General features: G+C 37.1%; 3 protein-coding genes and 1 pseudogene across 13 annotated transcripts; 2 read left to right on the top strand and 2 right to left on the bottom strand.

Annotated features, from left to right (window-relative positions):
* Positions 1-29,969: 29,969 nt before the first annotated feature.
* Positions 29,970-39,899, bottom strand: C1H3orf38 (chromosome 1 C3orf38 homolog). Of its 2 annotated transcripts, none has more exons than XM_010374101.1 (3): positions 39,398-39,899; positions 36,102-36,343; positions 29,970-31,893 (listed from the first exon to the last, which is right to left on the bottom strand). In XM_010374101.1, the coding sequence occupies exons 1-3, from the start codon at positions 39,522-39,524 to the stop codon at positions 31,279-31,281; spliced, it is 984 nt and encodes a 327-aa protein (XP_010372403.1). In that variant the 5' UTR covers positions 39,525-39,899; the 3' UTR covers positions 29,970-31,278. The 2 variants fall into 2 exon arrangements, with proteins under 2 accessions (XP_010372403.1, XP_010372404.1); XM_010374102.1 differs by having other exon boundaries at positions 29,970-31,890.
* Positions 39,900-44,927: 5,028 nt separating this feature from the next.
* Positions 44,928-132,504, bottom strand: ZNF654 (zinc finger protein 654). 8 transcript variants are annotated; one of them, XM_030939759.1, is made up of 10 exons: positions 132,243-132,504; positions 104,854-104,999; positions 86,494-86,592; positions 78,364-78,445; positions 63,311-63,446; positions 60,562-60,764; positions 59,732-59,871; positions 54,396-54,537; positions 48,541-50,887; positions 44,928-47,947 (listed from the first exon to the last, which is right to left on the bottom strand). In XM_030939759.1, the coding sequence occupies exons 1-10, from the start codon at positions 132,426-132,428 to the stop codon at positions 47,940-47,942; spliced, it is 3,489 nt and encodes a 1,162-aa protein (XP_030795619.1). In that variant the 5' UTR covers positions 132,429-132,504; the 3' UTR covers positions 44,928-47,939. The 8 variants fall into 8 exon arrangements, with proteins under 8 accessions (XP_030795619.1, XP_030795622.1, XP_030795629.1 ...); XM_030939762.1 differs by lacking the exon at positions 86,494-86,592; XM_030939769.1 differs by lacking the exons at positions 60,562-60,764; positions 63,311-63,446.
* LOC115897201 lies at positions 96,457-97,018 on the top strand (annotated as a pseudogene).
* A 238-nt stretch (positions 132,505-132,742) lies between the features above and the next one.
* Positions 132,743-139,717, top strand: CGGBP1 (CGG triplet repeat binding protein 1). Of its 3 annotated transcripts, none has more exons than XM_010374098.2 (3): positions 132,749-132,930; positions 133,519-133,723; positions 135,667-139,717. In XM_010374098.2, exon 3 carries the CDS (start codon positions 135,690-135,692, stop codon positions 136,191-136,193), a length of 504 nt encoding a protein of 167 aa, XP_010372400.1. In that variant the 5' UTR covers positions 132,749-132,930; positions 133,519-133,723; positions 135,667-135,689; the 3' UTR covers positions 136,194-139,717. The 3 variants fall into 3 exon arrangements, with proteins under 3 accessions (XP_030795605.1, XP_010372400.1, XP_010372401.1); XM_010374099.2 differs by having other exon boundaries at positions 132,774-133,227; positions 135,667-139,663; XM_030939745.1 differs by having other exon boundaries at positions 132,743-133,723; positions 135,667-139,663.
* The last annotated feature ends 4,462 nt before the right edge of the window (positions 139,718-144,179 follow it).

Below are 144,179 nucleotides of genomic sequence, written 5' to 3'. Positions count from 1 at the left end.
TTGGAAAAGAGAAACCAGGATGATGTAGATAACAATAGGGAGAAAAAAAAAAAAAATTGCGAACTCAGTGTCCCTCCTTGTGTCTGGGTCCAGTGCTGCCCCTTGATTCCTCCTGAGTCGTGACTAAAATTCCCCTTGCTGCAGCCAGCACCACAGCTGTGAACTGACGGCTGGCACCTGCCCCAAGACTTTCCCTGGAGTCCTCTCAGAGCCAGCCCCTCCTAGCAAAGATGATTCCTCTCATCCCAGTCACAGTTGTCTCTTGTGGTGGATCTATCAGTCAAAAGAGAACATAAGAAGTGTGATTCAGGAACAAAAGGAACTTCACAGAAAGATTTAGCATTGCCCTTCTTAGATTCCTCCGCTGCACTAAACATCTTTTTATTTACCAAGTTCTAAATATACACAATTCCCAAGTATTTTGCTTGACTGTAGTAATGTTGTTTAGATAGATAGATAGATAGAGATACATATGCATCATGTTGTACATCTTAAGTATATACAATAAATAAGTAAAAATAATGGAAAAAAATATAATGTCTTTGAATTCTCTACCCATCAATAACTATTTACATATTTAAATATAAGTTCCTCCTTCACAATTAGAAATTTTATTTGTACCCCTTCAATATGTATGTTTATTCCAAGTGCCTCATAGAATTTTATCCCAATGTGATACATTTTCTGGGTTTTTTTTATTATTATTATACTTTAAGTTCTAGGGTACATGTGCACAATGTGCAGGTTTGTTACATAGGTATACATGTGCCATGCTGGTTTGCTGCACCCATCAACTTGTCACTTACATTAGGTATTTCTCCTAATGCTATCCCTCTCCCAGCACCCCCCCCCCCCCCCCCCCGCAAAAGGCCCCTGGTGTGTGATGTTTCCCACCTGGTGTCCATGTGTTCTCATTGTTCAACTCCCACCTATCAGTGAGAACATGCAGAGTTTGGTTTTCTGTCCTTCCCCACCCTAGCAAGCCTGAGGGTACTGCAGGAGACCAGGGCATATCTTAGTCTTTATCTCAACTGCATAAGACAGACATTCCAAGAGCGGCCATTTATACACCTCTCCCCAGGAATGCATTCCTTTCCCAGGGTATTAATATTAATATTCCTTGCTAGGAAAAGAATTTAGTGATATCTTCCCTACTTGCACGTCCGTATATAGGCTCTCTGCAAGAAGAAAATATGGCTTTTTTTGCCTGACGCTGCAGGCAGTCAGACCTTACGGTTGTCTTTCCTTGTTCCCTAAAAATTGCTGTTATTCTGTTCTTTTTCAAGGTGCACTGATTTCATATTGTTCAAACACACATGTTTTACAATCAATTTGTATAGTTAACACCATTATCACAGGGGTCCTGAGGTGACATACATCCTCAGCTTACAAAGATAACAGGATTAAGAGATTAAAGTAAAGACGGGCATAAGAAATTATAAAAGTATTATTTGGGAACAGATAAATGTCCATGAAATCTTCACAATTTATGTTCCTCTGCTACAGCTCCACCTGGTCCCTCCATTCAGGGTCCCTGACTTCCCATAACAGGATCCAGTTTTAGCTTTTTACATATGGCTAGCCAGTTTTCCCAGCATCATTTATTAAATAGGGAATCCTTTCCCCATTGCTTGTTTTTGTCAGGTTTGTCAAAGATCAGATGGTCGTAGATGTGTGGTGTTATTTCTGAGGACTCTGTTCTGTTCCATTGGTCTATATATATATCTCTTTTGGTACCAGTATCATGCTGTTGTGGTTACTGTAGCCTTGTAGTATAGTTTGAAGTCAGATATCATGATGCCTCCAGCTTTGTTCTTTTTGCTTGGGATTGTCTTGGCTATGTGCACTCTTTTTTGGTTCCATATGAACTTTAAAGTAGTTTTTTCTTTCCAATTCTGTGAAGAAAGTCATTGGTAGCTTGATGGGGATGGCATTGAATCTATAAATTACCTTGGGCAGTATGGCCGTTTTCACAATATTGATTCTTCCTATCCATGAGCATGGAATGTTCTTCCATTTGTTTGTGTCCTTTTTAATTTGGTTGAGCAGTGGTTTGTAGTTCTCTTTGAAGAAGTCCTTCACATCCCTTCTAAGTTGGATTCCAAGGTATTTTATTCTCTTTGTAGCACTTGTGAATGGGATTTCGCTCATGATTTGGCTCTCTGTTTGTCTGTTATTGGTGTATAGGAATGCTTGTGATTTTTGCACATTGATTTTGTATTCTGAGACTTTGCTGAAGTTGCTTATCAGCTTAAGGAGATTTGGGGCTGTAACAATGGGGTTTTCAAAATATACAATCATGTCATCTGCAAACAGGGACAATTTGACTTCTTTATTTCCTAATTGAATACGCTTTCTTTCTTTCTCTTGCCTGATTGCTGTGGCCAGAACTTCCAACACTATGTTGAATAGGAGTCGTGAGAGAGGGCGTCCTTGTCTTGTGCCAGTTTTCAAAGGGAGTGCTTCCAGTTTTTGCCCATTCAGTATGATATTGGCTGTGGGTTTGTCCTAAGTAGTTCTTATTATTTTGAGATAAGTTCCATCAATACGTAGTTTATTGAGAGTTTTTAGCATGAAGGGGCGTTGAATTTTGTTGAAAGCCTTTTCTGCATCTATGGAGATAATCGTGTGGTTTTTGTCATTGGTTCTGTTTATGTGATGGATTATGTTCATTGATTTGCATAGGTTGAACCAGCCTTGCATCCCAGGGATGAAACCAACTTGCTTGTCATGGATAAGCTTTTTGATGTGCTGCTGGATTCTGTTTGCCAGTATTTTATTGAGGATATTTGCATCGATGTTCATGAGGGATATTGGTCTAAAATTCTCTTTTTTGTTGTTGTTGTTGTATCTCTGCCAGACTTTGGCATCAGGATGATGCTGGCCTCATAAAATGAGTTCAGGAGGATTCCCTCTTTTTCTATAGATTGGAGTAGTTTCAGAAGGAATGGTACCCACTCCTTTTTGTACTTCTGGTAGAATTCAGCTGTGAATCTGTCTGGTCCTGGACTTTTTTTGGTTGGTAGGCTATTAATTATTGCCTCAGTTTCAGAACTTGTTATTGGTCTATTCAGAGATTCACTTTCTTCCTGGTTTAGTCTTGGGAGGGTGTATGTGTCCAGGAGTTTATCCATTTCTTCTAGATTTTCTAGTTTATTTGCATAGAGGGGTTTATAAGTATTCTCTGATGGTAGTTTGTATTTCATTCTTCTTTCTTTTCTTCTTTATTAGTCTTGCTAGTGGTCTATTTTGTTGATCTTTTCAAAAAAACAGCTCCCGGATGCATTGATTTTTTTCAAGGGTTTTTTGTGTCTCTATCTCCTTCAGTTCTGCTCTGATCTTAGTTATTTCTTGCCTTCTGCTAGCTTTTGAATTTGTTTGCTCTTGTTTCTCTAATTCTTTTAACTGTGATGTTAGGGTGTCAATTTTAGATCTTTCCTGCTTTCTCTTGTGGGCATTTAGTGCTATAAATTTCCCTCTACACACTGCTTTAAATGTGTCCCAGAGATTCTGGTATGTTGTATCTTTTTTCTCATTAGTTTCAAAGATCATCTTTATTTCTGCCTTCATTTAATTATTTACACAGTAGTCATTAAGGAGCAGGTTGTTCAGTTTCCATGTAGTGGTGTGGTTTTGAGTGAGTTTCTTAATCTCGAGTTCTAATTTGATTGCACTGTTGTCTGAGAGACAGTTTGTTGTGATTTCTCCTTTTGCATTTGCTGAGGACTGTTTTATTTCCAATTATGTGGTCATTTTTAGAATAAGTGCAATGTAGTGCTGAGAAGAATGTATATTCTGTTGATTTGGGTTGGAGTGTTCTATAGATGTCTATTAGGTCTGCTTGGTGCAGAGCTGAGTTCAAGTCCTGGATATCCTTGTTAACCTTCTGTCTTGTTGATCTGACAGTGGGGTGTTAAAGGCTCCCATTAATATTGTGTTGGGGTCTAAGTCTCTTTGTAGGTCTCTAAGGACTTGCTTTATGAATCTGGGTGCTCCTGTATTGGGTGCATATATATTTAGGATAGCTAGCTCTTCTTGTTGAATTGATCTCTTTACCATTGTGTAATTTTTGTTGGTTCAAACTCTGTTTTATCAGAGTCTAGGATTGCAACACCTGCTTTTTTTTTTGCTTTCCATTTGCTTGCTAGATCTTCCTCTATCTTTTTATTGTGAGTCTATGTGTGTCTCTGCATGTGAGATGGATCTCCTGAATACAGCACACTGATGGGTCTTGACTCTTTATCCAATTTGCCAGTCTGTGTCTTTTATTTCGGGCATTTAGCCCATTTATATTTAAGATTACTATGTTATGTGTGAATTTGATCCTGTCATTATGATGTTAGCTGGTTATTTTGCCCATTAATTGATGCAGTTTCTTAGCATTGATGGTCTTTACAATTTGGCATGTCTTTGCAGCGGCTGGTATCTGTTGTTCCTTTCCATGTTTAGTGCTTCCATCAGGAGCTCTTGTAAGGAAGGCCTGTTGGTGACAAACTCTCTCAGCATTGGCTTGTCTGTAAAGGATTTTATTTCTCCTTCACTTATGAAACTTAGTTTGGCTGGATATGACATTCTGGGTTGAAAATTCTTTTCTTTAAGAATGTTGAATATTGGCCCCCACTCTCTTCTGGCTTGAAGGGTTTCTGCTGATAGATCTGCTGTTAGTCTGATGGGCTTCCCTTTTTGGGTAACCCGACCTTTCTCTCTGACTTTCCTTAACATTTTTTCCTTCATTTCAAGTGAATCTGACAATTGTGTGTCTTGGGGTTGCTCTTCTCGAGGAGTATCTTTGTGGTGTTCTCTGTATTTCCTGATTTTGAATGTTGGCTTGCCTTGCTAGGTTGGAGAAGTTCTCCTGAATAATATCCTGAAGAGGGTTTTCTATCTTGGTTTCATTCTCCCCATCACTTTCAGGTACACCAATAAAACGTAGATTTGGTCTTTCACATAGTCCCATATTTCTTGGAGGCTTTGGTCATTTCTTTTCACTCCTTTTTTTTCTCTAAGCTTGTCTTCTTGCTTTATTTCATTAATTTGATCTTCAATCACAGATATCCTTTCTTCCACTTGACCGAATTGGCTATTGAAGCTTCTGCATGCATCACAAAGTTCTTGTGTTGTGGTTTTCAGTTCCATCAGGTCGTTTAAGGTCTTATCTACACTGGTTAATTCTAGTTAGCTGTTCAACCTCTAGTTAACCTTTTTTTCAAGGTTTTTAGCTTCCTTGTAATGGGTTAGAACATGCTCCTTTATCTCGGAGAAGTTTGTTATTACCGACCTCCTGAAGCCTACTTCTGTTAACTCGTCAAAGTCATTCTCCATCCAGTTTTGTTCCTTGCTGGAGAGGGGCTGTGATTCTTTGGAGGAGAAGAGGCACTCTGGTTTTTGGAATTTTCAGCTTTTCTTCTCTGGTTTCTCCCCATCTTTGTGGTTTAATCTACCTTTGGTCTTTGATGTTGGTGACCTACAGATAGGGTTTGGTGTGGATGTCTTTGTTGTTGATGTTGATGCTATTCCTTTCTGTTTGTTAGTTTTCATTCTAACAGGCCTCTCAGCTGCAGGTCTGTTGAATTTTGCTGGAGGTCCACTCCAGACGCTGTTTGCCTGGGTATCACCAGCGGAGGCTGCAGAACAGCAAATATTGCAGAACAGCAAATATTGCTGCCTGATCCTTCCTCTGGAAGCTTCGTCCCAGAGGGGCACCCACCTGCATGAGGTGTCTCATGGCCCCTACTGGGAGGTGTCTCCCAGTCAGGCTGCACAAGGTTCAGGGACCCACTTGAGGAGGCAGTCTGTCCATTCTCAGAGCTCAAACTCCATGCTGGGAGAACGCTGCTCTTTTCAAAGCTGTCAGACAGGGATGTTTAAGTCTGCAGAAGTTGTCTGCTGTCTTTTGTTCAGCTATGCCCTGCCCACTGAGGTGGAGTCTATAGAAGCAGTAGGCCTTGCTGAGCTGTGGTGGGCTCCACCCAGTTTGAGTTTCCCAGACACTTTGTTTACCTACTCAAGCCTCAGCAATGGCAGACGTCCCTCCCCCAGCCAGGCTGCAGCCTCGCAGGTCAATCTCAGACTGCTGCACTAACAGTGAGCAAGGCTCCATGGGCGTGGGACCCAACAAGCCAGGCACAGGAGGGAATCTCCTGGTCTGCCCATTGCTAAGACCATGGGAAAAGTGCAGTATTTGGGTAGGAGTGTACCTTCCCTCCAGGTACAGTCTGTCATGGCTTTCCTTGACTAGGAAAGGGAAATCTCCCAACCCCTTGCACTTCCCAGGTGAGGAGATGCCCCGGTCTGCTTTGGCTTGCCATCCGTGGGCTGCACCCACTGTCCAACCAGTCCCATTAAGATGAACTAGGTACTTCAGTTGGAAATACAGAAATCACCCGTCTTCTATGTTGATCTCGCAGGGAGCTACAGACTGGAGCTGTTCCTATTCGGTCATCTTGGAAGTGACCTCACCATTTTGTGCTTTTAAGGGACTTATTGATCACTGTACAATATTTCTATGCAACAAAAATGTGATAATTTTTAGAAACTTCTTCACAATATTTTAAGTGGTAAAAAATGTCTTCTGGATTGAATTATTATAATTATTATTATACAATTGATCAAAAAACCTAACTAGTTCACATATTTTACTGGAAATCCATCATTTGCTGAGATAAATTAATATTCTTATTGCTTGACTAAGTCGGGGTTTGTTATCAAAACTATTCCCATTTTTTGTTGTTGTTTTTGGGTATATGCATGATAAATCATGCTTACATTAATAAGTAGAGAGAAATAAAATTACAATATCATCCAAATTTAAATGCATTCCTAATTTACTTGTCCATTTTAATGTATGCAAATTTTACATCAAAAGGAAAGTAATCAGGTAGTAATTTATTGTCAAGATTTACTTCTAGTAAATAGAGCACCAGATGAAAACCTAATTCAATTTGTTTGTTTGTTTGTTTGTTTGTTTGCTTTGAGACAGTGCTTCTGTCACTCAAGCTGTAGTGGAGTGGTATAATCATGGCTCATTGCGGCCTTGGCCTCCAGGCTCAAGTCATTCTCCCACCTCAGCTTCCCAGGTACCTGGGACTACAGGTATGTGCCACCAGGACTGGCTAATTTTGATTGCTTGTTTGTTTTGTTTTTTTAGAGATGGGATATTGCTATGTTGCCTAGGCTTGTCCTGAACTCCTGGGCTCAAGGAATCCTCACACCTTGGCCTCCCAGAGTATGTTTTTTCTATAATTTTGTTAGAATCAAATAATTTTAAAGATAGTTTAGCAACCACTTGACTTACAAAACTTTTGCTGAACAATCATTATAGTGATTTCCTTTCTCTTTATAATCACTAATGATTAAAAATGCTCTTTGACTAGCCTCCAGAAGTTTTTAATACCACAGGGCAGTGAGACTCAGAATGGAAGTAGGTGTTTATTTTGTAAAATGGAAGAACAGCAATTGTGAAAAAAAGAAAGAAAAAAGAAAAAGAACAGTAAAGAAAAAAGAAAAGAAAAAGAAAAGAAAAGAAAAAGAAAAGAAGAAGAAAAGAAAAGAAAAGAAAAAAGAAAGAAAAGAAAAGAAAAGAAGAGAAGGCTGGAAACATGGTATGGCACCTAAACCAAGTGCGTTGGGGAAAATGCAAAAGACATTGAGGATCAGAAAACTGATTGCCTTAAAACTCTCTAGATCAGCCAAATTTCCCAGAAAGTCTCCATGTACCCTCAGAAGCATAAGTTTACCAGTTGGAATTGCATTACTACAAAGCCAATTCTATGACACAGACACGAAGCACTCCAAGAAAAGCCTTGGCCACAAGATGTCACTACATTTCCACTTTCTACTTTAAGGTGCTATTACAAGCTTCCTTCCTTCAAAATGATCCACAGCAGCATTTGGGTTTTGAACAAGAGGAGCACAAATAAAGTACTTTGATTCTTTCTTAATTTTAAAAGAAAAAAAATCAATGAGGGAAAAGGGAGGATGAAGAAAAATAGTTTTGCAGTATTATCACATGTTATCTGGGCCTCAACAAATTAGTTTCTAGTAAAATATGATCCAATGAACACATTTAAATAAAATTAATATTTAAAAATTTAAAGTAGGTACTCTAAAATGGAAAAACAGATCTTGTGTTAATTTGCTTAAGGAATCTATTTTTTAAAATAAAAAGTAAATAAAATGGAAAAAACTATTGTAAAAATGAGCATTTTATTAAAATCCTGAGAAAATCGATAACTTGTCAATAAGAATAAGTCTATCCATTAGAGCAAATTTGCTTTAGAAAATAAAAGGCATCTGTTTACTCATATACATAGCTCTATGCAGCCCCTAAAACATTTTATTATTCAAGTTTACTTAGTCTTGGAAATGTTCCCTATTGCTTAGTTATTCAAGACTATTATATATTTATAGTATTTATTGTACTATATGTATGTTGAGAAGTTATTTATTGGTATGCTGAATTATTATAGTTGAGAGTTAAACTTACACAGATTAATATGGATTAAAAAACCAAATTTCTCAAAGTTCTAGATTTTTAAAATACATAGTCTTGTTCAAATTACATGTCAAGTTGTGAGTATTAGCTTATTCCTCAGTTTTCAAAGTGAATATTAGCGTATTCCTCAGTTTTGAGATTATTGTTTCATACGCGTTTCAAACCACATTGTTATGTATGTTAAGGGTATTTTAATTAATCATTCCAACTCTGGCATAAGTAGACAAACTACTTAGTAATGTCAAACTAAAATAATGTTCTGGCAGTCTCTGTCAGTAAAATGTCATTTTACCTGAAACATGAACAAACTAATTTGTTGTTGTTTTTGATATTTCTTTCAACATTATAAAAATTTTCAAACATAAAGCAAATTGAAAGAATTTTAAATGAGTTCCTGAATATCTACCACAAGATCCTACTATTAACAGTTTAGTACACTTGCTTTATCATATCCAGCCATCAATCCATCTCCCCATCCATTAAATCCCTTTTATTTATGTAAGCACTTTAGAGTTCAATATTTGTGTGTGTTTATGTGAAATGTACATATGCTACAATGTACAGCTCTTAAGTGTATAATCACTGAGTTTTCACAAATACATACATCTGTACACAGTCAAACCCATATCACGATATAGAACCCGACCTTCCTCTAAGAAAGTTCTCATACCCTTCACAGTAATTCCTACCCGAACAACTCTCCAGAGGCAACCAATGTTATTTTTTTCCCACTGCAGATTGGTTTTGTTTGTTCTAGACTTTCTTATAAGTGGAGTCACAAAGTATGTACCCTTTTGTTTAAATCTTCTTTCACTAAGTCTTCATGTTGAATTCAATGTATAATTCATTTATTTGTATTATCGAGGAGTATTTCACTATATATGCCATAGTTTGCTTATCCAATCTCTAACTGGACAGGTGAGCTATTTCCTTTTTGGGGCTATTCTGAACGAAGCTGCTATGAATATTCTTATATATGTCTTTTTGTGAATATATGCTTTTATTTACCTTTAGTAGATGCTTATTAGTGAAAATGCTGGGCCACAGTGTAGGGATATCTTCAGTTTTAGCATTTAGCGTTTAGTTGTGGCATTATACAATCCTTTAAAAAATGTATGAGACGTCCAGTTTTTCCGTAACATCACTAGCATTTGGTAATATTTATCTTTTTAAATTATAGTCATTCTGGTGGTGGTGTCCTATATTTCCATAGTGACAGATGGCATTGTATACTCTTTAATGTTTTCATTGGCAATTTGTACTTCCATTTTTATAAATTGTCTATTCAAATACTTTGCCCCATTTTAATTAGGTTATTTGACTTTCTATTGCTGAATTGTAGGAGTGCTCTATGTATTCTGCATACCCGTCCTTTGTCAGGTGTGAATATTTCTTCCAGTCTTAGCTTACCTATTTATTTGTGAATATCTCTTTGTGAATATTTCTTCCAGTCTTAGCTTACCTATTTATTTGTGAATATCTCTTTGTGAATATTTCTTCCAGTCTTAGCTTACCTATTTATTTGTGAATATCTCTTTGTGAATATTTCTTCCAGTCTTAGCTTACCTATTTATTTGTGAATATCTCTTTGTGAATATTTCTTCCAGTCTTAGCTTACCTATTTATTTGTGAATATCTCTTTATGAATATTTCTTCCAGTCTTAGCTTACCTATTTATTTCCTACTATGCATTTTGATTAGCAGAAAGTTTTAATTTTGATGACATATAATTTACCAATTTTTTCTTAAATGATTTTACTTTCTGAACCTGATGGTACCTTTGCTTATCCCCAAGTCATAAAAATATGCTATTTTCCTTTAAAGGCTTTATGGTTTTAGTTTTTATGTTTAGGTCTCTAATCCAAAATTGATTTTTCTGTGTAGTAAGAGGTGTGAGTCAAGGTGTTTTGTTAAAATATGGATGTTTAGTATTCCAAGGGACGTTTCCTTCCTCATTGGATTGCTTTGTTAAAAAGCAAATGTCTATGTAAGTGCAAGTGTATATCTAGGTTCTTTATTCTATTCATCTGTGGATCCTTATTTGTACCACACTGTCTGGATTACTATAGCTTGATAGTAACTTTTGCCTCCAACTTTGTTCTTTATTTACATACCTTTTGGATAATAGCTACTGAAGATAGGTGCACATTTTAATATTATGTAAGTCTTATGAAAAATGAAAACAAATTACTTTTGGGGGCTTATGAGTTTCAGAGTCTTAATTTTGGACATAAAGAAAAGGAAGATTTTGTTCTTACCAACAATATAAAAGCACTGGAAATTAGCCAGAGGACTGTCTAAATAATCCCCAAAATTTTACCTTTAGATATTTAATTTAGATATTTAAGAATTTTTACCAAATCCATTTTATAAAATATAAACAATATGCTTAGGGTGTATAGTTACAATATTTTAGGCTAAACACTGCAACATTGGCTCAGGCTTCCCACTTTATAGCCGTATCTATTTGCCTTTTTACCTTATTTAAATGAAATGAGGCTTGCACACTGTTTAAGTGAAGACCAAAATCCTTTACTCGCATTTCTACTTTGTACTCCCAACCAAATTCCTTTATCTTTACTCTTCCACTTGCTTTAAACCTTCCTGCATGACGGTCTTGGTTTTGTTTTCAAGGTCGTACATTGTGTCAGCTGGCTATAAAGTCCACATTTGTATCTGGATCCTAATTTCCAGCAGTTTCATTCAACTTGACTCACAGATACTACCACAGAAGTCTATCTAAACAAAGGGGGAAGTTTTCCAAAATGTCAAAAACCATGTCTTTGTTTTTGTTTACAGACAGGTGTTTTGCACTGAATCCTCGGGAGTTATTGATGATCGTTATGGTACAGACTATTTTGAATTGAATAAATTTAGGCAGAACAAAATCTAATGTAACACCCCATGGCACAATAGCTAGATCCAACCAAGTGCCATGAAGAGATTTTATATATATGTGTGTGTGTGTGTGTGTGTGTGTATATATATATATATACATGCCATGGAGAAAATCTTTCTACTTTTTAAGCGATTTTCAACTATCTTGAATACAAATGTGTGGTGTGTGTGCATACATGTATAATTACAAACATAATAGGTAAAATATTCACTATTTTAATGGTTAGGGACTTTTTTTTTTTTTTTTTGAGACGGAGTCTTGCTCCGTTGCCCAGTTTGGAGTGCAGTGATGCGATTGCAGTTCACTACAACCTATGCCTCCTGAGTTCATGCGATTCTCCTGCCTCTCAGCCTCCTGACTACCTGGAATTACAGGCACGAGCTACCATGCCTGGCTAATTTTTGTATTTTTAACAGAGGCGGAGTTTCACCATGTTGGCCAGGATGGTGGCTCATCCCTGTAATCCCAGCACTTTGGGAGGCTGAGGTGGGTGGATCACTTGAGGTCAGGTTAGGGACCTTTATGACCTGAATTATGACTGTCCAAACTTCATGCATGATACCACTCAGAATGCACGGTATTTAAAGGACTTTAAGTGATTAACTAAGGTGACATTAGATCATTGGGGTGAGCTCCAATACAATGTGACTAGTGTCCTTATAGGAAGAGGAGCTTAGGACACATGTGTGCACAGAGGAAAAACCATGTAAGGACAAAATGAAGACACAGCCTTCCGCAAGCTGAGGAGACAGGTATTTGAATGAAACCAACCAACCCTGTCAACACTTGGATCTTGTTTTTGTTTGTTAGTTTGTCTTTAGAGACCGTCTCACTCTGTAGGCCAGGCTACATCAAAGCTCACTACAACCTCAAATTCCTGGGCTTGGCCAGGCGTGGTGGCTCACACCTGTAATCCCAGCACTTTGGGAAGCCGAGGCAGGCAGATCACTTGAGGTCAGGAGTTCAAGACCAGCTTGGCCAATATGGTGAAACCCCATCTCTACTAAATATACAGAAATTAGCCAGGTGTGCTGGCATGTGCCTGTAATCCCAGCTACTTGGGAGGCTGAGGCAGGAGAACTGCTTGAACCCAGGAGGCAGAGGTTGCAGTGAGCTCAGACTGCACCATTGCACTCCAGCCCAGGCAAGAAGCGAGACTCTGTCTCAAAAAAAAAAACCCAGAAAACCTCCTGGGCTCAAGCGATACTCCCGCCTCAACCTTCTGAGTAGCTGGGACTACAGGCGTTACCACACTTGGCTAACACGTTGATCTTGAACATCTATCCTTCAGAACTGTGAGAAATAATTGTGCTATTTAAGTCACCCAGTTTGTGGTACTTTATTATGGGAGCCCTAGCAAACTAATATAGGGGTACAGATTCCAGAGCTAAGCCACCTGGGTACAAACCAAAGCTATGCCACTTGCCTGCTGTGTGACTTTGAGTATGTCACTTATATCTCTATGCCTAGGTTTCTTTATCTATAAAATAAGTAAAATAAGAGTACCTACCTCATACTGTTGTTATGAAGAGTAAATGAGTTAGTATCTAAAAAGTACTTAAGCCAAAGTCTTGCACGTATTAGATCAATCTTAGCTATTATCATTTATATAGTAGTATGTCAAAGTATACTAGGTTTTAAATAATTGAGCCACATTTCAAAAACTGTATGTCTCAACATCTGATTTTTATGTTCTTCAATGAGTTTTACTAAGAGGCATAGTGGAATGCACTTTTATTTATTTATTTTTTATTATAGTTTAAGTTCTGGGATACATGTGCAGAATGTGCAGGTTTGTTACACAGGTATACAGGTGCCATGGTGGTTTGCTGCACCCATCAACCCGTCATCTACATTAGGTGTTTCTCCAAATGCTATCCCTCCCCTAGCCCTGCACCCCTCAACTGGCCCCAGTGTGTGATATTCCCCTCCCTATGTCCATGTGTTCTCATTGTTCAACTCCCACTTATGAGTAAGAACATGTGGTGTTTGGATTTCTGTTCTTGTGTTAGTTTGCTGAGAATGATGGTTTCCAGTTTCATCCATGTCTCTGCAAAGAACATGAACTCATTCTATTTATGGCTGCATAGTATTCCATGGTGTATATGTGCCACATTTTCTTTATCCAGTCTATCACTGATGGACATTTGGGTTGGTTCCAAGTCTTTGCTATTATGAACAGTGCTGGAAAGAATGCACTTTTAGATTTTGATTTCGATTGATAGGGCTCAGTCTTATGCATTCATGTAAGAGGTATGCTGCAGTGGTTTGGGATGAAGTTTATCATTGATAGTTTTTGCTCCACACTATGCCATAGGACGGAAATCATTTTGACACATTCTTAAATATTTGTCTGGAGGCCTAAAATTGCTCATGATGAAAAGCTGCCTCCCAGTTACCAGGAGCTATGTTAATTTGCTTAAGCAATGGAACTGCATCTAGTATAGCAGCTGCAATTGGAGTCACCACTTGGTTAAGCTTCTAATAATCCACTGTCATTCTCCATCTGTCTTCTGCACAGAACAAATAAGAGAATTGAACATTGATGTAGTGAAAATACCACCCCTGTCTCCTTCAAGTTCTTGATGATAACACCAATTTCTGCAATCCCTCTGGGAATGCAGTATTACTTCTGATTTTCAATTTCCCTAGGTAGAGACAGTTTTAATGGCTTTCATTTGGCCTCTCCCATCATAGTAGCCCTCCCTCCACAGGATAGGAAACCAATGTGAAGATTCTGCCAGTTGCTAAGTATGCCTATTTTAATTATGCATTCCACAACAGGGAAATAACATAGGATGGATTTGGGGATCCAGTGGATCCACTGTAAGTTGGACCTCAGCTAAAACTCTACTGACCACCTGACCTCCGTAAGGCCCTACTCTGACTGGAGAGCCACAGTGATGCTTTTGGTCTCATGGAAAAAGGAAATAATCAGACCTTTCAGGAACTACTAGAACACTGGTCAGTAATTCCTGAAAGGTCTGATTACTTCCTTTTTACCAATGCACAGTTACCTTGATAAAAGACCATAGGTCTCTTTGGGGAAGAATGGAAGAAAGATTAAAATGATAAATTTTTGGTATTGTACTAGGGTCCTTCCTTAATGGGACCTGGTTTTCCCTCATTCAAGGAGTTGTGGGTCTGTAAATCTGCTCAAGACTGGGAACTGATTGAGGAGTTACGATGATGTTTTTATGATTCAGGTTAAATGTTTGTTTGTTCACTTGACCTATAATTTTTCTCCTTATACAGATGAAGTAAGAATTTAGTAGACGTTTTATCTATTTCACTTCTAGGCACATCATGATCAAACAACCACTTTCATAGGTCGCATGAGTCAGGTTATCCTGATTGCTGCTTTGACGCTACTGTCTGTAACAGTACCACACCCACCTTGCTTTTCACAGCTGAGTGTCAGCATTTGGCCCTTGCCATCTGAGATCCAATTACTTCCATTTCATTTAGGTTTTCTAATTGAGTGGCTGCGACTCCCATTGTAAAGACTGGCCTGCAGAGAAGAACGATCATGGAGCTCTTCAAGGATGCTGGCACTCCCCTCACAAATCTGTTTCTCAAAGTATTGGTAAGGTGTGTTTTCCGGACCCTCCCAGTGTGGGTAAGTAGGTCTTAGGTGACTAATCCACTCTAGCATTCTAATCTCCCTAAGACTTTGAATTCCCTCCTCCACATGAAGCCAAAGGAGATCAGGCATCTTCAACTTGCTCATGGCGAGCCACCTTTTGATTGTTTCATCCAACCAAACAACCAGTTTGTATGCTTTCTAACTCTCTAAGCTGCAACATTAAATTCAGGATTACTATTTAGTGAGCCCATATTAATAAATTTGGCCTTATCAAACTTTATGTTCCTTCCACCATTATCCCATACCCTTAACATTCATTCCCACACATGTTGCCTGGATTTCTGCTTGTGTGAACTAGAAAATTCAAATAGTCCTTTTGGAGTGTAGTATACCTCCTCATGGGTCAGACTTTGTACCTCACCTTTAGGAGCCTGCTGGGATTTGAGTCTAGTTATAAGCCTAAAAGCAAAAAGGGGTAATAGAAGTGGGTATGGGGAGAATCAGCATTGTCTTTCTTGGCAAACGCCTCAGGCGAGGTCATTATCATTTCCTTAAACAATGCAGGGTTAAGGGTAGAAAGGCCACTACCACTGTGGGTAAGAATGCCATTGCTTCTGGGGGTAGGAAGGCCACTTCTGCTTGCAAAAAAGACTCATCAAAATTTAAGTGCTCAATGTCCCCAGCTTCATCATGTCTCCCCACATGTCTCCAAATCAACTTACAGGATCCCATTCTTTCCCAATCAATGTCCTCACTTTAACAGTAGATGCCCTATGACGCTGGGGATTCAACTTTCATTTAATTCAGCCAATCGCATGATGAGGACTTGTGTTTGATTTTTAGCAATTTTAGCCTATGGCTCCAGGAGAGAAAATTTTTCCACAGGGTACATCTAGAAGCTTCTGAGGTCAAGTATGCATTGCTTGAGCTGGGAATTTGAATCCCTTAACTCATTCTTTTCTTTCATTACTTTGTGTAGTAACATTAGGAACAACCAAGAAATATCATTATATTCCTTAGCACTATGGTCAGTATTTGTCTCCTCCGAAACTCATACTGAAGTTTGACCCCCAATGTTGGAAGTGGATCCCAATGGGAAGTGTTTGGGGTCCTGGGGGTGGATCCCCCATGAACAGATTAATGTCCTCCCTGTGGGTGGAAAAGGGTAAGTGAGTTTTCACTCTATTAGTTCCCAAGAAATAGCTGAGGTTAAAAAAAAGACCCAGCACTGCCCCCTTTTCTCTTTTGTCATGTGAGGTACACATGCTGGCTCCTCTTCACCTTCTGCCTTGAGTGGGAGCAACCTGAAGCCCTTAGATGCAGATGCCCAAAGCTGAACTTTCTAGCTATCCAGAACTATGAGCCAAATAAAACTTTTTTCTTTATAAATTACCCAGCCTCCGGTATTCCTTTATAGTAACACAACACAGACTAAGACATTCAGTTTTTCATAAACATTCAAAAGTATTATATACAGAGTCATTGATTTCCTGCCTCTTGTAAATGGTTGATTAGGAGTATCTAATGCAGATATTTTGATGTCTGTATAACAGTTCATGCCCTGAACAACCAGTGTTCTCTGTACTATTGGAAATAGAGTCCTTAGCATTCTAAAATATAATCACACTAGAAAGCCAATTCCAGAAGTCCCAAAACCAATTTAGGAAGCTCATCCTTACAATTCTGTTCCTCTAGAATCACTCCTGGTGTTAGGATTCTTCAGAGAAACAGGACCAATAGGACAGATAAATGATAAATATGATGGAGGATTTGTTAGAGGAATTAGCTCACATGATTATGGAGGCTGAGAAATCCCAAGCTGGAGAATGAGGGAAGTTGGTAGCATGGCTTGGTTCAAATCCAAAAGGCCTGAGAACCAAGGGGCACTAGTGCACATTTGATGCCAAAAGGCTAGAAAACTTGGAGTTCTAATGTCCAAGAGCAAGAGAAGCTGGGTGTCTCAGCTCCAGATGAGACAAAGTGAGCAAATTGCCTTTCTTCTACCTTTTTGATCTATCCAGGCCCTCAGCCAACTGGATGGTGCCTGCCACATTAGATCAGGGTAGATCTTCCATACTCAGCCCACTGATTCAAATGCCAGTCTCTTCTGGAAACACCCTCACAAACATACCCAGAAATAATGCTTCACCAGCTATCTGGGTATCCCTGAATCCAGTCAAGTTGACTCCTAAAATTAAGCATGACAGGAATATAGGGCAGAGTCTAGCATGGGTCCAATGTGGAGCTTCCAGTCCCTCTCCCACAGAAAGGCATTATCTCTTTCCAGTCACGATGTGAGACAATACTCATTCCAGCCTTTGGTGTTCAGAGTTTTTATTAGGGCTTGCTCACCTATTGTTTGTGTGGATGACCTTTAGTCTACAGTTCCTCCCAGAAGTTGGGCTAACAGCTTTGAACTCAAGTTCCTCTGGAGACAGGTAAAAACTGATATGGCACAGCACAAAACCTATCATAAATCACATCGTTAGACTGTCCCACAGCCAATGCCCCCAGGAGTGACACTCTTATGCTCTTATGTTGCAGAAGATTACAAGAGCCTAGAGCTAGGGCAAAGGTCAGAGCTCTCATTGGTAAGGTTGATTATACACTAACAACTGCCTTCATTATTTGTTTATACCTGTATATGTTTTGACCAGGTAATATATGCACATAGCACAAAATTCAAAAGATATATGTGTGTGTGTGTGTGCACATGTGTAAATACATATGTACATTCTCACATCTGCAAATACTAATTTTTTTTTTTTTTTTTATTTTGAGATGGAGTCTTGCCCAGTCACCCAGGCTGGAGTGCAATGGCGAGATCTCAGCTCATTGCAACCTCCGCCTCCTGGGTTCAAGCAATTCTCATGCCTCAGCCTCCCGAGTAGCTGGGATTACAGGTGCCTACCACCACGCCAGATAATTTTTTGTATCTTTAGTAGAGACGGGGTTTCACCATGTTGGCCAGGCTGGTCTCGAACTCCTGACCTCGTGATCCACCCCGCCCCCCCCGGCCTCCCAAAGTGCTGGGATTACAGGCATGAGTGACCATGCCATGCTGCAAATAGTAATTTTTTAAACAGTCATAGTTATTATTAAAATTTGCACTATACAGAATTTTCTGAAAACACTCCGAATGCTCTTAAATATGAACTTATAAAAAGAAAAATACATTTAATGGAAAAACATGTTAATCTCTTTAACTTCACCATTACTCTGTGAAATCTAACAATTGAGTCCAGAAGGCTATTTTAAAGGTATTTGTGTACATCTCTTGGGACTTTCCCTGACATGAGAGTCCAAGAGCTTCAAAAGTATCAGCCTTAGAAAGACTAACCTATAAAATGAAGACAGACATTGCAGCAAGCCATCTCAATTTATGTATAGAAGAAATATATTTATACATTTACTAATTATGATAGTGAATACAAAAAATACAAAAATTATTTGATGAAAATCTCCCCTTCTCCCAAAATATATTGTGCAAAAACATGTCTACACACTTCTAGAAGACTGACCACTGATAGATGACATGGCATTTTTTTTTTTTTTGAGACGGAGTCTCACTCTGTCGCTGGGGCTGGAGTGCAGTGGCCGGATCTCAGCTCACTGCAAGCTCCGCCTCCCGGGTTCACGCCATTCTCCTGCCTCAGCCTCCCGAGTAGCTGGGACTACAGGCGCCCGCCACCTTGCCCGGCTAGTTTTTTGTATTTTTTAGTAGAGACAGGGTTTCACAGTGTTTGCCAGGATGGTCTCGATCTCCTGACCTCGTGATCCGCCCATCTCAGCCTCCCAAAGTGCTGGGATTACAGGCTTGAGCCACCGCGCCCCGCCGACATGGCATTTAAAAAATGTTAGTAATTGTAATTCACAGAAAGTAAACAAAAGAAAATATTAAAAAAAAAATTTTTTATTCCAGTACTGAAAATGTTTCAAACTGATTCTTGTTTGGGTGGGAAGGAGAAGGAGACAGTGATCACCGACTAAATTGCCATAGCACAGTGGTGATGAAAAGACATAAAATAAGGGGCACTGAATGGTTTCTAAAAAGCACAAGGACACAATTCCAGTTCAATTGCTTGTGTAAAAAGGTGATTTTTTTTTCTTTAAGTCATATAAAGTCAGGCCAGCATTAAGCTTTTAGTGTACAACTTGCTGAACCTTTATAAAAATGGTAAATGGGCAGCTTTACTTTTCCTACAATGCCGTTCTATACTACAGTAATATATTCATAAAGGAAGTTTGTGCCAGGCACAGTGGCTCATGCCTGTAATCCTAGCACTTTGGGAGGCAGAGGCAGGTGGATCACCTGAGGTCAGGAGTTCAAGACCAGCCTGGCCAACATGGGGAAACCCGATCTCTACTAAAAATACAATAAAAAATTAGCTGGGCATGGTGACAGGTGCCTGTAATCCCAGCTACTTGGGAGGCTGAGGCAGGAGAATCGCTTGAACCCAGGAAGCAGAGGTTGCAGTGAGCCAAGATCATACCATTTCACTCTAGCCTGGGCAGAAGAGTAAGACTCCGTCTCAAAGAAAAAAAAGAAAGGAAGTTTGCCATTTTTCTGCTATTCTAAGAATAAACATGTGGTTTACATTTCTTGTTTTCATTGATCCACATGTACACTTTTTTTTTTTTTGGCTACATACTATGTCTCAAAATAATCTTTTTACCTCAGGTCACCAAAAATCTACCTGTAGATGATGTTAAATGGGTTCCCAATCTGTCCTTTGCATTCAACTCAGGGAAGCATTCTTTCATGTTATTATATTATTATGTTTTTATGCTGTATTTAGATATGGTTTTAAATAAGTCCCCAAATATGTTTCTGTGGTAAGCAAAAATAACGAGACAGTGGGGGAAAAAATAAAGCTCTATAAGACTTAGTCTTTGCACGAGAGTTGTGTAATCTTAAAATAATCTGATCTCTTTGCCACTAAAATTCACGTAAGACTTGAAGTGATGGCTCTTCAAGACACTGGATTCGCTGATAGGCCACTTGAGCAAGGTGTCTACAATCAAGGGAAAGCCCTTTACCAACATTAACACTGTCTCAAGGAAATGTTTTAAATTTATGTCCTCATCTCAAAAATTTCACGTGAATATTTTTCCTCTATATAGGCAGTACTATAGGAAGAAGTTTTGAACTTCCTGCCCACTTTTTCATATAGCATTGTAAAAATGATTGGACTCAAGAGATCAAAATTTGATTGGTGTTTTCTAGCCGCTTCAATATTAAATCACCATTAAATGGTTTATGGTTGATAATTAACTGCTCTGTTTTAAGAAAGGGATGTGTTGATTGGCTTTTTTGTATAGTCCCTTTTATTTACAATCACCTTCGCTACTGCTCAAATAGCTGGTGCTCCACTATTAAAGGTCATGAGTCACCCTTTCTAGTCCACACCAAAACTTACTTCCCAGCATAGCCTCACTGTCTATATTCAAAGGTTTCCAGAGATAAACAGAACGAGTTGTTAGGGACTTCTCACTGATACATGTAACACACACCATATGATTCATACACTGTACAGCAGTGGTTTTGTCTGAATAATATCTTCTAGAAGGCAAATTATAGGAATTGCTCTTCCACATTGTCACTTAATTAATGTTCTTTATCAATAATACTTTTCCAATAGCACTTGTTCTCCCTGATTATATTTGTTATTACTGTTAACACTTTCTACAAGCTTCTCGGCAACAATGTCTTATTTTGTACTTGGTTCAAAGGAATACAACTCTGGGTGATGTTTCTGTAACTTTGGATTCATCCATAATATTGCATAACAAATTTTAAACTGAGATGTGAAGTAATTACCTGACTAAATTCATTACCAGAGAAATTAATGTACTTTTAACATGATGTGATAACTCTGATGGTGACAGGTAGATATTTGACAGGCAATGTACTGACCAATGGTGAATGGAATGCAGGCCAAAAAAAAATAAGTTCAGAGAGTCATTATCCTTCCCTATCTGTATCAGCTGATGTCTGAAAACATCATACACACAGAATCTCTTCTAAAGCACATACATTTTCTTTCTTTTCTTTTTTTGCGAGACAGTCTCACTCTGTCGCCCATGTTGGAGTGCAGTGGGGTGATCTCTGCTCACTGCAATCTCTGCCCTCCGGGTTCAAGTGATTCTCCTGCCTCAGCCTCCCCAATAGCTGGGACTACAGGAGACAGCCACCACGCCTGACTAATTTTTTTTTTATTTTTAGTAGAGAGAGGTTTTCACCATATTGGCCAGGCTGATGTTGAACTCCTGACCTTAGGTGATCCACCCACCTAGGCCTCCCCAATTGCTTCGATTACCAGTGTGAGCCACCGTGCCCGGCCAAAACCACATACATTTTCTAATTCTATATTCACACTGAAGTGATTTCCACTGGAGCATTTTTACAAATGATATTTGTTACTATTTTCATTTTTCAATAAGCCAATTTTGTGAATTGGCAAAATGAGTATTAAGTATAAAATGTAAATTTAACAAGCATTAAAATTAATACGAAAGAACATTAGTAAGGTGAACATCCTGTTAACCTCGTGTTGGCTGAGGTTAAAACTGACCTACACAGTCTTCACTGTGTACATATGCACCTACAATAAACTAACACTGTTAAAAACTTAAAGGGATTGTCATGCAAAACATCTTACATTTAAAATGTGCAAAATATGTGAATTACGTGCATAAGATTTGCAAAATATATGTGAAGTATGTGGAAAAAAGTTGCATTTTTTTCTCTTTGAAATTGCAAATCTGTTTAACAGACTACCAACGATCATTATTTTGTAAGCAGCATTGCTCTCTAGTCCAAAGGTTAAGGTCTTACCCACAATTGAGACAGATGTCCAAAGATGACAATGGTTAAAATAGAACGAAGGGCATCAATGAGAGATCAGAGAAGTATTTTCTAACAAAATAAACTATTTATTAAACAGTAAAAAGTACTTATACGAGTTAAGCAAAGTGCAAATGATATACGAACTAGAACAAGCTACTTTATATACCAGTGCCTCCTGCTGAAATGCCCAACACAAACTAAGTGCTCAATAAATGTCCATCATATTGAAACACATTTAGGCCGGGCGCGGTGGCTCAAGCCTGTAATCCCAGCACTTTGGGAGGCCGAGACGGGCGGATCACGAGGTCAGGAGATCGAGACCATCCTGGCTAACATGGTGAAACCCCGTCTCTACTAAAAAATACAAAAAAATAGCCGGGCGAGGTGGCGGGCGCCTGTAGTCCCAGCTACTGGGGAGGCTGAGGCAGGAGAATGGCGTAAACCCGGGAGGCGGAGCTTGCAGTGAGCTGAGATCTGGCCACTGCACTCCAGCCTGGGTGACAGAGCGAGACTCCGTCTCAAAAAAAAAAAAAAAAAAAGAAACACATTTAAGAGAGAACACCAGCCTGGGCACGGAGGCTCACGTCTGTAATCACAGCACTGGGGGAGGCCAAGGCGGGTGGATCACAAGGTCAGGAGTTTGAGACCAGCCTGGCCAACACGGTGAAACCCTGTCTCTACTAAAAATACAAAAATTAGCCGGACATGGTGGAACGTGCCTGTAATCCCGGCTGTTCAGGAGGCTGAGGCAGGAGAATCGCTTGATCCTGGTAGGCGGAGGTTGCAGTGAGCCGAGCTTGCACCACTGCACTCCAGCCTGCGTGACAGAACGAGAATCTGTCTCAAAAAAAAAAAAAGAAAAAAAGAAAAAAGAAAAAAGGAAAGAGAGAGAGAGAACACCAATGCAGTCTTAAAAATCAACTCTTTTGCCCAATCCTAAACCTGTGCTCTAGCATAATGTTCCTAAAATGACAATCATGGCTTACATTCTGCAATTTCTCTTAATTCTTAGGAGTCTATTGATGCCCAGTAATTTTGTGGTTGCTCTGACAATTCCAGCATTAAAGTTCTTGACATGCTTAAATTTTCTGTTGTTACCTTATTTCTGTATTCTGGGCTCTTTCATAAATCTGAATTAATACAATCACTGCAGTCAAAATAGCAAAATCTGTTGTCTTTGCTAAACCAACATTTCTATTAAACTTCCTGAAATAACTTTCAATGACTTTATGAGCAGCACTCATCCAGAACCATGCTTCCTGCAGAAACAGCCTATCCTGAATCTGCCATTTGTCTCCAATGCCACTCTTAAACATTTGTCAAATCCTATTACTCAGTCTCTTCGAGGGATTACCAGCAGTCTTTAATTTCACCTTCTGTCAAGCCACTTTGTACTTTTCTTGACTAAAACATGGAAATATATTTCGAACATAAGCATCGAGACAAATTTTATAGCACAGTTTGAAAGAACTACAGGACTTCCAGTGATTAGGGCATAGAAAAATACTTTAAAGAATTCACATTTTTCTCTTTTATATTCTAGGTATGAGAGAATAGTTTCATCATTTTATAATTTTGTAGACAGAAATACACATACTACTCATACACATACTTAAAAATGTACATGTATTTCTTTGAAAAATGGGCATCACTTATGAGGAAGCAAAATAATAGAAAAATTTCCCAACAATGAACTACAAATTCCTTTAAAAACAATATTCTGGAACTGCTGCGAAGACATACAACCACAACACTGTATAACTTTAAAATCACAGCAGACCTTAGAAACCATCTCATCTAGATGGTCCATTTCTTCACGTGAAGAAATTGATGATTTAAGTTTAAATTCTTTCAAACTAACGTAATGGCAATAGTCAGACTAAACGAAGTACAAGAAAACACATGGGCTTTGTTGTTAAAAAACAAAAACAGGCCAGATCACCACAACAAAACTATGTGATCTTCAGCATGTTACTGAGCTTTTTTCGGGGCCGGGGGGTCAGGGGAGCACTTCAGCTTCTTTGTCTTTCATAAAAGTATAAGAACTAGAAGGGGCACGGTGGCTCACTCTTGCCATCCCAGCACTTTGGGAGGCCGAGGCGGGTGGAATACCTGTGATCAGGAGTTCAACACCAGACTGGCCAACATGGTGAAACCCCATCTCTACTAAAAATACAAAAAATTAGCTGGGTGTGGTGGCGGCGCCTGTAGTCCCAGCTACTAGGGAGGCTGAGGCAAGAGAATCGCTTGAACCCAGGAGGCGGAGCTTGCAGTGAGCCGAGGTCGTGTCATTAAACTCCAGTGTGGGTAACAAGAGTGAAACTCTGTCTCAACAACAACAAAAAAGCATAAGAACTAGATAATTCTAACTACCAGGGTGTATTATAGCTCGTATATTCTCATTCCAGAAGATAACTTTGGCTTTATTCATTAAACATATTTACTGAGCATCTGATGTATGTCATATGCTAGGTCTTGTTTTTAACAGATAACCAAAGGTCTAAGAATATATAAAGCTTTGAAATCAAAGTAGCACCACTTCCTTATTTCTATCTTTAATAAACATTTAATATCTAGTCTCTGTGCAAAGCAACACAAATATAATGTGAGTAAAATAGTTACAGTCCCTGTTCTCAGCTTAACATTTACTGGGGGAGATACATGATAAATTAGTAAATTACCAAATAATATCTAAAGTGCTAGACTCAAACAAGGTGCTCTGATAAATATTGAGAATTTAGATAAAACATTTAATCCAAGATAAAAGGCAGACAGCCTCAAAGGTGAAAATGCAGCAGTCATGCAAAAAGCTTGGGAAAGATTATTCTAGACAATGTACACAAAACTCCTGAAGAGGAAAAATGCTTGATTGAAGAAATTTCTTTAAACTGTTTGAATCATAGTTCTTTTCTTCCTACAATATATTATCCAATTGCCTGTAATAAAATGAAAACTAAGTTTTTGTTTTTATTTTTTTATTTTTTTTGAGACTGAGTCTCACTCTGTAGCCCAGGTTGGAGTGCAGTGGCACGATCTCAGCTCACTGCAACCTCTGCCTCCTGGGTGCCGGTTCAATCAATTCTCCTGCCTCAGCCTCCCGAGTAGCTGGGACTTCAGGAATGTGCCACCACGCCCAGTTAATTTTTGTATATTTTTGTACAGATGGAGTTTCACCATGTTGGCCTGGCTGATCTTGAACTCCTGACCTCATGATCTGCCCACCTCGGCCTCCCCAAGTGCTGGGATTATAGGAGTTAGCTACAGCGCCCAGCCAAAAGTTAAGTTCTAGAATTTTGGATACGTGGGCATAAAAGCGGAGGGCTAAGTACAGGATAAAGAGAAAGCCTGCTTAGTAGATGTTGACTGTACCAAACAATGTGTGAAAGTGAGTGGAGTCAAAATAGGTGGCGATGAATGGCAGATTATGATATCTGAATTTCATTTTGGAGGTAATGCAATACCACTGAAAGTTCTGCACATGAAAGTTGTACTTCGAGAAAATTTTAACATCACAAATAGGCAACCAATATTAAAGCAGAGAAATAAGATTAAAATTAGTGAAAGGTTAGGTAAAGAGGACCTAACAGCAGCAGCAGCTGAAACAGAAAACACTACAGATATGCTACATCCGAATGTGGCAAGAAATTGAACATATGAAACAAAGACTGTCTCTGACACTAAAAGCAAAATGGTGTCATAAACAGGAAGGGAAAAAGACTAGAAATTGTGGTGAGTTCAAGATATTTGATACAAATTGTTACATATGATACCCAATTATCTTTATGAAACATTGTCTTACATGAATATTCTGTATTTTTCTCCAAGATGTTTTAAATCACAAAATGAGCAACTGTAGATATAATTACAAGAAAACACTATGAATTAATACTCCTACTCTGTATTTAGATAAGCAATATAGATTAAAGGAATCTTTGTTTTGGAAATAAATGCCAACAAATGAAAACCTTCACATTGAAGATAATCAGTCAAAAAGTGTTCCTCAAAACCCTACTACATATGAGGAAATACAGTGTAGTCACAGTATTTATCACATACTTGGATAGCCTAGGAAGTTACTCAATCCCGTTTTCAGGTAAAAGAGGGATAATCGCATCTATCTCATGTAGTTGCTCATAAGATTGAATGAGTAAATACATGCAATGTATATGGAATAGTAACTGGCATGTAATAAGCACCCCAAATTTGACTTATGCTGTGCAAGGCACTGGGAAAAAGAAGACTGCAAAATAAGTAAGAATCACCGGTTCTAATGATTTACAATTTGGGGAGGCAAAGGTAACTTACATGTAACAATTTGAGAATTAAGTGTAATACAAATAATTAGTATAGTAAAAGATGAGACATGGAAAAGATGCAAACTTATAAACTAAATGTTTTAAGGAAAAGTCTTTCCTGTTATTTTTTGTTCAGAAAACACTGAATCAGACAAGTAAGAGTTGGCAGTGGGTGATTTTTCCTTCAATCCTTGAATTTATTAATTCAAGTATAACTAATTGCATACCTGAGACATAGGATATCTACAAACTGAAGATGAAAATCACTAATCAAGAGCCTCACCAAATGACTCACAAAAAAAAAAAAAAAAAGAAAAGAAAAGAAAAGATTTAGCAGTACTGGCATTAGAAGTTAGAAGCTACCAAACTCTAGGCCAGTGATTTCATGACTAACACAAGTAGTTCTGGAGTTTCTGGTTTTACATACCACAGTAAATATTACAATTAATTTCAATATTTACATCTTACTGAAAGGCTACTGCAAAGGTTCAGACTAGAAAAATAAAGCTAAAAGCATTTAGCACACTCAATTTGGAAACTTTTGTTTCCAATTCTAAATAAGGTGGCCTGTCAAAATGTCCTGTATTTTGTACTGATAACATCTATATGGCGCCGGGCACAGTGGCTCACTCCCGTAATCCCAGAAATTTGGGAGGCCAAGGCAGGTGGAACACGAGGTCAGGAAATCGAGACCATCCTGGCTAACACGGTAAAACCCCGTCTCTATTAAAAATACAAAAAAAATTAGCCGGGCGTGGCGGCACGCACCTGTAGTCCCAGCTACTCAGGAGCCTGAGGCAGAAGAATCGCTTGAACCTGGAAGACAGAGGTTGCAGTGGCCGAGATCGTGCCACTACACTCCAGCCCGGGTGACAAGAGTGAGACTCCGTCTCAATAACAAAAAAAAAAAAAAAAAAAAAAAAAAAATGGTTAGCTAGAGTCATATGGCTATTTAAAATTTCAATTAAAAAATTTTCCAAACCATATAAAAGGATCTGAATCCTTCGACAAAGGGCCTAAAAGTTTCCACCTTGAGAAAACCTAAACCCAGAGACTGAGATCTGAATCCAATGTAAGTTTATATAAATAATCTACTGATATATTATTTTGTCTTGCATTTGATTCAGTGACTTACCAATAGATGCTAAACAAATATACGCCAAATAAACTTGAAGAAGAATCCCAATCCAGAAAGTGTTGTTTCCTTTTCTTTTTTTTTTTTTTTGAGACGGAGTCTCGCTCTGTCGCCCAGGCTAGAGTGCAGTGGCCGGATCTCACTGCAAGCCCCGTCTCCCGGGTTTACGCCATTCTCCTGCCTCAGCCTCCGGAGTAGCTGGGACTACAGGCGCCGGCCACCTCGCCCGGCTATTTTTTTGTATTTTTTAGTAGAGACGGGGTTTCACCGTGTTAGCCAGGAGGGTCTCGATCTCCTGACCTAGTGATCCGCCCGTCTCGGCCTCCCAAAGTGCTGGGATTACAGGCTTGAGCCACCGCGCCCGGCCGAAAGCGTTGTTTCCTAACATGAACACTGTGCTATCTGTATCAAAACTGGGTAAATAACAAAGGTTACGAATAGGATTTTGGGGGTGAGGGGAGAGGCAGGAAGAAGAGGTATAAGGTGAGATCACATACATAGATAGGCCTGGAAGAAAAAATGTTCCTATTTTCAAAATCCTTCATCAGAATTAGCAATATACAATTATTTCTAAATAATTTCTCAGGAAAAGTTTTTGTAAAGGTCTGGAGAATCATTTCTAAATGTTTTTTTCACGTTTTTATCACTTTCTCCAAAGTATGTTATTCTTCATTAAATTTATCTTGCCAAAATAAGATGAATTCTGAATTAATATTTTTTTACGTTCCACTTGACAGTATTTTGGTTGGTTTTGTCTCCATATCTGAAAACCAAAATTCACAAGTTACAACTATCATAAACTAACATTTCCTAGAGATTATCCTTTCACTCATAAAAAAGGCTTAGCTAACTTAAGGACTTAAAAATACCACAAAATCTTTTATAAATATTTCCACTTTCTAATACAGTAGTCGTCTGGGGAAATGTAATTATTATTACGGCAGGATTTTCCAAACATGGAGAATAAGACGCACAGATGTTTTAGTGAAACCCGTTGACTCAATGAAATATGTAAAAACTCTAAAAATTCATGCAAATATTTTTCCTAAGAACACGGCACTCAACTTGTATGACCAACTTCTACAACCCAGAAAGAAAAGGTCAGCTAAGTTTGTGAAAACAGAGATATCCTAAGATAACATTACAGTGTGGTTTGCATTCATTGTTTTGATCTACTTAGCCATATGATCTATTTTGTTAAAACGCAGTTTTGTACTTTTTTTTAAGCCACTGTTCTTTATATCTTTTTTCAGACACTATTACAATTTCTTACTGGTACTAGGTAACTAACCTTCTTTTAGTATAAAAATGTTACCTTTCTGAAAACCCAGAACATTTCCTGATCTGCTATCTTGTTTGTCATTTTCAAGTTGATTTAATAATTAAAGATGGCTTTTTCCCTTATCGTTGGTATTTTTGGTAAGAAGACACATGAAGTACATTATTTCACATTCTAGATTCTAACAAAGTATTCTAACATAACTATTACATTTTTAAAAAAATTTCAACAAAAAAGGATATTTACTATGTATGCCCTGTTATTAGGCTATGGCAAATTAGCCTACAGCAAGTAAAGGTCCAGACAGTCTCCTCAGTTTGACCGCCCAATTATGATGAATTATGTGTATGGTATTCTTCTTTACGACTGACTCCAGACTTTCCAAATACCAGTTGGGTATATCAAAACAGAGAACTACAGCAGGGTTCTTTCTCCACCATTCCCTGGCATGAACAGACTAATGGGGTCATAGCACAAGTAGGGTTCAATCCTGGCAGTGTGTTTTTGGCTATTCTCACAAAAGGCTGATCAAGCTTCAAGCATCACCAATAGATTTCAATTCCTCTAGGTCTTTCTCCTCCAAATACTGTTTTTCACACACTTCCCCTGTAATGTTTTCCAGGTAGTCTCAGGAATCTCAGGGTCTGTTACTGACCCTGGGCTTTTAAAGTCAGTATCTTTCTCCTCCCAAATCTGAGTTATTTTGGGGGCTTAAAAGTTTCTGCGTATTCAAGTATGAAACTCAAAGAAACTACGTGACTGAAAAAGTAACACTAATGAGAAGAACCAAAGATAAACTCCAGAAGCAGAAAAGCCTTTTGTATACAGTATATAAGTAGCTTTTCGCTCATTCATTAACACATTCACTCCAACATTAGGCTGTACAGTGTGCCCACATGTAGGGATTCGTGAAATAAACATGAAATAAAATAGCATTAATCCTCAAGAATCTTAAGACTATCAAAAGGATTTTAAATTTTTAAGGTTGAATCAAAACCATGTGCAGAAATTGCAGCCTTATTTGGGCTTTACACAAACTCAAAAGTTCAATACTAAAGGTACCTAGAGGAAATCCCTGCCCTTTTTGAATATCTGTGGTAACAGGAATGGTTTTTAATTTCATCCTTTACTTAGGATGTTTATCTATTACACTTTATAATGGTATTTCAAACTTCAAACTAAGGAATAAAAGGTAACCCAGTTTTCAAAACTCAAGCAGAGGTATAGGATGGAGAAAGATGGACTTGTGACCTGATTGTGTACCTTTATAAAAACATGAGAGGAAATTATTTTGCACACTCTTTTCCTTATACTTAATTATATTACAATAATAGTGTAACTAGCAGTTATAAAATTTTCTTTGTTCTGGTTAAATGCCTAAAACTTTAAGAGCAACACAACTACAAATTAAATCTGAATGATACACTATTCTTATAGCAGACAAAAGGGATTTCCCACCTTTATTCTTATTTTAGGACATACCAATTCGTATTCCTCATAAGACATAGCATTAAAAAAACAAAAAGGATGAGTTTTCAGCCTCCTATTTGCAAAATTCTTATCAGTATCCCTAGATGATTATAGTAAAGGAAAAAGTAACATGTACAAATACATCATCACATTTTCCAATTGAGTTTTTTTCCAAATGGTACTTTTATAAATTAAAGTAACTAAGAAAATCCATGATCAGCAAACAGTTGCTAGGTGATGAAGAATTTAAACTTCAAAGCATGTAAATAATTTGGCAACTCAACCATGTAACTCAAACCTAGTAACAGAAAGGTAAAAAACTAAACATTCTAAGCTATAATGTGGGAGTATATATATATACTTATGTATATGTGTAAACACACATTATAAATGCATGGGGTTGTTTTGGGTTTTTTTGTCACCTCTGCCAAGATCAACCAAGAGGAAGAGTAATTTGTTTAAAAGTTAGGAACTGGACATACCTTTAAAATTTCAACAGCATATTTCCTCTATATCATATTATAATAACGGCTCTATAAAACTGTCGGCTGAAGCCTAGGTAAGAATAAAGTCTGTTTTGAGAACAGTATTTATCATTGCCCAAAAACAGTAAGGAAAATGTGCAGATTACAAAAGATATTTAGCTTGGACTACAGCTGATAACTTTGAAAAACGTCTCTCAAATATTTAAAGAGGTAGTAAGTTTTTCTTAAACTTTTAAATTATTGGACTTTTTTGCAAAAAGAATGTTAAATTTTCTAAAATGAGACCTTTGATCTAAAATACTTAATAGTTTTAAAAATATACTATGGTGAGATGTATTTGTAAAATACAATTATCCAGAGTTAGACAAAAGTAAACAAGAAACTTAAAGAGGGGAAGCCTGGACCATTATTAATCCTTTCCCACATGAAAAGTGCAGATATTAGCAGAATATTCACTAAGTAAAAGGAAAATATTACCTGGTTTCTAAGGCACACAGTTAGCTGTCAGATCTAAAGTGGGATTTATTTGCGTTAAGCTTTCAGAACATTTGCTGCAATTCGGGTAGAAATAGTAAGTATTCACATAATATGTAAGTCTGTAGTCCAGAAAGGTATTTCAACTAAAATATGTCAATTTTCACATCTGAAATAATTCAGACATTACTGAGATAGTATTTGGAAGAGTTTCTGTACAGAAGATTTTTTCAGGCTGACAGTACTTAGTGCTTTAGAGGGTCAGGTAAACCCAGTTCTCTTTTGTTCAGCAATGTCTAATTTCCACTACATCAAACTTGGTCCCCAGTTCCACTATCCAAAAACTGCTTTACATTATGTCGTACTTCGCTGGTGCCACATAAAGTGATTACATTATAAAAGGCCTCTAGATCACTTTGTTCAAATTTAACAGCTGGTTTCGGTAATGTTCCAGGAGGAAGGGAACTCTCTCCCATAATTTTCAGGTTGATAAATTTGATTTTCCAAGTATTCTCCACAAAAGGGCAGCGGATGAGTCCAAAAATTTGTTCAAAAATGCCCAAACAAGTGTTTCCTCGATGGACAGTCCCAGCAACTCCAACCATAACCAGTCCATGAGGAGAAGATGCACATTTCAATCCATGTGAATCTAGGTTGGGGCTGAGAAAAAGAAATTCTTCTTTTACTAGTGACAGCAAACGAAGGCTCACGATTTCTGCTCCATGGTAGTCCATAACATTTTGTTCTGATGTGTTGTAATAAAACCTAAGCTTCACATCATGCCAGAAGTGCTGTGGCCCCCATTCATCTTGAGGTGGTCCCAGAAAAGGATTCTGAGAATTAAGGAGTCCAAAGAACCAATGACAGAATTCTTCTCCTAGGCGACGAAAATCAACTTTTTCAGCTTTTTTATCTTCTTTCACCTGCTGATTGAAACAAATAAAATAAATACAAAATAACACCAAGGTTTAACTTTCATATTTATTTTTCTATCTATCCTATTCAAAGTTTGAATGCACCCATTACACCAGAGAGAAATGAATTATATGTGAACTTGCTGAACCCATTATGCATAGTAAAAAATCTTTTTTCAAAAGGAGAAAAATCATTTTAGAAATTTCCAGCTTAAAATGCTGAAAATTCAGCTAAGAGAGTAAGGTTTAGTAAGGCCAACTAAAAAATTAGTATGAACTGGGCAGGTGCAGTGGCTCACGCCTGTAATCCCAGCACTTTGGGAGGCCGAAGCAGGCGGATGGCGAGGTCAGGAGTTCGAGATCAGCCTGGTCAACATAGTGAAACCCCGTCTCTACTAAAAATACAAGAATTAGCCAGGCATGGTGTATTCTGAGCTACTCGGGAGGCTGAGGCAGGAGAATCACTTGAACTTGAGAGGCGGAGGTCGCAGTGAGCCAAGATAGCACCACTGCATTCCAGCCCGTGCAACAGAGCAAGACTCCAAACCTTCAAGATGTTCACTTTAAATGGATGCATTTTGCATATAAATTACATAAAGTTGATATAACTAAGCATTTTCATTTGTCTTTAAATAGACATTCTTACGGTGATTGAAACAGGTTATTTTCTATAACTGGGATTAATTTTATTCTATTATTTCTCTTTTTTCAAAGAAAATGTTACAGTAAACTGGGCGCGGTGGCTCATGCCTGTAATCCCAGTACTTTGGGAGGCCAAAGCAGGCAGATCACTTGAGGTCAGGAGCTCAAGACCAGTCTGGTCAACACGGTGAAACCTCGTCTCTACTAAAAATACAAAAATTAGCTAAGTGTAGTGGCGCATGCCGGTAATTCCAGCTACTTGGGAGGCTGAGGCAGGAGAAGCACTTGAACCCAGAGGGCGGAGGCTGCAGTGAGTTGAGATCATGCCACTGTACTCCAACCTGGGTGACAGGACAGACTTTGTCTCAAAAAAAAAAAAAAAAAGTTATTGTAAAAATCTACCTGATAGACTAGATCTCATTCATCCATATGTTCCACAACACTACTTTACCGAGATGTATGAGACCTTAGGTTCACTGAGCACCTGCTATTCAATATACTGGGCACTGTGTGTGGTACTTAAGAGCTATTTCTTCCTACCTTCACAATAAGCCCTAGGACATAGATATTATTATGATCATTTTATAGATTTAAAAAACAAGGCTCGGAAAGGTCAAGTTATTTGCCTAAGTTAACACACCTAGTATATGGCAGACCCTAATTGGAAGTTGTATCTGTATGAGTTCAAAGTCAATGCTCTTATCAGTACATAAAGTAAGAAAGCTCTTAGAAGATTCTTTCCTAATGTGAAGGCAAAGCTTTCTCACTCTGAAACCTCATTAATTCAAAAAATGTGGTATGTAGTTTAAAAATCTGCAAATCACCTAGAGGTTAATTCAAGGAACACTTAAATATTTGTGCAATATCTAAAATGTACAGTGGAGATACAAAGAACAGAAACAGCCAACGTCCGTTGGAGAAAATTTCTACAATAGAACTTTTTCTAGCTAAAAAAAAAAAAAGCAAAAAAAAATTTAGGTTCCAATGTAGGGGCGGGGCATCAAGAAAAATAGCTAACGCATGCTGGGCTTAACACCTAGGTGATAGGTTGATAGGTGCAGCAAAACACCATGGCACATGTTTACCTATTTAACAAACCTGCACACATACCCTGGAACTTTAAAAAATTTTTTTAAAGTAAAATTTTAGGTTGTTTTCATGACATTTTTGCAATACCAAAAACGTCTTAAAAGTGAGAAATAATTTGCCATAAAATTCTTCTAAAGTGAAAAAAAATTACACAGAGCTAAAGTTAAAATTAACCTTGCATTAGACCTAAAACCATAAAAACCCTAGAAGAAAACCTAGGTAATACCATTCAGGACATAGGCATGGGCAAGGACTTCATGTCTAAAACACCAAAAGCAATGGCAACAAAAGCCAAAATTGACAAATGAGATCTTAATAAATTAAAGAACTTCTGCACAGCAAAAGAAACTACTATCAGAGTGAACAGGCAACCTACAGAATGGGAGAAAATTTTTGCAATCTACTCATCTGACAAAGGGATAATATCCAGAACCTACAAAGAACTCAATCAAATTTATAAGAAAAAAAATAACCCCATCAAAAAGTGGGCAAACGATATGAACAGACATTTCTCAAAAAAAGACATTCATACAGCCAACAGACACATGAAAAAATGCTCACCATCACTCGCCATCAGAGAAATGCAAATCAAAACCACAATGAGATACCATCTCACACCAGTTAGAATGGCAATCATTAAAAAATCAGGAAACAATAGGTGCTGGAGAGGAAGTGGAGAAATAGGAACACTTTTACACTGTTGGTGGGACTGTAAACTAGTTCAACTATTGTGGAAAACAGTGTGGCGATTCCTCAAGGATCTAGAACTAGAAATACCATTTGACCCAGACATCCCATTACTGAGGATATACCCAAAGGATTATAAGGCATGCTGCTAAAAAGACACATGCACACGTATGTTTACTGCAGCACTACTCACAATGGCAAAGACTTGGAATCAACCCAAATGTCTATCAGTGACAGACTGGATTACGAAAATGTGGCACATATACACCATGGAATACTATGCAGCCATAAAAAAGGATGAGTTCCTGTCCTTTGTAGGGACATGGATGCAGCTGGAAACCATCATTCTCAGCAAACTATCACAAGAACAGAAAACCAAACACCACATGTTCTCACTCATAGGTGGGAACTGAACAATGAGATCACCTGGACACAGGAAGGGGAACATCACACACCGGGGTCTATTGTGGGGAGGGGGGAGAGGGGAGGGATAGCATTAGGAGATATACCTAATGTAAATGACGAGTTAATGGGTACAGTACACCAACATGGCATATGTATACATATGTAACAAACCTGCACGTTGTGCACACGTACCCTAGAACTTAAAGTATAATTTAAAAAAAAAAAAAGTGAAGATATAAAAAAAAATAGGCATTTGCATATAAATAAATCAGTAATATTTGAGAAAAATAAAAGAAATGAGTAAGTCGATAGGCCACTTTTAACCAGCACTAGTGATTGTTCAATGGAAACATAAACTCAATATAAACTTGAAGTTAATTCCATTTAATTGACAGCTTATTTTATAATAGTATTTTATTAAGGAATTAATTTACATATAGTAAAATCACAAAACTAAACACACAGCATGAGGAATGTTGACAAATGTATGCAGCTACATAACCATCATCTAGATCAAAATACAAAACATTTCAATCACCCCAGAACATTTCCTCAGGCCCCTTTTCCATTCAATTTGAATTCCTCGCCCTCACTCAAAGCAGCCACTGCTCTGGTATCTATTATCAAATGCTAGCTTTGCCTAGAATTGACTTTAATATAAAAGTAATTAGATAGTATGTTATGTCTGGCTTGTTTTGCTCTACTTAATGTTTTTGAGATTCATACAGGTTGTTGCATGTATCAGCAGTCCTTTTTTAAATGAACAGTATTCCACTGGAAAAAAAAAAAAATTAACCTTGAAGTTTACTCTCTAAAAATCCAATAGTCCTCATTTGACGATGCTGATATTGAAAAATACTTTTTCTCTCACATATCAATAGATGATTCCATACATATCACGATATGTCAGAAACATTTTTTCTTTTAGTTGCTTTACTGGTCTCTTCCTTCCTTCGGGACTGATAGAATATGAAACAAAGTTAAAATTATAAAATATAAATAAAATAGGCTAGGCATGGTGGCTCATGCCTGTAATTCCAGCTGAGGTGGGAGGACCACTTGAGGCCAGGAGTTCAAGAACAGCCTGGGCAACATAGTTGAGACCCTATCCCTACAAAATATTTTAAAAATTAGCCAGGCATGGTGGTGTATGCCTGTAGCCCTAGCTACTCAGGAGGCAGAGGAGGGTGGATCACTTGAGCCCAGAAATTCAAGGCTGCAGTGAGCTATGATTATACCACTGCACTCCAGCCTGGGCAACAGAGCAAGAATCTCTTAAAAAATAAAAATAAAAAAACCCCACAAACATTATTAACCATGTTCCCCAAGATTTAGGATTATCAACAAAGTTTCAGACAGAACAAAGATTCAGAAAAGAACTATAAGATTTATTTTACCTGTTGAAAGAGTTGGATGTCCTCTGTCTTTGTAACTGGCTCTGGCATTTCCTTCAATTTCAGTTGTGGTTGCTTTTGCCAGTAATCTTTTGCATGCTGAATAAGATTGTGTTTTTCAGTAGCTGGAGGTATAACAATCCCCTGTGTTGCCAAGTACTTAAATATAACTTCTCGGTGGACTTTTCTACGCCTTAGAAGTTCTTCTGCACTTTGGCTGTACACTAATATCGCACGAACAGCATCTAGAAAGAAATCGCGAAGATTAATAAAAAATCATGAGGCACTTACAAATTTGTGCCAGGTCAGCAGAAACTCTATTAAATAATATTTACAAGCTCTTTTCACAGTATTACTGCTGCTGCATGATAGCCATCACTTAAAAAAAACAGGAAGTCCATTGTCAGTTTTCTTTCAATGTCTTTATGCCTTAAACTTCCCTTACCTAAAATCTCTTCACTTCCCATAAGTGACAGTGAAAGTTCAGCATTTTCTCTTAAAGAATTGCATTTTAAGAAAACAATCAAGCCAGAAAAACATTTTTTCTAATAAGGCCAACAGTCCTAAATTCATGTACAACCTCTAAAAATAGGGACAATTACAACAATATTTTAGATGTCAAGGAATTTTAGTCCTATCTCCTCTACAGATAATGAAAGTTGAGGCCATATTAGGTATCAATTATTGTTTGTTTTTTTTTTTTTGAGACGAGTCTTTCTCCGTCACCCAAGCTGGTATGCAGTGGTGCGATCTTGGCTCACTGCAAGCTCTGCCTCCCGGGTTCATGTCATTCTCCTGCCCCAGGCTCCTGAGTAGCTGGGACTACAGGTGCCTGCCACCATGCCCAGCTAAATTTTTTTGTTTTTGTTTTTGTTTTTTAGTAGAGACTGGGTTTCACCGTGTTAGCCAGGATGGTCTTGATCTCCTGACCTCGTGATCTGCCTGCCTTGGCCTCCTAAAGTACTGGGATTACAAGCGTGAGCCACCGCATCTGGCCCAATTATTGTATTTCTAGAAAGTGGAGAACCAGGGCTTGTATTTTTATACTTTTTATTTTAATTTTTATTCTTTTGAGACGGAGTCTCGCTGTCACCCAGCCTGGACTGCAGTGGCGCGATCTTGGCTGACTGCAACCTCCACCTCCTGGGTTCAAGGGATTCTCCTGTCTCAGTCTCCCAAGGGGTTACAGGTGCGTGCCACCACACCCAGCTAATTTTTGTATTTCTAGTAGAGACAGGGTTTTACCACGTTGGCCAGGCTGGTCTCGAACTCTTGACCTCAGATGATCCACCTGCCTCAGCCTCCCAAAGCGCTGGGATTACAGGCGTGAGCCACCACGCCTGGCCGACTTGTATTTTAAAATATTTATATTAAACACAGACCAAAGAATATTTCTGACATGTGTGAGTCATACAGAATGGCAATAAGACGAACTTCCATATGCATACCTCCTAACTTAGGACATAAGAAATAATACTATCTTTGAGGCCCCCATTTCATCTCTTCCCTAATGCTATTCCTCTTTCTTCTCATCCACCTCAGAGTAGCTACTATACTAAATGTTGCTTTAAAATTTCCCTTTTTTTATAGCTGTACAGCATAAGTATATATCCCTGAACTATATTTGGTTTGGTATGTTTTAAATTGTGCTATAAATTCAATCCATCCATACACAGTATATAGTTTTCTATAATCAGCTTTTCACTTAATATTTTCTGGAGTAATCTGATACACATAGCTAGTTCATTTTCACTGCTATATCATAATTAGTTATATCACTGTACACAAGGTACCTAGCTATTCTTCTGTTTACAGACTTCTACTCTGTGTCCAATTACAAACGCTGTTACTTTGAACATTCTCATACATATCTCCCAGTACCCAAAGGGGCAAGCAGTATGAGCATCAACCTGGAGCTTGTCAGAAGCAGAATTTCTGGGCCTCCCCTAAAACTAATGAATCAGAACCTGCATTTTAACAAGATCCCTGAGAGATTCAAAAGCATATTCAAGTTTGAGAAGACTAGGTCGGTCTCGAGTATGTGTCTAATCTGCCATTTTAGGAGATGTCAAATTTGTTCTTCAAAGTGGTAGTTTTAACTTAAACTCCTTCACTAGTTGTCAACGAGTTGCTTCACCTGATCATGAACACTTGAAGTTTATAGTGTATATTTTTAATTTTTTTTTCCAATCTGTTACACAGAAAAGACAACTTCTGTTTCTGGTTTTCATTTCATTAGTTTCTAAAGGCACTGAGTATACTTTCATATGCTTAAATGTTATTCTCCCCCACGTCCCAACAATGTTTCTTCAAGTCATTTGAACGTTTTTGAACTGGGAATTTTTTTCTTATTTGCTTTTAGATACCCTATCAATTAAACGCAGCATTTTACCCATTATAATTTTAAATTCACACTCACCATGACTGTAAGAAGGTGAAGGCATGTAAGACAAACGCTGAAGAACCATGTAAGTCTAAAACTATTTTAGGTCTTAATTATTTGGAATTTCCTCTTTTAAGTGTCTATGGCTCAAAGTGATAAATGACTTTCTTCAATGCCAAAAATGAAATCCGACTTAAGCAGAAAAACCCAGTTTTAAAAGGGCAGAATCTTTTAAAGATAATCATATACTAATATGGGAATCTGGAATTGTTCACGTTTTGAAGTAAAATTCAGCAAATTTAAAATAAAACTAGCTACCCGACACACAAAATGAACAAACGCTTTACATTTTTACATGGACTAGTCACAATCAGACTTCGCACTAATAGTTCTTAAAAATCCACCGGAGTATGTATTTAGCTCGCTTGTATGTATTCCTAGTACGAAAATCAGCTCTGAAAAATTTTGCCTCCAAAAAGAGACACGGATTCAAGGTGTCTGCCATTTAATTACAGTAGTTGCTTTTTACCAGAGACATAGAAAATGTTTGCCAACCTCCTCCCACTCAAACTTGAAGAAAAACGCCCGAGCGGTAGCTGACTCTCGTCAGCTGATCGGAACTGAAAATGCAAAACATTCTGGCTCCCCAGAAAAATTTTAAAAATTACTAATGACTTATTCCGAATCCTTGAATTAACAAGCGCTGCCCATAATATTGAATGGATAAAACCTGGAAGCCGCGCCATCATCACCACCACCACCTCCCTCCCTTGACCCGGCAGCCCAAGTCTGGGTAGTGGTTGCAGAGCCGTGGATCTGCCGCGGCGGCCAAGATTCCCGAGGATTCTGCCTAAGCGGGGTAGGCGTGAGGCCAGGGGAGGGGCGGCAGCCTTCTAGGTGAAGGGTCCGCTCTTACCTTGGCGGTCTTCAGGCTGCACCAGGCGGTTAGTGACGGTGTCGCATAGGGCCATGATCTCGTCGTTGTCCAGTAGGCCAAGCAGGTTACGGCAGCCCTCCATCTCTGAAGAGCTGAGTCCCGACATCTCCACCCCCGGGGCTGGGGGTAAAGACGACGGCAATAATGTCGCCCCTACGGCCCACTGGGCCCGCGCCTGGCAACAGACACCGGAAGTGCCTTTCTTGTTGTTCGCCGTCGAAGGGCCTCGAGTATTCCAGGCCTCTGGGCGGAAGTAATCGCCAAAGAGGTCAATCAGGAAACAAAGTGCTCCCGCTTGTGGTTCCGGGCTGGGGACGGAGTGAAGTCCCACGTATCTCAATTAAGGGAAGTGCCGGGTTTATATGGAGAACATACACTTTCAGCAAGGGAGCTGGTTACCGAAAGAGAAGTCCCTCCTCCAAAAGACCGCCTTGGAGGGCTGCGCAGGTGCAGGTGCGTAGAAAGCAGCCCGCAAGCCGGGTGCACCGCGAGCTCCCGTGATGCCGCGGGGCCGTCCAATGGAGGCGGCTCCTCCCCGCCCGCGGGCCGGGCCCCCGGGAGCGCTTGAATGTCTTCTGCGGCCACTTCTGAGTTGGGTGAGCCGGTAGTTTGATTCCTTAAATTAAGTAAACTAAAATAATTTAGTTTTGTTTAACATTATAGTATGAAAAGTTAAAAATAGATAATCCACTGTGCCTGGCCGCCTTCCAGCGGACTTTCCTCTCAAACACGCCGGGACAGTTTCTTGCCTCCATTTCCCTTGTTGCCGGCTCGGCCTTAGAAGAGGCGATGTCGCGCGCAATTTAAGGTTGGGGGTTCTGGACGCCAGATTGCCAGGGTTTTACTCCGCCATTTACTCAGACTGTAAGCAAGCTCCTTAGCCTTTTCCCCTTCAGTTTCCTATGGAAGTGGATCTAGTGGAGATGCCTACCTCTTGGGGTTGTGGGGGCGGGGTGAACAGTGCGTGGCTCTTACTGAAGAGCTCTTACTAAAGAGCTGATACTACTATTGGCATGGTAGCAACACACATTGACGAGAGAAATAGTCATGCTCTGCTAAACAGGAATCAGACTAAATTGTCACTTGCCTTTTTCTCTTTCCATTTTTAAGGCCCGTTTTTGATCAGTTGACATTTAATTGGGGTATTGCCATTTAGTAGCTGAAATGTACACATCTGCAGATCCTGGCGAGCAAATTTAACTTTAAAATATATTTTTACATATAAAAAATAGAATTGACCGGGCGCGGTGGCTCACGCCTGTAATCCCAGCACTTTGGGAGGCTGAGGCGGACGGATCACAAGGGGCCAGGAGTTCGAGACCAGCCTGGCCAACATAAAGAAACCCCGTCTTCACTAAAAATACAAAAAAATTAGCTTGGCATGGTGGCAGACGCCTGTAATCCCAGCTACTCGGAGGCTGAGGCAGGGGAATCGCTTGAACTCTGGAGGCAGAAGTTGCAGTTAGCCGAGATCACTCCACACTCACTGCACCCCAACCTGAGTGACAGAGCGAGACCCTGTCTCAAAAATAAACAATAGCTAAATATCAGTCATACAGTGTACATGTAGTCTTTAAAACATGGCATTCAAAATACGGTGAAATTGTCAGTGGATGTTAGTTGGGGTACCATTTGCTCAACACAGCAATTCTTCATATTTTAAATTAAGTATTAATGAATGCCTGCTACTATTGAAGGTTCAGAGACGTGACCCTGACCTTTCTTCAAGGAGCTTTTGGGAGTGTTGTTAGTAAAGAGCTGACAAGATAAGTGCTAAAATATGTTGGTGTGGGACCACGTGGAGGGCATGTCCAACTTATTTCATTCGTTCATTAAAAATGTATTATAGTTCAGCACCTACTTGCCAGTTATTGTTCTTTGTACTGGGGCAAAAAACAATGCTTGCATTTTGGTGGAAGGAAATAGGCAGTAAACATGTAAGAAACTATATAGTCGGCCAGGAAATGCTATGGAAAAAAATAAATCCGGAAGACAGGGATGGGAGAGGATGTTAGTATTTTATACAGGTTGAAAGGAAAACTTCTTTAAGTGACTTTGAAGATCACAAGAAAGTGAGTGAACCACAGGAGAAGCATGTTAGGAAAAGGCAAGAGATTTCGAGGAAGGAGTCCAGGAGACTGGAGCCCGTTTGAGCAAGGAGGAGGCAATGAGCAATGTGGTTAGAGTTGCAGTCAAGACTGATCTAACACAGGGTTTCTTGATCATAGAACTGTTGACATTTTGGCCAGGATAACCTTTTGTCGAGGGGATTGTCCTGTGCATTGTAGGATGCTTAACGCATCCCCATCCTCTACCCACTAGGTGCCAGTAGCACCTCCTTCCCTCTCTGCGCCAACCAAAATTACCTCCAGACGTTGTTACATGTCCCCTGCAGGGCAAAATCACCCACAATTAAGAGCCACTGATATAAAACCTGTCAAGATGCTTTTCGAGATGATGACAATGTTCTTTTTACTGTCCAATACAGTAACTATCAGACACGTGGCTCTTGAGCTTCTTGTGTTTAGTGCAACTAAGGAACTGAATTGTAAGTTTTATTTGAATTTAAATTTTAATAGCCACACGTGGCTAGTGACTACTGTCTTGGATAGTGTAGGTCTAGAACCTTGTAGACCATTATATGGACTTTAGCTTTCATTTTTTATCTCTTTCTCATTATTCTGTCAATCTCTCCAGACTAGTCAGTGGTTCCCTTATCATCTATTCCTTCAACTTGCCACAGGCTCTTGCCTCAAAGCCTTTGCTCTTGCCCCTGGCATATTCTTCCCTTGGATATCTGAATGACTCTTTCCCCTACTTTAGTCAGGTTCCTGCTCAAAAGTCACCTTATCAGAGGCCTTGCCTCATCATCTTGCTTAAATTCACCACCAACACCATGCTTACTTATGCGTTTCCTACCCACTTTATTTTTCTGCATAGCACTCATACTGTATGTTTGTTGTCCCCCAATAGAATATGAGCTCTGTGAGGCAAGGATTTTTGTTTTTCATTGCCTGTTACAGAGGCCAGCACACGGTAGGTATCCAACGAATATTGGTTGAATGAATGAATGAGCTTTGAAGGCACTGGCAGGTTTTAAACAGGAATGTCATTATCTGACTTGTCTCAAAGCAGGATTACTTTGGCTGCTGGTGTGAAGACTGAAGGGAGGGTAAGGGTAGAAGCAGGGAACCCAGTTAGGAGACTATTAAAATAGTCCAGGTTAGAGAAAATGGTGGCTTGAATTAGAGTGAAAGGCATGATAGAGTCAGGGATGATAAGAAGGTTTTGGTTCGGGCAACTAGTTGCCATTTATCAAGAGGAGGAATGCCAGGGGAGTAATTAAGAGACCTGGCTTTCTGACAAAGTGGTTATGCTTAGGAAGGATTAAATCAAAGAATGAGAAATGGGACAGGGAAAAAGGTGAACAACCAGTAAAGGGAATAGTAGTGAAAAATGCATGGACTAAAATAACATGATGAGGGTAGATGGGGGTTTTAAATATGACTGAAGCCAAAGACAGGGTACAGGAGCCATACCTAACATGAAGAGAAACTTAGCAAAATTCTGTATCAGTGGGATGTACAGCTCTCCACAACGATAAAACTAGTGTGCTGGAATTTGAGTGTAACTAACTGATCCTCACACCTCTTTGCACTGTTTCCATTAAATTCCGTTTTGATAGTTTCATTTACTGAATACAACTTGAGCAAAAAACAAAAAACTCTCCCCATTAGAGCGGTTTGGGATATTAGATCTGACTACCAAAGTGTCCATTCACCCAACAGTTTAAGTACCTAGTAATAGGGGACTTCTTTAAATGTCTTGGAAACTAATTTTTGAGAAGGTTCTATCAATTTAAGGGGAAAGTTTATCTTCTAGGGAAATACAAAGAACCTTATTGCTTTAGATCTGTGATTTTCAAACCTTAGCTTGTATCAGAATCATCTGGAGGATTTGTTAAGACAGATGGCCTCCAACCTGACCACAATTTAGCATTTCTAACAAATTTCCAGGTGATGCTGATTCTGCTGCTCTAGAAACCACATTAAGAATCACTGCTAGAAGATACTACTACAAATGTTATCTCTACCAGGCTTCATCCTTTGACTCTGAAATCACTGATCCTCAGGCAAATCTGACCCGATTTGGATTATTAGATCCACTCATGCTCTACATTTGTAGGGAAGAGTGTGTGGCACAATGGAAACATGGTTTTGGGACACATCTGATTTTTCAGTCACCCTCGGCATTTATTAGCTGTGTGATTTTAATCAGGTTAACCTTTCTGAACTTTGATGTCTACAGAGCAGTGTTCATATTTACCCTCGAGTTGTCCTATTAGAGGTAGCATATATCAACAAGCCATTTCTTCCCCGCTGTGCAGTACCCATCAATAAGGCATGAAACTTTCTATCATTTACAATTTTTATTCCAAATATTAGTGGATTGACTCTATTTCAAATCTTGATGTACAGTTAAAACATCTGTCCCTGTTTTATCAGTTGATTCTTAAAATCAGTACAGACATTATGCTATGAAAATCGGCTGAATTTGGTTATCTTGGAAGCCTGTTTAGTAGCAGTTGCTTCCCAGAATTCCTCAAATTACAGAAAAGGAAAATGAAGTTATCTAAACCCCAATAACTTTGTCCAAATAACTCAATACATTCATTATTTTGAATATGGAATATATTGAGTCTAAGATCATATGACCATAAATCAGACTGATAATTTTAGATCTCAGCTCTAGAATGTTTCAGTAACACTCTCATAGTGTTTCAAGGCATAATGCTTGTAACTTGCACAAATCATTTTATCCCATTTATCATTTGCAGTGTGAGCTCATCACATCAGAAAGGTTTTTTTCCTACTTAAAGCCCCATTTTTTCCAATTGCAAGTTATAACAAATAGTTTGGAGGGTTTTCCTTTGTTACTGAACCAAAAAAGTAGGAGCCCTCATGCTCAAGGACATCACTTTGGGTTACAGCTTACTGACTTTAAAACGTTTATTTCCCCAGTGAAATTCTTTCCTAGGAAGTAATTTTCATCATCATTTATATTGTAATATTTCAAAATGATTTCAGTCTTTGTTTTTTTTAAGTTCCACCAGAAGCTCTTCATTTTTGAAGAATTACCAATGTAGACAAATTTATCTACTGTCTTGCCTTTGGAGAGTTCCGACACTTACTAAGTTTGCAGAAAGTACTGTATCGCACTGAACCCACTTACCTGAAGTGACTTTGGTGAAGCAGAATTCTATCAACTTTTATTCCTCCATATAGGCATTCGTTAAAATGTCTAAAAATGCCTATTTTGTGTAAAATTTTAGATATTTCTATTTTCTATATTATGTTTAAAAAAAATCACTCAATCCAAATATGGTAGTGATACTAACTGAAATATGCCATTCCTTTATAAGACATAATTGACATTTTCATTTAATATATACCTTATATAAGTCTAATTCCTTTTGAAAGCAATGTACTACATAAAATTGAACACTTGATTACCAACAAGGACAACGTTTTATTGAACAAATCTATGTACAGTACAAAAAATTTCTTGAAATGAGACACTATTGTTGATTTATTGCAGTTCAATGGCTCAGTTTTAATTTGTACTCTTATAAAATGCAAAGTAAAATAATTTAACATTCAACAAGGAAGCACAAATTTCCTTTCTTGCTGAATCTGTAATATCTTTCACATATTAACAATTCCAAAATGCATATGCAGCATTTACTCATTCTGAAAAGGTGTTTTACAGTACCAAATAAATTAAAAAATAAACACTATCATCCCTTTTAGGTTTTTCATCCATACATCAGTATTAAATCAAACATGAAAGGAGTACGGCTGAACCTTCAGTGTGATTTGAAAAGAATCACAAGCTCAATGATATAAATTATTTAAGTATTATATAATTGGTGGTTTTAAAAAAATTAATATGGCTAAAGCCCAAAGTACCAGTGTCCTTGTCCATGGAGATTTACCTTTTTTACCTCCTCCATCATATCTGAGCAGCAAAAATTCAGATTTGCTATTTTCTTGACCTTACTGACACACAGCAGAAATTTAACATTTAATTTTTTGAAGGAAATTTTTATTTAAAAATGAAGATTCTTGGTCCATGTAGGATGAATACATCCTCAAAACAGAAGAAAAGAAGAAGAATCTGAGGAATAAGAAGCAAGCTTCCTTTTCTTCTGAAGCTCAAATTAGAACTGTTGGAAGTTTATGCACCCTATAAAAGCAAAATGATGTAGGTTTATGTTTTAAAAGACAGACATAATAAAATGAACACATTCTTTCAATAGCTATTTGAGAAATATATAAACCGAGGTTAAGACAGGGTGGTCAAATAGAATTTTATAAAACATTCCTTGATTTAGTTATATATAAACCAGTTTGATCTCAGTCTTTCAGAAATAATTTTCTCTTAGCAACACAAAAGTAGAAATAAACCTCAAATTAAAGACAAATAACAAATGGAATATATTTGAAACATCTTTGCATGAACAATGGAAGTAATGAAAATGGAATACTTTGTGGGCATGGATTTATATCAGTTGTTACAACTTGTGAAAAAATGTGATAAAATATTAAACTTCTGGAAAATGTACAAAGCAGAAATATTTCAAAAGACTTCACTGTCCAAATGAACCAGTTTCCAAACAGACTTTTTATTACAAGACATACTTTTAGAATGAACTAAAATAAAATTCATTACATTTTTAGTATCAAGAAATACAGAAAACATTTTTTAGCTGACCTTAAAGAAAAGACTTTAATTATGAGCTGTGTTTAGTTACCTAAATGTAAATTCCACAGCCTAATGTAGGCTACATAACAGAAACAAATTTAAATTTGGAATGGACTTATGACCATCATTGCATAGTAGTGAATGCTGATGATAAACGAATAAAACCGGGAAATTAAAAAAAAAATCATCTGATCTATCATGATCTGGAAATCCTAATAAAATATGGATGCTACCTGGAAGAAATTCCCCACTTCCATAGTAGCCTCATTGAAGAAGCTCTAATATAATAGGGTCTGATGAGATTATCTGCCTTAAACAAAGATTTTGTTATTTAGAATAACTGGAATATTGGACATTAGGACATTAGGAGATCCGTTTTGAAACAGTTTGCCTTTTTGTTATTTTTATCCCTGTTTTAGATTTACACACTATTAGGTAAAAGGAAGTCTTTAAGCATCTTCCTTTCCATAATGGACAAATGGAAAACATCTGAGAGAGTATTTTAAAAAATATTTATTTTGTTAACACTTTATTAAGTTAAAGTTTTCTTAGGAAAATAACTTATCACTAAGGAAAACAATGCATGAATGTCTCTCATTGTGTTGTGCAAATGTTTTGCGTAACTACTGCCTTTTACATATAAAAATTACTATTCAGACCAGAGTCATCACTAATGAATAAAAAAACAGGAGTAGTATGGCTTATTTTGGAATTACCTCTCCTAATAGAATAAAATGAATGAATTCTCAACCTGATTCTTAGCTGATTTTTTGAGCCAGTTATTTTAATAGGACTGTACTTAGATAACTCATATTAATGTCTAAAGGACCTTACTATGAATCATCAAGCAGTGTCCCAACATATATACAAACAGAAATATCCCAGTGTGCTTTTACCATTATTCACATTGAATAATTTGCAATTCAGTGTTTTCCTTCAACTACAAAGCCTGTAAAGTCTTAGATTCCTTTCATCTCTCCCCAGAGTTACTGATGGTTTTTTCCCCTATTTTATTGACACTGCTGCCCTTTAAATGTAATTAATTTATACCACAAAAGTGGTTAGTGGGAGGTTCCATCAAGAGCTTATTAGCAAAGCACTGTGGTTTTTTTTTAAATTTCTTAATTTTCAATGCTGGCGTGCCATTCATTGAACTTTGACTTAATTAATCATCTGGAAACCAGTTACAATCTTTAATTGATAGCACTGTGGTGTGTTAATGTATAAGTTTCTAAATCATCACAAACCAAACAGCAGCGGTTCCTTCAACATGTTTGACCAGAAGGGAGGGGACATAATCTGATTATGCATGATGAGAAAACAAACCCCATTTGTAGAATAAAATACTTTAAATGGTTTATTATTGTAAACCAGCCCCCCTCCCCACACACACCTTTTAATAATGTGTTAACTTTTCCCTTTCTGTAAGGCCATAGCTGGTTTTCTGACTAGTTGCCTAAACATGTTTCTCATGTAAGCGAAACTGAACATGCTGCTGCTATTCATCATCATAAACTTTAAAATGTGGTTTTCTGGAAAACTGGTACTTTGGGAGTTTTATAATAACCCTTTTGGAGTCTAAGCCAGCACATCTCTGTGAGTTCATTCTAGAAAATGTGCTTTGTCTTTATCTTTAGTAATCCGAGACCACTCTAAAATTAAGGCCATCAGGGAAATAGCAAACTGATGATGCATTTTCTTATAGTGTTTTCTTCACGCTACTGCTTGATTGATAGATCTTTCTGAAATATTTTCATCAGGCACCTGTAAAACAGAACACATCTGTTAATTCAAGTTTTATTGACATTCAACCGGAATTCCAAGTCAGATTCCTGTTTAATTTACACCCTATCATTTTAAAGGATATTGCTATTAGTAGAAAGACAAGCTCCTTTTCTGATTTTCTCAATTATTTTCTGTTCTTTTTCTACTTCTATTTTTGTAACAGAGACACAGATTCACTTATTTATATTCTGGAATGCATATGAAAAATAATTCCCATCAAAATTACAACTTTTATTACATGAAACTTGGAATGAAGAAGAACTTTTGATACAGTGGAAGAAGTATAATCAAAGAATATGAAAAGCCTGTGTTCAGGTTCGGCCTTGCACAAGTTCATAGGCAAAGCCCTATGCAAATTACTTGTGGATTTCAGTAGCTTGATCTATCAAACAGGAATATTAGTATCACCTCATACTGGTTGTATGTATTAAAGGAAATAACGTATGGAGTAATGCTTCACTATCTGTGCTACACAAATGTCAAGTTTTTAAATCTCAAAGATCTATAATAGTTTTATTTATGCCATTTTCTTTTTTTTACAGATATCTCTACTAAGAAGATAGAAGACTTACTTTCATCATCTGAATCAAATCCAAAGAGTGTCTGACATTTCTTTTGTGCAAGATGAGCCTCAAGTGCTTCTGCATTACAGTAGGTGGTCAGGCATTTGCCACATCTTAATCTTTTCACTGATTTTTTATACACGTTATCTTGATCAGAACAGGCATCTACTCTATCAGTCAGAAATTTTCTGCGTTTTGGCATGCTAAGATACCGTTCATCAAGGTAACTGGGAGGCAATGGTCTGACATATGGTTTTGTTAAAATTAAGCCATATGAAGTATGTTCACTTGTCAGATTTGGTTTGGAAGGTGCCTGAGATACTGGCAAGGTATTGTGTTCTTGTGGTACAACACTGGGTAAAATGGAACCATTTTCTGTCCTGATTCTGTTTGTATCAATTTTCAAAGCAGGATCCGATGAAACTAAAGGTGTTTGCTCTATTTCACTATGTCCATTGACTAAATCACTACTACTACAATTATTTTCAGAATTTGGCTCTATGTCAGGCATCTTTTGGTCTATCAAGCTTATATTTGAAACAGTGTCATCAGAACGTTCATTTCCATTCTGAACTAAACTGTCTGTTTTCTTTTCCATACTTTCTATACATGTCTTTGGTTCTGTAGACTCTTTCCTTGATTTGCTAGTAGAAACTGGCAGACTAATAGTTTGTTTCTCATTACTACATGAGTCTTTTTCCTGATGATTAGGATTTGAGTCTGTATGAACATCCCAAAGAATGGTTTCACTTGGTTGTGCAGATGATTCTGGTGTTTTACTTAAATAGTGCTGAGCTTCATGTTCATATAGCAGAGGAAGATCTTCAAAAAGCTCATGGCATTCTGGAAAACTACACTGAGCTTGAAATAGCCTGTGACTTTTTGTGTGCTGGGCAAGCTGGAATGGCAGCTTAAATGACTCGTTGCAATTAAAATGCAAACAAAAATACACATTTGGATAGCTATGTCTATTAAGGTGGTCTATAAAATGTTGAGAATCTTCAAATTGCCTTTGACAAAATTTGCATTTTCCTTTGCTCCACTTCATTACTGTTTGTCGCACATTTAAATCAGTGGGATGTACGGTCATTGCATGTTTATTTAGAAACCCAATTCTTTTAAATATCCGGACACAGCCAAGAGCAGGACACTTAAAGTTTCCTTCTTGATCTGTGGCATATATGTCTTTTGGATGGCACACAGTTCCATTGATTTTATGAATTACTGAAGTTTCTTGATTCAGGTCATAATCATCTTCTTCATAATCACCTTCTTCATCCTCTTCCTCCTCATAATCATCCCCACATTCAGGTAAAGGCTTCAAAACATTGTTTAAAGAAGCATCAGGACTGCCATTTTCAATAACATTTTCAATAACATCTTCTGGTACACTTATGGGAATTTCAATGAATTCAGCCACATGCTCAGGGATGACTTCTTTGTTTCCTTCACTAGAAGCAGTAAGAGTCTCTACTTGCAAATCTTTACTATCAGAATTCCCATTTTCAAATGAAATGGAAGAATTAGAACAATTTATTTCTTCCAAAGCAGTGACTTCCTGATCATCCTGTTGGGCTGCAGCAATTTGCTGCCTCTGTATCTTCTTAACATGATTCTTTAAATGCTTCTGCATAAGTCCTCTGTTTCTAAATTTCCTACCACATATTACACATGCAAAACTGCCTTTTTTCTGATGAGCCTGGGCATGCCTTACGATGTGACCACCTAGAAATTCCTTGTTACATAACATACAACGATGCCTTGGGACATTGTGATCTACTTTGGAAGTATTGAGAGCTGTAAAGTTTTTCTTCATATTAATATGACTTTTAGGCTGCACTCCAGATACATCATCAGGATCAGTCTCTCCAGTGCTCTGATCTGTAAGAGAGTCAAACCCTTCATCCAAACCTTGCTGTTCTTCTGTCCTTTTTAGATTACCTGCATTATTTTCCAGTGTGCTTTCATTTAGAAATCTAACTACTGATTTATCACTCAATAATGCTACGCAGTTTTTCTTAATCATTACAAAGTTCCAAAATTCAGGGTCAAAAAACAATCCCTTTTTCAAAATCGGAAGCAATTCAAAACGAACACGATTTTGAACACTACTTGTGCCTTCATTATATTCTTCATCTGGACGTTTGTAAAGCTCTTCAACAGTACGATACGCTTCTAAGGAGCGCTCCAGAAAAAATATTGAGAGTGCACAAATCCTGAGGATCTCCAAATCATTTGGCAAAAAATGTGCAATTGTTTTATAAATCAGACATTTAGTTTTGGGATCATCATGAAGGTCGAGTTGCAGAGCACAACCACATATTTCGACACAAATTTGCAAGCCTTCTTCTTCAACCTGGAAAAACAAAAATATTAGTGCTACTTTTTTTTTCCCAAAAAATGGTTACATTAGTCTATCTTTAAAAAATACAACTCTTAAAAATGAAAGCTGAATAAACATAGTATTCTATTGTGCAGTTTTCCATATTTAGTAGCCTTGTTTAACTCTTTAAATATATACCTTTCTCTGTTTTTAAAACTTGAGAATCATGTGGAATAGATAGCATTTTAGCTTCCAATTTATTTAATTTTCACATTTGACAAGCCCCACTATCCATAATAGAAAATGGACTTACGGTGTTTCATAAATTTATGGTGATTAAGATTTCTTAGAATTCTAGACCCCCATTTATTATTTTAGGTACAAATCTCATATTGTTTGAGAGAAGGGTCAAAATTATACGTATTTTAACAGATTTATCAATTTTCCACATCAAGAAATAAACTAGGCTTAAAAAAAACTGCTTATGGGAACTTTTATTATGGTGCTATATGAAAAAATATTACTTATTTTGCTTATTAAGTACTGTTATTTATCCAGAAAGGGGGGAAATGTGGCCCACATAAAGAAAGCAGTTATAATCTTTCCAAATCTAATAAGATATATAAGGCTCAGAATAATGAGCCCCCCTGGAAGTTATCTGAATAGTACTCAAGCTTTGAAACGTTTACTGATGACTCAAGAATAATGTGCATCAGCTTTTACTTGGGAATCTTTTGTCGACCCATCTTAGTTATAATAGTGTCTCTCTAGTGGTATGGAATAATCTAAAGGCTTATTTTGACTGGAGGAGATACCATAATAATGTCTTTGACATCATATATATGTATATATGTCATACTGCCTACATATGGTATAGTATAGATTACAGGAAGCGATACTACCTTGCCAGCCTCACGTTTTCTTAGTCCTTTACATGCTGTGTAACCCTGCAGAACTACTTAGATTTCCCACAGGCAGACCTTAACTTACCACATCTTATTTTCACTTTATCTAGCTAGTAAATTCCTCCTGATCCTCCTATTCATTCTTTTGAGAATCAGCTCTAATCTGAAGGTTTTTCTTCCCACTTATCCTGGTCTCTGCCCTGAGGTACAGTTAAAATTCCCCATTCTTTCCACCCAGAATAACTTATCTTTAAAAAACATTTCAATTTTGTTTTATAAATATCTGTGTATGTGTATGTCCTCACCTCCTAACTTTGAATTCCTAAATTACAGGGGACAGTGTTTCATTTTTTATATCTCCCTATAGTTAGCATAAAAGTTGGTACATCGTAACCTTTGAATAAATGTTTGTGGAATGAGTGAAAATCGGACCTATTGCATTTACTTAGTTTGCTCCTACAAATCCATCATCTACAACTTGGAATCCTTTCTGAATTCCAACTACTTATTTCTAAATGTCAATTATAATTAGACTTTACTACCTAGATTTTTCAGATACAGCAAATTCAAAATCCATTCATTCGAAACAGAATTCCTTTTCTTTCTCCATACTTCTATCTACATCCTCTTTTTTTTTTTTTTTTTTTTTGGAGACAGAGTCTCGCACTGTCACCCAGGCTGGAGTGCAATTGCACGATCTCGGCTCACTGCAACCTCTGCCTCCTGGGTTCAAGTAGTTCTGCCTCAGCCTCCCCAGTAGCGGTACTACAGGCATGAGCCACCACACTCGGCTAATTTTTGTATTTTTAAGTAGAGACGGGGTTTCACCATGTTGGCCAGACTGGTCTCGAACTTCTGGCCTCAAGTGATCTGCCCACCTCAGAATCCCAAAGTACTGGGATTACTGGTGTAGGCCATCGCTCCCAGCCTACGTCCTCTATCTTGGCTCATAAAATTATAATGTATACAGATGCTCACGTTTAAAAATCTTAAGATCATCAAAAAAGACAACAGGCTACTACTTCCTTACCTGAAATCTTTTGATGGTTCCAGGATATTTATGAATTTTCAATTCATTCAATGAAATGAATGAATTGTTGCATTCAAATTCCTTTAAGTATCTCCAACAATCACTCCTCTTACCACACACAGTCTCTGGCATTAGTCTCATCCTCCACCCACTTCCCCACATTTCTCTGCTACCCTTTAATGTCACCAGATGGTTGTGAAAAACAAATAATAAACTGAGGAAAAACTGCCTTGTAAACTATAAAATTCTCTACAAATGTTAGTACTATCCTCATGTCATTGAAAACCCAGCTTCAAGTATTTCCTCTGTGAACCCTTTTTAGATATGCCATCTATGTCTCCTGAACTCAAACAGTATTTATGACTCTTCACAGTACTGAGGCAATTGAATGATTTACTCCAACAAATAAGTCTTTTTAGTAGAGTATAAACTATTAAGCATCATATTTTTAATACTTATTTCATCTTTGAATTTTCCTTTTATAATATATTCGTAGGTTTACCCCACATGTGAAAAGAAGAAAGCTCTGTGATGACTGGCAAAACCTCACTTACATTGTAAACTTTCTATAATAATATATATCAATTTTTGGTACAAATAAGAATCATGTACAAAAATATGGATACATCTTTATTTTTTAAAATTAAGTTTTACAGGTGATTCTAATGCACATCAAATGTTAAGACATGTTCTGTAACATAGTTTTCTTCTTTTGTTGGAAGGAGAGGTTTACTTTGAGAATGCATTTGAGTGATATTTCACTATTTAATAAGCATACCATGAATGCAGTTAGCAAAATTACCATGAGAATATGATCACTACATGATCATACATCTAATGAGTGTTGATAATGAATGTAATAAATGCATAAAAACATAAAAAATTTAAAATGTATTATTTAATAGACACCTCCTTATATATTTAAAAGTAACCAACATAGAGATTCAGTTTAATGGTGCTACCTAAAATGTAAAGTGGCTTTATCTTTATATTCAAAGTCCTATTGATATTTTGGGGGAAAAAGCTAAAAGATCTGCAGGATCCACTTTCATGTCTACGTAAGACTCATGTAGGATTGTACTCACTTGCAAGTGGCCCAAGAAAAACTTGATTCAGGACTATTTTTAGAAAGAGGTAATACATTTTTACAATTACTTCAAATAAACAATTTTAAAACTTTGTCCTTAAGTTTCAGAAACACCTCAGAATTCATTGTTCCTTTACACATAAACACTGGACCTAAAACTGGAACTAAATTTCTCTGTGACAGTGAACTGGTATTATCGATAGATACACCAAGTTTATTTGCAAATTAGTTAAGATTCTATAAATGGGATTTAGGATAATATTGAAAGTAACAAATTAATTACAAGAAAAAAGGTTGTAATGGAAGCAATTTCTTCCATGTTAAATTTTAAGTAACAATAAATTAGCCTCCCATGTTGAGAGTCTGCAGTTAGGACAGAGGAGAATGTAACGTATGGAAAATGAGGCCTTAAAATCCTCCTTTCCTTCAATTTTAAAATCAAATTTTATCAAAAGAGATTCAAGTGTCAGTGAACTGCCACTGAATTTTAAATTTAAGGGATCAATATACCCTATTTACCTCATCTTTGATGATTTTCATGAAAGGAAATATGACTCTCACATTAGTTGCTGTTCTTAAAAGCTGGTAGCATTGATCTACAAAAACTTGTTTTGAAGGATTAGATTTAAGCTGTAGTTTACTCCATATGAAAATCAACTCCCTGTAAATGAGGAAAAAAAGAGAATTATCAAAAATACAGTTTATTCAAATACAGACATTAGCTATCTTTCCCTGATTCTATAGTGCCCTGGCTGGAATGTATATGAGTGTAAATATGTATTACGTTCACCCCCAAGCTACTTCTGCCACCTGTATGAAACTAAAAGAAGTTGGGAGAGGAAGAAATATCAGAAATCACAAATGTACAATGGTAAGGAATGAATTCCAACAATATGTTGGCATACCTAAGCTGCCTCTAGTACTGGGTCAAAACAAATTCTAATACTAATTTGCCAATACTGATATTACTTAAAAATAATAAATTCTGGCCTTTAATTAATATTTTACTTGTAAATTTGGAAACCAATGTTGTAGACTATTTATAAAGAAATGGTTCATACTTTTCATTTTCAATTTATTAAGACATCAAAAGTTCTAAAGATTAAAACTGTAAGTATGTTATAGTATTGATTCTGAAATAGTGTGTTTCAGATATCATACTTTTAAACAGACAGGCTATGGACCATTTGAACTATTTCATATGTAGATTCTTTTCTCAAATACAGCCACTGTTATTTGATGCACAAGCCTAAGAGCAGTGGGTTTTGAGACAAAGGCAAATCATATGATAGAGCTGATATATTTCGATATCACATTTTAGCAAATTAGAATTCTTCAAAACATTTCATAAAAGTGTACAAAGCATCAAAATCTAAAAGTATTAAAATAATTAATGAAAATATTTTTTAAAAGTGATGAACATATACTTTGAGCTCAGCACATACAGGCATTAAGTCTAAGGACGGCTTGATTACCACCATGAGGGTGCACATAGTCTACTTAGACAATACAGAAAACACAAAACAGAAAATGACAGCAAGCAACATACGAGAAGTAAAACCAAAATTCCACTTCCATTTCATGCTAGCTATTTATTAAGTTTCAGTCCACTATCCCCCCTTTTTTTTGCACTCATACTCTTTTAGAATTCTCTTGAGGTTTCATACCTTCCTACCACATCTCTAGCTTTTACTGCTTTCCAGTTTTCATGCCTGGGTATTTCAATTTATATTGCTTTCCATCACCTTAACCCACTCAGAACTAATCATATTCCTGCAAAATTGATGATCTTTTCTAGATAGTCAGTGACACTAAACATTCCTCTATCCTCGTCTGGTTCTAACCTGTTTATCTTGCAGTGTCTTTACATTTCAAGTATACATTTTCTTTCAGCTGTATCACTCTTTCTCAATGTTACCCTTTTAGGCCCTTTAATTTTACACATGTATTTCTACAGTGGTTTCTAACCTGATGTTTTCAGCCTCCCTGATCACATTTCATTTAGTGTTTATGCTATAAAGTTAACAGCAATAGGAATGTGGGTTTTAGAGTTAGGAGTTTCAGGATTTGAATCTTAGGAACTCCTTACTCTCAGCTAAACTGCTTTATTTATTCTCACTTTTGTTTATACTGACTGCTGTACTTGGAAAGTACTTCATGCCTAAGATGAGCTTATCTTTCAAAGGCCTTATCAAGTATCTCTTCAGGAAAGCCTTCATGAATACCCCAAACTAAAGTGATACCTATTTCAGAAAAGATCCCTCGCCTATCATATGCTTCCTTGTTTATATTTTTTAGGTCCTACCTATTTCCCCAACCCTTAATATATTGTAAATATATACAATGACACATTGTTTAGTGGATGCAGTGGCAAGAACATGGAATTAAGAGACCTAAATCTCAATACAGCATTATACACTAGCTGGAGTGGCACACCCAGTTCAGTGAGTCACCCTTTTCTAGGAAAAGCCCTAAAACACAAAGGTAGAAGGCCAGTGGCCATGTCTCCTGTGTGACCCTCCTCTGCATTCCCCTTCAGATATTAATTCAGGGGTGGGAAAGTGATCCCAGTCAGGCTAGTCAGAATCTCTGGGATGTTCTCAACTCTAAACTATTAAGCTTGGGGTTTGCTGATGTTCCTACTGGTCTGCAGCAAGAGAGACTGAAGCCAAATGACAGAAAATAAACAGATTTTGAAAAACATTATCAATCTCAGTGTCCCTGGTAGCAGTTACCTTTGAGAACCACCTGTGGCCTTCCATGTAGCTTTCATGTAGCCCGTACTGCACCCTAAATATTGTCCTATACTAGTTAGGCACAGATGCTATCACTTGCAAACTAGTACAAATTCCAACTCCATTTCTTACTAGCTGTATGACTGTTACCTCTTTTATATACAGTTTTCTTATACATAAAGGTTGGGATTATTCCTATTCAGCATCTTTATCCAAAGAATTAAGAGAGAGAATTGAAACACCTAGATGAAATGTCTGGCATATACTTCCCCTAAATGCTGAAAGCCTGTAATATGTACATTGCAATATCCTAGTAAGTTGGCCAAGAGAAGGCTACCACTATGGAGTTTTGCTTTAAAGCAGGCAAAGCAGAAATCTTAGGATAGTGTTATGAAGCTCCATTTTGACTGGATATACAACATGGGATCTTAGGTGTTAGTTGTACAGTGGATTCTGAAGGAAAACAAAAAACAACAATGAAAAAAATCCTGAAAACCATTGATAGTCTTTTAGAAGACCAAAAGAGCAGGTTTAATGAAGCTTATACACGTCTTCTTTTATTCAATGTGTGCGTTGGAAAACACAGCACATTTCTCAGTTAACTAATACAAGACCCTATTAACTACTAATATTCCATTAAGTCATCTACTTTCTGAGGAAAACCTATATAATGAGGTCAGTTACCCTTACAATGCAGGTTTTTTTTTTTTTTTCAAACTTGACCCATTTATTTTAAGTAACTTTAATATAGCAGAGGCTGGAAGACTGCCTAAGTTTGAATCTTGGCTTCACTAATTACTAGCTGAATGGCTTGAACACAGTATTGAATGGCTTGAACACAGTATTATCTCCATAAGCTTGCTGGGTTAAATGACATATGCATATATAAAGCAAAGAATATAGGAAGCACTCAGCAAATATTTGCGGCTACTATTATTATTATTAATGATTGTGAAAGAGAAATGGGTTTAGCAACTTGCCCCATTGGCTTGGGATACAGCAAAACTGTGGATCTGGTTCTGTTCACACCGAGGGAAGACAAATGACAAGCTGACTCATAGGCAAGGCCAGGATGAAATGGACAGCACAGACTTTGGAGGCTGAAAAGAATCCTGCTCGTCAAATTACAGTGAAAATTAACTTTTAGAAGGAAGAAAAGGGACTTTAACATTCAGAAATATAGAAAAGAGGTAGAAGAAATAAGAGGCTAGGCCATCAGAACCCACACTACTTAGAAGGAAGGGACAAAAGGAAGGCTAAAGACTCCTTTCTGGTTGGGCAGCTGGAGACACTGGGCTTGTATTCTTAGAAGGTGCCTGTGGCCAGGAGCTGGAAGATAGGCATTGTAATATTTTTAAGGTCCTTCCCTAAACAGTAGAAATGGGTTACCAATAGAAGAAGAAAATAAAATGTATTTTTCTTTTCTTTTTTTTTGTGTGTGTGTGTATGTATACTTGTTTCTAGTTATTTATGAGTATATTACAATGAAAGTAATAAAGTTACCCTGTTTAAATAGTGTGATATAGCTCAGGGCAGAGAACATTCCTATTCCCATAGGAAAAGATCTATTATAACTGTCATGACTGTTTTCAGTTTCCAAATAACCACATATCAAAAAATGATAATACTTCAAAAATTACAGTTACATGCAGTGTAACATTTCAGTGAACAGCAGAATGCGTATACAACAGTGGTCACATAAGATTATAACATCATTTTTACTGTACTTTTTCTATATTTAGATATGTTTGCATAGACAAATACCATTGTGTTATAACTGCCTATAGCATTTAGTACAGTAACACTGCCATACAGGTTTGTAGCCTAGAAGCAGTAGGCTACGTCATACAGCCTAGATGTGCAGTAGGATGTACCATCTAGGTTTGTACCTCTACAATATTCACACAAGGAAATTGCCTATTGACATAATACTTAGAATATATCCCCATCATTAGGTGCTGCATAACTGTATATAAGGGCGTATGTCTGTCTTACCACTACCTCCTAATCCCTTTCTCTATTTGAAATTCCAATTTACATGGTAAAATTTTAAATAAAAATTGGCATAATCTAACTAAAGGTATATTGTAACCCCTAGAAAACAAATTTACCTGTTTCCAGATCCAGGTCTGCTACTAACTAGCTATTTGACTCTTATCTCTGAGTTTGAAGATTTTAATCTATAAAACAAGAATAGGGCCAGGCACGGTGGCTCATGCCTGTAATCCCAGCACTTTGGGAGGCTGAGGAGGGCAGATTTACTTGAGCCCAAGGAGTCTGAAACCAACCTGGGCAAAATGGTGAATCCCCGTCTCTACAAAACAAACAAAAATTATCTGGGCGTGGTCGCACACATCTGTAGTCCCAGCTACTGAGGAGGCTGAGGCAGGAAAATCACTTGAGCCCAGGAAGTTGAGGCTGCAGTGAGCTCTGATCACACCACTGTATTCTAGCCTGAGTGACAGAGTGAAACCCTGTCTCCAAAAAACAAAAACAAAAACTAACCAAGAATATTGAAGTATTATGATTTGCAGCTATATGCCTTCAAGCTATTGTTTTAAGTATTTGAGAATTTAAAAAAAGTTTATAGCCCATGATCATTTCAGAGTATTATGTTTAGCAAATGAAACCTAGTTTTCTGTTAAGAATATAATGAAACAGCAAAGTGGTAAGAGTTTTGTGTGTTTATGTGTGTATATGGGTGTACTGGAGTCGAGGAAACAGAAATTCTTAATAGCCCCTGAAGAGTGTTTTTATTTTAGGTACCTAAAAACACTCATATTACATTTTAAATTACATGATTGCTAGGTAAACCTGCTGCTTCATATATTCTAGCAACTTTTAAATGTTTTAAAACTCAGACTCCAAATTAAAATTTAATTTCAAACCATTGCTTCATTATAGCACATCCCTTTAACATTTACACTATCAGTTTAGTGGCACATTATCATTTTCTTTTTAAATTCTCTAGTTCTTAGAATCTACTATTGTTCCTTGCACAATCAATTTTTTTTAAAGTAGCTTGACATTTTCACACAATTTAAAAAACAAAGTTCAAACTGCAATTTTCTTTCTGTTGCCCATCTTACCATTTCAATTTCTTTATTTACGAACACTTACCAGATACAGTACATATCCCCATTCTGGAGCTGTGGAATAAGAAAGGATTCACAGAGTTGCAAGGCTAACATAGTTTTGCCTTCTTTTTCGGCATTACAGATGATATCAATTCCACTCTTACAATCAGTTTTCAATAAATGCTGTAAGAGGAAAAGAGAAATCAGTTCATATCATTAAAAGTATCTAAGAAGCTAGTTGCAATAAATGTTTAAACATTCAAAATAAATTACTTAGATTTCTAGTTTTCTTCTACAAAGACAATGATGACTTGTACAGAAATATTTTCATGGTTACATAGTTTCACTGTACAGCACCTACATTTCACAATGACTACTTTTAATCTCATTAATGTCCACAACCTATAGGTACATATGATCCATATTAGGAAAAGATTAATTCCTTCACCTTAAGAAACAAAATAAACATGAGCATTTTACCTCTAGTACTTTATTTTAAAGGCAAGATCATAATGCTTCTTGGGTTTTTTTTTTTTTTTTTTTTTTTTTTTTTCTCCTGGCAAGCTGTGAGCTTGTTGACTTTTATTTGACCTCTTCTCCATCACATCAAAAGTGCAATGTGAATAATACTTATTAATGAGTATATTTTATTGAGTTCATCATTTGTTAATATCAGATTTTGACTAATTCAACATGACCTTAAGTTATGGTGCCAAAAGAAAACACATCTAGATAATGTAATCCTTAAATCTTTGGCATTACTGTAAAAGGAATTTAACAACAACAGTGGGCTACTATTTTTTTTTTGTTTTTTTTTTGTTTTTTTTTGGCAGGGTTAAAATGGTAATAGGCAAAAATAGTCTCAAACAATACCTCCCGGAATAGCTGATCTTCTACAGGTGACATAAACAGACATGTGAAGAGTGCTTGATGGAAGTATAAGTCTTTACTGATTTCTGGGTGATTTATACAAGATTTAATAAGAGCCATTGCTTCGGGTATGCGTTCACAAGCAATTAGGTATCTGGCACGTAGTTCAAAGAACAGTGGATTTTCAGAACTTAAATATTTGTTCACTATATTAAAAAGAAAACAGACTCTATTACTCTCAAGAAAAGATTCTCTCAAACTTTGTTCTTTGAAACTTTACCACTAAAATATGGTTTCTAATTAGATATAACTACTTAAATAGCATTTTCCTTAGTAGGAGTTTATGTGTGAAAAGAATATTCAGTTATATGGTTGGAAAAAGGAAAATAAGAGTGACACCAAAACAGTGCTCAAGAAATATTTGTTGATTTCTTCTCAGTCTAAAAAGTAAATAACAGAAATAAAATTTTAAAAGAAAAAAATTTTTCTTCTTTCAGTTCATTAATATGTTAAAATATGTTCCAAGTAACATGGGTCTATGTCTTTTTAGTCTAAGATTACATACTTTATCTTCTCACTGCTCAATATTTTCTTTAAGATTAAAAGGCTAAATCCTAATCTGTCACATTAAAACCATGTTAGTTCATATTAATTATAGAGATGTAATCTGAATTAATGAAAAAGTTGAATCACAAGAAAAATATATTTTATTTAAAGATAAAATTAATCCAAAAGTAGTGCCAAATAGGACTGCTTATTAATATACATTTATGTACCACTAAGGATAATTACTAATTAATACTTTACACAATTTTAAAATATATGAACACCATTAGCTACATAACTTTATTTAGACCTAACAACAACCTTATGATGGGTATTATGATACTAGCTTTATAGATTGCAAAACTGAGTCTCAGAGAGGTCAAATGACTTGCCCAAGGACAAATAATTAAGTGGCAGAGCAGGAACTGGAACCCATATTTTTATGATTTTGAATCCAGAAGTATTTTAATTACTTATATTTAATCAGTAGCTTCTAAAGTGCTTACAAATGTTTTATTTTGGCTTAAAAATTTGTCTTGCAATTCTGTTTACAATATATGATACTGACTTGTATAGTTAATGCAAAGATAACTTCACTCTGGTCTTTCCCCTAATCATCACCAACTAGAGAAAAGTCATCCATATCAATGAGGCTCTAGAGCAGCTTTTCCCAAAGTGTGAGGTATGCTAGTATAGGTATCAAAGGAGTATTTATTATTTTAATGTAATTCCCAGCCTAAAAGGTCATCAGCCCTCAGACCAACCAACAACAGGTTTATTCTAGATTCTACGAGTGAAGCCTAAATCTATCCCTTAAAAGCTCAAACTTTCTTCTCCCCTGTCCTCACTTCTCTTGAAGCTCTGTCTTTGTCTAGCTTCTTCCCCTCCGGGCACATGCAGTCTTCTCATAATTTTCTTCAGTCTGTCACCCTTGCCTTTCCTGTATTTGACTCTCCATACTTCTTCATACTTCTTCAGCTGAGGAACTCAGCTTCAACTCTCTCCCTTTTCATTCTTTTTTTTCTTTTTTTTAACTCCCTTTCCAATATCCACACCTCAAACACCAGTGTCCTTTTTACCCCTTGGGTTCTTCATAACACTGTCACATATACCTTAGCCCTATCCTCCTAGTCTTGTCCCACCTCCCATCCCTTCAAAGCTCCTCCTCCACTTAACTGCATTCACAATCCACCCTAAACCTTAACCTGTGACTAACAGAAATAACCTGCTTAACAAAATCTGTGGAATGAAATGTCTTTTTCACAAAACCAAGGTCTAACTGGTTCCAGGGTTGGGAGGTCTTGTTTTTTTCCCATTGGCTGTCTCATAACTAAACTCCATTGGCTCTCTCCACATTTTTAAATGTTTTCTACACTTTTGTGCTTATTCACTGTTACTGAGCTTACACTCTACAGTTTTAGTGATTCAAAATGTTCTGAGGTTCAGTAATAATGTGGGGAACATTTTAAAAAAGAATTAACTAACAGCAGTTGACAAAGCCTCCTGCCTTGAAAGAAAAATTTGGCCTACAAAGGACCACTGTTAAATCAGATTGGACAGGAGGTAATATCAAAGAAATATGCAGGTAGTAACGGTATGAGACAAAACTTCTAATTCATGAAGTTTGGGAAATACTGCTCTAGAGTACTTGGAATTCAAATTTATTCATTCAGTTAGTCACTTATTCACTCACACATGCATCACGTGGTCATTCATTCAATCCACAAATACTTATATTAAGCATCTACTCTGTACCAAGCACTGGGCTAGCTACAGGATATGCAATAGTAGTGACAAAAATTCAGAGTTCCAGCCCTCATGAAGTTTCCTGTGTAAGGGAAGGGAGATTCCATATGCTTTCATGAAAAGCAGACTTTTTGTTTCTTAAAAAACAGAAAAAGATGTTCCTACTTAAACAGATTTTAAAAACATAACTGAAGTGACAAAAATACACTCTCTGTAAATAAGTAACATCTAGTAGATGTGTTACCACTCAGAATTTCCATTTCGAGAAATAAATGTACCGATCCGGGTGTCAGAAGTCACTTTGGGCCAGGTTAGAAAAACACTGTTCATGTGAAAATACATCACTCCCATTATTCAGTATTATAAAATGAAGAAAAATCACTATTACTGCTCTAGTTAGTAAATGAAAGTGTATTTGCTTCTCACAAATGTTGGTTTGATTTTGAATCTCCTGAAGTACCTATCTCCTGAGATGCTGGCTGAGCTTTAAGGACAGCTTGCAACACTGGATCTTCCCATGGGCCACCATCTCTAATGATTCGAGTCACCAGTTCCAGATTCACATTTCCATATCTGCGGAGGTGATTCTGGCATTCCTAGGAGAGAAAAATCATTTTGGCTCTGTGAATTTAAAGGGGTTAAAAACTAAACTTGATCATCATTGTCAGTAAAATGACTGATGGCCAGTGAGGCAGCTATTAATTATAAAAGAGAAAGGGTTACTACTGTAACCTAAGTAGGGTGTCGAAACCCCATGAACACAAATAGGCTTTAATGCCAAAGGTTATACAGCAGTATCTGTATAATTGGACTTAGAAAATCCCAAACAGGGATGACGTGTAACCTAAGGGACACATCATTTCTAGGAAAAGAACCAGGTTGCAAAAAAATGAAAAATGTTCAGTTAAATTTATATAAAGGTTCATAAAGTTCCTCTTAACAATGGCAGGCAAGAGCCTGACAGGAAAAAAAGTGGTACGGCAAGGGGTGTGGGGTGCCTGCTAAATGTACAGTCTCTCTCTGGCTGGCAGGTAGACAAAAGGTCTCCCGTCCTGATCCCAAATATATAATCTAAGTCGTGGTAGAAGGCTGGAAGATGGAGATTCTATTTCCCTTTGTTGGATAGTTAGATTTGCAGTTCTGGGATTAAAAAAATGACAGGTTAAAGAAATAAATCTATAAATAAGTAAATCCAACCTCTGCTTTAGATTTAAAATAAAGATGTATTGTTAAGTTGGGCAATAGCTGTGAATTTGTCCACACATTTTCTGGGTTTTTAAAAAAAGGTATTTGAAATGTTTTTTTCAGAGAATCTGCTTGGACTTGTAATATGAAATTTGTAACAAGTCTGTAAGCAATGAATCTTAGTTTACTGAATTTATAAATCTCATTTATTAGATTTAGATTTATAAGCTTTGTTTAGTTTGATTATGCTTTCTGATTAATTACATACTTTGTTAAATATTGTTTTTTTTTTTTTTTTTTTTTTTTTTTTTTTGAGATGGAGTCTCTCTTTGTTGCCCAGGCTGGAGTGCAGTGGCATGATCTTGGCTCACTGCAACCTCTGCCTCCTGGGTTCAAGTGATACTCCTGCCTCAGCCTCCCAAGTAGCTGGGACTACAGGCTCGTGTCACCATGCCCAGCTATTATTTGTATTTTTAGTAGAGACAGGGTTTCACCATGTTAGCCAGGATAGTCTCGATCTCTTGCCCTCGTGATCCGCCCACCTCGGCCTCCCAGAGTGCTGGGATTACAGGCATGAGCCACCGTGTCCGGCCAAGGTATTGTTTTTTAAAATGGTTCAGAGAATCGAATTTGACAATTTAAAAAGATTAACTGAATATCTAGTAAAAGTATTATTTTCAAAAATGCATAAATAGAGCTTAAAGTGTTAAGAAAAAAACTAGATGTAGAAACTGGCAATGTTAAAAAAAAAAAAGTGAGTATTGTACATTAATCAAAACACAAGCAACTGCCAGAATTCTGTGCTCACAAAATCTCTCAGATATTAAAATCTCTCAGATATTAGTAGCAGTTATAAAGTAAAGCTTCAGAATTTAAAAAACATATCTTCACAAATGTTACTTATTAGACGAATCAAGGCTACATATTCAAAGTGGCTACAAACACTTTGCTTTTATTAAACTCTCATATTCTTTCATAATTTGCTGAGATTATATAGTGATTTATATATGCCACATTGCATTCCTGGTTAAAATAGACAAGAGGTTTTACTTGTTTTATGAGAGAATAAAGTAGTAGAAGAAATCAAGCTTTAAAATAAAGAATCATTCAGTCAAGTAAAAACATCACTTGTAAATAGTCAAACGTTATGAAAATAAGTATCTTCTAAAAGGTATTTAAGGTTGGTCCCAAATTAAGCAATCAAGCAAACAAAAATCCTACAAACAATGGGCAAGTTACTTAACCTCTCTGCTCTATCAGTCAATTCCTCTGTCAAATGGATACTAAAACACCTACTTCATAGGATTGTTGTGAGGGTGAAGTAATGGTATACGGAGAGTGCTTGGAACAATGCCTAGCACCTCGGAAGCGCTCAAAAGACATTAGCTATTATTTCTTCTAGTATTTTAACAGTTTAAATAAATACTTTAGGGCATTTAATTTCCTTGGCATGAAATTAATTACTGCATTTCCACATGTCAGCATGTTAAAGCATTCATTAAATATGTGGTAAATATAAAGGTATGAATTTAACATACATAGAACATTGTAATGATTCTTCACAACAGCTTCATGGGTAAAAACAAAGATCAACTGAAACCTCCCAAGGTAAGCAAGGTAGCAAGCTCCCAAATTACTCTAGACATACAGGTTACTGCCCCAAAAATTCAACGACTGTAAGCTATCTTTTGGTCCAATCAAAGCAAAAGAAATAAGGTAACTTGGACACTAGTCCCTGAGTCATTGGTGAGCTTAGTTCTGCTGCTCAGCCATGGAACAATCCATCTTTCTAGTTGTCTAATGATAGGTGAGGCATCAGTCAGTGCTATGGGACATAGAACTGGACTTAGGACTAAGTCAAGATGTATTTCCAACTTCCTAAAGTTGGCTGAAAATAAGAAACACTTGGAGCTCTTTTTAAAAAACAGACTCCTAGGACCTAATTTTGACCTACTGAATCAGAATTTCTAGGGGAAAGCCCTGATAATTTGAATATTTAACAACTCCCACCCACAGGCAACTTTGGGACACTTTTAAAATTACACCTCCCACATTTAGTGTATACTCCCATAAATGATTACATAATGTGGGGGGGGGTGGGCAGAGTAAGATGGCCGAATAGGAACAGCTCCAGTCTCCAACTCCCAGCGCGAGCAACACAGAAGACTGGTGATTTCTGCATTTTCAACTGAGGTACTGGGGTCATCTCACTAGGGAGTGCTGGATAATCGGTGCTGGTCAGCTGCTGCAGCCCGACCAGCAAGAGCTGAAGCAGGGCAAGGCATCGCCTCACCTGGGAAGCGCAAGGGGGAAGGGAATCCCTTTTCCTAGCCAGGGGAACTGAGACACACAACACCTGGAAAATTGGGTGACTCCCACCCCAATACTGTGCTTTAAGCAAACAGGCACACCAGGAGAATATATCCCACGCCTGGCTGGGAGGGTCCCACATCCACGGAGCCTCCCTCATTGCTAACACAGCAGTCTGCAGCAATCTAACCGCAAGGCAGCAGCGAGGCTGGGGGAGGGGCGCCCGCCATTGCTGAGGCTTAAGTAGGTAAACATAGCCGCTGGGAAGCTCGAACTGGGTGGAGCTCACAGCAGCTCAAGGAAACCTGCCTGTCTCTGTAGACTCCACCTCTGGGGACAGGGCACAGCTAAACAACAACAACAACAAAAAGCAGTAGAAACCTCTGCAGACGCAAACGACTCTGTCTGACAGCTTTGAAGAGAGCAGTGGATCTCCCCACACAGAGGTTGAGATCTGAGAATGGACAGACTGCCTACTCAAGTGGGTCCCTGACCCCTGAGTAGCCTAACTGGGCGACATCCCCCACTAGGGGCAGTCTGACACCCCACACCTCACAGGGTGGAGTACCCCTGAGAGGAAGCTTCCAAAGTAAGAATCAGACAAGTACATTTGCTGTTCAGCAATATTCTATCTTCTGCAACCTCTGCAGCTGATACCCAGGCAAACAGGGTCTGGAGTGGACCTCAAGCAATCTCCAACAGACCTGCAGCTGAGGGTCCTGACTGTTAGAAGGAAAACTATCAAACAGGAAGGACACCTATACCGAAACCCCATCAGTACGTCACCATCATCAAAGACCAGAGACAGATAAAACCACAAAGACGGGGAAAAAGCAGGGCAGAAAAGCTGGAAATTCAAAAAATAAGAGCGCATCTCCCCCTGCAAAGGAGCGCAGCCCATCGCCAGCAACGGATCAAAGCTGGTCAGAGAATGACTTTGACGAGATGAGAAAAGAAGGCTTCAGTCCATCAAACTTCTCAGAGCTAAAGGAGGAAATAAGTACCCAGCGCAAAGAAACTAAAAATCTTGAAAAAAGAGTGGAAGAATTGACAGCTAGACTACTTAATGCAGAGAAGGTCAAAAACGAAATGACAGAGATGAAAACCATGACACGAGAAATACGTGACAAATGCACAAGCTTCAGTAACCGACTCGATCAACTGGAAGAAAGAGTATCAGCGACTGAGGATCAAATGAATGAAATGAAGCGAGAAGAGAAACCAAAAGAAAAAAGAAGAAAAAGAAATGAACAAAGCCTGCAAGAAGTATGGGATTATGTAAAAAGACCAAATCGACATCTGATTGGGGTGCCTGAAAGTGAGGAGGAAAATGGAACCAAGTTGGAAAACACTCTTCAGGATATCATCCAGGAGAACTTCCCCAACCTAGTAGGGCAAGCCAACATTCCAATTCAGGAAATACAGAGAACACCACAAAGATACTCCTCGAGAAGAGCAACTCCAAGACACATAATTGCCAGAGTCACCAAAGTTGAAATGAAGGAAAAAATCTTAAGGGCAGCCAGAGAGAAAGGTCGGGTTACCCACAAAGGGAAGCCCATCAGACTAACAGCAGATCTCTCGGCAGAAACTCTACAAGCCAGAAGAGAGTGGGGGCCAATATTCAACATTCTTAAAGAAAAGAATTTTCAACCCAGAATTTCATATCCAGCCAAACTAAGTTTCATAAGTGAAGGAGAAATAAAATCCTTTACAGATAAGCAAATGCTTAGAGATTTTGTCACCACCAGGCCTGCCTTACAAGAGACCCTGAAGGAAGCCCTAAACATGGAAAGGAACAACCGGTACCAGCCATTGCAAAAACATGCCAAAATGTAAAGACCATTGAGGCTAGGAAGAAACTGCATCAACTAACGAGCAAAATAACCAGTTAATATCATAATGGCAGGATCAAGTCCACACATAACAATATTAACCTTAAATGTAAATGGACTAAATGCTCCAATTAAAAGACACACTCTTCCAAGACTGAACCAGGAAGAAGTTGAATCCCTGAATAGACCAATAGCAGGCTCTGAAATTGAGGCAATAATTAATAGCCTACCAACCAAAAAAAGTCCAGGACCAGATGGATTCACAGCTGAATTCTACCAGAGGTACAAGGAGGAGCTGGTACCATTCCTTCTGAAACTATTCCAAACAATAGAAAAAGAGGGAATCCTCCCTAACTCATTCTATGAGGCCAGCATCATCCTGATACCAAAGCCTAGCAGAGACACAACAAAAAAAGAGAATTTTAGACCAATATCCCTGATGAACATCGATGCAAAAATCCTCAATAAAATACTGGCAAACCGGATTCAGCAGCACATCAAAAAGCTAATCCACCATGATCAAGTGGGCTTCATCCCTGGGATGCAAGGCTGGTTCAACATTCGCAAATCAATAAACGTAATCCAGCATATAAACAGAACCAAAGACAAGAACCACATGATTATCTCAATAGATGCAGAAAAGGCTTTTGACAAAATTCAACAGCCCTTCATGCTAAAAATGCTCAATAAATTCGGTATTGATGGAACGTACCTCAAAATAATAAGAGCTATTTATGACAAACCCACAGCTAGTATCATACTGAATGGGCAAAAACTGGAAAAATTCCCTTTGAAAACTGGCACAAGACAGGGATGCCCTCTCTCACCACTCCTATTCAACATAGTGTTGGAAGTTCTGGCTAGGGCAATCAGGCAAGAGAAAGAAATCAAGGGTATTCAGTTAGGAAAAGAAGAAGTCAAATTGTCCCTGTTTGCAGATGACATGATTGTATATTTAGAAAACCCCATCGTCTCAGCCCAAAATCTCCTTAAGCTGATAAGCAACTTCAGCAAAGTCTCAGGATACAAAATTAATGTGCAGAAATCACAAGCATTCTTAAACACCAGTAACAGACAAACAGAGAGCCAAATCAGGAATGAACTTCCATTCACAATTGCTTGAAAGAGAATAAAATACCTAGGAATCCAACTTACAAGGGATGTAAAGGACCTCTTCAAGGAGAACTACAAACCACTGCTCAGTGAAATCAAAGAGGACACAAACAAATGGAAGAACATACCATGCTCATGGATAGGAAGAATCAATATCGTGAAAATGGCCATGCTGCCCAAGGTTATTGATAGATTCAATGCCATCCCCATCAAACTACCAATGAGTTTCTTCACAGAATTGGAAAAAACTGCTTTAAAGTTCATATGGAACCAAAAAAGAGCCCGCATTGCCAAGACAATCCTAAGTCAAAAGGACAAAGCTGGAGGCGTCACGCTACCTGACTTCAAACTATACTACAAGGCTACAGTAACCAAAACAGCATGGTACCGGTACCAAAACAGAGCTATCGACCAATGGAACAGAACAGAGTCCTCAGAAATAATACCACACATCTACAGCCATCTGATCTTTGACAAACCTGAGAGAAACAAGAAATGGGGAAAGGATTCCCTATTTAATAAATGGTGCTGGGAAAATTGGCTAGCCATAAGTAGAAAGCTGAAACTGGATCCTTTCCTTACTCCTTATACGAAGATTAATTCAAGATGGATTAGAGACTTAAATGTTAGACCTAATACCATAAAAACCCTAGAAGAAAACCTAGGTAGTACCATTCAGGACATAGGCATGGGCAAGGACTTCATGTCTAAAACACCAAAAGCAACGGCAGCAAAAGCCAAAATTGACAAATGGGATCTAATTAAACTAAAGAGCTTCTGCACAGCAAAAGAAACTACCATCAGAGTGAACAGGCAACCTACAGAATGGGAGAAAATTTTTGCAATCTACTCATCTGACAAAGGGCTAATATCCAGATTCTACAAAGAACTCAAACAAATATACAAGAAAAAAACAAACAACCCCATCAAAAAGTGGGCAAAGGATATGAACAGACATTTCTCAAAAGAAGACATTCATACAGCCAACAGACACATGAAAAAATGCTCGTCATCACTCGCCATCAGAGAAATGCAAATCAAAACCACAATGAGATACCATCTCACACCAGTTAGAATGGCAATCATTAAAAAGTCAGGAAACAACAGGTGTTGGAGAGGATGTGGAGAAATAGGAACATTTTTACACTGTTGGTGGGACTGTAAACTAGTTCAACCATTATGGAAAACAGTATGGCAATTCCTCAAGGATCTAGAACTAGATGTACCATATGACCCAGCCATCCCACTACTGGGTATATACCCAAAGGATTATAAATCATGCTGCTATAAAGACACATGCACATGTATGTTTATTGTGGCACTATTCACAATAGCAAAGACTTGGAATCAACCCAAATGTCCATCTGTGACAGACTGGATTAAGAAAATGTGGCACATATACACCACGGAATACTATGCAGCCATAAAAAAGGATGAGTTTGAGTCCTTTTAGGGACATGGATGCAGCTGGAAACCATCATTCTTAGCAAACTATCACAAGAACAGAAAACCAAATACCGCATGTTCTCACTCATAGGTGGAACTGAACAATGAGATCACTTGGACTCAGGAAGGGGAACATCACACACTGGGGCCTATCATGGGGAGGGGGGAGGGGGGAGGGATTGCATTAGGTGTTATACCTGATATAAATGACGAATTGATGGGTGCTGACGAGTTGATGGGTGCAGCACACCAACATGGCACAAGTATCCATATGTAACAAACCTACATGTTATGCACATGTACCCTAGAACTTAAAGTATAATAAAAAAAATTTTTTTTAATGATTACATAATGAATTATATACTTGTACTCTTGCCGATCTTTGTTAAAAATTAGTAAACTAGCTTCCATTCCTTTTTCTAAGATAAAAATGAATTATAAATGGTGTATTTGTGGATGTACACTTCGGGGGTCAAAAATACCATATTTTGGAGAGCACTCCTATAGAGAACAGCTCAGGATAGGAAACAGGTGAAATAAAGATTTCATTCTGGTCTGTTTAAAAAGACAAAGGAAGAAAGAACAATAAGCTTACAAGTATTTTTTGGCTCCTTGTTCCTTAACTAGAATAGTGGCTTTTTTGGATGACATTCAAGGTAACACCTCCAAAGTGAATAAGGAAGCACTTAAATTACTGTAGAATTCTCAACTTCTTCTCTCCTAGGGTATATATACACATTGTATTTTTCTTTCTTTTCTTTTCTTTTTTTTTTTTTTTTTTTGAGACACAGTCTCACTGTGTCGCCCAGGCTGGAATGCAATGGTGCGACCTTGGCTCACTGCAACCTGGGCCTCACAGGTTCAAGCGTTTCTCCTGCCTCACCCTCCCGAGTAGCTGAGATTACAGGTGCCCACCACCACGCTTACCTAATTTTTGTATTATTAGTAGAGACAGGGTTTCACCATGTTGGCCAGGCTGGTATTGAACTCCTCACCTCAGGTGATCTGCCCACCTCAGTTTCCCAAAGTGCTGGGATTACAGGCATGACCCACCATACGCAGCCATACATATTGTATTTTTCTAGAATATTTACTTAAATAATAAATTGTGCCTCTATCTTAATCCTTTATTAAGTCATCAGTCTATTATTATTGATACCCACATTACACTGTGCTAAATATAATCCCCTTAATTACTTCCATTCAACTTTGTGTCTTTGCCAAAGGTGGAGAGAAAATACAACTCCCTCACTTCTTTCAGAGTCCATTTCTTAATGTTTTACTCCAAAAGGAAGATTTCTTTTCCCTGAACTGGTTGCCATTTTGGAGAAGGCACCTACAACATGTGTCTGTGAAGCTATAGATCAGTGTTCTGGCCATTCTACATAACTGGTCTGGATCCATCAGCAGTTTATCATAGGATGAAAGTCTTACTACTTTAATCTCAAATTTAAGGACTTCTGAACTTACCTACCTACTCATTCACCTATTGCACATCATGAATCCTTTTTTTCAGTCTGGTCTCTCTCACATTTCCCAAAATTCACCTTGTCTTTTCTTACCTAGGCCATTTCTTATGTCATTCTCCTACAACGTCCATAAACGTATCTAAATCCTATCTTTACACAATCCCACTTTCCCCAAGAGGCTTCTACTAGCTACCTTAATCCATAATAAACTTAATTTCTTCTCCTGCCATATTGAACATTTGTGCTACATTATTATGTAAGAGGAAGGCCTTGCATTACTCTCTTAAGTGTTGACATCTTCTTAGGTGGTTAAAAGTTTTTTCAAACAGAGACAAGAAAGGAAAGATGTGCCAGAGAAGATACAGTCCCAATAATAAATAACTTTTTAATCAAAATAGGGTTTTATAGAAATCTGTGTAAATGGAAGCACTATGGAGTCTGAATGAAGATTCCAGAATAAAGCTACAGACCACCACGTATCCAATTCACTCATAAGCAAGTTACTGCAGCAAATTAAGACAAAAATGTAAAAGGTCTTCAATATGGTTAATATTATAAAAACATAATCTTTGAATTACAGTAGTCTTTGTAATACTTTGAAATGAGATGAGAATAATCATAAATCTTATTACACGTTCATTGGTTATCTCATAGCAAAGCATTTCATAAAGTTATAAAATTTAAGGATGTTATGCATTTTTCTTTTACAAAAAGGCAATCATGTTTAATTTGCCATTCTTTTTTTATGGTAGGTTCCTGAGGAATATTTACCTAGTATTTTCAAAAATTAATCATTCTGAGCTTGCCCATATAAAATAAAGGCGACAGTTGTAACAATGAAAGAAGTTACTGTTTTTCAATACAAAGTTTTTACAAAGAAAATATTTTAAAATGAACGTTTGGAAGTATTTGCATTTATTACATGATTGCTGTTGCCAAAAATCAGTATGTCACCTATAATGCTTCTATTATGCCATTAAAAAACTTAAGAATTTTCTGTTGAAAAAATTTTCAACTGGAGCATTTTAATGAGTTTTTAATTCATTGGTAAAAGTGGTCAGAATTAAAGAAAACATGGATTGACTTTAGGAATACAACTTTGGTAGTCCAATTTTGCATAATTCACGGAAGGCATTTTAAACTGAGCATCACGATTCAGAAAAGAAAATTTTCCTTTTTTTAATTTTGCTCATCTTTGTTTGGATTTATTATTTATTTAACTTTAAACTCTGGGATACATGTGCTGAACATGCAGGTTTGTTACATAGGAATACATGTACTGTGGATTTTCTGCACCTATCAACCCATCATCTAGGTTTTAAGCACCATATGCATTAGGTACTTGTCCTAATGCTCAGACAAGAAATTTTCTATCAAAAATATCCTTTTAACTTATGACCAAACATCAAAGTAAAATGAACCTAACATCTGACTTCGAATTACTGTATCACTGTGATACAGTAATTTTGAAAATGTTTCAAAAATACACCATAATCACACTACTGTCACTGACTTTATACTGTTGAATTTAAAACATTATTTTAGTTTTACACTTTTTAAATGTACTTTTGTTTTATAACGTATATAGTATGAGTACATGTGCGTAAGTAATATATGCATAAAGGGGATATGTGCTTAAACTGTATTTTAAAAACTATATGGTATATCAGAAGTCTGGAGACCCTTGTCTTAGGTGGTATTTTTTTTTGTATTTGTGTTTGAGGCTGAATATAAAACTCATGTTTGTCTTCTATTGATTATCATGTCAGTTTTCTTCATCATCTCCTGATTGATTTGTTTGTTCCTTGTCATTTCTACAATTACCATTCTAGTCTAGGCCTTTGTTGACTACCACTCAGATCACCAAAGTGAAGTTTCTTCATCCCTCCCCATCCCTAATAAGGCAGTCTTTAGAAGGTTTTAAAATCTTAGACAATAAAGCTCTCAAGATAGCAGTATAAATAAAACATTTAAACCTGTTCTTTAGCCATATACATTACTGTAAACATATGAGTATATCTTTATAATAGATTAGGGAATATGGCATAGAAAGAATTCGAATGCTGGGTTGAGAGTAAGACTTAGGCCCTCATTCTGCTTCTATAAACCTCAACTCTGGTGGGGCTTAATTTTCTGATATGTTAAATAAGGGAATTGGATTAATAATTTTTAAGATGACTGTCAGTCTCAAAATTATAAAAATGTATGAATGCCTATAAGTTAAATGATTTGATTTTTTAAAATAAGTAGAATTATGTATTTCCTGAGCTATTGAAGTATATCCTTTTTGGGACTCTGGAGTTGTCCCTTCTTTGCAATTTCACTTACATTCATGGAAGATATTATGAACTCAACCTTGGCAAAAATGTACAGATCCTTTAAGAAAAAAATTTTTTAAACAAGATATCTTTCCAGTTAACTGATGATAACTGAGGTATTTATCCTCTTTAGTCATCTTTACTTAGAACATCTGTAACAGAGAACTGTTTTGCTAGCAGGTAAATAAGTCTCTGTCAAATCCTTCATGCCCAAACAAAGGGAGAAGGAGAAAGTTTACATGTACTACAGTTTAATTTGGTAGATCATGGCCTATGAGAGAGTAAATAGGAAGCTTCAGTGAAAGACAACGACACCTCTCTTATGAGATTTTCTGACCTCTGTGTAATGGGGCTGGCTGCATTTAGTTTGGGCCATACCCTCATTCTCTCAATGGAAAGAATGCTCTCATGAAAAGCCATATATATATACACACACACACACACACCACACACACATATATATATGTGTGTGTATATATGTATTTTTTTTCTTTTGAGACAGTTTCGCTCTTGTTGCCCCAGCTGGAGTGCAGTGGCGTGATCTCTACTCACTGCAACCTCTGCCTCCCAGGTTCAAGCGATTCTCCTGCCTCAGCCTCCCGAGTAGCTGGTATTACAGGCATGAGCCACAACGACCTGCTAATTTTGTATTTTTAGTAGGGACGAGATTTCTCCATGTTGGTCAGGCTGGTCTAGATCTCCCAACTTCAGGTGATCTGCCTGTCTCGGCCTCCCAAAGTGCTGGGATTACAGGCGTGAACCACCACGCCCAGCCCATATATCTTATTTTTAATGTGGATATAAAAGTCACTCAGGATTTCTGTCCGTTAGGCTCTGCTGCATGCCTGATGCACTTCTGAGAAGCAGCAACAAGAATGAGATTGACCACACCCCAAATCCCTACCACCTGCTATTTCCTCCAGCCCTTGTTGTTACAAGCATGGGATGGGGGGCACATGACTGGATACTACTAGAAGTTCTCTCTCTCTCTCTCTCTCTCTGTATTATTTTTTCCTCTCTCACACATTTCCCTGTTTCATCGCACTCAGTCAATCAAGTATTATTTGTTTCCCCTCCATCAATCTGGTTTCATCCCTGAGCAATTGACATCAAGCTCCCATCCTAATTTCCAGCATTTATCATTATTATTTTCCCTCATTATACATTATTTTTGTCATTTCATTGGGAATCTCGAAAACTGCTAGATATAATGATGAGGCAGATGCATCATATGAGAAATGTAAACAAAAGTACTGGAAGTAAAAGGCTAAGAAGAAAACTTTTATAAGCCAGTAAATGGAACATTTGACTCTAAGAATGAAGTTTCTTCTAGAAATAACAGAGAGGAAAAATTATAGGTAAGAAGAGTTAAAACTTTTTACTTGAACAACTGAGATTTTAGGAGATCAGAAATTCATGGAAGAAAATAATAAATCTAATAGCGTGGTTTTGGTATTGTTGTAAAAGTAAAAATCCAGGTAGTAAGCCTTGAGAACTCATGCCCTTCAGCAGATAGGCTCTACCGCCTGCCTTAAAACAGTGACATGACCATTTGCCAGGAACTATGCCAAGCACTCTACTCATTTAACCCATAAAGTTACTATGCAGCAAGTATAGTTATTGCCCCCATTTCACAAATAAAGAAAGTGATACAGAAATTATGAAACTTGCCCAGGATGACACAGTGTAAGCAGCAAAGCTGGTAAACTCATGGTGGAAATACAGCAGGGGAAAGAGAAGTTAACTCAAATCCAACAAAGAAGACCTTAGTATTTAAAGTGTGGTTCAGGGGCTAGCAGCATTAATATCACCTTGGAGCTTATCAGAAATGCAGACTCTCAGGCCCCCTCCCACAACTACTGAATCATAATCTAAATTTTAACAAGATCCCCAGGTGATCTTTATGTACATTAAAATATGAGTAGGATAGTGCTCGTCCTACTTATGGGAGAAGAGAAAGAACACCATCTTATGCTGGTATGAATCTGTATGAAAGATGTATGGAGATGAACCACTTGGGGAGCTAGGGTTTGTACTTGCACAGTACAATAGATTAAAAATATTTCAAAAAGTGACATTTGGGGTTGTCACTGAATTAGTCACTTATCACTATTAGTGACTATTATCAATGTCAGTCAAAAGCCTGGAGAATTTGTAAGCTTGGAAAATACAAGGTTTTAGGGAGGTATACATGATGGACTACATGTTGGCCCTTCCTGAGTTCCCAAGGGCACAGGCCTGGGAAGCACCTACAGCAGAAGCTCAGGTCAGCAAATGAAGGATGTTTCTCTAAGTAAAGATAACATGAGAGCAAAAGGTGAAACCTCTCCTAGAAGGTAGGAGTTACAGGCTCAAGGAAATTCAGAGTAGGAAGAAGCCACAGTAACAAAAGTGGCAGAAATGGCAGAGACTTTTTAAAGGTGGGGTTGGGGGGTTAGTAGATGAGCTTTAGAATCAGCCAGGATTAGAGAGTGTCAAAGGATCAGAACAGGAGATAGAAAAGTATGCAAAACCGTTAACTTTTCCTTGAAAAATTTATTATTTTGATAACTGAATGGGCACCCTGCTTACAAGGGAAAAAATAAAGGATATGTACCTTCACTAGTGTTATGTTTTCCATACATTTAAAGTGGAAGTTAAATATTGTCCCTCGTCTACTCCAAACATTTCAATGGTTCCCATTATCAGTGGTCAGCTGACATCTCTATGAGGTATTTCTTTACCTCTCCATTTCATACTGAAATATCCTTCCCCAATATCACTATGCCAGCACTATCCCCATCCTCCTCTATTTTTCTCTAATGAATCTGTCAGTTTTTCATTTATAAAGGTTTGATTGTCTTTCTGTCCCTATACCAGAATTAATAACTCCACAATAGGAGGATTTTTCTGTTTTGCTTACTACTGTTTTTCTCAGACCTTAGTGCAAAGCATACTATGAGGACTCAATAAACATTTGCCGAGTAAAATTTTAAGAATGGATTACCGAGAATACAAGCGTCCAAAAAAATGGAATGGAAAATTAATAAGTTTTAAATACTTGAATATATACTCTAATTGGAACAGAAGTTCCATGAGAACAGGTATTTTTACCTCTTTTGCTGAATGTAAGAATGGTTAAAGTAGAATGTTCAATGTAACGTACCTAATCCAGCCATGTGGTTGTCTATAAGCCTTTCTTTTAACACCATGGTAACAAATACAAGATACCTTGTCTGTGTATTTCAGTTCTAAATGGGTGGTCAGGGAGACTTCACCCCTAGGGGGAGCTCAAAGTACATCTTCCTTTGCTTCACTGAGTGGGTCAGGGTTGCTTCCCAGTAAGTAGTAAAAAGATCAAATGTCTTTCATCTACAGGAGAGGTCTTGAATCTTTTGTCATTCCCATCTGAATTTACTCTCCTCTCTCCTATACCAGGTGCCCGAAAAAAAAAAAAAAAAAATCTTCTGCCTCCTAGCTGGGGAAAGCTATTATGAGAGAGAAAATCAAGGTACAGACTAGGGAAAAAGTGGCATGGGATAGACAGCTTGCTTCAAGTCTGGCAAAGAAGAATCGTTTTTTACCAAGGAAAGTTCTAGGAATCCACAAGGGTGGTAGCAGGCTCTTTTCTAGCAAATGTGGAATATTAATTCCAGCTAGGAACTGCTTGGGAATACAGTTAAAAATTAATTATATGAGTTTTCTTTATCAGCCAGTAATAACAGGATCTTAAACACTGTCACGTTAGCAACCATTAAAAACTTATAAGCAATAAATAACCAATAAGCTGTATTTAGCAAGAGCATAATGGCCTATTTTAAGTGTAAACAAAATGTGAAGTAGTAAACTGTTTTTTACCTGGAATGATCCAAGAATATCCTTTAAGGGCTCTTCATAAAACTCATCTCTTCCAAAGAACAGCAGCAACTCAAAGAAACTCCTAGAAAGAATAAGTGAATAACTTTCATTGCTTTCTTTGAGTTTTGCTCCAATTAAAAGATTATCAACTAGTAACAGTTATCAAATATTTGACTTAAAATTTTTTGGTTTAAAAAAATTGTACTGATCACCAGAATTCATATTATGTTTTCTGTAAGATTTTAAAAGAAGTGCCTTCAAGGAAAATACAAAGAAATATACTTCAGTTTTAGAACTATAGAATGAAACAATTATATTACTCATGCCTACTAATGACCACAATGCAATACAATTTAATGGCATACAAGGTCACAGCAATGATAGAGCTATATATGGAAGGATGATCTAAAATGAACCCAAAGTCCGGCTTCACTGTAATATAATAGGACTCCAGAGAAAATCCGAAATCTCGTTTTTTTCAGGGTGATATAAGAGTTGTATAAAATTAACACAAAAACATAAGTTAGAGAATCACCATAAAACTCTTGGCCAACATTTCTATTATAGCATATACTAACAACTATATCTAATAAATGACACATGGTTCCTCACACTAAGCTTACCTTGATTATCCCACTCATAACAGGATTGCTCAAATTCTGTAGTTCCTCATTTTTAAATAAATCATTTGGAAATACTGTTACTAAATATGTGCTCTTAATAATTTATGATTCATAAAGAAAAGAACATGAATGATTTCCTAATCATGAGCATGGAAAATTATAAAATTATTTATTGTTTAGCAATCCTAAAGTAGTACAAGTGACAAATCCCTCTAAATCTTAGATCTTAATTCATCTAGCTGAATCCTCAAGTGTAACTACCTGAAGTTGTTTTTTTAATAAATGGTTTTTGCTTTTAATCAAAACAAATCACTAATAGACTAAAATTATAAAATATAACTATGAGAATATATATGCTTTTAAAATTATATAAAAGACCTAAATATTACACAGTTACACACTTACAGCACAATCACCATACTCCATAACCTGACATTTTTATAAATTTGACTACTACAAATTTTAAAATATCAACGGACCAAAAAACTTAAAACCAGTCCAAAGCAAACTGATAACACAGAGAAAGATTATTTGATGATTTCCTTAATTTAAATGCTTCTACAAGTTAGGTTAAAAAAAAAAATAAAAAGTCAATAACCTAGTAGAAAACTGCAAGAGAATATTTCACAGAAAATAAATGCAAGTGGATTTTTTTTTTCAAATAGAAAAACATGCTCTTATTCATTGTCAGGCCAAAATTATAAAGATGAAATACCATTTCCCCTCTCATATTTATGAAAATAAAAGAGATGATGTATTCTATGGTGGCTTTGGTGTATAGAAACAGGACTTGATAATCTTGTTGGAGGGAATGTAAATGTTCCTCTACTCATCACAATTTAAAAGGTACACATACCATTTGACCTAGCAGTTCTACTTATAGAAATTTCATCCTCGAAATATACATATATAAGCTCAAAGACATAAACAACAATATACATTACAAATGGTTTATAGTAGCAAAAAACTGGAAATATTCTGGAAATGTCTACCATAGGGTACTAGGTAAATTAAATATATCCATACAATGAAATATAATACAAATATTAATGGAACATTAGTGAGAATATAGCTACATCTATATGAATAAAAAAATTCCAAGATATATTGTTAAGCAAAGACACAGAGATATATATTCATTACATTATCTTTGTGTAAATGGGAATGGAGGTGAGGGGTCAAGGGGTGGAGGGAACATATACACCAATATATAAAGTTTGTACATTGTCAGACTATCTAGCAGGATATCCAGCAAAGCAACTGACTCTGCAAAGGGCAAATAAGAACTAGGGGTCAGAAATGAAAGGCAGAATTATTTTTTGTTATTAATCCTTTTGTAATTTTTCATTTTACTATTAATAAGTATAAAACAAGCCCAACAAAAAGTACCTCTGGAATCTTCTCTATTCCTAGTAACAAAGCACTAATTCACATCTATCTCATCTTTAAACATCTAATGGATCTCCACTCTAGACATTCCATACTTACTCAAAATCCATGTTCAACACAGCAGTTATTATGTTCCTAAAACAGAAATGAACCCACTACTCACCAACTTTACAAACTGCTGTTTGGACTGTACCATCTAAAGCACAGATGGTAGTGTGCATGCCCCACTACCAGTTACCTAAATAACATGGTCCAACTCCATGATAATGATATTAAAGAGAGAAAAACCACATGCAAAGTAACAGTAAATAAAGGCAAAACACATCAAACCTTTTCCTTAGAGGAAGTTTTAAGGAAGACAGCAAGTATTTATGAAGAAAGAAAAGGCTGAAATTACTATAAGAAACTGAAATATATGTAGAATTAGAAACCTCTTGTTTCCAACCTGTTGTATTTCCTATTGACTGTATAAATTATCAACTAAATGTTCAGAGATCAACTTGTGTAGCCCTCCTTATGGAAGAAAACTCTGTAGGGTGCAGACTGAATGAGTTCAAAATAGTATAAAGTAGAAGCCCATAAGAAGTAACAGCCTACAGCAAGGCTAGTAAACTACTGCTCACAGGCCAAATCTGGCCCGAGGAAGGCCAGTTTTTGTACAGTACATGAGATATGAATGGTTAGCCATATTTAAATTTTTTTAAGTCAAAAGAATAGTATTTCATGGTGGGTGAACATTACATGAAATACAATGATCAGTGCCAATATATAAGGTATTATTGGAACACAGTCATATCCATTTATTTACATATTGACTATAGCTGCTTTCATACCACAGTGGTAGAGTTGACCAGTGACAACACAGACCTATTGTAGGCAGAGAGCCTATAATATTTAGTATCTGGTCCTTTACAGACCCATGGTCTAGGTGTTTAGGTTTGAATCTCAGCTCCACTACTTAATTGATGAGTATCCCTGGGCAAGTTACTTAATATCTCAATACTTCAGTTTCTTTATTTATAAAACACAAGTAATAATATTAGTAACCACCTCTTGAAAAGCACTTGGCATAACTCCTGGCACTTAGTGCTATAGGTATTTGCTGATTAATAACATAGTACAACCCTGATTTATTAACATGTCACCATCCAGATTTTCTTCAACAATCTATAAGGAAACACAAGGTCTTCAGGGGTTTGTTCTGCTCAGCTATACATATGTCAGTTTTGTTGAAATGTAACAGACTAATTATTTTTAAACTATAAAGATTTTTTTAAAATATCTGATTAAACTCATCAAAAGATTTCTTTCCAAAAATTTATTATTGTATCATATTGATCAGTTTTTCATGTTGAATATGTTTAATATGTTTCTACAGTAAATGTGTTTAATACATTTTTTACCATGTTTTAATATGTTAATAGTTTATACATTTATAAAAAATTTGAGTCCAAATTATAAGTTATGTACAGTTCATTTACCTAAATTGAAATAATTATCCAGGATATTCCCAAACACAATGATTTACAGTTCCCCCTTGAATAACACGGATTTTAACTGTGCAGGTCTACTTATAAACAAACTCAGACTTCTGCTAACCCTGAGACAGCAAGATTAACCCCTCTTCTTCCTCTTCCTCAGCAAATTCAACATGAAAACAAGGATAAAGACCTTTATAATGATCCCCTTCCACTTAATGAAGAATGAATATATTTTCTTTTCTTTATAGTTTTCTTAATAACACTTATTCTCTAGCTTCCTTTATTATAAGAATTCAGTGTATTATACATATAACATACAACATGTGTGTGCACCAATACTCTATATTATTGGTGAGGCTCCCTACCAACAGCAGGCTATTAGTACTTAAATTCTAGGGGAGTCAAAAGTTATATGTGAATATGACTGCATGGGGGAGGGTGGTCAGCACCCCAACCCCTGCATTGTTCAAGGGTCAACTGTATATACAGACAAACATAATTTGTAGTAGGACAAATACATGCTAAATGATATGTGTTTTGAATTTTAAAAAAATCTATGATACATAATCATACTTATTTGCCTTTCATCAATCAGTATCTTCCTATTTGCTATGCAAGCAAATAACTAGAGTACTACTAAAGTCCCTATTTATGAAACAGACTGATTTTGTCATTTGGATGCTAGGAATTCAGACCATGTTTTCCTATATACAGTTATGCATCACTTACTGAAAGGGATACATTCGAGAAATACATCCTTAGGCAACTGTGTCATTGTGCAAACATCAGAGTGTGCTTATACAAACCTAGCTGGTGTAGCCTACTATACATCTAAGCTATATGATATACAGCCTATTGCTCTTAGGCTACAAACTTGTTCAGCACATTTGTATACTGAATGTTATATGCAGCTGTAACACAATGGTTAAGTATTTGTGTATCTAAACACAGAAAAGGTACAGTAAAAGTACGCTATTATAATCTTATGGGACCACTGTCATATATGTGGTCAGTCATTGACCAAAACATCATTCTGTGGCATATGACTGTATTACAAATGGTAATAAGGTACCAGGCTTCCCTAAAACACACAGACAGACATAGAGTGTTTGATAGTGATAACCAGAATTATTATTCTTTTTTGGATTTCTGTAGCATATTAGTAATTTTTACACTAAAATACAAGAAAGATTTGTGCATTTATCTACCATAGGAAAATTCCACTGAATTTTCTATGATATGATACTTAACTATCCAAATAAAAGAAATCCACTTAACCAATTTAAGTAAAGGAAAATTAGGTCTACTCTACGTGAGTCAAACAATAAATATAATACACTTTTACCCACATTTTATTTAAACCACTCAACTTTTAACAACTTTTCTATATATACTAACTGAAGCTTTGTTATCTCACAGAAATTTCTATTCAGTCCTACTTAACAGTAACAAAGAGCATTTGATTGTGGGTAACGTTGACATAGTCAACTATTCCAATGCACTTAATCTTCAAAATACTTTCTTCAGTAACATCTTTACTGAGGGAGGAAAAAGTTAACATTTTGTTCACACACACACACACACACACACACACAAGTGCCCACTTATCCACAGGGGGATATTACCAGACCCCTTCTCTTCCACTGGATGGCTTAAACCACGGATAGTACCTAACCCAATTTTCATCAATTTGAACATGTTTCTGTTCATATCTCCCACTCACAAATGTAACGCCTTTTCCATCTTAACTAAGCACCTTAACATACACTCTGTGGCTTTAAATTTTGCAGTTTGAGGTGGGACAATAAAACTAGCATGAATTTCTTTGTCCCTCACAATTTCAGAGATAGGAAATTTGTTCTCACTGTGAGATTTTAGCAACCTCAGCATACAATTTTTTTTTTCTGAAGTTGAGAACTTTCACCTTTTCAATTGAAGCACTTTATAGCTTCTCTTTGGCATATATGAATTACCGGCATCACTACTCTTGGCTTTGGGGCCATTATTAAGTAAAATAAGGGTTACTTAAATACAAACACTGTGATACTCATGATAGTTGATCTGATAACCTAGAGGGCTACGAAATGACTAATGGGCAGGTAGCGTATACAGTGTAGATACACTAAACAAAGGGATAATTCACATCCTAGTTGGGATGGTGTGAGATTTCATCATGCTACTCAGAATGGCCTGTAATTTTAAAATGTATTATTTCTGGAATATTCTATTTAACATTTTTGGACCATAGTTGACTATGGGTAACAAACCACAGAAGGTGAATCCACAGATGAGGGGAGACTACTGTACGGACAAAACTAAAGAAACTGTACATTGTATTTTCCGTAGTATGAGTCACTAGGTACCTTTAATGATTCTCCCTCTGAAAGCAATTAAAATGAGCTTGCCTTGGCTAAAAATTCAAATAGCTACACCAGTATATTCTTCCCCACATTTCTAGACTGGAAGGAAAACTGCCAGTGTGGACTTGGAGCTAAGTAGAAAAAGAAAAAGAAAAAAAAAACTACTTTGAAAATCTTCTCTTGTAGGTTGTGACCTGAATTCATATACCTACATGGTCAAAATATTCTCAAGCGAAGAATTTAGTTAATACTGGTCCCAAGCTAGTAATATCTCCAGGCACCTGACAAAAACAAATGCAAATTCTTTCAATCCAGGCTTCAATTACCACAGATAAATTTATTCTAGACAATACAAACTCACAATATAAACAAAAATAATCATGATAAGAACAATAAAAAGCACAACATACAAGGAAACACAGCACTATGAACAAGGCCAAAAGAACATTAGTCACAGAGACTTTATTAAAATCATAGAGAATACAAAATAAGGGTATTATATAGTTTAAGAAATGATGACATTGAAAATATAAAGAACAAGGTAAAATTATCAGTAGTCAAAATGCTTCCAGAAATAATAAAATCATTGAAATTAAAAGTCAGTAGGCAGATTTTATGGACGATTAGATACACCTGAAGAAAAAATTGATACACTGAAAAAATTATCCAGAGTACCTACCAAAAGAAAAAGAAATGGAAAACACAAGAAGCAAGAATTAAGGAACACAGAGGTGGAGTACACATGTTTAATCATAGTTCTAAAAGGGGAATAAGAAATGTGGCTAAGACATTAACTGGACAAGAATTTTTCACAACTGATGAAAAATCCGAATCCATAGATTCAGGAGAGCCCAGAAAATGTGAACAGAGATAAATAAAATAATTATACATCTAGCTAATCATAATAAACTATAAAATACCAATAAAGAGCAGTGGATAAACAGAGGAAGATATAGATTGTTTACAAAAACATGGGAAATTAAATTGGAAAGAAAGGTCTAAGATGCAAATCAGTAAATATATAGGCTAAAGAATTTTGGCAATTTGAAGTACTAATAAAAATAATCTCATCTGGGCTTCAAAAATAGAGCAAAAACACATGACATCAATAACATATAAGCATTCATTCAGCATTAGTGTTCCAATGTCATTTTACCGGAGGAAGATAAAGTATATAAAGTGTATACCTCCATAAGTTAAGAGCTAAATTCCCCTTAACTAATTTACACATTTACATACAGTAAAAGTATCTTCAAGTTTTTCTGGGGGTAGACAATTTCATTACAACATTGAGTATCTAGGAAACATGAAACAACAAGAGAAATGAAAAGGGACTAGCCAATATTATATTTTGTAAAGCCTCTATAATTAAATCAACATTGTGTTGGCACACGAACAGACAAATAGGCTAATGAAACAAAATAGAAAATCCAAAAAGAGATCACAATTGTATGTGAAAATTTAGTATATGATAAAAAACAGCATCTCATCTCAAATCAGGGAAAAATTCACTTCTTCATATTGGACAGCCAAATGTTAAAAATTATACAGCACAAATATCAGAAAAAAAAATCCTTATATAACTTGGTTACTGAGAAATGTTTCTTAGCTATGATAAGAAACTCAGAAGCAATAGGGGAACATTAATATATTTTAATTACATTTTAAAAATCTACATGGGTTAAAAAAGCATTAAACAGATTAATATCACATGCAAAGCAAAAGATAAATGAAAAAAAGGGCCGAGCCCAGAGGCTCACACCTGTAATCCCAGCACTCTGGGATTGAGGTGTGAGGCCGAGGCAGGCAGATCAATTGAGGTCAGGAGTTTGAGACCAGCCTGGCCAACATGATGAAACCTTGTCTCTACAAAAAATACAATTAGCTGGGGGTAGCTGCACACATGTGTAATCTCAACTACTCCTGAGGCTGAGGCAGGAGAATTGCTTGAATCCAGGAGGTGGAGGTTGCAGTGAGCCAAGATCACACCACTGCAATCCAACCTGGGCGACAGAGTGAGACTCTGTCTTCCAAAAAAAAAAAAAAAGATAAATGAAAAAATATACATTTTTAACTTACACCACAGGAAGAACTTAATATCTCTATAACAATAATGAGAAGAAAAAGTCCAACTAATTTATAGGAAATAGGATTGACATATACTCAGATAGCTCATGGAAAATCAAACACAAATGGTCTTCAAGAACATCCTAGTCCATTTGTGCAGCTGTAACAGAATACCTGAGACTGAGTAATTTATAATGAAGAGAAACTTACTTGACTCCCAGTTCTGGCAGCTCATCAGAGCGCCAACAGGTTTGGTGTCTGGTGAGGCCCTTCTCTTCCGAGAAGATGGTACGGTGAATGCTACATCCTCTGGAGAGGAGGAAGACTAGATCATTACATGGCAGAAGGTGGAAGGGCCAAGCGGCAAAAGGGGGCCAAACTCACCCTTTTATAACAGCATTAATCCCACCTATGAGGGGGCAGGCCCTCATGGCCTAATCACCTCTCAAAGGTCTCACCTCTTAATGCTGTTACAATTCCAATTAAATTGCAATATGAGTTTTGGGGGGATAAAGCATACCAAAGGATGTGAAAAAAAGATATTCAAACTTCAGTCACAATAAGAAAAATACAAATTAAAAATACACCAAGATGCCATTTCTCATTATTAGTTCAGCCAAAAAGAAATCAAAAGATTGACAGAATAAATTGTGACGAGGTCAGAGGTATACAAGGCCAGATTTTGTGGGTAGTAATGCAAAATGGTACAAGCGCTATGGAAGGAACACTGGGCATATTTAGCAACATTACAATTTAGGAACCTACCCCCAAAATCTGGCAAAAATTCAAAAAGAGGTATCCAAAAGAATATTAACCATAGCACTATTTATAACAGGAAAAGAATGTAAACAACCCAAATGCATACCAGTGGAGGACAAATTGACTAAACTATGCTACATCAACACAATAGAATTCACAGAATCCACAGAATACTACAAATTGTAAAAAATGAATTTGGAATAGTCTGTATCACTGTGGCGTGATCTCCAAGATATAATACTAAGTAAAAAAAGCAGGGTGGAAAAATGTATGTATCTGTTTATCTAAAAAAGGGCATGGGGGCATGGATATGTTATCAGTTAGTTGGACCTTGCTTTTCTGTCAACCAAATTCCTGTCTTTAATAGGCACAGACCATTTGAATTTTATGTAATTTATGTTTGTTTTCTGAAATCGAGTCTTGCTCTCTTGCTCAGGCTGGAGTGCAGTGGTATGACTCAGCTCACTGCTACCTCCACCTCCTGGGTTCAAGCAATTCTTGTGCCTCAGTCTCCCGAGTAGCTGGGATTACAGGCGTGTACCAACACACCCGGCTAATTTTTGGTATTTTTAGTAGAGACAGGGTTTCACAATGTTGGCCAGGCTGGTCTTGAACTTCTGGCCTGAAGTAATCTGCCCGCCTTGGCCTTCCAAAGTGCTGGGATTATAGGCGTGAGCCACCGTGCCTGGCTAAATTTTATGTAATTTTTGATATGCTTAGATTAAAACCTATCATCTTAATAGCTTCCTTTGTTCTGTTTATTCATTGTTCTGTTTGACCTCTTCTTTCACCTTCTTTGGGACTGAGCAATTTTAAGATTCCATTTAGTGTCCACTTTGGCTTAACACATCCACCTGTTTTTAGCGGTTACTCCAGAGTTTACAAATATGTATGTCTTTAAAAATCCCAGCCTAATCTCAAATAATATTATGGTGCTTTAGGTATAATAACCTATGTGCTATTTTTGTCATTCATTTGATTTTAAATATGCTACAGACCAATAATATTTCATTATAATTTTTGCTTTATTCGTGGCATCTGGAATATATGGCCCATAGGCTGCCTGCCAGTTTCTATAAAAGTTGTGTTGAAGCACAACCCTGTCGATTCATTTCTGTAGTGTTTACGGCTGCTTTCTTGCTACAAGAGCAAAGTTGAGTTTACAAACAGAGACACTAGGGTCCATGAGTCTAAAATAGCCCTTTTAAAAACTGTTTTGTCAACCCCTGCTTTAGACCATCAGTTATATTTTACAGTGTTTAAAAATCAGAAAATTTTAATTTGATATTTATCTTCAGTTTTTATTTACCATTTTCAGCTCTAATTCCTTAGATACATCCAAATTTCTGTCTAGCATCTGGTACTGCTTATGGAACTCCCTTTAACGTTTTTTTGTAGTTCAGGCCTGCCAGAAATGAATTACCTCAAAGTTTTTGATTAGATACATCTCTCTAGATACATCTCTCTCTTTTACTTTAGAAATATATTTTCTCAAACTGAAAGTCTGTCCAGGTGTGATGGCTCATGCCTGTAATCCCAGCAGAGGCTGAGGCGGGTGGATTGCCTAAGGTGAGGAGTTTGAGACCAGCCTGGCCAACATGACAAAACCCCGTCTCTGCTAAAAATATAAAAATTAGCCAGACATAGTGGCAGGCGCCTGTAATCCCAGCTACTTGGGAGACTGAGGCAGGAGAATGGTTTGAACCTGAGAGGCAGAGGTTGCAGTGAGCCAAGATGGCACCAATGCACTCTACCCTGGGAGACAGAGCAAGACTCCATCTCAAAAAAAAAAAAAAAAAAAAAAAAAAAAAAAGTTAATACTTCTTTTTTCTTTCATCACTTTAAAGTTGTCACCTCATTGTGTTTTGGCTTGCAATTTCTGAAGAGATGTCTGCTACACATTATCTTCACTCTTCTTTGGATAATGTCTTTTTTTCTCTTGTTACTTTGACCTACTTGTGTTCTAGTTTCTGTAGTTGGATCCTTTTCATTATTTTAAGAAAATTCATGCCATTATTTTGTCAGCATTATTCTGCCTCATTTTATCTTCTTCTGAGATTCTAGTAGACAGTTTTAAATTTTCCTAAATTCTTAGACACTCTATTCTGTTTCTCCTTGCCTTTTAGTTTGGGTATTTCTATGAATCTATATTCAAGGTTCATTCTTTCTTTAGCTGCATTAAGTCTGCTAAGGAATCTGAAGGTCTTAGCCATTCTTCATCTGTCACTGTGTGTATTTCCAGAATTTCCATTTGAATCTTCCCTAACGTTTCCATCTCTGTGCCGAAATTTCCAATCTGCTCAAATGTATTCTGTCTTTTCCACAATAGCCTTTATATCTGGATCTGGCTTTACTGATTGCTTTATCTCTTAATAGTGGTTCTTTTTTTTTTTTTTTTTTTTTTTAATGTGTCTATAATTTCTGGTTTTTGAAAGCTGGGCTTCATTATATAAGGCCATTATCCTAAGTGAATTAACGCATGAACAGAAAACCAAATAACACATGTTCTCACTTATAAGTAGGAGCTAAACATTTTGTACTCATAGACATAAAGATGGCACAACAGACACTGGAGACTACTAGTGGGGCAGGGGGTAAGATTTAAAAAATAACTAATGGTTACTATGTTTACCACCTGGGTTATGGGATCATTCATATCCCAAACCTCAGCAGTATACCCATGCAACAAACTGGCACACATACTTCCGGAATGTAAACTAAAAGTTGAAATTACTATTTAAAAAAAAAAAAAAAAAAAAAGACAGTAGAGGTTGAGGTAAACAGCATTTATGCCTAGAAAGAAGCATGTCTTTTCTTCTACTAGGGCTTTATTGTGGAGCATGAGTAAAACCAATCAGAAGTTAAACTGAATATGGGTTTTGTTGTTGCTATCATGACATTCAGTGCACCACTGGCTTCAAATTCTTGCACTATTATATTGGGTTTAGAGTAGAGACTGAATTGCCAGATATTATTTCAGGATTTGGCCAATGGGCCATAGTTTGTGAACCCCAGTGGTAGAGAAAAGATTAACCATGTTAGGTAAATAAATGGAAGAAACAAAAGAACTTCATCAAGCTTTTGCACATAAAAAACATAATGTCTGAAATGAAGAATACATTGTATGGTATTAACAGCAAATTTGACATTATAGAAGATAATATATAATGGGAAAACAAAGGTATAGCAATAGAAAACTATTTAAAATAAAAGAGAAAGACAAAAAACAATTAGAGCTATTAATGACCTGCAGGACAGCTGTTGTTCCCCTTCAGGTAGCATCCCTGAAGAAAACATAATAGTGGTTTCTAAAAAAAGTTATTTGAGGAAATTTCCAAAAGTTGACAAAAATTATAAGCCCACAGATCCAAGAAGCTTAAAATCAAGAAACATGAAGAAAACGACACAAAACACGTTACAACCAAATTTCTTAAAACCAGCAATAAACTTCAAAAGACACCAATAAGAAAATGAAAAGACAAGATACACAATGGGGTAAATCACAAATCATGTATCTGATAAAGAGTGTATATCCAGAATACATAAAGAATTCTTAGAGCTCAGTAAGATGACAATACAATTTAAAAATGGGGAAAAAAATTGATAGATTTTGTCAAAGAAAATGTAAATAGCAAAGCACACAAAAAGATGCTTACCAATGACAGCACTGAGGAAATGCAAATTAAAACTAAAATGAGATTCTACTGTACAACCATTAGAATGGTTATTATGAAAAAGATAAAAACGTTATTAGTGAAGATGTAAAGAAACTGCTACCTCGATAGGAAATTGGTTAGAATTTTAATCGTACAGTCACTTAGGATATAGAGTAGCAGTTTTACAACATGCTAAACATAAACTAATCATACATCTGACAATTCTATGCCTAGGTATCTACCTAAAAGAAATGAAAAGATGTGGCCACATTAAAACACATACACACATGTTCATAGCCCAAAACTGGAAGTAATCTGAGCAGCCATCAATTCCTGAATGCACAAATAAAATGTAATATATCCATATACTGGAATCTATGCAGCAAAAAAAGGAATGAGCTACTGATAAATGCTATAGCATAGGTAAACCTCAAGAACATTATTCTAAGCAAAAAATAGTCATTTAAAAGACCGTTTTACATGACTATTTCACAAAACTATTTTTCAATATTTTCACTTGCTGTAAGTGAAAGTATCCAAAAGACTACATATTGTATGATATCATTTATATGAAATGTCTAGAAATAACAACTCTATAGAGACAGAAAGCAGAGCAGGAGTTGCCTTGGACTGGGTAGGCACTGGGGACTGACTGCAAATGTGCATGAGGGAGCTTTCTGGGGCAATAAAAATGAAAAACTGGATTGTGGTAATGGTTGCGTAACTCTATAAAACTTCCCAAAAAATCACTGAATTATAAACTGACAATGGGTGAATTATATGGAATGTATACTGTTTAATAAAGCTTTACATAAAAAAAAGATAACTAGCAGTGGGTAAGGAGTGGGAAAATATACCTGAAACAAGATTGACAATATACTGGTAACTGTTGAAGCTGGGTGATAGTTGCTTCTACTACTTTTACTTTCAAGTATATTTGAAAATTGTCATAATAAAGTTTTTTTTTCATTGTACTTCAAGTTCTAGGGTGCATGTGCACAACATGCAGGTTTGTTACATATGTATACATGTGCCATGTTGGTGTGCTGCACCCATTAACTCGTCATTTACACTAGGTATATCTCCTAATGCTATCCCTCCCTGCTCTCCCCACCCCACCCCAGGAACCACTGCGTGATATTCCCCACCCTGTGTCCAAGTGTTCTCATTGTTCAGTTCCCACCTATGAGTGAGAACATGCGGTGTTTGGTTTTCTCTCCTTGCGATAATTTGTTCAGAATGATGGTTTCCAGCTTCATCTATGTCCCTAGAAAGGACATGAACTCATCCTTTTTTATGGCTGCATAGTATTCCATGGTGTATATGTGCCACATTTTCTTAATCCAGTCTATCGTTGATGGACATTGGTTTGGTTCCAAGTCTTTGCTATTGTGAATAGTGCCGCAATAAACATACATGTGTGTGTGTCTTTATAGCAGCATGATTTATAATCCTTTGGGTATATACCCAGTAATGGGATGGCTGGGTCAAATGGTATTTCTAATTCTAGATCCTTGAGGAATCACCACACTGTTCATATCCTTACTCACTTTCTGATGAGGTTGATTTTTTCTTGTAAATTTGTTTAAGTTCTTTGTTGATACTGGATATTAGCCCTTTGTCAGATGGGTAGATTGTAAAAATTTTCTCCCATTCTGCAGGTTGCCTGTTCACTCTGGTGGTAGTTTCTTTTGCTGTGCAGAAGCGCTTTAGTTTAATTAGATCCCATTTGTCAATTTTGGCTTTTGTTGCCCTTGCTTTTGGTGTTTTAGTCATGAAGTCCTTGCCCATGCCTATGACCCGAATGGTATTGCCTACGTTTTCTTCTAGGGTTTTTATGGTTTTAGGTCTAACATTTAAGTCTTTAATCCATCTTGAATTAATTTTTGTATAAGGTGTAAGGAAGGGATCCAATTTCAGCTTTCTACATATGAGTAGCCAGTTTTCCCAGCACCATTTATTAAATAGGGAAACCTTTCCCCATTTCCGATTTTTGTCAGGTTTGTCAAAATCAGATGGTTGTAGATGTGTGGTAGTATTTCTGAGGGTTCTGTTCTGTTCCACTGCTCTGTATCTCTGTTTTGGTACCAGTACCATAATGTTTTGGTTACCGTAGCCTTGTAGTATAGTTTGAAGTCAGGTAGTGTGATGCCTCCAGCTTTGTTCTTTTGGCTTAGGATTGTCTTGGCAATGAGGGCTGTTTTTTGGTTCCATATGAACTTTAAAGTAGTTTTTTCCAATTCTGTGAAGAAAGTCATTGGTAGCTTAATGGGGATGGCATTGAATCTATAAATTACCTTGGGAAGTATGGCCATTTTCACGATATTGATTCTTCCTATCCATGAGCATGGAATGTTTTTCCATTTGTTTGTGTCTCTTTTATTTCGTTGAGCAGTGGTTTGTAGTTTTTCTTGAAGAGGTCGTTCACATCCCTTGTAAGTTGGATTCCTAGGTATTTTATTCTCTTTGAAGCAATTGCGAATGGGAGTTCACTCATGATTTGGCTCTCTGTTTGTCTGTTACTGGTGTATAGGAATGCTTGTGATTTTTGTACATTGATTTTGTATCCTGAGACTTTGATGAAGTTGCTTATCAGCTTAAGGAGATTTTGGGCTGAGACGATGGGGTTTTCTAAATATACAATCATGTCATCTGCAAACAGGGACAGTTTGACTTCTTCTTTTCCTAATTGAATACACTTTCTTTCTTTCTCCAGCCTGACTGCCCTGGCCAGATCTTCCAACCCTATGATGAATAGGAGTGGTGAGAGAAGGTATCCCTGTCTTGTGCCAGTTTTCAAAGGGAATGCTTCCAGTCTTTGCCCATTCAGTATGATAATGGCTGTGGGTTTGTGATAAATAGCTCTTAGTATTTTGAGACAGGTTCCATCAATACCTAGTTTATTGAGAGTTTTTAGCATGAAAGACTGTTGAATTTTGTAAAAAGGCCTTTTCTGCATCTATTGAGATAATCATGTGGTTTTTGTCTTTGGTTCTGTTTATATGATGGATTACGTTTATTGATTTGCTTATGGTGAATGAGACTCGCATCCCAGGGATAAAGCCAACTTGATCGTGCTGGATAAGCTTTTTGATGTGCTGCTGGATTCGGTTTGCCGGTATTTTATTGAGGATTTTTGCATCAGTGTTCATCAGGGATATTGGTTTAAAATTCTCTTTTTGTTGTGTCTCTGCCAGGCTTTGGTATCAGGATGATGCTGGCCTCATAAAAAGAGTTAGGGAGGATTTCCTCTTTTTCTGTTGATTGGAATAGTTTCAGAAGGAATGGTACCAGCTCTTCTTTGTACCTCTAGTAGAATTCGGCTGTGAATCCGTCTGGTCCTGAACTCTTTTTGGTTGGTAGGCTATTAATTATTTCCTCAATTTCAGAGCCTGTTATTGGTGTATTCAGGGATTCAGCTTCTTCCTGGTTTAGTCTTGGGAGAGTGTATGGGTCCAGGAACTTATCCATTTCTTCTAGATTTTCTAGTTTATTTGCATAGAGGTGGTTATAGTATTCTCCGATGGTAGTTTGTATTTCTGTGGGATCGGTGGTGATATCCCCTTTATCATTTTTTATTGCGTTTATTTTATTCTTCTCTCTTTTCTTATTAGTCTTGCTAGCGGTCTGTCAATGTTGTTGATCTTGTCAAAAAACCAGCTCCTGGATTCATTGATTTTTTGAGGGATTTTTTATGTCTCTATCTCCTTCAGTTCTGCTCTGATCTTAGTTATTTCTTGCCTTCTGCTAGCTTTTGAACGTGTTTGCTCTTGCTTCTCTAGTTCTTTTAATTGTGATGTTAGGGTGTCAATTTTAGATATTTCCTGCTTTCTCTTGTGGGCATTTAGTGCTATAAATTTTCCTCTACACATTGCTTTAAATGTGTCCCAGAGATTCTGGTACGTTGTGTCTTTGTTCTCATTGGTTTCAAAGAACATCTTTATTTCTGCCTTCATTTTGTTATGTACCCAGTAGTCATTCAGGAGCAGGTTGTTCAGTTTCCATGTAGTTGAGCGGTTTGAGTGCGTTTCTTAATCCTGAGTTCTAATTTGATTTCACTGTTGTCTGAGAGACAGTATAGTGATTTCTGTTCTTTTACATTTGCTGAGGAGTGCTTTACTTCCAACTATGTGGTCAATTTTGGAATAAGTGTGATGTGATGCTGAGAAGAAGATATATTTTGTCGATTTGGGGTGGACAGTTCTGTAGATGTCTGTTAGGTCTGCTTGGTGCAGAGCTGAGTTCAAGTCCTGGATATCCTTGTTAACCTTCTGTCTCATTGATCTGTCTAATATTGACAGTGGGGTGTTAAAGTCTCCCATTATTTAAAAAAAAAAAAAAAAAAAAAAAAAAAAACACTGTTAACAAAGGTGTGAGAAAATTGTTACTCTCTTACATTGCTGGCAAAAATGTAAATCGGTTCAACCTTTACAGAGGAAATTTGGCAGTATCTACCAAAATGACAAATTATATTCTTTGTATAAATGTATGATAACTGATACATTATACTCTTTCATCAAGCAATTAACTCTACTCCTCGGATACATCTAGGATATACAAATACCCTTGTACATATTCCACTCATACATGGTAATTCATTAAATGGTTGTTGGTAACAGCAAAAGATTGAAACAAAAACTAAGTATCTATTAGTAAGGGGCTGGTTAATTACATTTTGATATACACATAAGAGTGAAATACTCTACAGCCAATGTGATGACCAGTGTTCTTTCTATGCTGATGAGGAAAGATAACTAAGTGAAAAACGGAGATACAAAACTGTGTGTATAGTATACTAACATTTGTCTAAATTAATACGGTTTTTTTTTCCTTATATATGCATTATACATCTGAAAGGAAAATTCATGAAAATAAGTACACTGGATGGCTACAGAAACGGAAACTAGGAAACTAGGGGACAGGTAGATGTAAACGGCAAGGGTATCTCATTGTACACTCTATACTTTTTGCATTTTGAACCATGAACATGTATTACCTACTCAAAAATTAAAATGAAAAGTGATAAAGAAATCTTAAAAGCAAGCCCCTAAAAGTGTACATTATATTCAGGGAACCAGATAAAAAGCAGATTTTTCATCAGAAGAAAATGTGGCCAGAAGACAACTGGATGGACTTAAAGTATGGGAAGAAAAAAAAAATTGCCAATGTAAAATTCAGTAATCAGTGGAAATCTCTTTCAAAACAAAGGTCTTTGGGTTCTGGTTAGGTTTGGCTAAAGGAAGTCAGTGGTAGAAATCAGAAGTCAAGAGGAAGGAGAAACGAGGGTCTTTCTCCCCTAACCCCTCTGCTTTAGGATCCTCTATAGCAGTAGTTATATCTCTTCAGAGGTACCCTCTCACACAAATCAGTGCTGATTCCTCTCATCAACCATCTCCTGTCTGTGGGGTCTAGTAATACTTTCTTCTTCCTTTGTCCTTCCATTTCTAGAGCTAACAGCAACTTGCCACAATTGCCATTGTCCAGGTTCACCATCTCCTGTCTATTCTCTCAGATCATCATCTAACACCTTTAAAAGTGATTCTATGAGTAAGTTCCTTCTACTGAATTATCTAGCATGGTTTACATTTACCTAACTGAATCTTGACTGAAATATATCTTAATCAAAAAGAAAATGAAGGTCAGTCTGCCAAGGCCTAGACCCGGGAGGGGAGGCCGCTACTGATAGCCCAGAGGGAAAGAACAAACTGGGGGTATCTGGGATGCAGTGGCCTTAGTCCTTCAGGTGGAACACTGCAACATGGGAAAGAAAACCAAGCACACAGCTGACAGTTCGTCAGAGAATGAAGAGTACACTGTGGAGAAGGTACTAGACAGGCATGTGGTTAAGGGGCAAGTGGAGTATCTACTGATGTGGAAAGGCTTTTCTGAGGAGCACAATACTTGGGAATCTGAGAAAAACTTGGATTGCCTTTAGCTCATTTCTTAGTTTACAAAAAAGTTTAAGATGATGAAGGAGGGTTAAAATAACAAACGTGGGGAGAAGTCAGAAAGTAGCAAGGAAATCCAATTTCTCAAACTGTGCTGACAGTACCAAGTCCAAAAAAGAGAACAGAGCAATGATATCGCTCGGGGCTTTGAGATAAGACTAGAACCAGAAAAGATCATTGGGGCAACAGATTCCTGTGGCGATTTATGTTTTTAATGAAATGGAAAGACAGATGAAGCAGACCTGGTTCTTGCAAAAGAAGCTAATGTGAGATGTCTACAAAACTAGGACAGCATTTTATGAAGAGAGACTGATGTTGCATGCATACCTTGAGGATGCAGAAAACAAAGAGGAAAAAACAGCAAAGGGCTAAAGGAGGGGGTGATCCCTGTCACTTCTCTTAGTACATAATACATTCACATTCCTGTCTCTTCCCTTCTCCCCACCCCTTTCTATCCTAAACACATCGTTGAAAAAATGTGCTTATCACTGTGCTCCACAGGAGAAAAGTTGGTATTGGTTCTCTTTAACATAATTGATAGTCCTATTTATAGGGGGAAAAAATAAAAAAGGAAACAAAAGTGAATTCATTGAAAATCATTCCCTACAAAACAAGGAGCAAATTGTTTCTTAATCTCAATTCCAAAATTAAAAGGGAAAACCTTTTCAAGGTACCATAGCTTAAGAAAATTATAGCTAATAAGTTTCAACCAATAAATTACTAAAAACATATGATTTGCGTAAATATTTTGAATTCTATAATTCTGTTCATTGCTTCTTATAGAGCAAACTTGGAAGAAATTCTTCCAGTGCCTTAATCCTGGGATAGTTTCTCATAAGTTTTCTTTGTAAGAAGCAGTGAGCAAAATTTTGTCAATTTTATAATTACAGAAGCATTTCATGTAATTTTTTTTCTTTTTTCTTCATTCCACAGTAAAAGCTGCCAGTATAATATTGTAGTTCTATAAACCAAAAATATTAGTGGGAAAGAAGTTTTTAAAAAAAAGTTCAGATATATAGTTTTTAAATGATCTGACTTAGCACAAGGTTAAGCCATTCAAAATAAAAAAATTCAAATGTACTTACACCATTCATAATGACTATATACATCCTTTAAAGAATAACTTTTAAAGAATAAAGATCTTCCTAATAGTAGGTTGTAGTCAACTGCTTTTTGCTTTAATTTTTGTATATCCACACTGACCAAGAGAACCATCAAGCTTTCCTTCCTTCAGAATAGGAAAACAATAAATACCATTTTCCAAAACGACACATGTACAGTCCTCTAGATTCTGATATATATAGTAGTGTGGGTGGGAACAGGGTATTTCTTTTGCCCTGATCACTTTCCATCCCTGCCAACACAAATATACCAGTTAGTAATCTATCTCTTTGCCCATAAAACAACTACAGTACCAACCGCTTTACTCCAAAATCAATAAAGGGAGCAATGAAGACCAAAATTACAGGTGAAAAGATGCTCGTCACCACTAAGTCCAAATGCAATACTAAGTTTCTAACGATGGCCAATATAAACAAATGCACTAAGAGTTTTTTAATATTGACTTTAGCTACAACAAATCCTATAAACAAAATATTCTAGTGTAATACGGAAGAACAAAACTATCTCATGAAGTTTAGTAAGAGAAAAGAATTAAGACCACCAACTGCCTCAAATATATATATATATAAAATCATCTCTTCCTCAGAGAGAGAAGACAAAGAGATAGAAGGCTGGATGGCCTAGATTTTTCTTTAAAATGACCAAGTTCACATGTCACAAATGATTAGTAAAGACAGTAGATACAAAATTGGTTAAGGTGCTGAATAAGTGTTCATCAATGTAACGAGTCAGGAAGTAGTAAGAGTGCTATGTGCTGTGGAGATGGGCAATACTTATTGAACCCTACAAGACAAACACCTTTTGTGGGGCCCAGACCCCGCAAAAACCAAATGTACCTTTATAATTAGCCTTTCTTCCTGTATTTCCAAGCCATTTCCTAAATTAGTTGAAAGCCTAGACTTAAATTATAAATGCAATCAAGTAAAACTTGATCATAGAGTAAAGAGTGAAGTTAGGCTAGGCATAAATGCGGTGTTTGAAATACAGTACAATTTAGCAACATAATCAGAAAACATCAGTGATCTAACATTACATGTGTAGTCTAGTCCAAGATGATCTAGCCACTCAAAATAAGAGACTGATTATACCCACTTAGCTCCATGAAGACAAGACCATTTGGTCTTCTCTCTTAGACAACTTGCCACAACACCTTTTAGTCTTTGCCAGTGCACACACCAAATACTACTAGCTGAACTAGTTCCTCCAGTGATTCTTGTGGACCTAGTGGCCGTCAGGCAAATACCTGCTGTCCTATAACTCACCTCTGCCTGGAATGCTGAAATCTATGAACACTTCCTTCCTGTTGGGTAAAAGGAGGTTGTGAAGGCAGCATTAAAATGTGCTTTTCTTTTATGTAAAACTTATAAAGTTTATGTTTACTGCCTGAAAGTCCACTTAGTTTCAGAGTGTTTGACTTTGTTCCACCTGTGAAACTTAACTTAGGAACCAGTATTTAACCAATCTAAAACAAGGCAAGAGGAAAAAAACCAGTAACAACTTAATTAACTCAATTTGCAAAAGTCCCCCAACTTCTCAGGTTTCGGTTTTCTTATCTGCAAAGAATGAATTTGAGGTCCATATGCACAAAGCAAAATCTCTGTTTCTTTAGAAAATACAGCTTAGAAGGACAGTCGACCCAGGTAAAGGTAGACAGAATTATAATCAGCTGATTTAAGACAATTCACCACATGACTTTTTATTTCTGTAACATTGGAAATAACACTCAGGTATAAATAAAAGCAGAATCCACTTTCCTTCCCTGTAGACAACACTAGCAAAACTCTAATTTTTCAAGTCTCCCAGCTGATAGAAGGCAGATCAATACATAAGTATAATTACAAAGTAGATAAAGGCTTTTACTAAGGTGGACATATATACCAGACAATACTGCCAGAGAATATAGTAACTTACAATTTTTCCATATAACATATTTTATTTGTAAATGTTATACATATATAAAAGACAGTCTCCTCATTTTTCATATGTCAAGCAAATAAAAAACTTAAAGTCATTATATAAATCAAAAGAACTGTAAAAACAGGTAATAAATATATTGAAATCTGTTAATATCCAGGTGCCTTAAACATTCGGTTTGCCATCCCTAAGAGGCTCTTCTGCTCCTTCATCTAAGTTATTCCTGTCATTCCTTCAGAGTACAGCAAGTTAGCTCACCCAGCACATTTTCACTGACCTCCAAGACAGGTCAAGTCCCTGTTATGCCCTCTCATTGCACCCTGTAATTCCCTCCTAACTACAATTATATAAAAGTGTAACTGTTTGTTTGATATATCTCTTAGCTCTGTAACATCTTTGAGAACGAGAATTTATCTATCTTATATTCTCTTTTATCCCTAGAAGCAAGCAGAGCTTTACAGAATAAATGAATAATTATGCAGTAATTGTTAGAAAAATTTTTTGATTAAATATTTAAATAAAATATCATACTGTTGTAGATTGACTACTCCTTTAGTAGAACTAACATGCTGCTATTTCCCCATTTTTCTTCTGGTACGGAAAATATAATTAACTTCTCTGTAAAGTAAATACAAGTAATAGAAAAAGTTTTCCTTCTAAGAAATCTTACTATTTAGTAAGTCATCAACATAATGTATTTCTTTTGACTTACATTGAACATCTTAGATAAGATATGCTTCTGCTTAACACATTATTTTTTACATGGGCAGTAGTCGAAAAGCTAGTGTATTCATCCATTTTCATATTGCTATGAAGAAATACCCAAGACTGGATGATTTATGAAGAAAAAGAGGGGTTTAATGGGACTCACAGTTCTACATGGCTGAGGAGGCCTCAATCACAGCAGAAGGCGAAGGAGGAACAAAGGCATGTCTTACATGTCGGCAGGGCAAGAGAGCGTGTGCAGGGGAACTGCCCTTTATAAATCCATCAGATCTCATGAGACTTATTCACTATCATGAGAGCAGCACAGGAAAAACCTGACCCCATGATTCAATTACCTCCCATTGGGTCCCTTCCATGACACATGGAGTTAATGGAAGCTACAACTCAAAATGAGATTTGGGTGGGGACACAGCCAAATCATATCAGCTAGCAGGCAATGCAAGAGAAGTCAATAAATGACATATAACCAAAGAACTTTTGAAAGTTTTGTAAGAATTTTCACATAACAACGCTAAAATTAACAAAGATTATATAGATGAAAGAGGGAAAAAATGCGTGAAACAGTAATACTTCTTGCTTACGAATAATTTCTTTTAATACTTATTTTCCTCAAAAATCAGTAGAGAATAACTGAAACACTTTTGGTAATCTGCAAAATAATGTAAACATTTTCTTTGTAGTGTTATTAATTTTTTGTTTATTATTTTTGTCTACATAACCAATTCTTTAAGGAAATTATTTATCTCTCCAACACTTCTATGGTTCTGATGGGGCACCCAACATAGTACGGCTGGGGATATGTTCTGAGAAATGCATCATTAGGTGATTTTGTCCTTGTGTGAACATCACTGAATGTATTTCCACAAACCTAAATGGTATAGTCTACTATACACCTGGGCTACAAACCTGTATAGCATGTTACTGTACTGAATACCATAGGCAACTGTAACAATAGTATTTGTGTATCTAAACACAGAAAACTAAGTAAAAATACAGTATAAAACAAGCTTGTCCAACCCGCAGCCTGCGTGCAGCCCAGGTGGCTTTCAGTGAGGCCCAACACAAATTCGTAAACTTTCTTAAAACATTACATAATCTTTTGCAATTTTTTTTTTCTTAGCTTACGAGCTGTCATCAGTGTTACTTAGTTTATATATGGGCCAAGACAATCCTTACTCTTCCAGTGTGGCCAGGAAAGCCAAAAGATTGGACACCCCGGTGTAAAATATAAAAGCTGTTTATGTGTATAGGCCACTTACCAGGAATGGAGCTTGCAAGAATGATGTCGCTGTGGGTGAGTCAGTGAGTGAATGGTGAATGAATGTAAAGGCCTATGACATGACTATACACTAATGTAGAAATATAAACACTGTATATGTAGGCTGGAGTGCAATGGCGTGATCTTGGCTCACTGCAACCTCCGCCTCCTGGGTTCAAGTGATTCTCCTGCCTCAGCCTCCCAAGTAGCTGGGATTACAGGCACTTGCCACCACGACCAGCTAATTTTTTGTATTTTTAGTAGAGACAGGGTTTCACCATGTTGGCCAGGATGGTCTCAATCTCTTGACCTCATGACCCACCCGCCTCGGCCTCCCAAAGTGCTGGGATTACAGGCGTGAGCCACCATGCCTGGCCTTTTTTTTTTTTTTTTAATACTTAAACTTGAGTAAGATTTGTCAGGTATAATCAAAAAGTTCAAATATAAATACATTCACATATTCCTTCCAGCATCACAAAGTAAATATAATTTTTTAATACAGTTTTTTTTTTTTTTTTTTTTTTTTTTTTTTTTTTTCTTTTAGGTCAGGTGTGGTAGCTCACGCCTGTAATCCCAGAACTTTGGGAGCCTGGGGTGGGCAGATCATCTGAGGTCAGGAGTTCGAGACCAGCCTGGCCAACATGGTGAAATTCCATCTCTACTAAAAATACAAAAAATTAGCCAGGCATGGTGACGGATGCCTGTAATCCCAGTTACTCAGGAGGCTGACGCAGGAGAATTGCTTAAACCCAGGAGGAGGAGGCTGCAGTGAGCCAAGATCATGCCACTGCACTCTAGCCTGGGCAACAAAGCCAGACTCCATCCATCCATCCATAAATAAAGGTTTTTTTTTAAACTGCCTCACTCTTACAAATCTAAATAATACATTCTAAACTCTCCTTCCGTCCTACAATTTTAACTATATACAAATCAATTTTTAAAGAGGCACAATGTACATGCACATATTTAAATTTCTCTTTGGTTTTGTTTTATATTCTGGATTTCTTCTTCAGCTTTACATATTCCAACCTTCCTACAGAACTTTAAATTTTAACCATCATATTTTCTTAATTTCAAATTCATTTCTCATATCTCATTATTCCTTTCACACAGCATGATATTGATGATTTTAATGTTGTACATAACTTCTCAATTCTCTCTAGAAATGCTAATTATAGATTCTATATTTCATTTTTATTTTCAACATTAACACTGTTTCTTTCAAAATTATTTTTCACTTTTTCATTGCATTTTTTCATATTGAAGGCATTTTTGAATATCTGATGATTCTTAGATATTAATATGTAAAAATCAGGCCATATGTAAATAATTGGGAGCCCTATGAGCATGAGTCTGGAGTTTCTTGGCTGATGAATTTTTCTTGAGAGTAATGAAGGAATTAGCAGCCTCAATGAGGAATCTGTAAATGCTAGAACGCAAAGGTCATTGCTCCAGGGTTAATTTATATAGAGGAAATTAAAAAGTAGTAGAGGCTGAGTATCCCTTATCTGAAATGTTCAGAATTAGAATTGTTTCAGGTTTTGGATTTCATAGTATTTGTATTTATACTTACTGATTGAGCATCCCTAATCCAGAAATCTGAAATCTGTAATGTTCCAATGAGCATTTCCTTTGAGTATCATGTCAGCAGTCAAAGAGTTGTGAATTTTGGAGCATTTCAGATGTCAGATTTTGGATTGTCACATTAGGGATACTCAACCTCTAATGCTGTTTCCCCACCCCAACCTGACCATAAGGCCTGGTGATTGAACTAAATAAAAAAAATTGTAATTAATTTCTTTATCTGCATCCTCCTCAAAATAAATGTTTCACATAATAATACTTATCCTATGAGACATACTCTGACACTTTCTATTGCAATTTGTAATGGTAAGTGATTTTATAAGCCACTGTTGTGGTGTGAGTACAATTTGAGGTATAAATAAATAACGGATGAAACTGTGACTTGTTCTGCTGTGTTTCAATGACCATTCCTCTATCTGCTTTCTGTCCCCCAGAAAACTGTAGAAATCATTCATTCACTGATAATCTTCATTTATTTTCATTCTCTTCTCTCTTTTACTTCTTTACTATAGTTTTAGTGGGTTCTTAGGAGGGCAGAAGGGATAATCACAAATGTTCAGTTTTTAATCTTTAATTTGAAGTTCTCTATAAGCATTTTTTAAAAACCAGGATTTTCAGCCGGGAGTGGTGGCTCACGCCTATAATCCCAGCACTTTGGAAGGCCGAGGTGGGCAGATCACCTCTCAGGAGTTCAAGACCAGCCTGGCCAACATGGTGAAACCCCATCTCCACTAAAAATACAACAATTATCTGGGTGTAGTGGTGCACACCTGTGGTCCCAAGTACTCTGGGGCTGAGGCATAAGAATCACTTGAACCTGGGAGGCAGAGGTTGCAGTGAACCAAGATCACACACCACTGCACTCTGGCCTGGGTGACAGAGAGACTCTGTCTCAAAAAAACAAAACAATGGTCCGGGCACAGTGGTTCACGCCTGTAATCCCAGCACTCTGGGAGGCCGAGGCGAGTGGATCACGAGGTCAGGAGATCGATACTATTCTGGTTAACACAGTGAAACCCCGTCTCTACTAAAAACACAAAAAAGCCGGGCGTGGTGGCGGGCGCCTGTAGTCCCAGCTACTCGGGAGGCTGAGGCAGGAGAATGGCGGGAACTCGGGAGGCGGAGCTTGCAGTGAGCCGAGATCGCGCCACTGCACTCCAGCCTGGGTGACAGAGCGAGACTCCCTCTCAAAAAAAAAAAAAAAAAAAAAAAGAACAACAACAAAACAAACAAACAGGATTTTCCTAACCTCCTTCTGGCCTGATGTAAGCTCTCTCTGCTAACTATCATAGCCTAAACTGCTGTATTCTGGGACTTAACCATTAGAACTTCCCAAGGCAATATGGAGAATTAAAAAGAAAAGTAAAGTGCTTGTAGCAACCAGAGGAATCTGTGTATCAAAATTCCATTTAACTATTAAAACTTAAAGTAAAATTATGGTTACATGTTCAAAATTAAACCTGAATACTTAAGTGAAAAAATAAACATTACTTTTTGCAGGAGTAATTTAGGAAAGTTTTCTTCTTCAGAAGAAATTATCAAAAACAAATTATCAAACACATCAAGAAAAATAATGCATTTATAAGAAGTAAAAAGTACTTACACAGCAAGGCTACTCAAAACATATTGTACGTGCTCACATTCATCTGGGAATGATGCACTGGCTGTTGTAAAACAACAAAGTGCAGTCTGAAGAACCTGAAGCTGTGGCAAAGGGACCTGCCATCTTCCAGCATAATCTTCAACCACCTGACAGGGAAGCAATCCAGATATTACTAGAGAAAATGCTCTCAACATCTCGAGTTTAAAAATTTGCATAAAAGTTACTGGATAAATTAAAATATTAGTTCAGCAGGAACACAGGTGACTGGAGGGAGGGATCTCTATACTGTTTATTTTCATGACATATATCTGAAAATAAAATCAATTATTATCTTTGAAAAGATGTAAAATATAGTGTATGAATGTCTGTACTATTCAACTGCCATTTTTTTTTTAACCAAATTTTGTTAACTCATGCCCTTTATCTCCCATGTCCAGCTTTAGTGAAAATAATATTCAATATTAAAATAGCTAGCGAGTAGAATATAGTAATAAAGAAAATTAGAAATGATCATGCATTATCATTATCATTATTATAAGGCTCTAAGCATTCTGGCAATAAATGAATATTCTGGCAACAAAAGATATATGACATGATACTCTAATTATGAATATTTAACCTGTACCATATTATGGGGAAGAGTCGAGAAGACAGTCAGTCTCGGCTCTGTCACTTAACTAGTTTTATTAATCTGCTTAGGTCAACAGGTCATCTTACTTCTCAATGCATTAGTTTCCTCACTATAAAATGGAGATGACAATGCTCTCTGAAGCCAAATTGGGGTAATTTATGAGAAAACATTTTAGAAACATCAATTGCTATGTTGCAAGAATGCTATATTAAAACAATATATATTAACAAAATTCATCATCTGAAACTACTGTCTGCAGGCGAGATTTGGCCTGCCACCTGCTTTTGTACATCCACGAGGTAAAAGTGATTTTACATTTTTAAGTGGCTGGAAAAACAAATCACTTTGTGATATGTGAAAATTACATGAAATTCAAATTTCAATATCTATAAATAAGGTTTTATTGGAACACAACCAGGTTTATCCATTTATGTTTGTTTATGGCTGCTTTCCTGCTACAACAACTGAGTTCAGTAGTTGTGACAGAAAGAATATGGCTTACAAAGCCTTAAATATTTAATGTCTGTCCTTTTACAGAAAAAAGTTTGCTGACTCCTGATATTCAAGCTAAGAAAACTAGAATACAAAAGGCAAGAACAGAGCCAAAAAGACTTTTCACACTAATCACTTCCTACTGGGAGACAATTTTCCATGGGTCTCTCACATTTCTACAATTTTTCAAAAAGCCCTAGCTGACTTTATCTTTTTGAAGATATTTATAGCAAGCAGCCTTGAAAAACAGAGATGTTGTCTCCCTCCAGAGCAGAGAACCACTTTATATCCAGTATAATAAAGACATTGTCTCCCTCTAGGGCAAAGCTCAGGCAGATATGCTTGCAGACCATTGTAAAAGATTAGGGTTCCTTAAACTTGAGGTTCCTCAACTGTGATGAAAACCTACTAAGTGTAGCATCCACTTGGGCTACCATGTCAACTGTATGAGACTTGAGGTAGCAAGGGGCACCATCATAAACATGAAACTCATGCTGCTTGCTGTGCCATGATTAATAAAGTCCATTATCTCTGACTCAAGAGTTTCGTGTCTTCTGCCAGCACCTGTAAAACTGTGGCAGACAAACTTGAATAAAAGCTCACTCTTCACAGTTCTTGACAATTTCCAATAGCAATACCAGGTACTCATACATCTTTCCAATGTTTCTGGGAACACATACAGATAAAAAAGAAAGCTAAAGGAGATTGTTTCTGAACTTGTATCTCGTCTGGATCTTGCAGTTTTCACTAGCTGGAAAGTAAAAACCACTACTAACTATGCTGTCATCAGTACAGACGAAAAAAGGAGGAATGTTAGAAAAAACATTGGTAACCTGGCTCTAAATTTTCTCTTCCCTGAAGTCTCTAACCAGCTTTATTGCCTTTCCCTGGTTACCAAACCCCTACTCTGGTGCCACATAAAAAATAGGTACCCGACAGCCTCATATTTTTCTTGTTCACAGTCCATGTCTACTTGCAACCTTACCTGCTCCCTATTTATGGGTTGGGTTTATCTCCTTAGAAGAGAAGCTTTCTACTTTCTCAGGTTCTGTTCTCATTATAGCTTCCTTCATTCATTCAGATTCAGCTACCAATCCATTGCCTGGTCTAGCTGAGCCCAAACCTAACGCAATACACGTCCTTGTGGACAACACTTCCATTAGGTTTGCTACAATACCATGAAAGGGACATAAACAAAATCAACTGAAATTTAGATACCATCTTACATTGTTTAATGTCGTGTCAGGCACTGTAATTCATTATAACACTATTTCTCTTTGAAATATTTTCTCTCTCTATATATAAAATAAGTACATTACAGTGCCCTATTAAAATGAATTTTTTTTCCTGTGCTGTGAGTGCTATCATAGGCACTCAGCTAATCTGTGTGTTCTACCAGGCCACAAGGCAGTAAGCACATCTTTCACTTTCTTTCTTTTTTGGTATTCTAGTAGGTTGCCATTAACATAATGGTGGCCAGGATAATGCTGAAGCTGCTGCAAACATACAAGAATACTGTTTTCCAAGATCTTAAAAACCCACTCTTACTACAGTTCTAAACTTTTAAAGAAAATCGTCTAAGAAGCAGAAGATTAAGGCCAGCAATCTTTATGGATTGTGGAAGCCCTTTTCTCATTTTGAAGAGCATAACAAACATTACTATAGTGAATATTTACAGAAATTATAGGAATACTGCTGACAGAAGCAGTAGCCAAGGCCAGATGCATACTATGATATAAAGGGAGTTGAAGAGGACAGAGCTGATGCCAAAGAAAGATGTTAGACTATTCTAATAATCTGGCAGCACTTTCAAGAGCATATACTCTGCTCTAAATGGGATATAGTATATACTATAAAATGTCGTATCTTAATTGACCAAGGTAAATTAATGTGGGAATGAGAGAAGACTTGTCAGTCAAAACTGTCAAAATGTAAACTTAATATAAAACTATTAAGTTAAAATTACATTAAATCATTTAGGAACCCTAAAATATATCACCTAAATTGTTAAGGACTGATTTTTTTCCTCCTAAAATTCATATGTTGAAGCCCTAACCCTCAATGGGACTGTATTTGAAGATAGGGCTTTGAGGAAGTAATTAAGTTTCAATGAGGTCATAAAGGTCAAATCCTATTCCAGTAGAATTGGTGGTGAGGAGGAGGAAGAGTGAAGAAGAAGAGGGAGGAGGAGTGAGGAAGAGGGAGGAGCAGTGAGGAAGAGTGAGAGGCAAGAGGAGGAGTGAGGAGGGGGAGGGAAGAAAAGGAGGAGGCAGAAAGACCTCTCTCTTTCTCTATGCACATTCACCAAAGAATGGCCATGTGAGCACACAGCAAGAACAGGTCATCTACAAGCCATGAAAAGAGCCCTCACCAGAACATGACCATGGTGGCATCCTGATCTGGGAATTCCAGTCTCCAAAACTGTGAGAAAATAAATTTATGTTGTTTAAGCCACCCAGCATTTCCTTATGGCAGCCTAAGTAATACACAACTATTTAAACATATAAAGTGATCAAGTAAAACATTGGTATCTGTTTCTTAATTGACCTCTCCTTTTTTGTAATATAACAAAGAAAACTACCAAACATTAGTTTGTCACTGAGCAAACAATGATCTTCATATCTAAACCCATATTAACAGACTAGATCATTAACACAGTATCAAGCATGTCTTTATTTCTATTAGTTGGCTATTCACATCCCTGTTATTCTCTCCTCCCTGAAGACTCCCATTGTCATCAACTTTCCCTACCTCAAACACCTCACAGTTCATAGGTGTCAATCAAGCTATTCACTAATAAGTTCATCATTTGTTTACAGCGAATCCAGTCACTTTTAAAAACTAATTAACAGGCCAGGCACAGTGGCTCACGCCTGTAATCCCAATACTTTGGGAGGCCGAGGTGGGCGGATCACAAGGTCAAGAGATCGAGACCCTCCTAGCCAACATGGTGAAACCCTGTCTCTACTAAAAATACAAAAATTAGCTGGGCGTGGTGGCACACGCCTGTAGTCCTAGCTACTTGGGAGGCTAAGGCAGGAGAATCGCTTGAACTAGGAGGCAGACGTTGCAGTGAGCCGAGATCGTGCCACTGCACTCCAACCTGGCGACAAAGTGAGACTCTGTCTCAAAAAAAAAAAAATTAACAAACCAGAAGACATGTCACAATGACCTTCCACATTTTAGGAGCGTCAAAGAATGGCTGTGATACACACCTGTATGAATGTGTTGAACATAGACTAATACAATCTGTGCACTGATAAGTTTGCTAATTTTCTAAATACCTAAAATGTTTTAAAACACATTAGGTTAGTCTTACCCCTTGAGTATGCTTATGTTATTCATATGTAATGTAGTTGTATATATAAAAATATTTCCTAGCTATCCATTGAGAGATCCTAGAAGCAATGGCTCTACAGTAATAGTAACACACTTAGTGCCCAAATCTTGGTCTCTAAACACCATTCTCCAATAAAATGAACAAAGCAGTTGATTCCAGAGCTGGGATAGGGAAAACACAAGATGAGCCTGGAACATCTTGTGTTGCCAGAAAGTAGAGAAATGCTGTGAAAAACAACAGGATATGAGAATATGGGAGTCAACCTGAAGGAGCTCCAAAAGGCTAAAGCTGGCACAACTTGAACAACAAAATAATGATAGCATTGGACTTTAATCATACAATAAATTAAATATATGTAAGTCCATACTGATACAAATAATAAATGTTAGCAATGAAACAGCTAGCTGTTTCTTACAGTGAAAGAAGGAAAAAGACAGAGAAGCACCACTAGGCAGACACCACAATGACAAATGTTGCAGACAACGTCCATGCATTGATGTTAATAGTGAGTGAAAGTTTGAGGAGAAGCAGGATTTGCAGTCTCAAAGTATCTCCCCCAAGACATTTATCAACAGATACATAGACAGTAACATTAGAGTGGAAAATCCCCACAAACATAAACTTAAAGCCATCAAGGTAAATATCACCTGTGAACTATATAATAAAATACACTATTATCATGAATCTCTTCATAACAATACATTGAGAAAGACACAATGCCATTTTTGTGGTACTTCTGCCAAAAATGCATAGACTGATTCCAGTCACGAGAAAACATCAGACAAACCCAAACTGAGGGATATTCTAAAAAAATATTAATAACTGATCAGTGTTCTTCAAAAATGGCAAGCAAAGGCAAGGAAAGACTGAGGAACTGTTTGGAAGGGACAAAGGAGAAACAACTAAATACAACATGAGATCATGGATAACATCCTGCAATCGGAAAAGAACATTAGTGGAAAAATTTGAAAAGGTCTACAATTTTGTGACTATTGTACCAATGTTACTTTCCTGTTCTTGATAGCTGTACTGTATTCTGTAAGTCTAAAATTAGTTCAGTTTTAAAAATTTTAAAAACAAATCTATCTGTTCAACCTTTTCCCTCAACAGATTTTCTGGATGTTATTTGATAACATAAGCATATTTCTACATTTACTTTTTCTACTTTATTGCCTATTTGCACCTCAAGATTTGCCCTTGCCTGTAGGTATTATTTTAAGAGTCAGATGGAAAAATAAAGCAGGTAAATTGGCAGCAGAATGGAAAGAGTATAGGCTTTGGAAGCAGACAGACCTAGGTTTGAATTCCAGCTCTGTCACTTATTAGCTGGTAAACTTAGCAAAGTCATTAAACTTCTATTCTAAATTACCTATAAAATGAATTTAATATCATTTTAACCACAGGCCTACTGAAAATTTAAGACATATATTAAAATATAGGATAATTTCTGGCATGTAACAAAGAAGAGCTATCAGATATAAAAATGGTAAAGATATAAAGTGCACCATTACTAGTGCACCTTGTTTTAAGAAAAGAAAATAACAAAATCAAGCTTGCTTTAGTGACAATTTCATTACATCATTAACAACTGGTTCATTATTTGTTTCCAAGTATGATCAATTACAACAAATTTTACTCACTTTTAGCAAGCAAACAGATCACTCCTAAATAAAATCTGAAAACGACTGCTGAGTTTCAGCTATTTAGTTCGATACTCATCTGACAAACGAAGCATATCCTACATACGGCAATATAAATAAAACGCTACATGCCTGAACAGATACCTGAAGACTCACTGTTTTTACAATTCTCCCTGGAGAGTGAAAAAGATAAATTGTTTGGAAAAAAGAGAGTCACTTGTCAATTTGACCTTTTCTATCAGGATAATCATGTAATGGAAATCTAAAAGTCATGTTTAAAAAAAAAAAAAAAAAAACACCAAAATGGTTTAGAAATACATTCCAAGTTAAAAGTTGTTGGAAATATGCAAAGAACATAATCTACAGTAGCAAGCAACTAAAACCTGGTACTTCTGGGGGCTTAGTAAAGCATACTGTTCAACTCACTACTCCTTAAAAGCTGGTATTTATACAACATTAATGTATTTGATAGGTTCTGTAAATGTAATAAGACAGAACCTTTTCAAAATGGAAAATGGAGTAAGCATCTCTCTAAAATATTAATATTCCATGCAATCATACTGTTAAAAGGAATCTTGAAGATTATCTAGTCCAACCTACCAACCAGAGCAAAAATACCCATTACAGTATCACTCCCAGAGAGTTAACCAACATGAATACTGTTACTGATGGGGAATGCAACATCTCAAATGACAATTTACTTAACTTTACAGACAACTTTATTAGAAAATTATTCATTATGAAGCAAAAACAGATAGATGTGACATCCATCTATCAGCTCTAGTTTGAAGTTTTAAAATTATGTAAATAAAACATCCAGCACTTTGGGAGGCCGAGATGGGCGGATCACGAGGTCAGGAGATCGAGACCATCCTGGCTAACACGGTGAAACCCCGTCTCTACTAAAAATACAAATGGCGTAAACCCGGGAGGCGGAGCTTGCAGTGAGCTGAGATCCGGCCACTGCACTCCAGCCTGGGCGACAGAGCGAGACTCCGTCTCAAAAAAAAAAAAAAAAAAAAAAAAAAACATGCAATATCCCATCAAATATTATAAGGCAGCTATCAGATACATCTTTATTATAGTCTCTACTTAGATTAAATATCTGCTATCCTTTCATCATTTTAACTATTTCTCCATAGTCTACAAAATTTTCAGTTCTCATTAGCATATCTGTCTGTGCTCCAAAATGTGCATGTTCCTCTTAAACAAAGCTCCCAAAATGTAACATAAGACTTCCGTCAACTCTAGTCAGAATTAGTTGGACTATCATCTCCCTGTTTTTGACTCTATGATAATATTAATTTAGCTTGAAGTTACTTTAGTTTGACTCAGCAAAAATACTTTTTCATATAGATCCCATAACTTTTTATAGTTGATTTTTTACGGTATAACTGTATGTTAATCCTCTCACTTTTCCCATTCTTAGTTTCAGCCCAAACCTTCAACACTGCCTTTTTAGCCAATACATTAGCATTTCCTCCTACTTTGTGGCACCTATAAATCTGAAAAGTTAGTTTTTTATTTTATCATCAAAGTTGTATACAAAAAAAATTCACACAGAGATATTTATAATAGTACCAAGTTCATTTTCTTAGCTATCCTTAGAACCATTAATCAGTATTCTTTAGGCAAGAGTGTTAAGTCAGTTACTAATACCAATCCATCCCCCATCTCCCTATCTATCTATAAGAATACTATGAGAAGTTTTGTATACAAAACCATGCTGAAATCCATATATGCTGAGTCTGTCATCTCTCTCATAGCCATTACCAGTAATCCATTTTTTTAAAGTAGAAACAAAAATTTGGAATGACCTGATTTAATGAACCCATAGTGATGGCTAGAAATGAAGAGCTCCCTTTCTAACCATCAATAATTTTGCTCAACATTATATTACTTTTAGTGGTCATCTGTTCCCATAACCTACCTTTTTGAAAAACAGAATATTTCCCCATATCTGGACTAACATTATGTCTTCAGTTATTTGTATCTTCAAATCTTAAATAAAGTGTTTCCTGTCCCACCCCTCCCCAGTATCCTGGGATGAGATTTAAACTTATTTAAAATACCCTATCAGCTTTCCCTACCTGTTTTGGGCTTTAATACTTTTAACCACAGTTAGTTACTAATTTGAAAATCATTCACCTTGTTAGAAATTTCAAAAATAAAATGAAGTAGTTTTATTTTTCTATGCAAAGCAGAGGGTCTACCCCCTTCATTCACACCGGCTGATTTAATAGAAGATAATGAACATGCACAAGAAGGAATGAAATTAAATAATGTTATAGGAATTAATTCCATCCAAGAAGAAAGAATATGTATCAAAACCCTACTAACTAGTTTAACAAAGAAATCAGTCAGATACTCACAAAAGTTTCAAATGTAATAAGTATTATACTTGCTAATATAGGGATTCCAGAATTAGCATATTAAGCATGTTTTATATCAAATACAAAGAAATTATACAAAGGAATTCAGCCTATTAAGTAGTTTTATTTACATTCACAATAGTCACCTAAAATTCAACATATATACAAAACAAGGGGCTTTGGTGACTCATGAAATACAGTGAAGCTACAACACAGAGTATACAGAATTACTTCTACACATAAAAAAAAAAAACCTTGGTTTTCAGAAATGATTTCCATTAAACACACAGTAAATAACTCTTTGAACCAAGACATTTGACATTAATATTTAAAATCAGTTGTGACTTCTTCAGTTTTTTAAAATATTCTGTTAAATTGCATTCTGTTAGTTTACATAAAAATAGTATTACAGCATGTTTCATTTATCTTTCCTATGTGTTATTTTGAAAAGGTATCCCTATCTCAGAAGCAGTATAATTTTTCTGACATTCCCACAAATGCAAGTTTTTCATAGATATATTTCATAAATTAAATGAAGAACAATGATTCCCCATACAAATTTAAGTCTGTAACTTTTTCTCTTTTTTGTAGCAACCAACATTTTATAAGCCACGGCAAAGAAATGGAAAACAGACTGCCTATATTGGTGCGTGAAAGAGAGATGAGTAGAGAAGGCTAAACAACAAAAATTCATTCAGAATCCTCCTCCTCTACTCTGATCCTTGTATTTTTATCCTCTTCCTAAATTCTGGACATGGTAAGTTTGGGGCAAACTTTTTCTCTTTTCCTCTACATTCCTGTTTATAAAATAAGAACTTACTCCATCTCAAAAAATACTAGTGAAAGAATGATTTTCCTCCTTCCCTAAAATTCTTTTACTCCATGGAAGTAAAATCAACAATACTAATAAGAGTCTATCAGCTCCTGGCCAAGGTTAATGTATTGGTCTGGTTCTCATATCCCTCTTGAGTTGTCTACTTCCACCACGTTGGAGGCAGGTCAGAGTCCTCCATGTGGCAGCTTAGGTATCTGCCTAAAGATCCAAATGTCCTCTTATAAATAGTAGGTCATTTTAAAGGCTTTTGATGAATTTTGACCCCTGCCAATTTTTCCTTTGATTCCAAAATCAGAGCTGAGAGTAGTATATTAAATGCTTCCTTCATAAATATTAAAATTGGTGCATGGACAAGGGAACCCCAAAATATATGCACAAGAAGTACATGAAGATCAGATTAAAATAAGAGATGAACAAACACCAACTCTAGGATGAGGTTTGCTCAGTTTCAAGAACTAAATTTGTTTAAAAAAAAAAGAAAACAACAGATGATGCACTCACAATTAACAGTGGAAGAATTAAAGAAAAATAAAAGGAGGGCATACTGATTAAGATAGAAGAGGGACTTCCTTAGGAATAAGAGTTTACTCTTAGAGGCTAGACTAGACAGGTATCAAAAAAGAAAAGGAGATACATATCGGAAGTAACTGTACTTAAAGATGAAATTAGAGGGAAAAAAAAGAATAGAGATGTTACTGAAAATAAAGGAAGGGTGACTGGTTACAAAAGTACCTAACTGCGGGACAGAAGGTAACGATGGGATGGAAATGTCAAGAGTGAACCAGACTGGAGATCCAACTATGGCAATATGGCAAAAGCTTGCTTTTTAAAAGGCAGACAGAAAGTCTATAATAAAAGCAACTGAAAAACCACACCTTGAAGACTGAGACTACTATACAAGTAATATAAAATCTGTACAGATTTGATAAAAAGCAGGGAGATTACCTTAAAATATCTGAAGCATTTCAGGTGCATTTCAGGTTACTAGTTACTACAAATGACAACATATGGTATGGCACTATGCCATAAAGAAAAGTGCTCCAGAAAGTCAAAGTTAGGTCTCAGGGGAGTGAATGGGAAAAGCTATGCTGAAAAGAAACAAAGTTAAGAGGTCAGTCTTGGGTTCAATGTTGTGCTGGTAAGATTTTTTTTCTTAAGTCAGAGACGAGAGTGAGCAAAATTTGCTTGATATTGAATGCTTTTTGATGAACTTGGAACTCCTTGACTTTCCTTCTCTAACAATATGGAAGACACTACAAGAGATAACGGAAGGAACAAAAAAACCAAGAGAAAAGAAAAGGAAGATAGGCGAGGCAAATTTAAGAACAGGCTCAAATGTAAACAAACACAAAAACCAGCTGCTTATCTGAAATGACATATCCTACTATTGCTGAAAGAAATGTAACAAAAAGGAATGTTTATTCTACCAATAAAGTAGAACAAATTATGCAAGGCCTAGAATAATTAAAAGCAGAGCAAAGAAAAGGTCTAAAAGAGCAAGCAGCAGAAGAGATATTGTTTTTACTGGGCTCCTAAAAGCACAGACTTCAGAAACGACAAAAGCATTTCCACTTTAGGTACCCATTCAAAGGTTATTATCCAAATAATACAAATATGGGGGCACAAAAAGAGTGTTTTTATGATAGGCCTAAAACTTTCAGGGGGCATGGCAACAGTCTAGGTAGCACAGGACTAAAAATGTCTTGGCACACGTTTGGGGCTAGAGAAATACAGATGCAAGAGCAGAACACAGGTTGTGGAGACTGCAAGGCAATGACTATGCTTGAAGCTTTACAAACTACAAGTAAGTGATATGCTCTTTGTAACAGGCAGTAGAAGTGGTGCCACTAAACAGATTCCATACTTATTTCAGCAGAAGGAGTACTGGGAAAACACAGAAGAAACAGAAATTAAAAGCTTTTAATATGATGGAAATCTAAAGTAGGAAACATCAATTAAGATGAAGTACCTAGGGCTACCATCCATGGAAATTTGTAAACTTTGCAATAAGACAGAAATTCGGATACTACTTTCAGGAAGGAGGAAATAGGGTAAGAGCACCCTCCACAAAATATGGTAAACAGACAGTGGCACAATTAACCACTTGATGAGTTTTCCTAGTAAAATATAAGCACAAGTTATGGCCACTGGCAGTTGGCACAACTAACTGGCACACTGGTGAGCCTGGTGAGATTGAAAACAATATTCACTTGGTATCCTGTTTTCTGTACATCCATCATCCTTCTGATATCACTAATTTTTACTGGCAAAAGTAATTCCCTGAATTTAGTACATAGTATAGTTGACAGAAATATTAGTGTATTTCTAAATTTAATGTGTATTGGTTTGGGTGCAGTAATAAATGTTTGCCCTACTGATCTTCAAGACCCTTATGAAAGTAAGACACAGGCCGGGCGCAGTGGTCACACTTGTAATCCCAGCACTTCGGAAGGCCAAGGCGGGCAGATCATTTGAGGTGAGTTCAAGGCCAGCCTGGCCAACAGGGTGAAACCCCACCTCTACTAAAAATATAAAAAGTAGCCGGGCATGGCAGTGGGTGCCTGTAATCCCAGCTACTTGGGAGGCTGAGGCAGGAGAATCGCTTCAACCTGGGAGGCAGAGGTTGCAGTGAGCCGAGATCAGCCACTGCACTCCAGCCTGGGAGAAAAAATAAGACTCAGTCTCAAACAAAAAAAAAGAAAAAAGTAAGACACAAAAGAGACTGGAAGTTAAAGAATTCTCCTTTAGAAGGCTAAAAGAAGCCACTCCCAATCAGAGGAAGACAAACCAAGTTGCAGCTCCTGAAAAATACCCATCTCTGCATCACAGGGGCACGAGAGACCCACTGGCTCTGATTAAGTAATACTCTAGAAAGGGAAGAATTTGGGATCTTAATATCTTTAGACTCCAGACTTTAATTTTTCTTTGTGAACTCAAAAATGGGAGACAAATGATCAAATCTGGTAGATTCTTATTTTTGTGGACATTTGGTCCCCTGTACCAAAGCTACTTATGTCCTCAAATTAAAACTGGAAATTTTGAACTAAAAAACTATCATAGGTTAATTAGCTTTCTCAAACACAGAAACTGCCTCTCTTAAAAAGCCTTATACTCTAAGTACTGGGATATTACTAAAAGGAGAAAATAAATTATGAGTTTTACATTTTGGTAAACTTTACCATAAGTTACTAGAAAATCCACTGCTTTGTTCTTAAATAGGGATAAATATACTCAAGATTAATAAAAATGTACATTGTAGCGACTGATGAACAATTTTTATTCTTCCTTTTTTAAAAAGAATGCACTAACTCTTCAAACCCAATAGAACCAAAACTATGCTGTTCGTTTAGATATCTTAATTGTTTCTCCCACCACTTATTGTTAATACCATCACTATACTCTCAGATATTTAGATTAGAAACCCAATATAATTTCATAGAATTCTTAGGCGCCTTGTCTCCACTTTTAGCAAAATGCTAAGTACTTTATTGTACATAATATTCCTTGAAACTGTTCCAGCCACTCCATGTTCATTGCCATTATTCAGCCAGGCCCTCAATTTCTTTTCTGGGATACTTCGATAGCTTACTTTTTTTATGTAGACTTTCATTCTTTACCTCCTGTGGTATCTTAAAACAATATTTTAAGATTAATAATGGCATGACTTTGCCCTTAAATGCTACATTATCCCACAGAATTCAAACCCCTAAGCCAAGCCTCAATCCATTTTTCCAATTTATTATCTACCAATACTTTATTTTGAGTCTATGTTCTAGTCCAGTGGCTCTCAAACTTTAGCATGCATCAGAATCATCGGGAAAATGTGACAGTCACATTGCTGAACCCTAGTCCCACAGTTCCAGATTCTGTAGGTCTGGGTGGAGCCAATAATTTGTACTGCTAATAGTTTGCAGGTGATGCTCATACTGCTAGTCTGGAGATCCACACATTAAGAACCATAGTTCTAATCAATTAACTACTGCCATTCATAAATATGCCATGACGGATTAGCTCCTCTACTTAAAATGTCCACCTACCCCATACTATTTCCTTTCTTCATGCGTACATTTTAATACTAACAACTTTTTAAGAGTCAAGTCAAATGCTGTTTCATCCATTAAAATTTTCCAAATTATCTCTATCAGAAATGGTCTCTCTGTGAACTCGCATAGGAATTAAAATAATGGCACTAATCACATTTTCCCTATTTTAGAGTTTATTTATATTTATTCATTAATTTATTCAAACCTTAGAGTGCCTACTGTGTACCAAGTTCACTGATGCTTTCATTTTTTTGTGGAGGAATAAGAGGTAAATGAATGTATATTAGATGGTGTTAAGTACCTTAAAATAATATTAATAAAACACAGGTAAGGAGAAAAAGAATATTAGAGATAGGATGCTACTTTACATGGGGTGTTCAGGGGAAGGCCTCTATCTCTCTAATAAGAGGCTATCTGAGCAGGATCCCACAGCAAACTATATAGATATCCAAATGAAACATGTTCCTGGCAGACAAAACAAAAGCCAAGAAGCAGATGCATACAAGGAGTGGCAAAAACACTAGTGCTGGTGAGTGTATGGTAATAAAAGAAAAAGTCACAATGCTAGATGGGGCAGGATTATGGAGCCCTGTGGTCCACTCTAAGGATTTTGGCTTTGACTCTGAGAAAAGTATGGAAGGTCTGGAAGAGACCTCACTCATATCTTTAAAAGGATCACATTGACTGCTGCATAAAGAATAAACTGAAAGTGAGGAAAGGTAGAAACAAGGAAATAAAATAATCCAGGAGAAAGATAACTACGGTTTGGATCAGGGTCATAACAGACAGAAATAATGGTTAGATATGCCTTTTCCCCCTTACTAGATAATTCAGTTCCTTTAGGGCAAGGATTGTGTGGTTTTTCCTTTAAATTCCCTATAATCACTAAAATGACGCTTTTCACATAGCATCTATTATTTTCTTAAAGGAATACCCTCTGCAATACTCAATTATTGTACTTTATGTATGTAGATTTATGCCTAAGATATCTAAGAATATTCAATTGATTGATATTAAGAAAAAGCAATTTATGTACTGTCTAACAAGACAAATACAGCATTTTATGAGGACTTAAAAGTTATGAGCATTTAATAGTTGTTGAAGTTAACTTCAAAATATGAGAGAGAAGATAAAAAGTCTTAAAAGTTAAGTACAAAATGGCTTCACTTGATACAGAAATTTTTTTGATTTTTTTTTTTTTTTGTGACGGAGTCTCACTCTTGTCGCCCAGGCTGAAGTGCAATAGCGCGATCTCACTTCACTGCAACCTCTGCCTCCCGGATTCAAGTGATTCTCTTGCCTCATCCTCCTGAGTAGCTGAGATTAAAGGAACCCACCAGCAAGTCCAGCTAATTTTTGTGGGGTTTTTTTTTTGTTTGTTTGAGACGGAGTGTCGCTCTGTCGCCCAGGTTGGAGTGTAGTGGCGCGATCTCGGCTCACTGCCAGCTCCGCCTCCTGGGTTCACGCCATTCTCCTGCCTCAGCCTCCCGAGTAGCTGGGACTACAGGCGCCCCCACCACGCCGGGCTAATTTTTTTTTGTATTTTTAGTAGAGACGGGGTTTCACCGAGTTAGCCAGGATAGTCTCCATCTCCTGACCTCGTGATCCGCCTGCCTTGGCAGCGGGATTACAAAGTGCTGGGATTACAGGCGTGAGCCACCGCGCCACGCCAATTTTTGTGTCTTTAGTGGAGACGGAGTTTAACCCTGTTGGCCAGGCAGGTGTCCAACTCCTGACCTCAGGTGATCTGCCCGCCTTGGCCTCCCAAAGGGCTGGGATTACAGCCGTGAGCCAACACACCCGGCCCAATACATAAGTTTTTAAGAAACGAGATAACAATTTCTGTCTTTTTAAATAAAATCAAGAATTGGGGAACTGCATAATACAGTTTTAGGTGCCAGGAAGGAAAGCAAAAATTGTGTATCTACTCTAAGTTTATAAACACAGGATGACAGGATGATATGCAGGAAATCAAAGTAATAAATTGAGAAAAGAATGAGTTTTAACATTCTCACAACTCTCTTCTACCTACGTTTTATATCTTTCCCTCCTCTTGATTATGCTTTATGTTTTATACTCACTACATTAAATTTGGATAATATATGAGAAAAAAGTATCCATCACTGCACTGCCCACATATAACTACTATTAACATCTTGATCCCTTTTCCAGCTGTGTGTCTTAAGGTAGCTGCTTAATCTCTCAGAGTCTCAGCTGCATCATTCACAAAATGATGATAAAAACAGTACTTATGGCTGGGCGCGGTGGCTCAAGCCTGTAATCCCAGCACTTTGGGAGGCCGAGACGAGCAGATCACGAGGTCAGGAGATCTAGACCATCCTGGCTAACACGGTGAAACCCCGTCTCTACTAAAAAATACAAAAAAAAACTAGCCTAGCCGGGCGAGGTGGCGGGCGCCTGTAGTCCCAGCTACTCGGGAGGCTGAGGCAGGAGAATGGCGTGAATCCGGGAGGCGGAGCTTGCAGTGAGCTGAGATCCGGCCACTGCACTCCAGCCCAGGCGACAGAGCGAGACTCCGTCTCAAACAAACAAAACAAAAAACAAAAAACAAAAACAAAAACAAAAAAAACAGTATTTCACAGAGTCGCTGCAAAGGATAAATGAGAATCTAGGACAGGAACTGACATACTTTTTCTTAAGGGGCCAGAAAGTAGCTTATCGGCCATACTTTCTCCAACCCAATTATTCAGCCCTGCTGTTGTATCATGAAAGCAATCACAGAATATATAAAATTAAATGGGCAAACACCAATATGATTTATTTGCAAAAAAAAAAAAACCCCGGCAGTGTTGCCTTTGCCACAGTGGTGTATAGTAAAGGTTCATAACTTTTTTCGGTGTGTCTGGATTATTGTTGGGTTGGACTTGTTTGGCAAGTTTTGAAATTCTTAAAAGAATCTGATTGAAAAAAAAAAAAAGAAATTTAGATCTGCTCACCAAGAAAATGCAAATAAAACTTTACATAGACACTGAAAAGATCATTTTTATGGCTGCATAAAATTTTAATTTATGGGAGATGAAAAGATATTCACCTATTTTAGATGTTCTGGTTTCCTATTTTAATTCATTCATTACATTAATTATAATTAATGCTATGAAGAATAGTATTGTGTCCAAATTTATAACTCCTCATAAATGAATGCTATCAGGAAAATGACTAAGTCAAAAGGTACAAATTAGTTTAAGGTTTCTAACATAGCTTGGTAAATTGTAGTCCAGAAAAGTTGTGGTGATCTGTACTCCCATCAGCTGAAAGAGATCTTCATGCTCTCATAAGAATGGAATATATGTAAATTTTAGACTTTAAAAATAAATTCTGTAATTTGAGAGATTTGTCAAACCACAGTAAGACAGATAAAGGCCAAAAAAGCACATTCATTGTATTTGGGACTGGCAAGATTTCCAGATATTCAAGGTTAAATCTAAATATGGAGAGACAAACTTTAATCATTTATGATAAACATTTAAAACACATCCCATACCCTCCTACTTTCAAAACACAAGATAATAAACATAAAATAACTTCTACTGGTTTGTAGTCACCATAACTTTTGTATTTTGAGAACTGCTATAATTTGTGTAATATATTATATGAGATACTGAAGTCCAGTACATTAACACTCTATAATGTCAACTTTCCAAAGCAATGGTGAATACAAAAATAACTGAAAGACTCTCCATCTAAGTAGTAGGAAAGTCACTGATGTGAATGTTGAAGCTTGTCAATTATATAAGGCACTGGGGATATAGTGGTAAGCAAACATTGTCCTGTTTTGTGTAGTTAAGTGAGATGAAGAAAAGTTATAACTGAGCCATTGTTACTATCTCATCTAAGCATATCCCATTCAAGTGAGTTGGGGGTGGACTAAGAGTTGAGAATCACTTTTTTTTTTTTTTTTTTTAAACAGAGTCTCACTTCGTCACCCAGGTTGAAGTGCAGTGGCACGATCCAGACGCACTGCAACCTCCGCCTCCAGAGTTCAAGTGATTCTCCTGCCTCAGCCTCCCGACTAACTGGGAATACAGACATGCACCATCATGCCCGACTAATTTTTGTATTTTTAATAGACATGGGGTTTCACCATGTTGGCCAGGCTGGCCTTGAACTCCTGGACTCAGGTAATCTACCTGCCTCGGCCTCCCAAAGTACTGGGATTACAGGTGTAAGCCACCGCGCCTGGCCTGAGAATCACCTCTGATGGGGAACTTCTGCTAGATTGAATTTGACTTTTTTCTTCTGTTTCACATTTATGAACATCTTTAATTTCTGCTGCCTGGAGTCTTTTCAAGAGTGTCCATTCCAATGCTTCCACTCAATCAAAATTGCTTTAGTAAGCTACAGTACATATCAAATATATATGCACAGATGATACAATAGATACCAAATGCTTATTCCTAGATACAATACAATGTATATGTATACTGTGGAGGCTGAGTGCACAGGCTGGCTTTTGACTGTCAAACTGGCTAGGTTACAGTCTGATTATCACATAGTAGGTACAGGACTTAGTCAAGCCATCTCTTCTGGTCTTAGTTTCCTGACCTATAAAAATGAGAATAATGGCACATAGCTTGTAGGGTAGTGGATTAAATAAGCTAAAACAGGTAAAGGACTTATCGCAGTCCCTGATTCATGAAAAGCATTCAAAATGAGTTATATACATATATACAGCATATACATATACAAAGCATTCCCATAGTAGCTTTCAGATATTAAAAACATTAACATACACAAATCAAATCACTAGGAATAGTATTTATAATATTTCAACTTTAGAGTAACCAAAACATACTGGTTAATGTCAATAAACTCTAGTTGTAGAAATACATATTAACAAACTGTACATAATTAATTATGACATTATATATGCACACTTATCTTCACAGTACACAGGGCAATTTTGTGCACCTGTCTATTAATATGTACTGATACAACCACTTCTATTCTCCTTTCACTTCTCTGTACTATGTTTGGCCACAAGTGGAGCCCGAAAATGAACCTGTCTGCTGTCTGTCCCTTTCTTTCTCAAAGTTAATTAACTGATTTATCATAGTCTACACCCAATTCTGAATGAATGTAACTCATTTTTTATGCCTTCACCTAGACAAATAAGCTGATGAACAAAGGTATATACTAGTGGTCACTCTGCATTCACAATGATCAAATTCAAATGGTTCAATTCAACATACCTCTCTAATCAGCTACCAACCACTTCCATGTACTCTTAACAAATGAACTTTACTCCTACCACGAAAACTCCTATATAAAGTAACACCCCTCCACTTGTGCTTTCAGTGTTGTCCTTCCTCCCCTTCAGGGGTCTTATAATATAGATAATCCCTTCTTTTGTAGATTTGTAGCTTCCTTTCAAATGGATCATTCTCACTAGATTTTAAGTGTACACAGCTCACACCAATTTACTAAAAGAAAAAAAAGAAAAGAAAATTGTTACCTTCAATCCACAATGCCTCCAGTTACCACCATATCTTTCCTTCTCCTTTATAGGTTATTTATACTTACTGTCTATTCCTTCGCCTCCCACTCTTGGAACTACTCCAGCCTGACTCCTGATCCCATCACTACACCAAAACAGCTCTATTTAGAGTCACCCAAGACTCCATGTTAATTCAACAATTGGATCTCAACAGTTTGCAATGCCAGTTACCATTCACCCCATCTTAAAACATTCTCTTCCCTTGCCTTTTGTGACACCACAGTTCTCTGGATTTTTGAAACCTCTTTAATCCTTCTCAAACTTTATTTGAAGACTCATTCTTTCCTACTGAGACCTTCAATTTTGAGGCTCCTCAAGCTTTAGTTTTAAGGTCCTCTCCTTTTCCTAATCTATTTTCTCTCCCTATGTGAGCTCATTCACACATATGACTTTGAATACCATCCACACAGCTATGATAACCAGACCTCCCTTTTGAGCTCTGGCTTCTGTTAAATCCAGCTATCTTCAAGATCTTCCCTTGGATGAGGCAAAAGCACCTTAAATTGAACATATTAAACCAAACCAAAGGATCTCAGTAGAGCAGAACTTGCCCAGGTATCCAAATATACATAGTCAAGCCTATTAGTTCCCATTTATAGAATTACATGCCTTTTCTTCATAGCACTTACCAAAGTTATAACTGCACACAAGATTGGGCAATGTCTGTTTGCTTACCACTATATCCCCAATGCCTTATAAAATTGACAAGCTTCAACCCTCACATTAATGACTTTTCTACTGTTTAGGTATTTTTGTATTCACCACTGCTTTGAAAAGTTGACAGTATACAGTGTTAATGTACTGGACTCTAGGATTTCATAAATTATACAATTCAACCTCTCTCAAATTTAGTTTGACACAATATCCCACCACTTCCTAATATCTTTAACATTACATATTAATATACAATTAACGTGTCATTCAATGGGCCACATTTAATTGATCTTATTTTATTTCTTCACATATCTTACCAGACAAATATTTTACTACAGGTTTTGTAAAGTTCTTGTTTTTGTTTGTAATTTTTAAGGTATAGTTTAGCACATTTTGGCAGGAAAGCCAGAAAATTCAGTGCCAACAATAACAGTACAAATGGTGTCTTACTTGTGTTTGGCAGAACTGTGAAAAGATGATTATAACTAAAAAACTTAAAAGGAATGACTCCATGTAAATATTATTTCCTCCTGCCATTTTATCTACAAAATTAAAATTGAGGTTTTGTTTTTTGTTTTTTACACAGAGTCTCGCTCTGTCACCCAGGCTGAAGATCTCTGCTCACTGCAAACTCCGCCTCCTGGGCATAAGCAATCTCCCACCTCAGCCTTCCAAGTAGCTGGGACTACAGGTGTGTGCCACCACACCCAGCTAATTTTTTGTTTTTTCGTAGAGATAAGGTTTCACCATGTTGCCCAGGCTGGTCTCAAACTCCTGAGCTCAAGCGATTTGCCTGCCTTGGACTCCCAAAGTGCTGGGATTACAGGTGTGAGCCACCACACCCTGGCCGGGATAGATTTTTTGAAGCAATGTAATGAGTTATTTGGAAAGCAATAATAATCATGTATCTAATGAAAGACTGTGTATAAAAAAGTCACTGAAGTTTAGAACCTCATTGGTCATTCTAAAATGATGTTCACAAGTTTATTTAACCAATTCATTTTTTTTAAAAAAGCATCTCACATGTTTTGGGGAAACAAAGAATTAAAATTTCATCATACTCAAAATAACTTTGCACCTATTTGTACAAAATAACCAATCTAGGGCTAGGCGCGGTGGCTCATGCCTGTAATCCTAGCACCATGGGAGGCTACGGTGGGTGAATCGACCTCAGGAGTTAAGACCAGCCTGCAGCCGGGCCCGGTGGCTCAAGCCTGTAATCCCAGCACTTTGGGAGACCGAGACGGGGAGATCACGAGGTCAGGAGATCGAGACCATCCTGGCTAACCCGGTGAAACCCCGTCTCTACTAAAAAGTACAAAAAACTAGCCGGGCGAGGTGGCGGGCGCCTGTAGTCCCTGCTACTCGGGAGGCTGAGGCAGGAGAATGGCTTAAACCCGGGAGGCAGAGCTTGCAGTGAGCTGAGATCAGGCCACTGCACTCCAGCCTGGGGGACAGAGCGAGACTCCGTCTCAAAAAAAAAAAAAAAAAAAAGGCCAGCCTGCAGATCATGGTAAACGTCATCTCTACTAAAACTACAAAAATTTAGCCAGGCATGGTGGTGCATGCCTGTAGTCCCAGCTACTGGGAGTGGGGGCTGGTGGGTGCTGAGAATCACTTTAGCCTGGGACAGGGAGGCTGCAGTGAGCCTAGATGGCAGACACTGCACTCCAGCCTGAGCGACACAGCCAGCCAGACCCTGTCTCAAAAAAATAGTAATAATAAACAATCTGTGAGGAACAGAAAATGAAATTTATTTTATATACTTTATTTTTTCTTTGATTATAAAGTAGGTTTAATTTTTTAAAATTAAAAAAATAAACAAATGTAAAAAATAAAATAAAATTCAGCCATAAGCATAACACTACAAAGTTAACAACAATTTGGTATATTTCAGTCTTTTTGTTTACAAAAGTGAAACACCTGTGTCCTGTGTCTTTTTAGTTATACTATAAACAGTTTCTTGTATGAATAAATATTCTTTAAATACATGATTGTTTAGGGACAAGGGACATAGGATTACATTATATGTACTAACTCACCTAACAATAGTCATTTAGGTGGTTTTCAATGATTTGCTATTACAAATAATGTCATTATGAACAATCAGTTCAACTCAGCTCTAAAAGTCAACCTATAAAGGCAGTGAGGAGCAACAGTAACAACAACAACAACAAAATTTAGCTCCCCAAATACAGCCATCAACATCTAAGATTCATTTGCTTTGTTTGTTCCTAATTATAATAAACAAGTTAATGTCTTTCCAGGGAATTCACCTTTTATGAAGACTTGAAATATCCCAAATGTGCCAAAATTTGAAAACTTTTTAAAAAGCTAAAATTTTCATTTGCAATTGAGAAATAAAAATAATTTGGCCAAAAGGAACACATAATTATTTCTAGCTCTGGATATTCACTACAGAATAGATCAGCAAATAGGATACTCTTTTTCAAAAGTAAGTGACTGCAAATTATTTTCAATACTTCTCATCTTTCGTACTATTATTTACTGAGCTAGAAAACTAATTTGAGACTTCTAGTTAAATGTGACAGACTGAACCACATTTACATCTGATCCTACTTGAAAACTCCACTAAAATAACAGTAAAAATATTTGTGTTTTAAAAGAGCAAAACCCACAGGACAAAGCAATGAAAAAGGAGAGATATCTACAAATGAGTATTGGAAATTAGATGGATGGGTGGTAAATGACTTAACAGACCCAAGAAACTGAAAGCCAAGCCATCAGTAGAGGGAGTTTGGGAACAAGCTAATGTGTGCTTGAAAAAACCCCAGAACCCCAGAACATCTCAGGAATTTGAGGCACCACATACCACCAAAAGAAGTGAAAACAGAGTCAGAAACAAAAAGATCAGTTCAAAATCTCCCCCAGGTCCCTCCCCTAACAAAACAATGGAAACTAACTCCTAATTCTCTGAAGAGACTGAACATTTGGACACAAAGAGAGTAGGAGGAAGGAAGGGAATAAACAAAAACGGGGTATAATCGAAGTGTACATAGTGAACATGCTCAATAGTGAGATCAATAGTGAGACAGTAAGGTAGTCCCGATCTCCTTCCTGTACTAGGCCAACTGATTCCATCTAAAACAACTAGGGAAAAAATTACTTATAAATATAGAGGTAAACATCAAAACTCAAAGAGTTACCAGTGATAGCCTCTGGAGAATAAGAAGTAGAAAAAGAAGAGGACAGGACATGACTGCTACTTTTTGTTATAAGCTGTGGCAAAAAGAAAGGAAAAGAAGGAAGCTAGTTGTTTCAATAATATCTATTCTTGTTTTCTTCCATACTGACAGAATCATAGGCATGTGTTGATCAAGAAACAAAAATCTAGAAAAATTTCCTAACATTCTTTTCAGATGGGGATAACTCACAAGACGAAAGTGGGTCACTGAGTAGGACTTAGGACAAGTTGTTTTGGTTTACACCATAGAGACAACCAGCTCCTGCCATTGGGAAGTCAGATGTGATAGTTGGGACTCAAGCAACTACCTTGGATCATGTCACAAACTCGGGATGGTAAGACAAGGATGACTGGTAAGAAAGAGCAAATGATAGTATGGCCACTGTACCATCCCTACACTGTCTATTCAAGATTTTTTTACATAAGAAATAAATGCCCACCTTGTTTAAACCAGGTCTCCATTAGCACCAAAATGCAATTCCTGGTATTTAGGCCTTATATGACTTCTTAAAACTATGTACATTAATAAAAATTAAAGATAAAGTAAAAATAATCCCAATTAATAGCAAGAATTAATAAAAACGCATTCTACCCTAGAAAACTACTCATAAAGCTCTAATAAGTATTATGTAAATCCTATACCAAGACCAAGAAATAAGGATTGTTTCTTCCTGAGACAAATTTTAATTTCTCTAAATTAACAGACATTAGAATGTGTTTTATAATACAATGAGACAAACTCTCTTTTCTGTGAATACCATCTCTTAAGGCAGCTAGTCCAGTGCCTGGCCCATAGTCATTACTTAAAAAGTATTTGAGGATCATTAAAAACTTTACTGCTATTTATATCAGCATTACACATATAAGGTATCCACTAACAGTCCCAAAGTAAGGGTACAGCCAAGTTTCCCAACCTCGGCACTATGGATATTCCGGACCAGATAATTCTTTGCTCTTAGAGCTATCCCGTGCATTGTAGGATGTTCAGTAGCATCTCTAGCCTCCACACACTAGATGTCAGCAGCAAACCTCAATCATGACAACCAAAAGTATCTCCTGACATTGCCAAATGTCTCCTAAGGGAAACAAAATCGGAGAACCCCTGCCATAGAGATGTTACAAACCCCTGCCATAATTGTTTTATAAATCATTGTGTTTCACCAGGAGCATTCAGCTTTTCCAGTTAAATAACAGAATTTAAGAATTGTAACATTTCTAAATTTTCTCTCAAGTTTAGTGCAAAACACAAATTATAAGCTACCTACAGATTATCTCTAACATCTCTCCTGAATCCTCAGAGGATTTTACAAGAGAGAAATACTAATAGCATCTACCTATTTAAGTCTGTCTGTGTGCTAGGTACAGTACTAAGTACTTCACATTCTTCTCTCTTTTTATATTCATGACATCCTTGTGGCACGAATATTAACCCCATTGTAGTATGAAATAATTTTAAATTATATTTCAATCAACATATCAAAGTGGTTCCAGAAATCCTTTTTTATTACTCATTACATTCATTCTGGCACCATACTAAGAAGTATCTTAACTTCCTTAGTTTACAATCAATTTATAACAAAAAAAATTCAGTGTATTTGGTGACAAAATAAATTGAATCATTAAAACTTTCAGGAATTAGAAAAGTGTTTACAGCACTTAACAAGTCAGACAATAATAGTCTGCTTCTTGAAATATTGTTTACTACTGTGTCATAATGAAGGAGTACTTTATAAATTTTCATCCATGATAACAAGTTATTTCCAGTAACTTATTTTTCCTTTCACACCACTTGCAAAAAAAAAAAAAATCCCTCTATAATTGAGGATTTACTTATAATTTCAATGTGCTTTTCAGCAGAAACTGAAGACTGAGTTCGAATCCCAGCATGTCTACATAATGGAAACTAAGACACATTAACTTGCTCAGTCCTCAATTTCAGCTATGTTACTTGCTGTCTGAAGCTTAAGAGTTAGTAGGTCTTCCATAACAGTTACTTTCCCCTACTTTTCATCCTCAAAGCAAATTAAGTATCAGTTAAGGGCCAGTTTTATTTAAGCATTTATTGAGTCAGCTAACAAGAGCCAAGGGAGGATGTGATAGGGCCAGTCCAACATTACACTGTATCTTCTGTTTTACTTTTCCTTATGGTAAAAGACACAAAAACCGCTCTGGAAAAGAAGTGTTCCTTCCTCTCTCCCTTTGCCCACACAACTAACTGCCAAGAAATTTTGATTCATATTTCCCTCTAAAAAGAGGAAGATAAACCAGAGCCTTTCTTTGAAACACCACTAGGCTGTCTGTATAATTCATGTATTTAGTTAACTGTCACATACCCCAGCTGCACAATATCCATTTCATTACTCATGAATAAGTCATTCACTAATAAATACAAATTATTATACTTAATATTAGCCACAGTAAGTGTCAGAAAACCAAATTTTTAAAAAGAAATCTTCGACTAGGAATTAGATTAAATAATCCCCTGCTTCCCTTACTGACAAATGAAGCAATTACTATGGCAGAATTTTATTTCTGGTATATACAAGCCAAATTAATAAAGGAATATTTTATTCCATCCAAAAGCTTTAATATGAAAAAGGACTTCACAAAGCTCACCTTCAAAGTAAAATCAGGACAGAACCTCAGAGCATATCTATCAGTAATCCAGAGTATTATAAAATATGTAAAGTTTCAGCAATAAACTGTGTTTCAGGTAAAAGTTGGTAACATGAAAGTATGTCAGTCTAACATAATTTAGCAATATAAAATAAACGTTCATTAAGTTCTTCCTGTTTTATTTCCTTGGATATACAGGAGGAAGGGAAGTCATAAAGTAGTCAACTTCATTTGTTCTTAAAATATTGTACTGTCACTATTCAGTCACTGTGTTTTCAGGCTAAATTTGTCATTTATTTTAAAATTTCAGTTGCTCGTTATTGATATAAAAAGCAAAACAAAAAAATTAAATAGATTTGCAGCCCCTGAATATATTAAAAATATAAATTGTATCCTAATCTTCAGAAGTTTACAATTCCTATAGATACAAAATCTACCAATAGCATGGTTTCTAGATGTAAAAGGTATAGTTAGAAAAACAAGTGCTCTGAAAACAAGACACTGAATGCCAATTTTCAAAAGAAAAGTGAATGCCAATTATCAAAATAAAAATACATTTTCAAGCAAGTCATTAAATAGCAATGCCAAAGAAACTGACACACCCTTCAAACCAACTTCTTTATGACACTGGGGGAAAACATGAATTCAAAAGGCAATTTAAATTAAAGCATTAAAAACTTACCTGAAATATGTCAACTCCATCCTTTTTCTTTCAGTGCTTGTAAGGGAATTCTTACAAGCTTTCCCTTACAAGCATTGAAAGAAATTCCGTACAAGCATTGAAAGAAATGTCAGCAAACATGATGCCCACTTCTCATTAACTTTATTTCCTACTTGTTATCAGAATGAAATGAATAGCTACCTGATTCAAACCCTTCACGTATTTATTTAACTATTACTCCTCTTTGACAGAAGAGGAAACTGAGACACAGAGTAACTTGTTCAAGGTAGTAATTTCTGCCAGGAGATGGTGGAGCCAGAATCTGAACCCTGTACATCCAAAATAATAGACACATTTTAAAAGGGATGGGATGGAAAAGGAGCAGTTAATTTTTTTTTTCCAAAATAGCTTGCAAAAAAAGACTGTTGTGAATGGAAACAAACCATTTAACTTATAAATGCAAATAGATGAGAATTCAGAGTACTCAAACTTTACCCCTAAACAAGTAGGGTATATTTGCCATATTTGATTACAAACACTTTGAACAACATCAAACCCCTGTGACGGTCGACTGAGTAAATAATTTAATGTCACCGTTCAGACACTGTATTTTACAGGCTAAATAAAATAAATTATAAATTGAAGGGTGAGGGAGATTGGTGATGTTAACCGGAGCAAGAGTTTAAGGAAAATTACTTTCATTATGAGCAGTTAATTAGAAAAGAGTGCGTGTGTCAAGGGAAGGAGGTTAAAAAAAAAAAAAAGATGACAATCACACTGCCTTAACGCACCCTCTGTCCGAAAAAAGTAACTAAATCACCGTGGGTCAGCGTCTACGCCAACTGGAGAGCCGGCCCAGCGAGATCTTGCGAGGGGATGACAGGAGACCCTAGAAGAGGGTGAACAGTGGCAGTGACAGGAAAGATGGCATGTCTCCCATCCCGGAAAAAAGGGGAGAACACGGGGGGCAATCGGCGGAGAGGGGAAGGCAGAAAATGTTTCCAGAGGTGCCAAATGAGGTGAGAAAGACCAGGCAGGGTAGGAAACATAAGAAAGGCGGGACTCTGGGGCAGGAAGGTCTGTTTGGGGTAGGGACGGCATGTCAGGACAGAGCTTTCTGGACAGCCGACCTTCCTTCTTTCCAGCCCCTCCATTCCCGACAAACTCTCACTTTCTCAGCAACCCTAAGCCCGTGGGTCACCCTCGCCTTGCTCCCCGCCCCCCACCCCAAGCCGGATAGGTGGAGGAGGGAGCTTCAGCCTCACCCTCCTTGCTGGGGAGGAACGGGCACTGGACGTAGACCAGATTCATGGACGAGAAGGCCAGGAGACGCAGAGAGGCCCAGGACCCGGGTGACAAGTCGGGGCGGCCAACGGGCGCCTCACCTGACAGAAGCGTCGGCAGTAATCCCGACTGCTGATCCCGACGCCGCCGCCGCAGTTGCCGCTGCCAGCGCCGCCTCTGCCGTCGCCCGCAGATCTAAGCCCCACAGGGCCCAGCGGGGACTCCACAATGGCCACAAGCTCTTCTCCGAGGCGTTCGGCCTCTTGATCGCTCTCTTCCTCCGCCATGAGGCTCTCGCCGCCCAGCGCGTACCAGCCCCTGCGCCGCCGCCGCTGTAGCTGCCTAGGCTAACCTCCTCCTCCTCTCTAGTTCCCTCCCCCTTCCCTCCTCCCTAGCCGGACAGGGGCCTCTCGGCTGGGCTCTACTTCCGGCTCCGCCCACCCACGCCCCCAGTTTTCATTGGAAAACGCAAGCTGCCAATCATGCCCATGCCCGCCCTTCTACTACTATTGGTGAAATCAGCAGTCCGTTTGATAGACCGGCCGACTGTTGGTCAATGCTGCTCGGCGGTTGCTGGGGACCGCCTACGGGCTCTGCCATAGGCGGTGCAGGCGGACGGGGCGCGGCGGGGGACACGGCGGCCGCCGCGGGGCTCGATCGGGCAACGGCGGCGACGGCGGCAGCGACGGATCTTCCTTCTCTCTTATTCCCTTGCCCCTCTTTTTTCCTTCTCTTTTCCTTTCCGGCCGGGCCTCGTCCACTTTCCCTAACGGCGGCCTCGATCCTACGGTACCAAGGAGCTAGGGTGGGCCCAGCCGTTGGTGCGGGCTCTGGGCCCGGGGCCTTCCGTCCTGAAGCTGGAACCGGGGGCGGGGCCGGGGCACAGTTGTCGGCGGGAGGAAGAGGGAGGAGACGGGAAGCCTGACAGCGGCCGCCTCCGCCAGGCGCCTGCCGCCGCCTCCCTTGAGACTGCCGCCAACTCGGCTGTCGAGTTCCCGGGCCCACAGCTGGCACCTGGGACTCGGCCCTGCCGGGCTAGCGGGGTCTGGACGGCGGGGCGCCGGCGTGCTGGGCTCGGCGCCCGAGGTAGGAGCCCAGACGTCTGGAACGTCCCGCGCCCCGCCTCTCCCCCGCCCCCGCCCGAACCCCGGGGCCTGGGGAGCGGGAGGAGGTGCCAAGCGGGCAGACCACGGAGGAGGACATGGGAGGGGAAGTGTTAGGGTAAACGCTGGGATCGGGTTTGTGGTGTGGAGTTACCTATAAAGTGATTTTAGAAACACCTTCGTGGTGGCAGTTGTTGACGTTCTTGTTCATCTTTTCAGTCACCCTCCTTCCGTCCCCCATTTTTTCCTTCCATTTGTTTTTCGTGTTTTACAGTAAAGGCATGACTTCCTGGCACCGCAGGGAAAATCGGGTGCAAGCCCAGAAACTATTTCCCCACCACCACTTGTTGAAAAACTGATTTGAAGGCATCTCCGGGGTTGAACAAACGGAAAGTGCCAGGATTTGATGCGTCTCTGGTTTTGCTCTGGAGACCCTTCCCTGCTAAGTATCAAGACGAAAAAAACTGGAAACTAATCCGGTAAACGTTTAAACTTGAAAACTTATGATGAGTTTTATTTTGATCTAGTAAACGATTTGCTTTTTCTCTTTTGTTGGCTAATTCCTGCACTTTTTAATTTCTTCATTTGTTCAAAATGTCTTTATCTTCTACTGAAAACACTTTTGTTCTTTGGGTATGTAAACTCGAGCATCCTCTGCTGGGTGGAAATTTGCCTCTGCAGTAACACAAACAGACTTTTTGAAATTACAAACACATTGGAAAGTATAGGCCTTTCACATTAGCACAAATGTTTGGGCATTTTATGCTACAAAGAATTACATGCTTATTGTTTTTGAAATCCAAATGTTTAAAGATACAAGACTTTTTACATAGAAAGTAAGATTTACGCATTACGGGGCACAAATATTTAATATTTCCCACAACTAGGATAGAACCATTAATCATAATTGGTACTGATTTGTCGGGGGAGTATAAAACACATACCATTTACTTAGAATATAAACATGTAATGGTAAGTATTAGGTAGGAATCATAGCTGCCTTCTCTGCTGTTGCAAACCTGTAGCCTAACACAATATTTGGCAAATGAGAGCTGTGCAATTAAAAAAAAAAAAAAAAGTGGAAAAAATAAAATTAAATCTATTAAAACCTAGACTTTGTCGTACTTTTCAGAATTTCTGTGGAATGTTTAATCCTCTGGATCCATGAATGTCTGATACCTTGGCAATTTAAAGTTCTTTTGAAACAGAGTTCATGTTACCCAGCTATTCTGTAGTATGTGTTCATGGAATACTCCATCGTTTCTGATTACACTTATAAAGCATAATTCTTTAGCGCACACTTAGAATTATTTCTCTAACATATTTATGCAGACAGAATTCCATCTTGAATTTTATCAAATTCACTTTAACTTCTTAAGTCTTGGTTATTTTAAGAGCCCAAAGGTGTGGCCAGGGAACAATTAAGACTTGATGATTTGTCACCCACCAAAATATGTTCATTATCTGAAGGTTTCAATGCCCGTGAGGCTGTGATGTTGGTGTTTAGTGCAGTGCTCATGAAAGTGTGTTACTATTGTAAATCGAGAAATTATTAAGCTGCTTGTAGATGAAATAAATATAAATATTTGGACAAATAGTGAAGGTACTCATTTACTTTTTCCATCAAATTCTAATTGAGGTTCTGCTGTATACTAGACAGTATGTTCTTGATTTTGTTCTTACTAGTTAATAAGTGAAGTAAATGTTAAATGTAATTACTAATTTTAATGGGAAAAGGAAACAAAAAAGTATTAGAGAAATAAGACTGCATATCTTAACACCTTTTGGAAAACAGAAATATACGTGCATTACAAAATAACTTACTTTGAACTGTGTATTTTGGCTTTACAATTTAATGTCATTGTTGCTGTTAATTATACTACATTTTTTGTGTGTGGTTTTTACTCAGAACAGGTTTGGAAATTATATTCATCTTCATATAGAATTATGGCAGTTTTCAGGCCCACCTGTTTGAAAAACTTGGTCCACAGTTGTGTTCCTAAAGTCAGTTGTCCCAGAACAGTGACAGGAAAGAAACTCTTTTGAACTTGAATGCATATCTAAATTGGATGAGATTAATACAATTTATATCCTGAATGTAATTTATATCCTAAATGTTGACCTGTTATTAGGCTTCCCTAAATAATAGTGACATCTGGGATAGTTTGAGTTCTTTCTTTATAGTCTAATTTATTTGAATTTCATAAAAATCAAGGAATAGACCTGATTGCTACTGCTTAGTAATTTGTTCTAGTTTTGCCTTTCCTTATATATTTCAGGTAAGCTAAGATTAATAGACACACAGTCTACTAATTTAAGTTGTTTTGAAGTATTTAATCTCAAAATGTTTATATACTGCCTTTTATTGTTCCAGAATGAACTGCTGTTATAATACTTATCTTTGTTTCTTTGGTCTTGAAAGAACCATATTTATTTAGAGTCAGAATGGAGCGATTTGTGGTAACAGCACCACCTGCTCGAAACCGTTCTAAGACTGCTTTGTATGTGACTCCCCTGGATCGAGTCACTGAGTTTGGAGGTGAGCTGCATGAGGATGGAGGAAAACTCTTCTGCACTTCTTGCAATGTGGTTCTGAATCATGTTCGCAAGTCTGCCATTAGTGACCACCTCAAGTCAAAGACTCATACCAAGAGGAAGGCAGAATTTGAAGAGCAGAATGTGAGAAAGAAGCAGAGGCCCCTAACTGCATCTCTTCAGTGCAACAGTACTGCGCAAACAGAGAAAGTCAGTGTTATCCAGGACTTTGTGAAAATGTGCCTGGAAGCCAACATCCCACTTGAGAAGGCTGATCACCCAGCAGTCCGTGCTTTCCTATCTCGCCATGTGAAGAATGGAGGCTCCATACCTAAGTCAGACCAGCTACGGAGGGCATATCTTCCTGATGGATATGAGAATGAGAATCAACTCCTCAACTCACAAGATTGTTGACTAGGAGGTTACCACCATTGTGATCAAGATAAATGTGGAGTATTAAAGTTATGTGTTGATTGTGTGGTTCATTTTTGTATTTATTTCATTTAAAATCATGTGACGCAGAATAGTTTTGCAATGTGTATATAGTTGCAGGCAAAAACAAAAACAAAACACCTCACTGCAAAACTTATTGTTAATTTTAGTCACCAATGGTATAAAGCAAAACCTAGGTTAGAGTGTGCTAGGATACCTGAAACCTGATGGTTATCTTTAAAATTAATGGTTTTTCTCCTGAAATGTTTGTGCATGGAAGAACTGCCCTGCTTTTTTACTCTGTTGCCGTGTATGATGATCCCGTGTAAGATTACTTAATTACTTGGATTGAAGACTAGCCTATTGAAGCTGCCGCCAGGTAACACCACTTAACAGTAACTTAAAGGAATTATTTTCTTTAGAGGATCCTCTTCAAAAAGGAAGGGATAGTGGAAAAGTGTTCTTGTATCTTCAGATCCCTAGCAGAAATGACTGTTTATTTCAAACTACGTTTTACTTGTATATGATGTAGTTACTTATCTTTCAACTCCACACTTCCCCTGCCCCCATTTTAAAGGCTTATTGTTGTATTTTGTAGCAGCTTCAAGTGACCAAAAGACTAAAATCTTTCGATGTCGATGCCAAAAGCCAAGGGGAATTTTGCAGTGACAAGATTTTAGTCTCTTACTATGAATACTAATTTCAAACCATAGCTTTCATTTTAAGCATCATCTTGCATTTGCAAACTTTTTTCTATGTCTTGCTGTTAAAAGACTTCAATGTTGGCATTTTTATTTAAACATGTTATGGTTGAGTTTTCTCTTTTTTATAGAGAATTAGTAATGATTTTTTTGGCTGACAGATCAGATAAAATTACTTTCTATTCATTTTTCTATATGACTTTATGAGTTTATTTAGATGAATAGTCTAGACTAGAGACAAGTTTACTTTATCTGCTTTGCCTCCGGTGGTACAAGGTTTTTAACATGGATGGTAAGCAATTGTCTAGAAATTCTGGCAGGTTTCTTGTAGTGGAGATCTGGCAGTATCCTGCATAACTGTTTGGGTGAGGAAATTGTTCTCTTAAAGATCAACCATGTTCAGGAAATGATCTCTGTTTGAACCTCACTGTCCTGTAAGGTTATCCAAGTAGCTTAGCCTAGCTAAGTTCTCTCAGAGACCCAAATTATATTTTTTGAAAATTTAACAGCTGGAAACTTGGACTAGAGCTTTAATGATAAATCTTAAATTCTTTGAAATTCAAGTTAAAAATACTTATGAGATATATTTCTATTACAAAGCAGTGACAAATGATGCCCTATGTGACTAGGAGTTATCTTTGACTTTTACCACAAATCTTCATTTATAAAAGAAAAAGCCAAAGTGAAAAAAAGTTAGATTGTGTATTTTTCAGTAACAGCTTTCCATGTCTTAAGATTTTTTTACAGACTTAAGTTTCTAATTCAGGTTGTCAAACTGGCCATTTAACTTCAGAGATTTGCTTTGTTTTCATTAAAAAAATAAGCCTGCCACCAAAACAAATCACTTATCAAAATGTGAACTGTTTTCCTCATGTTCAGTTACGTTAAAGTAGTATAATAAATGCATGCCTAGAGTAGTGCTCTCATTGATGAAGCACATGTATGAGGAGACCAGCAGCAAAACATAACCATATGTGTTTTGCGTTTACTTCCTCTAGAAGAGAATTTGCAGGCAACCATGTTTAATTTGAACTATCCAAGATGGTAGATTTTAGAAGCTAGGAATAATTTAAGTTTTATAGCACTATTTTCAGAATACAAAAAGTTAGATTATACAATCATTCTGTTTTTTGAAATTCCATGTGATTGAAACTGCTCCCTATTATTTGGGTATTAATTTGCACTAATGGCAAAATGTAATGGCAGATCAGCTTTGAGAGTGGTCCTAAGCAGTAAACTGGATGATGTTGCATTAGAAAACCATCAATAATTCATATTTAAGTTTCTAGTAGTTACTACTGATTTGATAATCACTTAAATTTTATATATCTTAATGTGTTTTTCAGACTCCTAATTCCCACATTCACTCTACCTAGGGGCATAGTCCATTCTGTTAGGATTATATCCTCCCCTTAGAAATGTTTTCCATCTTGTTGTGGGGATTTGGTATTAATGTTTCTTCACTGATTATGAAACTTTTGTTCCCTGAAGCTAGTTGACTTTGTCTAAAGTTAAAGAAATAAGGCAGAATGATTGTTGTAGCCTGCTCAAACTGATACTAATCCCTGAAACCATGATTGGCATATGTTAGATAACAAATGAGGATGTCTAAGAGGCATATGCTGCTTTGGAGGTGTAGTGAACGTGTGTACAGAAGTTTTCAATCTTAACTATATAGTGTTAGTGTGATGCTATACTATTGGAAAAATAGCGACTTCTTTCTATTTTATAAGTTGTATGCATAAACATAAGATTTGTAATGTTTCATTTATAAACTGCCTTCTTCAACACATGTTAATAGTGTTTTCTCAAAGTATTGATAGTATGTCTTCCAGAATTTCACGATATGCTTACAGTAAATAGTTCCTAGCTTGTTGAAATGTTAAATTCTTTGTTGGCTTTCTTTTTGATTCTGTGGAGGTGTATAACAAGCCTGAAGGACATTGTAATCATTTCTTACAGGGTGAAAATGTAGAAAGATTGTGTATGAGAGCCTGTATAGTTGTTTTATCCATTATCATCTTTGATTAAGACTTTAAAAAATGCTATTTCCAGTTAATGCGTTTGGCCCTACTGAATTTTTAGGGACCAGAACACATTAAAGAAAAAGTTCTGCATCTTGTAATGGTAACCAATTAAGCTTGAGATTGTTCTGAAAGTATCAGTTGCTTTAAAACTGTTGTAAGTGCAGTTGGCAAGATCTCCAAGCTGAAACTTCCATGTTAAAATTTTGCCTGTAAGAATTTGCACATGAATGTTAATGGAAAACACAAAATAAAACTTAAGATAGCCCAAAACAAAAGCCACAAACAGTTCATCATTTGGTGCTTAGTCTTTGTAAGGGCTCTCTGTTGTTTGACTTACCCCGGCTACCATTAAGTGAGGACAAATCACCTTAAAACATGTTCATTTGATTCATAACAAGGAAGATTGGGTCTATGATTTTATTGCAAATCTTAGCCTAAAATAAATTGTTGTAACTTCTGGTCAGCACTGATTAAAATGTGAATAGTGAAGTGGCTATCCTAAACTGGTTTATCTCAACCCACACTATCATAGATTTCTTAGGTAAATACAATTCTTATCTAGTGGTATTCTACTTGTATTCAGAATACTGTATTAAAATTTTACTATTTCATTTTTGTATTCCGTGCTTATTTTTTGCTCACGCATGTATGCTTAGTATAAACGTGTCACTTCTAAAGTTTTGTCTCTTTTAGAAATAAATTTCAGAAAAATTGTTTCAAAAGATTTTGAAAGCACATTTTGTTTTGTGAGTCAATGACAAATATATTTCCTGATTCCAAAACAGCAGAATCTTACTGAGTTACTTTTCTACTAGTTATAGCTCCCTTTTATAATATTAGTCATTATACTCAGTGTAAAAGTATAAAATCTGTCAAATCAGATTCACATCATAGCTACAGATATCCCTTTTGCTCCCAAATTATATAGAGTATTTAAGCTTAATCATTGCTTTTAATTGGAAATATTTTAGTTTTTTTTTTTTTTTACTTTTGGAAGTATTAGTTATTAAAGGACGTAATTTGTAAGTTTCACTGCTATATCCTCACTACCACTTGTAACAAAAAATGCATACAAATCAAAAATATTTCAATTTTACATAATTTTGAGGGAAAACCTGCTACTAATCACTTCTGTTTGGCAAAAAATCAGGCAGTTTTTATTTTTTTCTGGACTCAAAATGGCAGAAAGGGCCTTAAGTCAATAGTTCTGCTTCCAGTTTATTTGTTTGTTTGTTTATTTATTTATTTTTGAGATGAAGTCTCGCTCTTGTCCCCCAGGCTGGAGTGCAGTGGCGCGATCTCAGCTCACTGCAACTTCCACCTCTCGGGTTCAAGCAATTCTTCTGCCTCAGCCTCCTGAGGAGCTAGGATTACAGCCATGTGCCACCACACCTGGCTAGTTTTTGTATTTTTAGTAGAGACGGGGGTTTCACCATGTTGGCCAGGCTGGTCTCGAACTCCTGACCTCAGGTGATCCACCCACCTTGGCCTCCCAAAGTGCTGGGATTACAAACGTGAGCTGCCGCGCCCGGCCCTGCTTCCAATTTAATGTTACCAAACCATGAGAGTTCTGTCTTCACTTTTCCTAAAGTGTCTCACCACAACCTTTATTAAATGTAAACCTGTTGAATGTGCCTCTGAGTCTCATAAGTTTCTCTTTTTTTTCCCCCATTTATGTGTGAATTACATTGAATTACGTACCTGTGATAGGTCATGATGCAAGGATACTTCTGGGATCAGACTAGCTAACCCTAGCACTGTGGAAAGCTAAAAAGCTTAAAAGTAGGAAGTAGAACAAGACTTTGATGTGATGTGTGATTTGCATCATATGAATAACATCACTTCTAACGAATTACCCTTCCCATATGTTACTTGCTTTCAATTGTTTTTATGTATACTATTTAGAGTGAATGCTTCTTAGCCCTTCCTGCTTAAATGTTAGAATCAGATAATTTTGAAAGCCTGTGTCCTCAAGTTCTTGGCCAAATTTGAATACTATGCAATCAACTGGTGTTTACTGAATTTCTGTCTCTGACACTAGCCACTGGGGGATACAGCAGAAAAAATAATAATCCCAGCCCTTAATGAGCATGCATTCTAGTTAAGAGACATTGTTACCATATAGTGACCCTGGGGGTTGGGGGTGATTAGGGAAGTCTTTGTTTTTTCTAGGCAGCTACTTTAGGCATTCATCACCAAACTTGTTGCCAGTAAATAGTTATCACTGGTTCATCTGGATTCTCATTTTGTACTGGAAGAGCAATAAAAGTTCAAAATTTGCAGATTTTTTAAAAGGTCTCCTTCTCCTTTGAAAATCTGGTAGTCTATATAATCCATAAAATAATAGTTTTCAGAATCTGTTAGGTGATGTAGCTGACCAGTTTAAGTGCCTGTAAAGTAAGAACCTGCCACAGACACTTTACTGAAATACAGTAGGAAAGGCACTTCATTGAATATTTGATATCAAGATAGTCACTGGTGTATCTATTGACACATTAATGATTATCATAATTCAGTCGTCTGGGTTAGTATGTATATTAGATGATGTAGTCTCCAAACTTTTTTTTTTTTTTTTTTTTTGAGACGAAGTCTCGCTCTGTCACCCAGGCTGGAGTGCAGTGACTCTATCTCGGCTCACTGCAAGCTCCGCCCCCCGGGTTCCGGCCATTCTCCTGCCTCAGCCTCTGGAGTAGCTGGGACCACAGGCGCCGCCACCGCGCCCGGCTAATTTTTTGTACTTTTTAGTAGAGACGGGGTTTCACCATGTTGGCTAGGATGGTCTCGATCTCCTGACCTCGTGATCCACCCGGCTTGGCCTCCCAAAGTGCTGGGATAACAGGCGTTGAGCCACCGCGCCCGGCCTCTCCAAACTTTTAAAACATAACAGGAATCGGTGTGTAATAGACTTGGTTTTTATATCCCTTTTTCCTTTTTGAATGTTTTTCTTTTTACTGTGCTTAGGTAGTACCTATTCAACAGTAATAATGATGATAATAATGAAAATTTTATGTATTTTTAATCTAGAAATTCTACTTTTTTGTTTGTTTTTTTTTGAGATGAAGTCTCACTCTGTCGCCCAGGCTGGAGTGCAGTGGTGCGATCTCGGCCCACTGTAACTTCTGCCTGTGCCTCCTGAATAGCTGGGACTACAGGCGTGTGCCACCTCACCCGGCTAATTTTTTGTAGTTTTAGTAGAGATGGGATCTCACTGTGTTAGCCAGGATAGTCTGGATCTCCTGACCTTGTGATCTGCCCACCTCAGCCTCCCAAAGTGCAAATTCTACTTTTATGAATATATCCTACAGAAATAAAATAGCAATATATAAAGATATATGTAAAAGGAAGTTCATTTTAATATAGTAGTAAACAACTACAAATATTCTGAATGTCCCTCAGTAGGGCAGTGGTCAAAACATTGTAACACATCTATGTTATGAGCTGTTAAAGTGACCTAAAAGTATGGATCACAAGAGATGTCTACAGTAATTGCTAGCTTAAAAAATTACAGTGTATTTTCTCACTTTTGAAACAAATAGAACGAGGCTATATAAGTGCAATATATTTGTACCAGATGAGCAGACACACGCCAAATGTTAAAATAACAGACAAGTTGTGACACCAAATGAGGCAGGGGGGAGAATATTCATCTGCCTTTTTATACATTCTTGTATGGTTGACTTATTTAAACCAATTACATATTATTTTTGTCACATACAAAATATAAGGTAGACTTTTATTGAAACCTGTTCACACAATGGTGATATCCAAACTGTAAAGAATAGCAATATGACATAATTCATCTACCTTATTAATGAAAATATGAAATCATTTTAATTCTTTAATTTTCATGTAAGAATTTTAATTGATGAGCAAATATTCATTTTTTTAATTATTATTTTTTTGAGATGGCATCTCACTCTGTCCCCAGGCTGGAGTGTGGTGGTGCGACCTCGGTTCACTGCAACCTCCTCCTCCCGGGTTCAAGTGATTCTCCTGCCTCAGCCTCCTGAGTAGTTGGGATTACAAGCATGCGCCACCATGTCCAGCTAATTTTTGTATTTTTAGTAGAGATGGGGTTTCACCATGTTGGCCAGGATGGTCTCGATCTGACCTCATGATCCGCCCTCCTTGGCCTTCCAAAGTGCTGGGATTACAGACGTGAGCCGCTGCACCCGGCCTAGCAAGTATTTTTAAATATCTTTTTTGAATTCTTTTATAAAATTAAGTTGCACCTTTACAAAGTTAAGGCATCATTATTTTTTCCAAGTCATTCATTACCAAGCAGGTAGTTGGGGAGCAGGGTCAGTTTCAAAGCTATGACTTTATTATCCCTGCATTTTTACTCTAAAAATAGCCTATGCCTTCTAGATGTTTACAGTAATTGTATAAATTACTCCACTCTGCTTTAATAATGCCTATAACAAACATAAATTTAATCACTACTAAAACCCTGTAGATAGGTTTCAAAATCTGCTAGTTAATGGGAATAAGATCAATGGCATGCATATCATCAGGTAATTCTTTACAACTTATAACAATTTCTATATGCCACCTTAATTTTCTTTTTCAGAAAACCGGTATCAGATAAGGATTGGAACTTCATGCCCCGTAATCATTTGTCATCTTCCTCTCCAGGAAGATTGCTAATTCAGAATGTACAGTCCTTTGAGTGTTGTTTCCTGCTGAGGGATCACCTAGCATCTCCTCGCTTAGTGATAAAATACTAGTTCTTTTACTACTTAGTGTAGTAGTAGTATAATACAGTCAAGGTGCCTTCTTTCCTTATACTAATGGCCATCTGTTCTTAATCTTTCTTTCCTATATTACTTTCTTCTTTCTCTCCTAATGTCTCCTCCTCTCCCTTGCAGATTCTAAATGCTGCACCTTTGGCCCAAACTTTTAGGTACATCCACGAAATGAAGCAGATTTTTGTAATTCAGTCTTCAAATACTGCCAGAATGCTGCATCTAGTATCTTCATCAAGACATACATGCTCACGTCTCTGGATTCTACATGTCTATAGAAATATATTTTACAATAAAATTTTTTGCCACTATTGTTAGTCAATTAACCTTTAACTCATAAGGTGAATAGTAATGTCTGCCACCTTGACTTTTGTGTCTGTTAACTGCTATTAACCATGAAGCTAATGCTATATATATATATGTGTGTGTGTGCGATCAATTTATTGTTTCCTTGAGGCTGTATAAAGTATCAGTGTGTTAGCACTAGCTTGTTTT

Source organism: Rhinopithecus roxellana, chromosome 1, assembly GCF_007565055.1.
Source record: "Rhinopithecus roxellana isolate Shanxi Qingling chromosome 1, ASM756505v1, whole genome shotgun sequence".
NCBI classification, from domain to species: domain Eukaryota; kingdom Metazoa; phylum Chordata; class Mammalia; order Primates; family Cercopithecidae; genus Rhinopithecus; species Rhinopithecus roxellana.
The sequence above is the reverse complement of the archived record's forward strand: the minus strand, read 5'-3'. Positions and strand labels throughout refer to the sequence as shown.

Excerpts from the sequence above, each read along its gene's own strand:
- C1H3orf38 (XM_010374101.1), bottom strand. The coding sequence starts at position 39,524 with ATGTCGGGACTCAGCTCTTCAGAGATGGAGGGCTGCCGTAACCTGCTT. Across the intron at positions 36,344-39,397 it reads GCAGCCTGAAGACCGCCAAG|ATGCTGTTCGTGCGATATTA; the intron begins GTAAGAGCGGAC and ends ATTTCTTTCTAG. Across the intron at positions 31,894-36,101 it reads ACATCCAACTCTTTCAACAG|CAGGTGAAAGAAGATAAAAA; the intron begins GTAAAATAAATC and ends TGTTTCAATCAG.
- ZNF654 (XM_030939759.1), bottom strand. The coding sequence starts at position 132,428 with ATGGCGGAGGAAGAGAGCGATCAAGAGGCCGAACGCCTCGGAGAAGAG. Across the intron at positions 78,446-86,493 it reads CTGCCAGAACTGGGAGTCAA|GAGTTTCTTTGAGTTGCTGC; the intron begins GTAAGTTTCTCT and ends TATTCTTTCTAG. Across the intron at positions 63,447-78,363 it reads ATATTCTTGGATCATTCCAG|GAATGCCAGAATCACCTCCG; the intron begins GTAAAAAACAGT and ends TTTCTCTCCTAG.
- CGGBP1 (XM_010374098.2), top strand. The coding sequence starts at position 135,690 with ATGGAGCGATTTGTGGTAACAGCACCACCTGCTCGAAACCGTTCTAAG.